The sequence below is a fragment of the Argopecten irradians genome, chromosome 2, assembly GCF_041381155.1.
Source record: "Argopecten irradians isolate NY chromosome 2, Ai_NY, whole genome shotgun sequence".
Classification (NCBI taxonomy): domain Eukaryota; kingdom Metazoa; phylum Mollusca; class Bivalvia; order Pectinida; family Pectinidae; genus Argopecten; species Argopecten irradians.
Genome location: NC_091135.1, coordinates 30,301,720 through 30,423,615, shown reverse-complemented (window position 1 = coordinate 30,423,615; position 121,896 = coordinate 30,301,720). Strand labels below are relative to the sequence as shown.

General features: G+C 35.9%; 4 protein-coding genes and 1 pseudogene across 6 annotated transcripts; 4 read left to right on the top strand and 1 right to left on the bottom strand.

The window, feature by feature from the left end:
• Window positions 1-14,489: 14,489 nt before the first annotated feature.
• On the bottom strand, window positions 14,490-71,695 carry LOC138315103 (adenylate cyclase type 2-like). 3 transcript variants are annotated; one of them, XM_069255847.1, is made up of 23 exons: window positions 71,555-71,695; window positions 41,208-41,354; window positions 38,961-39,101; window positions 37,214-37,570; window positions 36,482-36,631; window positions 35,987-36,117; window positions 31,243-31,354; window positions 29,312-29,598; window positions 28,123-28,261; window positions 27,595-27,744; window positions 25,068-25,123; window positions 24,432-24,512; window positions 23,671-23,835; window positions 22,394-22,484; window positions 21,124-21,258; window positions 20,660-20,752; window positions 20,053-20,207; window positions 19,802-19,892; window positions 19,146-19,304; window positions 18,761-18,907; window positions 18,372-18,588; window positions 17,866-17,990; window positions 14,490-17,384 (listed from the first exon to the last, which is right to left on the bottom strand). In XM_069255847.1, exons 2-23 carry the CDS (start codon window positions 41,325-41,327, stop codon window positions 17,238-17,240), a joined length of 3,249 nt encoding a protein of 1,082 aa, XP_069111948.1. In that variant the 5' UTR covers window positions 41,328-41,354; window positions 71,555-71,695; the 3' UTR covers window positions 14,490-17,237. The 3 variants fall into 3 exon arrangements, with proteins under 3 accessions (XP_069111948.1, XP_069111947.1, XP_069111949.1); XM_069255846.1 differs by lacking the exon at window positions 71,555-71,695 and adding an exon at window positions 54,359-54,990; XM_069255848.1 differs by lacking the exon at window positions 71,555-71,695 and adding an exon at window positions 47,071-47,235.
• A 10,749-nt stretch (window positions 71,696-82,444) lies between these two features.
• Window positions 82,445-89,077, top strand: LOC138315102 (U6 snRNA phosphodiesterase 1-like). The gene is made up of 7 exons (XM_069255845.1): window positions 82,445-82,816; window positions 83,783-83,931; window positions 84,753-84,930; window positions 86,219-86,272; window positions 86,866-86,971; window positions 88,604-88,687; window positions 88,943-89,077. The coding sequence occupies exons 1-7, from the start codon at window positions 82,665-82,667 to the stop codon at window positions 89,051-89,053; spliced, it is 834 nt and encodes a 277-aa protein (XP_069111946.1). The 5' UTR covers window positions 82,445-82,664; the 3' UTR covers window positions 89,054-89,077.
• A 145-nt stretch (window positions 89,078-89,222) lies between these two features.
• LOC138315101 (uncharacterized) lies at window positions 89,223-97,393 on the top strand. The gene is made up of 7 exons (XM_069255844.1): window positions 89,223-90,877; window positions 92,123-92,301; window positions 92,726-93,154; window positions 93,741-93,807; window positions 94,390-94,548; window positions 94,952-95,109; window positions 96,550-97,393. The coding sequence occupies exons 2-7, from the start codon at window positions 92,125-92,127 to the stop codon at window positions 96,634-96,636; spliced, it is 1,077 nt and encodes a 358-aa protein (XP_069111945.1). The 5' UTR covers window positions 89,223-90,877; window positions 92,123-92,124; the 3' UTR covers window positions 96,637-97,393.
• Window positions 97,394-100,618: 3,225 nt separating this feature from the next.
• On the top strand, window positions 100,619-106,320 carry LOC138315100 (ganglioside-induced differentiation-associated protein 1-like; annotated as a pseudogene).
• Window positions 106,321-107,603: 1,283 nt separating this feature from the next.
• On the top strand, window positions 107,604-113,692 carry LOC138315099 (ganglioside-induced differentiation-associated protein 1-like). Its single transcript, XM_069255843.1, has 5 exons — window positions 107,604-108,106; window positions 109,194-109,386; window positions 109,962-110,135; window positions 111,695-111,901; window positions 113,012-113,692. Exons 1-5 carry the CDS (start codon window positions 108,056-108,058, stop codon window positions 113,314-113,316), a joined length of 930 nt encoding a protein of 309 aa, XP_069111944.1. The 5' UTR covers window positions 107,604-108,055; the 3' UTR covers window positions 113,317-113,692.
• The last annotated feature ends 8,204 nt before the right edge of the window (window positions 113,693-121,896 follow it).

Below are 121,896 nucleotides of genomic sequence, written 5' to 3'. Positions count from 1 at the left end.
TACCACTATCTGAATAAACAAGAGGGGTCTCCACTGCCAGATTAGGTTTCTTGTTTACAGCAACCCTCTCGACATCTACATTGGTGCAGGTTTCCACTGTAGTTGGCTGTGTGATAGCTGTTGTCACTTATGTTATTGTAGTTGAAGCACTGGTTGGTGACAAGGTTGCAGAAATGTCGGCAGTACTGATCGTAGTTGGAAATATGGTGGTAGAACTGGTTGGACTTGTGGTTGTTTGAGTACTTGTGGTTGGAGTTGTGGTTGTTTGAGTGCTGGTGGTTGGAGTTGTGGTTGTTTGAGTGCTGGTGGTTGGAGTTGTGTTTGTTTGAGTGCTGGTGGTTAGAGTTGTGGTTGTTTGAGTGCTGGTGGTTAGAGTTGTGGTTGTGTGTTGAGAACTGGTGGTTGGAGTTGTGGTTGTTTGAGTGCTGGTGGCTAATTTTGTGGTTATTTGAGTACTGGTGGTTGGAGTTGTGGTTATTTGAGTACTTGTGGTTGGAGTTGTGGTTGTTTGAGTACTTGGGGTTGGAGTTGTGGTTGTTTGAGTACTGGTGATTGGAGTTGTGGTTATTTGAGTACTTGTGGTTGGAGTTGTGGTTGTTTGAGTACTGGTGATCGGAGTTGTGGTTGTTTGAGTACTTGTGGTTGGAGTTGTAGTTGTTTGAGTACTGATGGTTGGAGTTGTAGGAATGGTAGTGGTTGTAGATACCATACTTGGTGTCGTTACTGGCAATCCTGAAAAATGATATAAAGTGTTAAATAATAAATGGATTGCATAATTAACACACACTTACATAGAGGTACCTCGAGTTGGACATTTGTTTATTTTTCCTACAACCGTCCCGCATACTGATGGATAATTACTGCCAGATACACTCGTGCTTTATCCGTCAACACAGAATGCTTTATCCGTCATTACAATCACGTGAATTTGAAGTTGGATATTATGTTTATATATCAGAAATACTAAAGTGACCACCAACTGTTTGGTCTTATTTGTCTTGTATTTTGTTGGGGTGTCATATGTTGTATAGGGGTATATAATCCCTGATCTTTGCTTTGTACAATATGCTTACAGTTTATGTTATATCGATGTCAAGTCTTTGCAATTTTCTGATATTGAATTGTATAAAATTATCCAAAACTGCATAGATTCATTATTACGTTTACCTCTTTAATTTTGAATTACAATCGGTTGACTTACAATCTGATTTCGCCAAAACAAGTGCGTTCTCAGCATACTTTAAACACTACATTTTAATATGCGCATGAAGGATATGGAAACTGGTTAACCATCATTGTCCGGTTTGTGAACCGGTACACAAGATACACACACATATATATGGATACGTACTTCTAAACCGACCAATAAATTAATTCAATTTTCGACAGCTGAACAGGTTCTTTATCATAGAAGACACCTTGAAATATCAAAATCAATTATTAGTTGTTCAATTATATTGTCATTGAAGGAAGCTGTGAAGTCATACTGTATTGAGTTTTGGTCATGTTTTCATATTTTAAATAAGCTTTACACGATCATATATCCTGAGATTTTCTATATCGTCTGGCGGTCTATTTTCACGGAGTTATCAATAATCGCACACTTTGGTTCCCGGGTGACGTAATTTACACCAATTGTAGATCGATTATAATAACATTTCTGGAAACTTCACAGTACTTCAGTTATTTTTGTTCTCTAGAATAATTAAAAATTCGTATTTTTCAAGTTCACATTATTTTGTTTTCTTTTATTCAAGTTGTAGAGTGCAGAGCTGTGGATAAATGTATGTGGTATTAAACTGCTAGTGTGACCTTTTTAATTTCTGAATTGTTCAAAGCTCGTAAAACGATACCCGAGGATGTACAAACGTTTTATCTATCCTTTACAATTAATAATGATATCCAAGATGGTCACTGGGCCAGAAGGCGTGTTACTTGTGCTCCTGGGAATTGCAGTATTTTACCAGTTGAACACACAGCTATATAAACAACTCATTCAACACTCCAGGAAACCCATGACCAATCTTGAATTTGAAAATATCATGCTACGGAAAAGATATTATAGTCAGAACGTATCTACACAATAGAAAGTCTTCTACTTCTACAGGGAAGGTGAACACTTTTAACCTTGTATTTTACCTGTGCCTTTTACTGTCCAATGATGAGGAGCTAAATCTAATTACTAGAAAATTTTTAGAAAATTTTGCCCTAGAACTGAAAAACAGTGTCCAATATTTATTCAATTTGAAAATACAGACCTAACAGACACAAACAAATTTAGCAACGTATTTAATCATTATTTCACTAATATATCCAACCAGTATATACAGACTTCATACGAAAGTGATTCTCGTGCAAATTTAAACACACTTAAGCAGTTCACTGAAAGGAAACTTAAAGGTGCCTCTTTCGATATACCTAACATCGATGAAAAATTTGTTGAGATTTTTTTGGCTAAAATGGATATTACAAAAGCAAAACAGGACTTGACGATATAGGAGCCAAATCTTTGAAATGTTGTGCTAAAACTATTACACATATAATTTGCAACCAAACTTATAAACTTCAGCATTGAATCCAACACATTTCCATGCCGCTGGAAAAATGCAAAAGTAAGTCCTCTTTTTAAAAAAGGAAATAGAGAGTGTAAACAATTATAGACCTTTATTTGTACTACCAATTTTATCTAAATGTCTAGAAAACATATTCATCAACAGTTTTACAACTTTTTATGCAGTCATTGTTGAATGTTAGACTGCCAATAGGGCTTTAGAGAACATCATTCCTGTCAAACTGCATTAACCAATATCATTAATATGTGGTACGATTCCATTGACAAAGGGTTCCTAACAAGGATTTTATTTCTAGATTTGCTTTCTACCTTGTAAACCACCATATACTTTTGACTAAATTGAGCCTCAAAAGTTATATTAATAATCGATTTCAAACTGTTAATTTCAAAAACGTTAGAGTGATCATCAACCCCTTACAGTTGGTGTTCCCCAGGGCTCTATACTTGGGCCAATCATGTTCATTTTGTATATACTAGTAAATAATTTGAAAGATGATTTGATCACAAACAAATCAACAATTTACATGTATGCTGTTGACACAATAGCTCATACACAGGGGAAAACTAAAGAAGAAATCAATTGCAACTTTAATAATGATGCAAATTCAATTCAAAAATGGCGTGAAGAAAGCAAAAAGTGTATTAATACAGAAAAAAAGTTATGCTAGTTGAGATTTCACAACGAAAATGTAGACAAACTGAATAGTTCTCGGAGTTACCATTGACGACTGTTTATCTTGGGATTAGCAAAATTCAGAAACTTCAAAAGATTTTCTTCCAAATTTTTAAAATGAGACGTATTTGACCTTTTCTGTCTGAATCATCTTGCCTCACCTATTACAATTGTTTTATAAATCCCCATTTTGATTACTGTTGTACTTTTTGGAGAAATGATTCTCAAAATCACTTAGTCAAAATTAAAAGAAATCAATCCAAAAAACCTGCTGCAAGAGTCATTTTAAATTCGAGTTCCATACACCTTCAAGTGATATGTTTAAAAAACTTAATTGGCTACTATTCAAAAAACAAATTCTGTACAAAAACCTTATTTTGATGTACAGTGTTCTAAATAATCTAGCTCCCGATTACTTGAACAATTTTAAGTTGTCATCTGAAATACAAACAATGACCACAAGATCATCAACACAGGATGTATTTTACTTGCCATCTTTTAAAACAAATGCATTCAAGAGATAAGGTATGTTGGTATACATCTGGAATAGTTTATCATCTTATGTACAAAACTGCAAAAGTCTACCGTCTTTTAAAAAAATGTGCTAAACAATATTTTATGTTGTAACATGCTAAGACACCATCTACTTATTTTTTTTCATTTTATCAACAGAGATTTCATGTGAAATGTACTAGCCTGAAGTTATTTCATATACCATACATATTACGTTAATGATCTAACGATTATGGTGCATGGCCAATCAAACATGGCGATTGCTCAGTTGACGTGGCTAGAGTTGATACAACCAACACTGAGGCTGAGCTTTCGCCATCAGACTACATGCGACGATGAAATGCTGTTATATCTTTTTTATTTCTTTTTCATTTCATCAACATCCAGTTTTATTATTTTTATAATTATTCTCCCTCCTTTTAATATTGAACTGTGATATGTTGTTAATTAGCATCCGTCTTCTTATATATTTTACCACAGATTTTCTTCATTATGCTTTTTTACTACCTTATAAATTTAAATTTTGTATATATTGTACATTGTTACTTGATCATATGTGAGACGAGTCTTTGACTCAATATGTTATCAAGTCTAAATAAAGTCTATCATTATTATTATTTCCTCTCACTTCTTTTAGATAACTTCTGCTCTGATAATACATTAGTTACATAAAAAAATCAAATTTTTCAGTTAAGATTGAAATAATTTAGTTTAGAAAATATTTATTTCCTCATTATGGACACTAACATCAAATTAAAATTGATTAAATATCCCCGTTAACTTACCTGACGGAGGATAGTTCCAGGTTGAACTACCACAAAAAGCTCGTATGGCACTGTAGTCCTCATAATCCAAATCGTCATCAAAGAGGCCCATACAGATAACAGAGCCTAAGAAATGACTGCCTCCGTCCATATCAGCCCCCACGCGGATCGATCCCGGTGTCGTGAGAGTCTGGTCAGAATGATAGCCTCCTTCGTGAAATAGACTAATTCCATCTAGATAGGACTCGAACTTCCCATTACTTTGTGAAACACAGAACAACAGTGTGTACCAGGTGTTAAGGGATATACCAGCTGAAAAACTTTTCATTTCTACGGATCCGAAGGCAGTCTTCGACAAAGTAAGCGTGCCACTGAGCAGTGACGTCTTGAACTCTGTTATTTTCCCCGAAGAAGACGTCGATTTGTAATGAAACAATGTCGACGACGTGAATGACATACATTTAAAGTGAATGGAGAGAGTAAAATCGTCATTGAAAAAGGCAGGTCCAACAGCTAAATCAACATACCCGGAGCCGTTCAATAAAAGTGCTTTCACATTGCTAAACTGCGGATGCACGTCTGAAAACTGAAACCCAGGCTGGTGGTTGTCCTGGGCTATGTTTTGATGCACCTCCCAACCATATGTACTATTGTTCAGAGGCCAAATGTAAGTCTCTCCGTAGGTTTCTATTTCTGAAGCAACCAAACACATCTGATCTGAAAAAATGATGGAAAGCATTCTTTACTGAATGTGTAACTTTGTTTTTTCCTGAAACAGTGTATATCCTAACTGAAATTGCTACTTTTGACTTTTTTCTCCATTGAAAACAAATAAAACAAATCGATGACTTTCTTTGGAATGTATAATTACCGTTTTACAGCACCAATTTTAGTGACCAAGTTCGATAACCGTACAAGTATTGACATCCTATATATTTATGAGCATAATTTCTAATAGGACAATAAGCACAACAGAATATGGAATAAATATAATGACGAAATATGGGATAAGGAGATGAAGACGAATACAAGCAATAACGAACCTACAACATGTGTATGTAGTTACCGTTACCAATACTATAGTTATAACATGACAAAACGATAAAATTGAAATGAATAATAAGGGAGTTAGGGGCCCAAAGAGGAATATGATCGGTAAATATTCTAGGCACCATAGTTTCCATATAGCTCAGCGGATTTGTGCACAAATACATAAGAAATGTGCTATTTTGGTTACCAGCATGAAACTTAGTATCCTTCTAGATAAATATATTATAGGTAAATTAAGATTAGGAGCCACCTGAAATATCTATTTTTAGCTTAATGCTTAAATAGAAAAATCGATATAGGATTATCAAATATCAGTTAAATGCTACAAAAGAGTTTCCAAAATGCAAGAAATGATGCGTGTGGTATGATAGATTCCAAATGATTAAATTTCAATACCAACAGAATTCAAAATGGCTGCCAAAAAAGATGAAATTAACTGCATTTCCCAAAATCAGTCCAATTTTCAACATAACCTATTTTTTCAATTCTTTGGTGGCTTATTGTTTTCAACATGATCCCAGTACCATTCCACAACAGGCAAGATTTTTTCTAATATTGACACACTTCCGATTGTGCCATAGTCAAAATGGACGCCATATTGAATTTCCGCCAAAACTTAGAAATACCAGTCATTTATCGAACATTCAAAATAAGATGCTAACAAGCATTATTTAAAAAAAACGAAAGTGGTCATTATTATGTAGATGTTTTAGAAACATATGCTTTATTTTAAATTCTTGGGTACACAATATCTTAGATAACCAAAATTTCTTTGATGTATTCTATCGTTCTGCATGTTTGTCAGCACGTGCACCTCGCATATAAAGGGTAAATATGTGAACAATATTATGTTTGCGAAACTAGCTTAATGCATCCAGAAATAACAAAAGGAAACTTCGCAATGCACAAAACGGCCATTTTCATCCATTGCAATGGACTTTACTCATGATCAAACCAATGCTTTGAATTTAAACCAATTCCCTAATCTTTGAGCTGCAGGACCAGAGTTAGTCATAATTACAACGGACACATAGAACAAAACAAGTCATCACAAAACGCGTTTGTCAAACATGTCCGAAACTTGGTTGATGTTTTAACTGGAATCCATTCATAGAGTCGTGATCTTGTAAGACTCGACACAATGGACATAGCCGACTCGTTGATAGTCACATAGTTCAGAATATAGACAATGAATTTAAAGGCAACCAACAACTTTAGGCCTTTACTAAAGATAACCTCGTGGACAGATCAAACGCAATTGCAGAGCCAATAAGAAAGAACAAACTGACCAAATCCAGCCAACCATCCGCAAGAGAGACATCTTAAATAAGTTTGCAAATATCCTCATTGAAAACATAATCACTTTTCTTACGACTTTATATCGCTTGCAAGTCAAGACCTAGCTAAAAACCACGCCTGTCCACCATCACTCTATCAACTTAAGTATGGTTTGAAATATGGTCTTATTACCTCGAGACGTATGTGGAACCTCTGGAAACAGAAGATTTGACGGAGCAGTTATAGTAAACATCCTCAGATTAGGTTGTGTCATAACATTCGAAAAATACGCACAATATGTTTTTCTTGTCTTATTTGTACAAGGACTTCTCTCGCCCTGCAATCATAAGGAAGGCAACACGAGGATGATTATTCATATGACAGATGCTGTTAACGAAGTGTATGGAAAATTTCCCATCCAAACAGTGGACAGATACAGAAGTTGATGCCTTAAATCAGCGAAGTATGGGTGGCCTTTGAAACTTGGAATTATCGATACATCCCTGCTCAGGATACTGCCCCCGCTTGTGGCCCTGATAAATCATTAACCCTTCCATTATTCCATGTCTACAACAGATGTGTCGCTGTATCGGCATTTAATACACAATGCACGAAAACTGCTTGGGATACATATAAGATATATGGAGAAGCAATTCAAGCATTTCCAACATTATCAGGGGACCAGAATATATACCAAGTAAGGTTTTCAGTACATTAGAAAAGTTTGCACTGCTCATGTATGCTAAAATTATGCTATAACCATAGATGTTTACATAGAAAGGCAGAACATTGAACATGATCCCGCCAACTACATGTGCATTTGAGCAGCACACCAAAAGTATAACATATCAGGGAGTATATTGATGGGGAAATGCAACAAAGCGATCATGGACTAACTGAGACCTGACAAATGGGGATGGGTCATTAAGGATGGTTGGAAGCCGCTATGGACGATGACACTGGTTTCATGTAAAATTGAGGGTGTTAACTGTACTGCGAACTGAAGTATTATCACGGTGACATATTGTTAAGTCGAATTAGGTCTTTTTTTGAATGTGAAACCTACGAGTGATCTTCAGAGTAAGAGAAGACAGGTTTATTAACATTTAACATATAGACTGATAGAAAATGGTATTTGGAAGCGTGGTTGGTATTCTGCGGTCGCCTTTCACCCTTCAAATTCCACAATGATTCGTATTTCTGTGACAAGAATGCTACTCCAATAACCAAACGCAAACCCTTTCAAGACTGGGAGTTTCTGTTTGTGATTTTAGTTGAATTAAGTTGAATTAAGCCTCTTTACTACTATCAGATTCGAACTGTACAATCGTTTCTTGAATGTGCAACATGCAACTGGTGAAGTCAGCTAAATTTTAACAGACAGACTGGCATTAAATGCTTAAACTAATGTATTTGGATACTTACTTGGTGATCTGCTGTCGCCTTTTCCCCTTCATAAACCACAATGATTCCTATAAATTACTCTATGTCTTTGAAAAATCTGCTAGAAATCCCTAATACCATCATGCATATAAAATGATATCTGATACATTTTCACCAAAAATTGAGGTTTTTTTGTGAAGTAGATGACCGTACTTGAGTGTCGGAGTCCATCCTTTGTTTGAACTCAGACATGATCCATATGGGTCCATTATATTTGACGAATGTTCCAATCAAAATTAAAAATATCATTCTTGTGAATATATTATACAGTCGGTCTTTATCAATTCATAACTTGAAATGTAAAATATGGCCCTATATTGAGTTTTGCTGACTCAGCATTTTGTTGTTTTGATGACAATAATGCAAAATCTTACATGATAGCATATTTTCGGTGTACAGTTATATGTTATTCTACGATTGTTTGGTATTTTTAGTGAAAACGACAATGAAAAGGTTCATATATTTAGAGGAAATTTATATCTTTAGTGTTTGTAGCAGCCATTTTGAAAAATGGCCGCCATATTTGTCTAGGAATTTTGTCCAAGTGGCTCCTAATAAAAATTCAAACATAATATGTTTCTTGACATATATGCCAAGTTTCATGCTTGTAACCATAATAGCACAATTGTGTCACCAATCCGCCGGGCTAATAACACTATAATACAACAAAACGATTTCTGAATTTGGAATGATGATATCAGTAATGTCGTCTTCAAAAACGTTCATTCCATGCATGGAATTACACACGGCTTTCGTTCTTTCTTCGAATTTCTACAGTTACGTTCACGAATCTTAAGGAAACGATCACACTCCTACTGTATCTACGCTCGCTCCGTGTGTTTTCAAATCAATCTACATGTATATGCACATAGAAATTCTTTGAACCGTATTTTTATTATACTAGCCATATCAACACGTTTCCATTGATATACTGACTGATTTTCTGCCTGAACGATTCCCCAAAGGTTCTCGAGAGTTTAAGGAGCTCGATAATCGTTAAAAGTTGTTGTTCATCTAAGTTCTAGTCGGGAAAAGTCATTACTGTCATGTATTATCTAACTTTTGCTTCAATGGTGATATCTATTTTAACCATTCCTGTATCGATAGTTGGTCGATAGTTGGTGTATAGTTTCCTCGATTTCTCGAGATTAAATTATCTGTATTGTGTTTTCTTCTACATAGTATTATAGTCAAACCTGTTTATAAAGACCACTCAACGGATAATGGATAAGTGGGATTTTTAGCAAATAGTCTTTATATACAGGTAAGCGGCGTAGCTAGGTTTGGAAAGACCTGCATGCTTGGGGATGCAGGGGGCGAGATGCAGGGGGCTTGTCGCCCCCTGCTCAAGGTCTAGGGGCGAAGCCCCGGTAGGGGGTATGGGGCCCCCCCTCCATAAGCTGTCGGGAAATTGTTACAATGCAGTAATTTTTTTTACCTCTACTGGGTCGCGACCAGTTACGTGATTTTTTCTAGTTTTTATTTAACGATTTTGTCAAAACTAACGAACAGAAGGCGTTGAAAATCGACATGAATTATCTTTAGTCCAAGATACTTCAGTAACAATAGTCATTGTTTAATTTTTTGATTATGTATTTTTGGACCAGACGCCATTTATTTTCACCGCTAATTGGTACAGTTGACGGGACCAGTTACCGTGATTTCAAAATATAAAGAAAATGCACCAACATCTATTTGATATCTTTTAGTGGAATAATATAATCGTAATGCATGGTTACTTTGGGATTCTGTGACGGTTCGAAAGCATCACGGAAAAATGGACTATCTAAAGGTGCGTTCGATAGGTGACCGGGGAATCACTGAAAGCAGGAGTCAGATCTGGGCAGGAGTAAAATAGAAAAACAAAGGTGTAGACGACCTAAAACTTTACAGAAATTCAATAAAAAAAAACCAGTATGCACCAGGTAAAAACTATACCTGTCATGTTTTACGATCCTGTCCATCCATGCCCGATCGGTAACTTGCCGTATACCCATGATTGTGCATACTTTGCCCTACTTTGGTGCAGACGATTTTTGAAAGCGCAGAAATCACGGTAACGGTGCATCACGGTAACTGGTCGCGACCCAGTATGGTAACTATTAACGTATATGCCAATGGTTAAATGGGGTCATCTCGGCTTTCTGCGTCGAGCACCAAAATAAACCTTGTATTGTAAGATCTAACCGTGTATTCTGTTTATCCTGCAACCATTGTGACATTCAAAACCAAATAAAAATGCCAGTTATTTACTTGGTTTCGCTTGAAACGAGACACTTCTTTGATGCGGAGGAAAAGATTCATTCACTAAACCGAATGAGAGTGTACTCATTTTTACAAACATGGAAAATACATAAAACGCATTCGCAAACAGTAATTCTATTCCGTTTGTAAGATCACTGAAACAATATGGAAATACTTAAAAAACAAATTCACGTAATTGTATTGACGGATAAAGCGTTTTGTATTGACGGATTAAGCACAAGTTTATCCGGCACTAGATATCGGTCAGTATGTGGGATAGTTGCAGGATAAAAAGAAAACCCTGGACAATTGCACGAAATACATTAAGACTATACATAAGCAGAAGATCAAAGTAAATTTTGCTTGAAGAAAATAATGCTATAAAGATCCGATAAAAACTTTAGTTCATATACAGAAATATGTTTTGAAGTATCAGTACTTACAGTAGAAAAGAATAGATGTTCTCAGATATACCATAACGCTTTTCTGTGTGTCCATGCTGCTCCTTGCTCATTAGTGTCGATATGGAAATGTTTCTAAACTTGTTTGAATTAATCAGAGCACATCACGTGATCATGCGTCTTGTGCCTATTGATCAATCGAGCTGTCGTATTCAGGAAGTCACGTCATTTCCATTTAGTACCTATATGTAGGCAACTGGTTTCAATGAACACCAAACAATGTTTCTGATCGTTTCAATGTATAACTGATGGTTAAATTATAAATTTCAAAAAAATACAAATATTGTTTCTGATATCAACTTCGCTTCATGGCCAACTTGAGGCCACGGTGACCGACTGCGTTTTCCGACATATACCACTAGCATCATGTTCTTAGTTCCACTCTTGAAGTACATGTACGTGGGCTACTGAACGTAGATCGACGGTTTTCTCCAGGAACGCATTCTTTCCTTCACCACCTAAGCTTGTCAGGTCCTTAAATGACGCAAGACCTCACCATTAGCTATGTATCCCATATGTTTAGTAAGTTTTCTTACAGCGCAATTCACAATTTTTATAATATTGTATGTTTATTTAATCAAAGAATGCTAATTGGAATAAGACATTTAACATCGGTTTGAGCAGTCATTAATTGTCTGAAAACAAATTAAAAATATTGCATACAATAAGGAATCTAATTTTCTGTTCACTCAAAAAACATTAATAAATTCCATTATATTACTTTTAAAAAGTTTCTTCTAAACATGGCATTAATCGATAGGTTCAAGCACGAGTATAAGTACACATAGTTAGCATCGCAAACGATTCAGGTTTATCAAAAACATTCCATCGTGGACAAAGGTATCCGCCTAAAGATATTTCCATCGGTTGCATTAATTTCAATATTAAACTTATTATCAAAGTTCTTTTTTACCATTTTAAGAAACTAAATCTTAGTATAAGAAATGATTACATGATAAACTACACCAAGCTTGATTGCTATCAGGTGACACAGAGTTATTGACTGAATGCAGTGCAGAATTTATTTCATTACATCTGACTCGTGTATGCAGACGTTCAACATGCTTGGTTAGGTAACAGTATCGATTAAAGCTGTGACTTGGAGGATCAATGTCTATTTACAAATATCAGTGTTTGCTTGTTAATTAGCGAAAAAATGAAAGGAGTGAATTTAGTTTTGAATGTAAATATCATCCAAACGTTTGTGTTGATGCTACACTCCGTCCGCTAAAGGGAACGAGTGATCGGGAACAGAAGGGGCATATCACGTCAAAAGATAGGACTAGGACTGCTAATTATTAGCAGAGATTAAATTTAAGTCCCCTGCTTCTTTTTAAATAACTTAAACATTCCTGTGTCATAATGTTTAAAAACATTGGCTTACACTGTGTCCATTAGGGAGAGCGGTGGTAGTGAGATGAATAACCCTTATATGCTATGTTGTCATGATACAGTAAGTGCAATGCTGCTGATAGCTCTACTAACGTTATACAGTATATCCTTTCGACGCCGGCAGTATTCGAACCTGACTATTTTAATTCTACAAATATAAAATAAGAGCTGAAATTATTTCTGGCAGTACTACCAGAACTCAATCTATTGTTGCATCTACAGTGCAGTTAGATGAGTGCATGAAACCAAGGTTTGGTCTACAGTTTCATTTCACATTTTACAGTGTTATTAGTAATTGTAAATGATTTATGCAGGTATGATTCCATCCATCTAAAAATAATTAGGCACACAAACAAGAATTTTACAGTACATAAATGCAATGTTGTAACTAATATTTATAAGGCTTCATACGTGTCTGTCTGTCCATTTGAATAATATTCACAGCTTAACTCATCACACCCGATTGTTTTCAAGTTCTGAAGAAGAAATAGCATGTCGAAATTGTCGCCCAGTTATGGCACATATGACTTTTATATTAAAAAAAAATCAATTTGATAAAAATATATTTATAAGAAACCATTTAACTTGTGAACAACTCTTCCATTGATTCCTTCTTAAAATCGTCTTTTTCAATCTAGATTTATATTGGTATTTGAACAATAAACAACTCGTTGTAACTAGATGCTGACAGTTTTACAACAAAGTGACATCTATTTAATTCAAACCATTTCAAATCAAGCATATGTGTGTCAATTATACCACAACGCACAATCACCGGAAGGGTCCTCGTACGGCTAGATAAAACTGACCAAATACAATATCATATTGGAGTCGATAGTTTTTGGTACGAATAAGAAAGCATGTATTCCTATGCCGTTATACATCCGAAATACGGTTACACTTCAGTTTTTAAACACACAGCACTTTCCAGTGGAAGTACATGTATATAACAATGCGTCGCATGCAAGGGAGGCTGTCCTTGAAGTCCCATGTAAGCAAAATAAATAAAAGAAAAATTAATTATGTCTTTGAAAATCAATCAATGAAATCTGTATTATATATACATGTATATAGTAAAATATGCAGACACTTCAACGGAAGTGTGGATAATGAAAGCGACAAACTGATATAATTTTTATAAATAATACTTTATTATCATTGAATATCTTTTACATGAGAATCTGAGAGAAAACTGTAGCAAAACTAGGACTAGTATATTCAGGACATTTTCCATGGACTGGTATATTATGGACATATTCCAAGATATAAAATACTCTGAATAAATATTCCAAGAACAAGTATATTCTGGAAATGTTCCAGAGACTAGTATATTCTGAACATTTTCGAGTCGCCAGCATTTTCTGGTTCTGAACATTTTCGAGGGACTAGTATATTCTGGTTCTGGATATTTTCGAGGGACTAGTATATTCTGGTTCTGAACATTTTCGAGGGACTAGTATATTCTGGTTCTGGACATTTTCGAGGGACTAGTATATTCTGGTTCTGGACATTTTTGAGGGACTAGTATATTCTGGTTCTGGACATTTTTGAGGGACTAGTATATTCTGGTTCTGGACATTTTTGAGGGACTAGTATATTCTGGTTCTGGACATTTTCGAGGGACTAGTATATTCTGGTTCTGGACATTTTTGAGGGACTAGTATATTCTGGTTCTGGACATTTTTGAGGGACTAGTATATTCTGGTTCTGGACATTTTCGAGGGACTAGTATATTCTGGTTCTGGACATTTTTGAGGGACTAGTATATTCTGGTTCTGGATATTTTTGAGGGACTAGTATATTCTGGTTCTGAACATTTTCCAGGGACTAGTATATTCTGGTTCTGAACATTTTCCAGGGACTAGTATATTTTGGACATTTGCCAAGGACTAGTATATTCTGGACATTTTCCAAGAACTGTAAAGCGTAGTCATACAAAAAGACATTACATTATTGTAACTGTACAATGAAGTAGACACTATCGATCTTTATGGTGGACGAAAAAGGACAGGTGTTTGTTCTTAAGGTGATGTTATAAAATCTGTATTTATATAATTACAATTGACATAAAGAATAAAAATGCAATACAACAAACCAGGTGACAAATCACATCAACATTTTTATTTTCTGAAAAAATATCAACATTTTATAACCACAGTAGCAATTTCGCCCACAGAACCCAAAAATTATAATACAACATAAACTATACGTCATATTCTGTGTAAACTGTGCGGTACGTCATGATGGACAGTAAAAACTACCGTCTATGAGACTATATACCGTCACACATTGTTAGGTTGAAAATGAGTACATAACCCCTGAAGTAAATTCGGCAATGATATACACTTATTTTATCCCAAATATACAAATCTCCCCACTTAAAAATTGGTGCAGCACACATAACGTATGGCACTGTACTTGTTGTAAGATACATCGAACTGCTGTTAGAAATGATATATTATAAATAAATGATAATTTACATAATATATGGCAAGAATGAAAGCTCAGACGCATCAAAGTATCACAGATAGACTAACAATTATACTGGTATGTTGGAATGCTGGAATGTTACGCGGCGTATAAACAAAACAAATGACCAAAGTGAAAGAGAACAAAGTTAAACTCAAAATATTAGGATCTGTGATTATGAGATAATGTAACACAACCTTCAAGTATGAAGCTTTTTCACAAGTTGAACATGACGATGGAATGTAGTAAATGATTGCTCAATTTATACATTTACTATAAACATAAGACTTTATTGAACGTATGAGATGCTATGTCATCAAACGATATAGTACAATATTATACACATGCAATATTTATCTGGTAGACAAGTTATCATCAGAGAGCACAGATAACGGCATATAATATTGATTGACAATTCAAAATGCTCCACGACAAACAAACCCCACTTTTTTTTCCAGCAAAATATCTTATGATGAAACATTGTATTTGTTAATAAAAAATAAGTAAAATACTATTTCATTGTGTGTTTAGTAAAACGTATTTCAAATTGTTTAAGAAAAACGTATTCAAAGGACTTTTGACTTTTATTCAATTAAGATTTAGGTATTTCACGTCAGGGTAGTTTTTTATGTGTGGATATCACATAATAAAATAAAATCTATAAAAGAATTTTACTTGAAGTGATTTGTAATAAAGTAATTCCAACTCCAACATACTCAATAGTATCACCAGCTCTTACATTACTTATACAATTAGATACTATTGTCAATTTTAGTTCTTAGAAAATGGCATAATTATATTATTTGCATGCACATAAAACATCCCAAATGAATGTCCAATAAAAACAGAAATGTTCAGTAATGGAATAATTTTAAAACGCACAGTCTTAGGTCGTCGTCAACCCTGAATAAAAATATATTTTTCATAAGTGTCAACGACTTTAACGCCATTTATTCATGAACCAGGTCATCTATTGTTCCAGATGACCGGTCGAGGTTTACTATGAAGCCTAGCCTGGTGGAAGTATGGGATAAAATGGTGAACAAGGACCTGGACGTTATTGGGACATGTAACGCACTGTCATTTTCTTTTGTAGTCTAGTGCATCATCCCAGAAAGAATTTTACGCTATTATGATAACAGCACGTAGCTTTCTAGTATTGATGGCTTTTTTTTCAGTGGTCAAACCATACAGCTAATGACAAGATGGCGCTGCAGTCATGACGTAAATAGTTGAATAAGTACGTTTGTCCATCACATTCCAGTACCTTTACTAATGACAACTAAAGACTAGGAAAATATCAAACCGTGTAAACAAATGACGGCTTTTGGACGCATGAATGTAAACAACAGATCTGATATAACTACCTCAGTGCTTTACATATCAGAGATAATCTACTAAATTTAGGCATACACAAGCCAATATTACATCACGTGGGCGGTTTAGTCAGGCACACGACATGTTTGACATTTTGTAACCTTCATATCATGCTTGTAAATAACTATGGTCTGATCAAAATATGTTACTAATACACGTGGACACGTCACAATATCTCTCAGAGAACAAACAATGCTGTTTGGTAAACGAGATATTTCATTTGTAAATCGTCTAGCATTTCTATTGTGTTGTTATTAATATAAATGTAATGCACCTGGGGTTACTTCACCTCAACTATTAACCAATGTTGTTTTTTCAAAACAGGCAATCTGCAAAATGTATTTTTAAACACTACATCTTTTACAAATTAAGTAAGATACGCCGTCATTTTCTAAAATATTTTATGTAATACACTAAGATGACTAATAAATATCTTTATGAAGGAAGAGACATAGTGCTGAAATTGGTGAGGAATGTATCAATTGAATGTTATATAATATTCAGATAAAGTGTATATCGCTTACATCCTACGAAGTAACATGAATGGAATGTAGTATACATATTCGGGTAACAACCTGACGTATCCAGGTAAAGTTTACATCTTACGACGTAACTTATTCCGAACATATTCCAAAGACATGCGTTGTTGGAGAGCAATGTTCATATTGTGCTTTGTCCGTGATACCCTTCACTGTCAGTTTACATTAAATTGTTGTGACGTCGTGTAGGACAACTGCTGTGTTATGAGACAGGTCGGTGCCGGTGGCGTTCAAAGGACTTTTTCTCCGTCACAGATATAATCACGTGGTTGAGGTCCTAATCTTTATATGTATTATACTTCCGCCGGTACCATGCCACGCGAGAAGATGTGTCAAGTACACACTTCAGGTCCTACTGTGGGCCGATATAGCACCTGTATCTAGACAGCCAGTTGGACAGACCAGCACCGTTGAAGACAGCACCAGAGGGCAGATTTGACCTTGAGGTGGCTATAATTATGGTCATAGAGGAGTTACGGAGTCTGGTGTATCAGTTCTTGGCAACACAAAGAAAGTCGTCATCGGTTCTTTACCTTTAACTTTTGTAAGACCTTTCCGCTGAATGTTGAATCCCTTGTCAAACAGGAACTGCGCTGTGATTTCTGGTACCTATATAAAACAATTGGATTACAGAAAACCTCATAGAATTAAAACATAACATCAGCTTTTGCCATACAACTGTCGTAAGGGAAATTTACGCGAATACCAATATGATTATCAACCTACATGTATCAATATACTCGGCGTTAGAGATTGATTATCAACCTATCATATATACTCGACGTTAGAGATTGATTATCAACCTATGAATTAAACCCAATGTTTAGAGATTGGTTCTTAACCTAAGATATATACGCGATGTTTAGAGATTAAGTACTATTAAACACTTTTTTGCATCTTTTGCTTATGACACATATATGAATTCCAATTGTCTACAAAATGTGGGTTAAAATTATCAGGATATACAAAGATGTTATTCCTGTCTAAGAACTTTGTATGTTATAAGTCATTTTTATTCGTATTCCTATTATACTTACATTGTACTTGTGGTTTGCCAATTTCACCGTATTCATATCACTATTATACATACCTGTATTTTGCCCATTTCACCGGAGCTGTCCATCCGACTCGCTACATTGACAGTATCTCCCCATATATCATATTGTGGTTTCCTGGCCCCGATCACTCCCGCGATGACGGGTCCATGATTAACACCTAAAGAAAACATTCATGAAAGATGTTTAGAAATATCAAATCACAAAGAAATCGTATTCAAAGCAGCGCTAGTCATACACCTGAAATTCGTGAGGCGCCATTACTTATAATATTTGCAGCAAAGATCGATTTCTGGCTTGTGTTGAAAACAGACAACTGATCCCTTTATAAAACGTAATGAAGTTCAAAGGAGCGTTACGGTTGGCATGAGGACGTCCTCAAAAATGATAACATTTTTATATGACTGTTTTAACAGAATAGATTTTCATACATTTTGGGCAACTCAACAATACAAAAGAAAATTAAGATTTATATAGAGTCCATAGACAATTTCATATAAGCGCTTTCGGCTATATTCAGAAACTAAAAATAGGGCCTTACCTATCCTGAGCTTGAATTGGTTAAGGGTGTGAGTGTTGATCTCGTCAAGTCTCTTTATCATTCTTAAGGCGAACGTTGTCATGGTGACTATGTTATTGCGTCTTTCTGTGGGGTCCATGATGTTCTCTCGTCCAGGCTGAAGACCTGTGGCAGCCATATAAGTACTTCCAATGGTCTTTATTTTCTCGACCGTCGAGAACTCACTGATGGATAACAGCTGAAATCATGAATATTTCATATGATATACAAAATGTACATCCATATTTGATCATAAAAAGGCACATGGCACATCTATGGCACGTTATAGAACTCACGTGATACAATAACGCACATCTGCGTAAACATTAGCTATATATTTTGTGAAAAAAATAAAATTGATGTTTCTTTACCTGGTCGAACTCCGCGATGATCTCATTTAGGACACGGATACATTCTAAGCCGTTCCTATTGGCAGCACTCTGCTGATAAAAGTCCTGGAAGTTTGGTATGGAGGCAAACATGACCGACACACAGCCGTACGTCTCACTATACATGTCCTGTGGGTGTCAAAAGTACATTGTACAGAAGGACGAAGATTCTTCCTTATATTACAATTTAATGAGACTTAATGAACAACTGTTAATACGGATCTATAATTAAGGAAAACCATGTTTGTATAAAAAGGACATCTATTAATTGATTCAGGTGTTAAAAAAATCCCTTATAAATTATGTTTATCATTTCTCAAATTTTGTTTGGGATATAAAAGTCAATTAGTATAACTTGTTTACTCACGTCATCTTTGCGGTTACTCCTAATAAAGTAGTCCGCCACGTGTTGTGGAAGGATATTCTGAAGGAGTTGTTTGTTCACCTCTGCTGTGACCTTAACGTTTTCTGTGTCTTCGTTAAACTGCCGTCTCCACAGAAAATCTAGTCTGTTTGTGTATTCCACCTAAATATTAATCATGTGTGAATCAGAATTTGTATCATTTCTTAGGCTATCACATAAACTTCCTCTTTGAAAAAAGAACCAAACTAGTACTCTAAGCCATTTACTAACTAATACCCCACTACCCATTAAAATGAGAACATGACAACCAACCAACTGTTCCTGCACTACGTAGCCATAGTAACGTTTGAGAGCATGTGATGTGTCAAAACGCAGACAAGTACATATATGGAGTGTATGGACGTGGTTAATATGGCAACCAAATTTTCAATCAAAGAAAACAGATATTCACATCTACATATAGTCCCCATTATTACTGTGAGGGTTCATTTAAATTAACCCAGTAGTTTCGGCGGAGTTATTGGAGTTGTACCGACATTATTTATACAAAAACCACGGGACAAATAACGTTTACCTGGGACAATTTGATAACAATTAATTATTCATAGTCATCAACACAAAGGAACAAGGAAATAAAGTAATTTTTGCTCTAAGCTTACCTGTCTATCAAGGAAAAATAAGGTGACGTAGAGGACAGCCAGTAGGAGCGATGTTGTGATGGCCATATCTAGGGGAGGCACAGTGCTGAATCTGGTGAAAGGTCAAAGTTAAATGTTTATATTTAAAATGCAAATTCAAATAATCTGATTTATAAATGCAAAATAAAACAGAACCTTAGAGTCCTCCGTCCTTTACCAATACTTCAGATATCGATTTCTTCAAAGTCAGAAACAAGAATGATTCAACTTACTGCATATGTAGATCGGTCCCAAACAGTGGCACTAGGTGGAATACTAAATTGTAGATCACCATAACAACCAGCATTATGGCCATTTTAGTTAGGTAGCCAATCTGCAGAAAGACACACGTGGACGCTAGGCCCAACAGACTGATGTGTGTCCAGTACTGTAAAATAGAAACAATGTATCAAGTTTTGTATCAGTACTGTAAATATTTTAGGTAATGTAAAACATATAGGATTAATAATAAACGGTATTCTGAAATAATAAATGACATTTGTGACGTGGTGAGCAATTATGTGGTAAAGAAATTAATTCAACACGAGAAGAAAGACGAGTATTGCTCTTGGTTTTACATGTTATTCTAAATATCAGATTTCCTTATGACATTAACATTGCTAAGTAATGCCCAGCTACCCCACATTGGAGATCATAGCAATCACAAGACATTCTTTTTAAACAAATCCATACAGATATTTCGATTCCAATATCCCATAACTTGGCTGCGGGGTGGCAAAACTTCTTTCATCTTTCTGTTTGCTTTTGCACTTACGGTATTCTATCTATGCAGTCTTACAATACATTATCAGTCTTGAACATATCTCTATTGTCACTTACCACAGGTGCCCCGTGAAATACCGCCTCCTCAGTAGCATTGGCCACAGTAGTATTGGGCGTCGGTATACAGTTAGCACAAGCTTCATAATCTACCTGGAACCAGACATTAACAACTGAGACTATAATCACAGACAATATTAACAATAACAATATACTAATAAATCAGTCAACAAACCAATGCTAAAATAAACTAAAAATCCACAGAATTATACACTAGTACTAACAAAGTTAATCTCTAAGCTATCCAAGTGTTTTTGATGATTAGTAAACTATTTTATAAAGACTAACTACATCATATATGCAACCCAGCTAATTCAAGCGAAACATACTTTGATCATAAAGTTATATCGAGGATATAAAAGCGAACATTGTAATGGCACTTTACGTATTATTGACAATCTGTCTGTATGCACGAATTACGTGTTACAATAATTTCAGGTATGAGAAAACTGAGGAAAACTTACCACATTTATAACGGTGGACAAACAGACTACGGCCACGCACAGAGTAGCCAGTATGACCCGTACCAAAGCACTCCTCTTGGTCAAACCTGACAAGTGGGCCAGTATCCCTATAATCAACCCCTTGTCCTCGGAGATCTGAAATAAAACATTGGCCTGTTTCATTGATATACTTTCAGCGATAAAAGCATTAAAAGCCTGTCTCCCCAGTGTAAAATGTGAGTAAGTGATGAGAACGTGAATTATGGGAAATTTTAGTATATTTGTATGTGAGTGATGGGTTCGTTTGGGAGACTGTAGTATATTTGTATGTGAGTGATGGGTTCGTTTGGGAGACTGTAGTATATTTGTATGTGAGTGATGGGTTCGTTTGGGAGACTGTAGTATATTTGTATGTGAGTGATGGGTTCGTTTGGGAGACTGTAGTATATTTGTATGTGAGTGATGGGTTCGTTTGGGAGACTGTAGTATATTTGTATGTGAGTGATGGGTTCGTTTGGGAGACTGTAGTATATTTGTATGTGAGTGATGGGTTCGTTTGGGAGACTGTAGTATATTTGTATGTGAGTGATGGGTTCGTTTGGGAGACTGTAGTATATTTGTATGTGAGTGATGGGTTCGTTTGGGAGACTGTAGTATATTTGTATGTGAGTGATGGTTCGTTTGGGAGACTGTAGTATATTTGTATGTGAGTGATGGGTTCGTTTGGGAGACTGTAGTATATTTGTATGTGAGTGATGGGTTCGCTTGGGAGACTATAGTATATTTGTATGTGAGTGATGGTTCGTTTGGGAGACTGTAGTATATTTGTATGTGAGTGATGGGTTCGTTTGGGAGACTGTAGTATATTTGTATGTGAGTGATGGGTTCGTTTGGGAGACTGTAGTAAATTTGTATGTGAGTGATGGGTTCGCTTGGGAGACTGTAGTATATTTGTATGTGAGTGATGGGTTCGTTTGGGAGACTAGTATATTTGTATGTGAGTGATGGGTTCGCTTTGGAGACTGTAGTATATTTGTTTGTGAGAGATGATTACGTGTGTTTTGGGAAACTGTTGCATGTGAGTGATGAGACTCGTTGTCGCTTTCCTTATTAGATGACTGAGAGACGACTGACTTTCACCAAAACGATTGCGATGTATAATCCTCTCCTCATATTTTTATTTGCTTTCCCTTCTCATAACACACGACGTCTGATCCGATATACAGTTATATATATAGTTAGAAAACGACTAGGTATATGTATAATCGGGAATGTTACGACAATGACTCACCAGATAATCTCCGACGAAGCAGATGAATATCACAGATAAAAAGAATGCTAATCCCACACTAAAACTGCCGAACCAGGTATTACGTAGTACTCTGAAACACGAAACACAACGGTACAGAAATAGATATTTAATCGCTCTTGTGTATCATATTTTTTTTACTTTTCATTCATATTTCATACAATTTATAGATCTAATATATTACTTTTGATGGAAAATGGATACAAAGGCATCCACTTATCATGCCTTATCAGCAGCTCTAACATATTCATTCGTAATTCGGTTATTGGTTTCATATTCACACATCCGCCGTTGTGTGTTGTAAATGTGTTGTTATCATATAATTCTATGTCTCTTGTATACTGCATTGTCGATACTATTGCTATCTACTTATTTACTGTATGGATAAAGTTAAGACGCCAATTGAAGTTATTTCCCTTAACCCAAGAAATGAGATCATAAATAAAACACATAGCAGAGAAACAATACTGACGAACAAAAATGTAATGTATGTATCTTTTAACCAATGCATTCTTTAGAGTACGGATATATTTCTATTCCATCAGTTAATGAAAAATAAATGTCCGTTTAAACCTTACGACAGAATGACCTTCGACCTACTTTACTGACAGGGTGAACTTTGACATAACATGTGACTTGGTCACATACCTCCTAACCTAACATCAGAGTGACCTTTGAAATAACATATGATAGAGTGATATATGACCTATCCTAACGACAGAGCGACATTTGGCCTATCCTAACAACAGTGATATGTTACACACCCTAATAACAGTAATGTGTTAGCTACCCTAACGACAGTGACCTTTGACATACGTGTACCATATGACAGTGACCTAAGGTCAGACTGACATTTGACTTTCTAACGACAGTGCCTTTGGCCTACCCTAAATACAGTGACCTTTGACATAACCTATGAGAGATTGATCTATGACTAACCCTAAAGACAGAGTGACCTTTGACATACATTTATACCCTAATGACAGGACGCTATGCTACCTACCTCTGTTGTAGATATAAGTTATTATTTGTTTCAGGCGGAGTTATTAACCTTTAGCATATATGTAGTTTAATGAATGTTTTCCCCGTGGGCCATTATGTCAAAATGATAACATACAAAACTCCTTGACCTTCTTTAATAACAAACTCACTAATCCTACACACGGATCGTATTTAGTATAATATTTTCAAGCATGACCTTACCAAAGTCTGAAACGACATAAGACCTACCCACACGATAGGTATGAGCTATGACTTACCCTAGCGACAGAATGACCTGTATGATCTGTACAGCTACAAATATACCGGCCATACATAGCACCCCGATCCTGAAGGAGGGATTCGGTCGCCTGGAATACTCTTTCTCCATCCCATTCTTAAACGTCAGTAACAACCAGTTGAAGTCTCCCTCGGACTTCCAGGAACTGTGAAAAAAACAAAAAAAACCCAGAAAAAATATTAAAGACATTATATCATTTCATTTGTAAATTTTTGATTTTGCAACATTTGCTATTAAATCTTAAAGATGAATATGTTTTAGAAGAAATAAAAAATGAAAATTTCAGAAAAACGGCGGTGCAAAAGGAATAAAGTGGAATATTTTGAAATGAGATAATGATATTGGCATTTTTATAAATGCCTTGTAAGGTAGCATCAATGGCTCCAATTACAGTGTTTACAGCCATTGCTAACTAATAGTTGAGGTACATCAAATTTTTCAGCATCAGCACTATATGTTATATACCGTAAAATCTGCCCTCCAATTGTCCTTCCTGTCCCTTATTTCACGTCCTAGGTAAAGTTCTAAGAAGCTACCATTGGTATCAATGGTTTTTTTTACCATATAAAGAAACGACATTTAAAACATTTTAATTGGTATAGCTATCAGCCAGATTTCCTTATAGAGCTAAACATGTTTTTTCATGAAAATTCCTTCATAGATTTGGAACAAACTGTCGAGAACAACAGACAAACGGACGAATGGATTCTTGTATTTATATATTGGGGATATTGAGCATACCTTTTCTTTCCCAGATCCTTGGACTTCCTCGCTAACTCTGCATTGACCTCCCCCTGAAACTGCTGACTCAACGCTACTACACTGAAAAGGAAAGGGAAATTAAATTGATGTTCGACTGGATCTTATCCGACAGGTCATTTCTGTGTTTTAAATGAAAACAAAGGATAGCATCAAAATTTATTAAAGACAGATCTTATCATATCAACCAAATATTAATGAAGTACAGAATCTTTTTGATGAATATTATGGTTGGTATACAATATGTCGCCCTACACAAACCAATGATCGATGTGAGCAGTCTTCGATACCGATACCCGAAGATCGATATCGGTACCGGATGGGACGTGGAATTAAATTCTACCATAGCTGTTATAAGATTTCAGTACTGAAAGCTTAATGCATAATCAGAAATTGTCAAAAATCCCCTCATCTTAAAAAGTTTGTCTTAATATCGACTAGAACTCCTGGTTCCTGACGTTCCTATGTATGTTATTGTGTTTAATTTTTCTAAGCGTTGAGCCTCTTCCATAATTTTCTTTTTCTTTTAAGTGTCAATCTCAGTTTTCATTATTGCTTCAATTATAACAAACTTGAAGTCCACTTCGGCATCAAGTAATGAATAATATTCATACATACCTCTGGTCATCCACAATAGAGTTGAGGACCAAGTTGGAGTCGAGAAAGGCCAGACTCTACAACAATCAGCATAACCTTGTAAACACAGTGGTAGTTCTATACTACTCGTGTAGTTAAAGTATTGATCTACATATAACAATCCCTAATAGCATTTTATAGTATTATTTTTCAAAAGGGACAAATCCCTATACAAAAGTATATGATTTATCAGCTTATCAAATTAATATCCAAATAAAGTGAAAGTTTGAGCAATAGTTACATTACTTTTATGAATATAACATTGCAAATATTATTATCATATTATTGATTAAATATAGCCAAAATATAAAAAAGAACAAAAATTGTACAAAGTTAATTATTGGTGTAGATAGATGATGTAGATCTGATATTTATTTGTTATCTGATTTTATATGATCTGTATGATTGATCGAGAGTACAACGCACGCAGAAATAAATAAATTTTAACAACACACAACTATCACCTAGTTTGGTTTAAATAGTTATCTGTTCTTTACACGCAGTTCGTGAAAAGTTTGTTTTACGAATTGCATTTAGTTTTAGCTTCTTGAGATAGCGCCGATCTCAAGCCAAAGACACCTTAGTTATTCACTCTCACACTAAACTGTATAGCGATGACGGACGCCAAACACATTTATTCGCATGGATTTCTTTTCCACTCCTTATACGTCACCTGCGCTCTTTTGACGATATAACTAGTTGCATCCGTAAAAAGATTTTAAACGTGTTTATTTTGGAACGTATATACCCAGACCAAGCTGTCTGTTAAATATATATAAGCATATAAAATTTTACGTGTATTAAAATATGTATTTGGAAGGATCAGTGTGTAACTGGTGTCCTTTAATCGATTCTACTTTATTACTTTCATTATCATTTCGTTTCTACCTTTTATTTATGATTTTTTGGATTGTCTTCATAATGAAGATACTGTCAGACATTTGAAACATCATCAAATTAAGGTGACAAACATGACCTTGTGACCGACACCATTCACATGAAAACAGGAACTATCAACAACTAGCCCTGGGGGTCCATCAGATGATATCAAGTTTGTAACGAAAATCATTCGATATTGAAAAGAACGCTTCGTTTTAATGAAAAGATTGTCTATCTAATGGTGTTAGTCAGAATCACATATTGTATAAATAGCACACTTCTAAAACACCAATTCACTTCAGATGAAATATTTGAATTGTTTGCCTCTTGATTTGATATCGTTTAAAATATCGAGAAGAGTGCGTTTATTACATATCAGAGGTAGCAGGTTTATTCTGGGACTATAATTGGTGTCAAGGAAACTAAATTTGTGTAATATTTGTGGATGGCGACTAACGTGCATTAGTGTGCAGCGAACAAAACCTAAGGGTGCATTATCATAACTGTATAAAAACAATAAGAAATACGCCCTTAGCGAATACAACTAGTTTATAATATAAACATCTTCAGCGTATAAGAAATCTACAACAATTGTACTCATTCCATGGCTTTTGTTATTCTATCTTTGCATATTAGATAATTAGCTCACTTGTGGATAAGCATTGACTTTCTATTTCACATCGTTTTTTTAATTATGAGGCACTCGTATGGCGTCACAATTACTATCCGCAAGGGCAGATAACTTTGTATTATGCAGACAAAAATTATCAATATTAAATATTTGTTATGTTATCAAATTGTATATCTGTAATGTTAGTTTTACGTCGCATCCGAATTGTCATAGTTTTTAATAGTTTCAATTCTCCATATGTCAAATAATTAATAGAATTAATTGAATTAATTTGTTATAAAACTAATAAAAAACTGCTAATTAACACCAATTAACCGATATTAATTCAGGCTTGAACTGAGATAAATTACACTACATGAACAGAAACAAACCAATGCAGCAAAATGTGTCAATGATTAATTCAAATGCAAAGCAATGTCCAGCACCAAATCATATTGTTAAATGATTAAAACAAAACAACTATCTACTATGTGAGTTTTTCTCCCTTGTAAGCATTAGTGAAACACGGATTAGTACTGTTAGCCAATAACAAGAACCTATTACCTGTACTTACAGGAATGAGCTGTATAAAACAAACGGGATCATTTAATACTGTCTTAAGATGTTTCTTAGTGCACACTTATGACATGATATTTCTATATTATTGTTTAAATGCTCTTTTAAAGTACTACAAACCAATTAATTTTCCTGTCCCTTTTTTGTAAAACACAATTACATTAAAACACTGCAGAAGGTGTCATTATTTGTACCGGACATTACAGAAAATGGAAGTCTTCCGACAAGGGAAAGCGAAAATTGACATCCGCTAAGATTTCCTCTTACAAACTTGAATTAAGACAAATATTTAGTAATGCAAAAACTTTTCCAACTTCGTACAGAATAAAAACGAAGCTTTTTGAGCTCACATGATATAAAACTCCGTCATACAGAGACATAAGTCATTGTACCAGTATTATATTGTTATTAGTTACTACAATCCCGCCAATTTTTGGTACTTACTGTAACACTAAGTAGCTTGGTTGCCATGGTGCTGACTCGGAGGTTGGCGAATGGTTTGTCCACATTCCATCCCTCAAGATACTTTGATACGCGCAAAGAAGCTCGAAGGGAGCTCTCGTATCTTGAACGTATCTTTCTTCCTTCATCGAACTACAAGACAATATCATAAAAATCAATCATAGGGAATTAATTTCATTATAATTGTAGATCTGTTATAAGGGTCTACGAAGTAGAAAACGCTCAAACGCCTTTAAAAAATCAATTTCTATATGAAAATTATTGTTTGTTTATATTAAACTATCATTCATTAAGTCAAATTGAAAGTTAATTTTGAAAGATACATTTTTCTAAAAGTGTAAAAGCATGATGCTTTCAAGATTTATTTTAAGGCAAACAGGTAAGAACTAAACAGAAGATATACGAATATAACACAAAAACAAAAATCAAAAGATACAATCCCTATCTTAACTCCATCATGTTTACACCTGCCTTACACCTTCAATGTATGACTTGTTAACAAGGACAAACCTCTCTAGTCTTCGGAACGATAAAATATGTTTCTATATTGTGTTCAGAGAGATAGGAATTTCGACGGCCTCCATAACCTGGTTCTACTTTGAATTCGCCGGAGAGGAAACGAAGTGTATTCTCTGTTATATGGACTTTTCTGAAAAGGGAGAAAGGATGTGTTACTAAAAGATCAAAATATGACAAGAAAGAAACATAATCAATTGGGAACTGTCCGACCAGCATGACACTGCCCGACCAGCATGACACTGCCCGACCAGGGTGACACTGCCCGACCAGCATGACACTGCCCGACCAGCATGACACTGCCCGACCAGGGTGATACTGCTTGACCAGGGTGACACTGCCCGACCAGGGTGGCATTGCCCGACCAGGGTGACCCTGCCCGACCAGCATGACACTGCCCGACCAGGGTGACACTGCCCGACCAGCATGACACTGCCCGACCAGGGTGACACTGCCCACCAGGGTGACACTGCCCGACCAGGGTGACCCAGGTGACACTGCCCGACCAGGGTGACACTGCCCGACCAGGGTGACACTGCCCGACCAGGGTGACACTGCCCGACCAGGGTGACACTGCCCGACCAGGGTGACACTGCCCGACCAGGGTGGCATTGCCCGACCAGGGTGACACTGCCCTACCAGGGTGACACTGCCCTACCAGGGTGACACTGCCCGACCATGGTGATACTGCTTGACCAGGGTGACACTACCCGACCAGGGTGGCACTGCCCGACCAGGGTGACACTGCCCGACCAGGGTGACACTGCCCGACCAGGGTGACACTGTCCGACCAGGGTGACACTGCCCGACCAGGGTGACACTGCCCGACCAGGGTGACACTGCCCGACCAGGGTGACACTGCCCGACCAGGAACTGCCGACCAGACACTGCCAGACCAGGGTGACACTGCCCGGCCAGCATGACACTGCCCGACCAGGGTGACACTGCCAGACCAGGGTGACATTGCCCGACCAGGTGACACTGCCCGACCAGCTGACACTGCCCGACCAGGGTGACACTGCCCGACCAGGGTGACATTGCCCGACCAGCATGACACTGCCCGACCAGGGTGACACTGCCAGACCAGGGTGACATTGCCCGATCAGGGTGACACTGCCCGACCAGGGTGACACTACCCTACCAGGGTAACACTGCCCGACAAGCGTGTGACACTGCAACTCACCCGGGACATCCTCCGGACTCCATATGATTTGCCAACGTGACGTCATCAGACCAGACGTCATACTGCCACTTGGACAGACCGAGCACGCCACTGAGTACCATGCCGCTATGAATACCAATCCTCATGTCTACGTTGACTCCCGTGGCCTCCCTCACGTCCCTGATGGCCTCGATCATTTTCAGGCCCATATTAACACAGTTAATGGCGTGGTTTGGGTTGGGCACTGGCAGTCCACATACACAATAGTAACAATCACCGAGGATCTTTATCCGCATACATTGGTTCTTCTAAAAACAAAAGTCACAGGGTTCAAGTGAAGGTCGATTAAGGTCATCAGGAAACTATCAAACATATAATAAACATAGCAAATATAACAAAATATTCAAACACATGTTTCAAGTCAATCCTACAAAATAAGAGAACAGATCTGTTTCATAAAAGGCATTGTTAGTCGAGAAATCACTTTGTCTGCATTTCTCCTACTAGCCATTCACTTCGTTATCATTAGCCTAATTATAGCGATTTTCCGCTCACCTCTCAACAATCAAGTTCTATTTGATTTCTAAATGACACTTGCTGATAGAAGCTGTAAACTGAATTTTTGTGGCGATTTATTTTCGCGATCTATTTTGATAAGATTGCAAATAAAATTAGCTGGTTTACAGTAGGGCGAGAAACACACGCGCAAAAAGAAAAAAAACCCAACATATTCTGAATTCTAAAATGATTAGTTGCTAGAAGTTAGTTTAGGAGAGTTTTAAAAATTCATTAATCGTCGAATATAAATTTTAATAATACCGGAAATACAAGACAAGTTGAGACATTGGTGCAAAGTAATCATTATTGAATATATTAATGAAATATTTCCTGGTTTTGCAGTATCAGCCTTGTGTTAAATGACCAATCAGAGCGCTCTTGTACATGTGGTTTAAACGACAGCATTGTGTCACCACGAAAATACCACTTGTCATTTTCAACCGTTAGAAAATGAAATATATAATCGTTATGAGTATACACCACATGTCGCATTTTAGTTTTTATGATACAAAATGTACAGGCGTCTTAACCTTAAGCAGGCATGGAAAGAGTAAAGATTATATATGTAGTTCGGAGATTGAGGCCAAGGTAGAGGTCAGAACATAGCCAGCCATACCTGTCCGCAATGGGTTATATGATTATGTTAAAATCTATAAATAAAAAACCGCGTGAAATAATTAATTAAGGACGAGAATGTGGCGTAATATAACAGTTAATGTTGGCAACAGAGACAACCTTGAGTGGAGATAATTAATTTTACTTAGAAAGGTCAGGCAGGGTTTGGTATATACTTACCGGTGTTTATACTACTTTAATATAAACATTGACTCATTATTAAACGGCAGGCGGTCATATTAATTATGACGGGAGTGAAACTAAATGTAAATATCAGTATAAATATGTTTGCCATGATATTTAGTTATACAAGTTGAAAGTCTTAATATATTCCTCTGTGACGCGTGTTTCTGTCAGTGGAAGGTGTTGGACAAGAAAGTAGCTGACACTTCAGCATTTCTTTGAAAGACATGAAAAGTAGTCCACAGGAAAACTAGTTGGCACCTTGGTCGGTATTTTTAACGAAAAAAAGATTTATCATGAAAAACGTCTTGTGTTTTGAAGGTTATTGATTGCTATCAACTTTAATGGCAGAAATAATAGAAATAATACACTTACAGAACGACAGTCAGGTCTCTCAATATAATCCGAAGATGTTTTCATGACAACATAAACGCAGCGAGAAGCGGTATTATGACAGATAATCCATGTTACTATGGTAGATAATCTAGACTACTATTCAGTATATGAGGATCGTATTGTGAGAGATAACTCCACCTATACGAGGGTGGTATTGTGACAAATAATCCAGTATAGATGAGGATGGTGGATATACATACCTCTGCCAGCTGATCAAATCGGCCAAATAGTTCATTCAGCATCTTGACTAACTCGGACGCGGTACATTCCGCAGCTAAAGGCGTGAAATTCACTATATCAGCATAAAGGATACTGAAATGGAGAGTTTACATCATAAAGTATGTAGAATGAATAAATGAAAACCATATCAACACGACGCTACATTCAACAAAGTCTGATTGACGCCATTCAAGAAGAAAATCGTGAACCCCGCTATATGAAATACCTGCTAACGCGCGTTATTCAATTTGTCTCCAATCCAGGGAGAATTAAAGACCTTAAATCCCCCAAGAAGGCAATTTAATGTTTAAATATACATTGTATTTAAGGAAGAAAACCGTCAAAGAGAAAAAGAAACTAGAATGTACTACATAAGCGGTATGTTAATTCCAAACGAGAAGTTTATTGGCATACACTGTAAATCTAGGCGAAGTAATATTAGATATACGAATATATTAGAAATAATAATACCGAGGAATAAGCAAGTGGACAGACATCCATCTGATGCCACATGGGATGAGACGAAGTGTTTTGAAATGATATTAGACTGCCAAAGTTTCCCTGATCGTTAGTCTGCATGTTTTAAGAACATTGTGTTGTTGAAATAAACAAAACATAATTAAATGCGTTATTACATGACTGGACTTCATCCAAACACATCAATCATGCTGCCGATAGCCCCATGTATCAGAGTGACGGATATGAGACTTCCGGACATTGCTCAAGTAACTTTATTGAGTTCCATTTGACTGAGCTTATTTGTCAGGTGAATATTCCAGGACTATTCACCACAGCAGGACCTGTCAAAGGCAAAGGGAACCGAATGGCTAGCGATGGCCACTGGTTGTCTGATGTGGCAAAATGATTCTGACTATACACATTATTTAGTGTCTATAATACAAAACCAGAAGGGACTGTTAAAGTACAATGAAAGATAGATTAACCAATATGTGTTCTAAATAAATCTGGTTATCTCTAGAAAACAGATTCATTACCAACTGATGGTTACTTATGCATTACTATATCCTAAGTAACCCATGTTGTCTGATACAGACTCCCGTTCCCTGGTCTTTTTTCAGTTGATGTCAATTCGTGAACACTTCGATTACTATTGTGAATAACAATATCTGACCAAATGTACCTATGTAATAAAATACTGAAATGAGATATCGGATAAAAGCATTGTAGTGACAATTAATATTGTTTGCGATCATGGTACGCTATCCAAGAGCGATTATAACCAGAAAGTGGCTGTTGGCTGGATAACAACCTTTCGCCGTGTACAGATTCATCAATGGCATGTAAAATATTGATTGTTCCATATATGAGGACATTAAAGCTAGACTAGCTCTATAGTGTGGTCAAACTTTATTTATCTCCACTTACAAGGGTCTGCATCCTGGCGTCCATATGATGACAAACCCACACACACCTAAAGACGCATTTGAACTAATCCTTCGCCCAGACACTAGAGCGTGGAAAGATTAGAATTGTGCTTTAGTTTTGTGAATTTCTACAGAAAAAAAGTCTAAATATTTAGTAGACAAACTCTTCATAAAAGATCTATTTTAAGTGGATACCCAGTTAAGTGTCATTTGTCTATCAGGCATCACTTATTCACGCATAGTCGTAAAAATTGATGTAACAAAACAGAATATGACAGAATGGGAATATTCCAATAGTAATCTTAGAGGTGGGATTGGAATGGTGTTATTGGATATTCCAATAGTAATCTTAGAGGTGGGATTGGAATGGTGTTATTGGATATTCCAATAGTAATCTTAGAGGTGGGATTGGAATGGTGTTATTGGATATTCCAATAGTAATCTTTGAGGTGGGATTGGAATGGTGTTATTGGATATTCCAATAGTAATCTTTGAGGTGGGATTGGAATGGTGTTATTGGATATTCCAATAGTTATCTTAGAGGTGGGATTGGAATGGTGTTATTGGATATCCCTATAGTAATCTTAGAAGTGGGATTGGAATGGTGTTATTGGATATCCCTATAGTAATCTTAGAGGTGGGATTGGAATGGTGTTATTGGATATCCCTATAGTAATCTTAGAGGTGGGATTGGAATGGTGTTATTGGATATTCCTATAGTAATCTTAGAGGTGGGATTGGAATGGTGTTATTGAATATCCCTATAGTAATCTTAGAGGTGGGATTGGAATGGTGTTATTGGATATTCCAATAGTAATCTTTGAGGTGGGATTGGAATGGTGTTATTGGATATTCCAATAGTAATCTTTGAGGTGGGATTGGAATGGTGTTATTGGATATTCCAATAGTTATCTTAGAGGTGGGATTGGAATGGTGTTATTGGATATCCCTATAGTAATCTTAGAAGTGGGATTGGAATGGTGTTATTGGATATCCCTATAGTAATCTTAGAGGTGGGATTGGAATGGTGTTATTGGATATCCCTATAGTAATTTAGAGGTGGGATTGGAATGGTGTTATTGGATATTCCTATAGTAATCTTAGAGGTGGGATTGGAATGGTGTTATTGAATATCCCTATAGTAATCTTAGAGGTGGGATTGGAATGGTGTTATTGGATATTCCAATAGTAATCTTAGAGGTGGGATTGGAATGGTGTTATTGAATATCCCTATAGTGATTTTAGAGGTGGGATTGGAATGGTGTTATTGGATATTCCAATAGAAATCTTAGAAGTGGGATTGGAATGGTGTTATTGGATATTCCTATAGTAATCTTAGAGGTGGGATTGGAATGGTGTTATTGGATATTCCAATAGTAATCTTAGAGGTGGGATTGGAATGGTGTTATTGGATATTCTAATGGTAATCTTAGAGGTGGGATTGGAATGGTGTTATTGGATATTCCAATGGTAATCTTAGAGGTGGGATTGGAATGGTGTTATTGGATATTCCAATAGTAATCTTAGAGGTGGTATTGGAATGGTGTTATTGGATATTCCAATAGTAATCTTAGAGGTGGGATTGGAATGGTGTTATTGGATATTCCAATAGTAATCTTAGAGGTGGTATTGGAATGGTGTTATTGGATATTCCAATAGTAATCTTAGAGGTGGGATTGGAATGGTGTTATTGAATATCCCTATAGTAATCTTAGAGGTGGTATTGGAATGGTGTTATTGGATATTCAAATAGAAATCTTAGAGGTGGGATTGGAATGGTGTTATTGGATATTCCAATAGTAATCTTAGAGGTGGTATTGGAATGGTGTTATTGGATATCCCTATAGTAATCTTAGAGGTGGGATTGGAATGGTGTTATTGGATATCCCTATAGTAATCTTAGAGGTGGTATTGGAATGGTGTTATTGGATATCCCTATAGTAATCTTAGAGGTGGTATTGGAATGGTGTTATTGGATATCCCTATAGTAATCTTAGAGGTGGGATTGGAATGGTGTTATTGGATATTCCAATAGTAATCTTAGAGGTGGGATTGGAATGGTGTTATTGGATATCTCTATAGTTATCTTAGAGGTGGTAGTGGAATGTTGTTATTGGATATTCCTATAGAAATCTTAGAGGTGGTAGTGGAATGTTGTTATTGGATATTCCAATGGTAATCTTAGAGGTGGGATTGGAATGGTGTTATTGGATATTCCAATAGTAATCTTAGAGGTGGGATTGGAATGGTGTTATTGGATATCCCTATAGTGATTTTAGAGGTGGGATTGGAATGGTGTTATTGGATATTCCTATAGTAATCTTAGAGGTGGGATTGGAATGGTGTTATTGGATATCCCTATAGTGATTTTAGAGGTGGGATTGGAATGGTGTTATTGGATATCCCTATAGTGATTTTAGAGGTGGTATTAGAATGGTGTTACCAGATATTTCAATAGTAATGTTAGAGGTGGGATTGGAATGGTGTTATTGGATATCCCTATAGTGATTTTAGAGGTGGAATTGGAATGGTGTTATTGGATATTCCAATAATGATCTTAGAGGTGGAATTGGAATGGTGTTATTGGATATCCCTATAGTAATCTTAGAAGTGGGATTGGAATGGTGTTATTGGATATCCCTATAGTAATCTTAGAGGTGGAATTGGAATGGTGTTATTGGATATCTCTATAGTTATCTTAGAGGTGGGATTAGAATGGTGTTATTGGATATTCCTATAGAAATTTTAGAGGTGGTAGTGGAATGTTGTTATTGGATATTCCAATAATAATCTTAGAGGTGGAATTGGAATGGTGTTATTGGATATCTCTATAGTTATCTTAGAGGTGGAATTGGAATGGTGTTATTGGATATTCCAATAGTAATCTTAGAAGTGGGATTGGAATGGTGTTATTGGATATCCCTATAGTGATTTTAGAGGTGGGATTGGAATGGTGTTATTGGATATTCCAATAGTAATCTTAGAAGTGGGATTGGAATGGTGTTATTGGATATCCCTATAGTGATTTTAGAGGTGGGATTGGAATGGTGTTATTGGATATTCCTATAGTAATCTTAGAAGTGGAATTGGAATGTTGTTATTGGATATTCCAATGGTAATCTTAGAGGTGAGATTGGAATGGTGTTATTGGATATCCCTATAGTGATTTTAGAGGTGGGATTGGAATGGTGTTATTGGAGATTCCTATAGTAATCTTAGAAGTGGGATTGGAATGGTGTTATTGGATATCTCTATAGTAATCTTAGAAGTGGGATTCGAATGGTGTTATTGGATTTTCCAATAGTAATCTTAGAGGTGGGATTGGAATGGTGTGATTTACCTGATGTTGGAATGCTGCTGTACATACAGGTCGTGGAATGGTGAGGGCTTTGGCCGCTTACTGAGGACGGTGATTCCTTCCTTCATCTTTTCTACAAGGTCCGGCGGCATGCAACTGTTCAGCAACTCCTCCTGTGGGATGGATCAGTTGAATATAGGGCAACATAGCATGCACCAAATGAAACCATCTGAATATTGTCTCATAAATAAAAAAGTAAAATTGAAATATACATATATAAACAGCGGGGAGACTTCGAGCACCGAGAACATCAATCGGATCTTGTAAAAAAAAAACAGGGATGATAAGCAGACTTATATGTCTCCATCAAGGATCAAACCCGGGTGGACCGTACTGAACTCTATGCAAGCTATTTGTTCCACTCCTTTTGCATTATTCTTCGTTTTCATATAGGCAATCATTAACAAAGCACAAAATGTGACAAGTTAAGCAAAAGCTTGACATTCTCTATAAATACATTGGCATTATATTACTGACCTGTTGATGTTTTTCCCGTTCCAGCTTGACCATAGACTGGATGGAGTTGCGAGCCTCTAGGAATGTGTTCCTGTGGGTGATATCCGTTAGGTATTTATGGTACAGACCTACCATGTTACCGCAAAGGAGGATCACAAGGTTACATGCAATCTGTCAGACAAACACAGTATTTATCTAAATCGTACAAGATTATTAAAAGTTGCTGGTCACTCTCAATAGGAAATAAATGGTTTTATAGTACAATACTAGACTAAAGTCAAGTATGCTGTAAATTCAACTTTTTATGAGAATATCCAGCTAGCATAAAGCAAGAAATTCAAATATCAGTTCATGTTAAAATGTCAATATTAACTAATCCTAACATTAATCATCTAATAGAAAAAGTGATCATTATCTTTTAGATAATTATTGTATCTTGTGAGGGTTTAGAAAGACAAAACTGGCGAGCTAATGATATATTTTTATCTCAAACAATGGCCATGTATTCTTCTATCCACCAACATTTTCAAATAATGTTTCATTCAGCAGAAATTGAGTCTTGTCACAGATTATAATTTAAAAATACAAATGTACATCTAAATTAAATCAAATCAAATATATTAGAATACGTTTGAGTTGGTTTTAAACAATGTTAATTAACAAAGTTATTATATAGGTTTAATAGATATTTTACCGATAGATAAATTGTTTTTTATCAATACATATGTAGATAATGCGATATGAGCCATTTACCTGTGGAAATAAGAAATCTTTATCTTTAGTGAGAAAGCCGACAGTAGCAGTCTCTAGAATGGTGGTGAGAATACCGAGACACAAGGACCATCGTTTAGAGAGAGGCAGCATCATGTGGCAGACGAGCGTCGTGTAGAAGACCACAGCGATATCGTCTGGAGGTTCGCGGTGTGCACCTGGTACGTTGTAGTAGATGTTGATGACGGCGAGGAGGAGCAGCCACGTGATGACGGATATGACGGAGGGACACTTTAGGTAGAGTTTCTCAGTCACCACCACCACCATGATGCCCAGCATGCCTAGCACCCCACAGCCCAGCGTGGCAATGTGGACCTGTGTGGTGGCATCGCTAAACGTCTGCAACAAACCACACAATACATTGGAATCTCAGAACGTTTGCCATCATTAAGTCTATTTTTACAGCTTAAAAATGTGTTTTTTTATTGATGAAAAGTTTTCATTGAAACATACATTAAGTGGTCAATTCTTGTAATAAATGTTTCATTTCCGCCATATCTAAAGATCAGCCTACCATTGATAGCATTGCTTACCCGGACTAACAGAGAAAACGCATTTATGTTTTATGTAACAGAAATGAAAATATAGTTATATTTAATTCAACATGTTTGATAATATGGTGCATATTCTTCAACATGCTCAATTGGGGTATGATAGGTCCAGAAGAAGCCGTTACGATGTGGTATTCTCATCAAACAATTGCCTTTGTCTTGTTGACATGACCCCTTCACATAGAAGACATCGGAGGACTGACTTTCACAGATTTTTACTTGTGAAAAAGCGACTAGTTTTAACAGGATATTTGTAATATTTGTTTTTTCCCGTGAAATTGCATCCTTATTATCTGTTTCACTTGATCAGCGGATACGAAGCATACTCAGATGTGTCCCTTTGTGGACTGAATGGGAACATGTTTGGCCAGCAATAACACAGTAGCAGCATGTGAAACCCGGGTTGACAGATGTCATGGAAGACATTGAAATTACACGCAATTTCATATCAATGCTTTTATATCAGAAACATAGTATATCCTCTTTTAGCGTTAGCTGGTGACATTAACATTTGAATCGATATATCAAAACTATCTTTTGAACTTTCCATTAATTCTCTTTGACAATGAAATTTTGTAAAGAAATAATCCCATTCGTAAGTCCTGAATCAAGTTCTGTAGTTTTTAGTACCACACTGGTCACATAGAATGTATGCAAAATTAAACCATAAATGAAATTCGGAGAAAGTCTTATAAACAACTTAGGGTCTGGTGGCCCTCCTCTACCATGTCTTATACGTTTTGTTAAATATTTCTGAATGTTATTGTGAATTTATAATTAATTTGTTGTTTTATAATTTTGTTTGCAGAAAGCTGATATAGACTTTGCCTGATATCAAATCCTTTCGCATATGTAATGAAAGTTGAAATGAAATATTTCGGTATGTTATTTTAAATCTATAATTAATATATTGCTTCACACTTTTGTTTGACGATAGCTTTTATAGGCTTTGCCTGATGTCAAATCCTGTAGCAGATGTAATGAAAGTGGAAATGAAAAACTACCATAAGAAAAAAAAAGATAATTGTAATTCGCAAAATTAAAAACGCAGCAAAATAGCTCCTGATCATTAAACAAATAACTCGTGATAATTAAACGCGAGATGTATTGATTTGTGATAAATTCAGTGCCACGTCATTTAGTAGTGGTACTACATACCAACAGTGTACACAACTTACCTCACAAACAACAAGATGATAGGCGATCACACTGATACTGACGCTGATGGTCAAGGTAAGGAGGGCCACCACCAGTGTCCTCTTCATCATGGCACAGTAACACTGGTACATATCCTCTATCTGTAGGCTCCGGAACGTCTCCTATACAACGGTAAATATATAACGGCGGTAAAACAATGAAGGCTTGGTTTTTTATGTTCAACGTCCTATCAACAGATAGAGTCATTCTAGAACAGCCGTCTCTCGCGTGTCTTTCTGTTTTAGGAGGCTGTGGTATCTTCATGTTGTATCTCTTTGTAAGAGTGGAAACTCTTGTCCATTTCATAGTGCTATCTCACTGAAGCAAGTCACCACAGACACCAGGTAGAACACCGGTTCCGGTCACATTATACCGATAACGGGCAAACCAGTCGTCACACTCCCTTCATTCTGAACGTTGAGCAGGAGTAGAAATCACCATCATTATAGACGATGATATGACTCAGTCAGGGAACAGAACCCCATCATAAATTAAGTAAGGCGGTTTCAAAGGATACGTTAGGAAAATAAAGTCAGTTAGGAAGAAAATGACTCCAAATTAAGCCGCATTTTACGATCATTCAATGGAAATAGCAGGTACAATGCTTATGTCCTTGTTGTAAAATAATGAAAATCGTTTTAATGAGATATACTCTTCCAGTGTGATCGCAAATTATCTTTTCAGTTTTTCATTTTTTCCCTTTCCTTACAGATACTCCACCGCTGACACAGCATAATTAATACTCAGCAATTGAACAATTATTAGTGTTTAATCGTATATATATGACTAACTAACACAAAAAGTAATATCAAATAATCAATATCATAATTTTACTTTTGGTTCATGTGCAATCATAATTTCATTTTATATAGAACATATTTTGCCATGGATTTTTATCGGGGTGCAATTTATTATTTTTAATATTAGAATAAAATAAATTAGAAGCTTAAACTTTTCAATGGTGGTAATGGTGTTAAGAAAGTAACTTTTGTAACAGGCTAAAAATGCAAGAAAAATACTAAATCGGCTGCTCCTGTTTTTAATAGAGAAAACAAAATAATTTGTCAGCGGTGGAGCATTTTCAAATGACATGTACGAGTTTCATTAACATGCAAAAATAATCAAACGTCATTTTTCTATAAAAGGAAATCGGTTGTATTAATTTTAAAATGTCAACAGCATCAATGGATGTGCATGTTAATAACGAGAAGAACAAAGATGTTAGGGCACCGCCCTGGTAAACTCAGCGTTTTGGAAATGCTTTACAAGTACCATATTGAGAATTGCAGAAAGAGCATATATAATATCAGATCATACAACGCTTGTATAGTGTACAGATCCTCTGTGTTAAAAAGGAAACTTTTTCAAACAACTTTTTTCATCAAATACGTGCCATTCAGTCAACCTTACATAGAAATATCTTCCAATTCATCAGCAAATTTTCATATGAAACTGATCTTAATTGCAAAGTAAAACAATATTTCAAAATTTCAAAACAAAACATTTTCCTTCACGAAGTAATCAGGAAAGTACAAAACAGAAAACAAATCGCGTTAAATATATCCCCTTTATATCTTTACCATAATTAATTTCATTCAGCTGATGTTAAGTCCTTTGCCGGGAGCTATCAGGTACAACAGCGGGGGTGGCGACAAAATTAACTAATTAATATATACCAATCATCGTCCCACGGGGAGCAATCATTTATTACATCAAATTAAAAATGATATAATTTTACTGTATCGTGGGTTAAAAGTAAAAAAAATCCTGTGTGATTTAATAGTTACAGTTTAATGTTCATCGTGCATTCACGTCTAAAATGTTTATGTTTAAACACTGATTTCCCAGCGGAAGTTGTTTAATTGAACTTTCGGAGTCAGCATGTCGTGTTAATCAGAAAAGCATCATAATTACTTCTACAACCATGAGTTCTTAGCCGAGAAGTAGAGTATAAAAGAGCGCAATAATAATGGTATAATGCACCTCATGAATGAGAAAAGTAAATAAGTAAACGAATAAAATGGTATATAAATGGTAAATAAATGTTAAATAAATAAATAAGATTATATGAATAATAAAGTCAATTGATAAATAGATAAAGATTGTCAGTGAATATATTGAAATAAGTTGCCAGTTAGTGGTATAAGAACAAACGAATAATAAATGGAAAATGAAGAACGAACAAACAAACAAAGTAATGATCATGAAAGCGTGAATAAATGATTTACCTTTATGTGCGCTAGTGAGATCTCCTCCCATGATGACTTGACGTTGGGTTGGTAGGGCGTCCCGTACTGGCCCGGGGGTGGGGCCTGCCCGAACAGATAGGAGGTCGCCCGACCGGACATTCCTACTTTCCTTTAATCCATAGAATCCTACAGACGAACAAAGAAAACACCATTATTACACCACCTCTCCGTATCCACTCTACCACCTCCATTTTAATGATGGATGAAGTACAGTTGCTGGGAATTTAGTCATTCATATTCTGAACTGTGCAGAGTGCAGTGAAAACTTGCGTTGTGTTACATAGTGTGGGATCAATGAGAAGAATCAATGACGTTTCTCCTGTAGTGCCACTGCCTACTGGCAAAGTATACAGCTTTGGTAATGAAAATAGCATCACCACATACAATCACGTATAATTACGGCGGACGAGCAGTAGTATGCGGACATATCGATTGTTATGTAATAATGGTTTCCTGGCAAAAATCCGCCACGAAAATAAGTTCTCCGCGACTAGTTCCTAAACTATCATAGAAGCCAACTGTGCAACTGTACAAAGTTCATGTGAAACGTCATTACGGTTTACTGATTGATCACGTGGTCTCCTATGCCAATTTATAGACCAACACCTAATATTCCCCGAAAAATATATATAAACTATGTGTTCTCCTTAATTATTTTCCCTGTTGTAAAATACAAGTCATGTGAACTATTCATTATCCTCAAACAATCACATGGTTCCTGGTTGTGCACATTACGAACGCGGTAAAATAATACAAACAAAAAACAACGCGAATTAAAATGTTCTTTGACTAGGATTTATGCTTTCTTTCAGTAAAGGCACAGAAATATCATCAATCATTTTACATGTTGGCATGGTATACCTGTAACGATGAATTTACAGTAAATATAAAAGATATAGATAACTCCACTGTCACATCATGTAAAGACGTAAAGAACAGTTATGATCCTACTGAACTCTGTCACATCACCTCTCCTCTCACCAACCCAGTCTCCATCCCAAAATATCTGTGGTAACATAAACACATCATTGCTTCGTTTGTATAATATCTAAAACGTATATAAATACAGAAATAAACCGCACATTAATCTTGTTAGCATCAGCCGGTCCAGTAAAGTGTTTGTGACATACACGTCACCTTGTGTTCCGCCCGCTGGACAGTCACGTTATCCTGTCTTATAAAAGTCACGTCTCGCACCTCACAGAAAACACCCCTCCGAGGAGGTGTCTTCTAAGCTCGAACCTCACAGAAAACACTCCCTCTGAGGGTCTCTGTCCTCTTATAGAACCCAGCCTCCCCGGGCAAGTCCTCTTTATAGAACGCAAAATAGCAAGCACCACAAAACGTACATGTAGTGGACTGACCGCTTGTGACCCTGTCTCATAAACTATATAGAAACAGTCTCAGCAGTACATTTACTGGACGTGACGTCGATTTATGTGTGCTACATAGAGACAAAGTAGAGCCTCGAAAAGACAAAAATCCATTTGTCACAATTTTCGTACGAAAGCTATCATCAAATGTTTTTGAAATAATACATCAGAAAAAAAGACGGCTTATATTGGTTTGTATGATATAAGTACAATGTAAGACGAAAACTATTTTGGTTCCTTTGTATTCTTACATGCGTAGCTTGGCGACTTAGAATTGCAATAGTATGATAGTTCAATTTAACATTGACAACACTGCTGAATTAGTTTGTTAACCACACACTCAGAAATAACATTTGTTGGTATAGTGATCTTTTACACATTAAAGTTACTATCGATAGTTCCAAACACCAACGGATCACGAAGGCAATATAAACTATTAATATAGAATATTTTTATAACAGAGTTGAACTTCGTTTGACACGCAGATCAATAATACGTGTATATGGTATATGAGTATCGTAGATAATAGTGGATTAGGCAGGGTAACACTAACACCAAGGCGATATCGATGTAACGAAAAACTACGTCAACAAAGTCAGTTATATCATTATTCTATCTCACGTTATAGATACGATTTAATGTTGTTTTCTTGTGATTTTGTTCATATTAATAAAACCGTTCAAATGATGTTACATGTGTTTAGTAATTGTTTTTAATTCCAATGTATGATTAGATAATGGTGAAACAGAGAATGTAATGTTTCACAAAGCAGGTAGGATGCAGAGAGAAGTATATGGTCATAACCAGTGTTTCTTAAAATATCAGATGTATTTCGGCGAGGGTTATGATTTTTTTTTTCTCTCTGAACCGAGTCAAAAATGCAGCTTTTATTTCAAGCCATTGATCGCATACTCTTTATACTACAACATTAATTAAAAGACTTTTATTTCAGCTAAAGGAGGCCAAATATTTTAAATATGTCCGTCTTTCAAATAATGTTTTACCTCGTAAGTAGGTCAGTCGAGTCGGGCACATTATGAAATTCTAAAATATAGTTGTGTCATTATTTAAGGACTTGTTTTTAATGAGTTGATTTTTTTATCTTCGTTCTATAATCTATTCAAATTTATCCTTATGCATATAGTTCAATTTACTATATAGAAAATCTCTACTCTTATGAAATTCTAATATCATGTTGGGACTCTTTTTTTCTCTATGAAATCATTACGTCTTTACATTAGCCAATCAGAAGCGACGTTACAAATGACGACGGCAGTTGTTCTTTTGTGGGCTGATGTTCGTTACAAGTAAAATTGAAAAAAAAATGACTTGGTAGATGTATCTCGACTACGTCATTGCTGGTCGCAATATGATTAAAAGTAGACTTTTTTGTAAAATATATACACAGACTTCATTTTGTTTTCATGCGTAAGTATAACCTATGGCTGATTTGTGCCATTTCGTTTTAACCGTATCTCGTGTTTTCGTGGCGAAAAGACGAAAAATAAAACACGAAAAGACATGCACGCTAATAAGCGCCCTAAATTTTCGTATTTTTTGGGCGAAAAGACGAAACTTAAGGTTTGTTAATTTTCGTTTTTTCGAGGCGAAAAGACGAAATTTATGATTCTTGATTCTCGTCTTGTGGCCCCGAAAAGATGCGAAAAGACGAAAATTAAAGGCGCTAATTAGGGTGTCTTTCCGTGTTTGACTTTTCGTCTTTTCTTGGCGAAAATTTGTTAAGATTTAATTAAGATATTCAATTTTCGTCTTTTCGGGGATAGATTAGTCACCGTAATAATCACAGCTTTTTTTCCTTTTTTTCGAAAAAAAACCCCGTCATGGATTTTATATAATATCTGATAAGCCATAAATCTATTGTACAGTAGATAACATTATAACAAGCTAGTTATTTCCTTTATGGGCCGTAAAACTCAAACAAACAAACTTTACGCGAAATTAACATATATCCGTCTTACTTCCTTTCCTAAATTCATCGATTAGTTTCATGATATGATATGTTCTTATGTTATTATTATATTTTTTACAACTATGTTTAATTCGGAAACGTATTGGGTCTCTAACCGTTTGTGAACGTTCAAATTTTTCTTTAATTAATGTGATAACGAATATGGTGTGCTATACTTTAAAGCCTAGCATTAAAACCTCGAAATTAACTTATAAAAACTTAATTGAGAGGCTAACTAGGTCCATATTCATAAAATCATTTGATTACTAATTAGGCTTAATTAACGTACGTGTCTGTATAATTTAGTTAATGTAATACATTGCTAACATAGACTAGATCAGACTTAATGACAGCGGTCTGATTGAAGTAGTCAGCGACGACAGCAACCCCCGGGCACACCGACGGTTCCAAAACACCGGGTGAATTACGACCCCCATAAACCGAGCCCGTGCCTAATAAAGCGCGGCTCCCAGAGACAAGACAGATTAGAGTATTTAGGCTTGTCAAAAAAGGAATAAAAATGTGTATCAAAACATCTCGGGTAATTTATGTGAATTGTCCCCTAAGCTAGGAATGAGACAACCATGTCGGATTATAAAACACCTTTCAACAAATGCAAGTCAATAAAATAAATGTACATGTACCTGTAACTCATAGCGGATTTTAAAATACCTTAAAAAAGATGTAGACTGACTCATCTCAAGCAACAATGTGACAAGTCCCATGTATTTAAATGTTTTCAAAAAAACCCCACTTAACAATCATAACGTCAAAACGTCTTTACCAACCAAATACAAATTCCGTATGTAAATCTATACGTATTGTTGTAGGGCGTAGTGATTGTCAATTAATGCGTGGTAATTAGGACGACGATGGGAAACATAAGTCGACCCGCGTTATTGAAATTAACATTTAATTTGCCTATTATTTAGAAATGTCCAGAAAGTTATGATCAGTGGAGTATTTAAGGTAAGCTAATAATTTTTGGGACTCTACAAAAATTATTGGTTTCGTCTCACAGTTACATTTAAAAAATTAAATGTCGTCTCGGTAAAGTTATGTACCTTTAAATACAATGTATCGAAAAACAGGAGTTGGAAATTAAGCCATTTGCAGTATAAACTGATGAATGGGTACAAACTTTATAATTCATTTAGAATGCGAAATACTATTGGAAAGAATTCCAGGACGTAAAGTGAAATACCCGTCAGACTATGTTTATCATATTTTGGACCAAGCCGTGTTGAGATTCTGTACTTTAATCGGTGATGTAAATGAACTTTTTACAAGATGTCGGTGTCTTTGATCACCTGTTCATGTTATTTATTAGTGTCTCGTCATCAAATCGTTGAATTAAATATAAAATCTTACTATTTATGGAAGTTTTATCAATGTAGGTCCATTTTTAAACTTTAGACATGGACAGTGACCTCGTGTCTAGTCTTTATAGTGTTGTACATTGCATATATGTTCACTTATGTATCCTAACCGCGAACGACTTGTCAGGTTTACCACCAAGATGTAGATTAGTAGGTGGGTAGTATAACATTATAATTATCTCCCCTTGTCCTGTTTAAGTTTTAATATTAATACTGTTACTGATACTGTCCTAATTAGCGCCACGTCATGTATTAGCATGAGTGCCTAATGAACTCATGAAGCGTGGTAGTCTTGTCGGATCCCAAGTTTAATTTTATTAATTGTACGTACGGTAGCGTGTCCCTGGTCCGTTCAATGATGTAAATGAATTTAAACTACAATTCATTCCATTAAAACAGGAAAAAAATGTCAAAATATCAAACACTAAATAAAATAATTAATAAATGATTCACAAGGCTGTAGCTACATGTAAATTGTACTTTAGTTATATATGTACACACTACTTTTTTATTGAAGTGCCCGTGGTACTTCAAGCTAAGATCAGCTAAGAAAAACGCATGGTATCATTTTAGAAGAAATAACAATGGTTCAAAATGTCTTTTTTATTTCCATCAAAGTAATTGAAATTGTATATTACATTTTCAAAATAAAAATCAACACATCCGCTGTTAAAGCCAACAAGATAGAATACAGCGATCAATAGAAAAAACATATCCAATGAAGTCACCAATTTAGATAAATTATATCCAATAAAGCGACCGAGTTTAGATAAATCATATCCAATAAAGCCACCAATTTAGATAAATTATATCCAATAAAGCGACCGAGTTCAGATAAATCATATCCAAAAAAGCCACCAATTTAGGATAAATCATATCCAATAAAATCACAAATATTAGATAAAATCAAATCCATTGAACAAAAAACAGTTTTAGATAAACCGTATCCATAATCCAATAAAGTCACCAGTATTTACATGTATCAAATGTAACGTGTGTCTACTGTCTATATGATAAAACACCCCATATTGTCATTAAAGTACATTAAGTCATGTACATAAAATGTAAAAATCTACTACAAACTTTAACAAAAACAAGCATTATCAGATCTGATAACTTACCTTGATCGATTTACTAACCGGGATAAGTGTTTCACTGCAAGGTAAATCCGTGCACCTGTGTCCTACTTATATTTATGATGCTGACCCAGGGACACATGTAAGTGTTTTGAACAATGACCAGGGGCTTGTGACGTAGACAGCGGTTTAGTGTTCTAAAATTAGCCTTTAGATGTCCATCAAATAAAAAATAAAATGGCACGCGACCCGAGTACGTAGCGTTAAATCCGACTATAACCTTTTGTAGATGAGTGTATATAACAATATATTGTATAACTGATGATCTAGATATATACGACAGGTAATGGATAACCTAATGATATGTACTGTACAAATGTATTTGTAATAGGACGCATGTTTTAATTGGATTTTCAATCAATATACAAATCTATACTATGGCATGGACCCCAGGACTTGTTTCTATCTATTTACTAAATGTTTGACATAACCAACAGTGCATACATTATGTATTCCCAATCCAGTGACGGTATTGTCCTCGACAAGAAATAAAACGATGCTTTTGAAAGTATCCTTATAAATGTAATGAATTTCTAAATTCTTATAAATATTTACAGCAAATTTCCATTTATATAATTAGGATTCCAACCCGGGAACTCTACACGACTGCATTATATATAGCTGTTATATACACGTTGAATAAGAGAATTTGTCTTTCGACGAACACCTCTATTTAGTACTTCGTGTAGTATTCATGTATATATTTTTAAGATTAATTAGTTCATGTAATACATTAGGATATTTTAATAGGTTTATCTTTTTATTGACTCCTTGTTGATATTTTTTATATTGATTTGGTATAACATACATATTCATGAAAATAGATATGAGCCATGTTGCAAGTTTCACGAGTCGCTAGGACATTTGGCAGTGGGTTATCTGTATAATACAGTACACTGTGACACATCATGGTTTTGTTTAGTTAACTTTCTTACTCAGTAAAAAAATGCATAAACAATTATAACCTAGCGCCCGTCAAAGGGACGAAACGAACGTATTCTAGATAGCGAGGACTACAACGAGACCATACGTTCCATGATAAATAAGTGATTTATAAATGTGATGAGGTATATATATATAAGATACTTTTCAACACCACGCGACATTCTTAAAAATACATTCAGTCATTCTTCCTATGTTTTGCTATTGATTAAGATTTCGAAGTACATATGTAATGAAGCCAATTAATATATTCTTAATTAAAACGTCAAGACAGAATCACGCTTGACAGTTTCAATGTGTTACTGTATCTGTCAGAATACAGGTAGATTCTATAAATAAAGGTGATGGCTGTGACACTTCTATTGCTTCCATTGATAATTAATGATTGTGTTATTATATATTATGTAATATCACCAGAGTTTATTTGACAAATATATATTTGGAGCTTCTCATTTTGCACTTGTCTATATTGTCAAAATTAAATCTAGTATCAGTTCATTTTACTCCAATCCATGCCAGCACAAATTTCATGTCACAGTATACATTGTAAATACATTAATTAGGTATCTTATTTACATAAATAAGATAAGATAGTTACAGCGTATGTGTATTTAAACCTTACATTTCATTACAGGGGTCTGAGATATAGTTACAGTGTATGTGTATTGAGACCTAACATTGTATTACAGGGGCCTGATATATGGTTACAGTGTGTGTGTATTTATACCTAACATTGTATTACAGGGGCATGAGATATAGTTACAGTGTATGTGTATTTATATCTAACATTGTATTACAGGGGTCTGATATATAGTTACAGTGTATGTGTATTTAGACCTTATATCGTATTACAGGAGTCTGGGATATAGTTACAGTGTATTTATACCTAACATTGTATTACAGGAGTCTACGATATAGTTATAGTGTATGTGTATTTATACCTAACATTGTATTACAGGAGTCTTCGATATAGTTACAGTGTATGTGTATTGATACCTAACAATGTATTACAGAGGCCTGATATATAGTTACAGTATATGTGTATTTATACCTAACATTGTATTACAGGAGTCTTCGATATAGTTATAGTGTATGTGTATTTATACCTAACATTGTATTACAGGAGTCTTCGATATAGTTATAGTGTATGTGTATTTATACCTAACATTGTATTACAGGAGTCTTCGATATAGTTATAGTGTATGTGTATTTATACCTAACATTGTATTACAGGAGTCTTCGATATAGTTACAGTGTATGTGTATTTATACCTAACAATGTATTACAGAGGCCTGAGATATAGTTACAGTATATGTGTATTTATACCTAACATTGTATTACAGGAGTCTTCGATATAGTTATAGTGTATGTGTATTTATACCTAACATTGTATTACAGGAGTCTTCGATATAGTTTTAGTGTATGTGTATTTATACCTAACATTGTATTACAGGAGTCTTCGATATAGTTATAGTGTATGTGTATTTATACCTAACATTGTATTACAGGAGTCTTCGATATAGTTACAGTGTATGTGTATTTATACCTAACAATGTATTACAGAGGCCTGAGATATAGTTACAGTTAAATGTGTATTTATACCTAACATTGTATTACAGGGGCCTGAGATATAGTTACAGTGTGTGTGTATTTAAACCTAACATTGTATTACAGGGGCCTGATATATGGTTACAGTGTGTGCGTATTTATACCTAACATTGTATTACAGGGGCCTGAGATATAGTTACAGCGTATGTGTATTTAAACCTAACATTCTATTACAGGGACCTGAGATATAGTTACAGTAAATGTGTATTTATACCTAACATTGTATTACAGGGGCCTGATATATAGTTACAGTGTGTGTGTGTATTTAAACCTAACATTGTATTACAGGGGCCTGATATATGGTTACAGTGTGTGTGTATTTATACCTAACATTGTATTACAGGGGCCTGAGATATAGTTACAGCGTATGTGTATTTAAACCTAACATTCTATTACAGGGACCTGAGATATAGTTACAGTAAATGTGTGTATTTATACCTAACATTGTATTACAGGGGCCTGAGATATAGTTACAGTGTGTGTGTATTTAAACCTAACATTGTATTACAGGGGCCTGATATATGGTTACAGTGTGTGTGTATTTATACCTAACATTGTATTACAGGGGCCTGAGATATAGTTACAGTGTATGTGTATTTAGACCTAACATTGTATTTTAGGGGTCTGATATATAGTTACAGTGTATATGTATTGATATCTAACATTGTATTACAGGGGCCTGATATATAATTACAATGTATGTGTATTTAGACCTTACATCGTATTACAGGGGTTTGGGATATATTTACAGTTACAGTGTATGTGTATTTATACCCAACATTGTATTACAGGGGTTTGGGATATAGTTACAATGTGTGTGTATTTATACCTAACAATGTATTACAGGGGCCTGAGATATAGTTACAGTGTATGTGTATTTATACCTAACATTGTATTACAGGGGCCTGAGATATAGTTACAGTGAATGTGTATTTAAACCTTACATTGTATTACAGGGGACTGAGATATAGTTACAGTGTATGTGTATTTATACCTAACATTGTATTACAGGGGCCTGAGATATAGTTACAGTGTATGTGTATTTATACCTAACATTGTATTACAGGGGCCTGAGATATAGTTTCAGTGTATGTGTATTTATACCTAACATTGTATTACAGGGGCCTGATATATAGTTACAATGTATGTGTATTTAGACCTTATATCGTATTACAGGGGTTTGGGATATAGTTACAATGTATGTGTATTTAGACCTTACATTGTATTACAGGGGTTTGGGATATAGTTACAGTTACAGTGTATGTGTATTTATACCCAACATTGTATTACAGGGGTTTGGTATATAGTTACAATGTGTGTGTATTTATACCTAACAATGTATTACAGGGGCCTGAGATATAGTTACAGTGTATGTGTATTTATACCTAACAATGTATTACAGGGGCCTGAGATATAGTTACAGTGTATGTGTATTTATACCTAACATTGTATTACAGGGGCCTGAGATATAGTTACAGTGTGTGTGTATTTATACCTAACATTGTATTACAGGGGTCTGAGATATAGTTACAGTGTATGTGTATTTATACCTAACATTGTATTACAGGAGTCTGATATATAGTGACAGTGTATGTGTATATATACCTAACATTGTATTACAGGGGTCTGATATACAGATATAGTGGGGTTAGTTATGATATTGACAACTGGCGGTGATGATGTACATTTATTAATATACATGTAGTACACTTTTAAGGACCAGAGATACGAGACACTGTGTTTTTTAGAATTACTAAATAATTTAAGTTTGTTTCCTGGTAATTTCACTTCCTTGTAAGATATCCCAATCACGCGCACCTGACACCATCGTACTACGTCAGTGACGATACATGATCCATCTGCTGTAGACGTGAACAGTGGATTTACAGGATTGAATTAATATCGACATACATAGCGATTTATATCATTACAAGTTTTAAACCCCTGGTGCATATAATACTACATTGACAGATACCTGGGTGTGCTAACCAAATCAAAGGCTTTTGGCTCTATAGACATTTTTGTCTCACTATATATAGAGAAAAATGTCAACGTCAAACGCTTGTGGTTAGATCTGATATGGTAATCACAACTATGGAAAAATTTAGAGATATGGAAAAAAATTAAAACCATGACATTGATATCAAAAGAGTTGAAAAAACCCAAAATATCTGTTTCTTCAAACTGTTGACACGTCAAGAATGGATGCCATCGACTTTGTGTTCAATATTGCATTATTGTGAGAAATGAATTATGATCTCTAACCTTTGAACTTTAACCAAACGGATCTTACAGATTTTGAGTACTCTAGAAGCTCCCTAACGTTTAAAGCGTCAATGTATACAATAGAGGCTATGCTTACATTAACCACTGGTCGCGTGTTGTTTCTATGCAAGTATACAGCAAGTTTCGTCACAACGATAAACACCGGTGGTTTGGGATGCTTGGATCAAAGACAATAAGTAATGGAAAGCTCCATCATTTTAAAACAATCATTTAGAAAAGGATACAAAGGGGAGACAATCTAAGGCGAGGAACATAACATGGCAACTTTGTGAGATCGAAACAGAAAAAATTGTTACACTGTACACGTACGTATATCTAGTTCACGTAAAGGTCATACAACGGTGGTTTTTCTCCAGGTTCCTTGGCGTTTCTCTACTTATCAACCTGGCATGACCATGGCTGTTAAAGTAAAACTTATCAAACTAAAACCTAAGCATTCGACGAGTACACTTTATGGAAAAGATGGCCTACTGTGATAAAGCATTGCTGAGCTTACATATTATCTTTTTCTATATCCCGAACGTAAGGGCATGGGGGTCTTGGATGAAACCAGAGTGTTCGGAGAAAACACATGTGACCCATCTGATCATTCCACCTCCATGTCGGGATTCTAACCTCACTCGCTAGGTTAAAAATAATCAAATGAGACAAATGCAGATTTTTTTTTTCAATATCATATGACAAGCAATCAGAAACCTTAGAAACCGGTGTTACATACTCACGCGATTATTGATAAGTGTCAATCTCATATTTTAGCTACGTAAAATGTACATACGACTATTACGATAACAGATACAACTTTGAATTAAAGAAATACATGTGTGGGGAAACATTATAGCTACAGCTGTATGTGGCAGTTTCAACTATAGATATATATTTAAAGTTGAAACGAATGGCGTGATAGATAAAATGTGAACCCTCGTGTTATTGGCAATCAAACGCTATATACTGTATTAGACGAAATGATATGTGGTTCTAGTTAAAAGAGAATTAATCTGAGATAAGGGGCTCGTAAACAAAGAGAAAAATAAGCTGAGATAAGGGGCTCGTAAACAAAGAGAGAAATAAGCTGAGATAAGGGGCTCGTAAACAAAGAGAGAAATAAGCCGAGATAAGAGGGCTCGTAAACAAAGAGAGAAATAAGCTGAGATAAGGGGCTCGTAAACAATGAGAGAAATAAGCTGATATAAGGGGCTCGTAAACAGAGAGAGAAATAAGCTGAGATAAGAGGGCTCGTAAACAAAGAGAGAAATAAACAGAGATAAGGGGGCTCGTAAAAAGAGAGAAATAAACAGAAATAAGGGGGCTCGTAAACAAACAGAGAAATAAGCTGAGATAAGGGGCTCGTAAACAAAGAGAAAAATAAGCTGAGATAAGGGGCTCGTAAACAAAGAGAGAAATAAGCTGAGATAAGGGGGCTCGTAAACAAAGAGAGAAATAAGCTGAGATAAGGGGCTCGTAAACAAAGAGAGAAATAAGCTGAGATAAGGGGCTCGTAAACAAAGAGAGAAATAAGCTGAGATAAGAGGGCTCGTAAACAAAGAGAGAAATAAGCTGAGATAAGGGGCTCGTAAACAAAGAGAGAAATAAGCTGAGATAAGGGGCTCGTAAACAAAGAGAAAAATAAGCTGAGATAAGAGGGCTCGTAAAAAGAGAGAAATAAACAGAGATAAGGGGGCTCGTAAAAAGAGAGAAATAAACAGAAATAAGGGGGCTCGTAAACAAAGAGAAAAATAAGCTGAGATAAGAGGGCTCGTAAAAAGAGAGAAATAAATAGAGATAAGGGGGCTCGTAAAAAGAGAGAAATAAACAGAAATAAGGGGGCTCGTAAACAGAGAAATAAGCTGAAATGGAGGGAGGGTTCGAAAACATCTATTGATAATGATAAAACAATTTACATGTTGATAACTTCACCACAATAATATTGATCTCATGCATCACAAATTTCATGCTCTCTCCTAACTCTCCTTCTGTAGTGTGTTAAGTGGGTTCTTTATTTATGTATTCAGAATTTTTATGTTACGACCTCAAATGACATAATTCTCCAGGCTGTTTAAGTAATATGCATATGATTAAGTAAATTACCACCAGTTGCCACAGGGGAAAATATACAACACAACTTTGCTCATTTTGAGTTTACCAGCTAAATGTTTACAATGAGACATAGAACTTAAAAAGTTTATTTTTTTTAGGATGATTTACATAATACACACAAGTGAGTTGTTTTACCTGGCCAGAACAAAAGGAAAATGTATATAAATGGAGATACATTACTTTGCAGAATGTCGTAACCTTTTAAAACACTTAAGATTCTGGGGAGGCACGTGTAACTACATGTAGCGTATACTACAGGACATAGTTTGCATTCTAAAGTGTATATATGTATCTTTATGACTAAATACATATCATATTAAATAGATATATAGAATCTACTTACCACAACAATGATCATATATCCCAAATAAAGAAACTTTCCACGTTTTTTTTCAGATAAACACGATATTATGAAATATCCTCACGGTGAAGTTTGCACAGTTCTGTAAAAATACTCAATTCAGGCCTTCAAACCTGGAAACATTTAAAAGCTGCTGTACATGCAGATGGTTATCACACTAAACACTGAGTCGGAATGCTGAATTAAATCCGGAAAGACTGGAACGGCGGATGACATACCTGTATATAATATCCGATAATCTCTGTCCTCCGAGGGACATGTCGTCCTAATCAACCAAAAATACCATCCTGGATTCCCGAATCACCATAGTACATGTACATAGGTAGTATATATATACATGTACAATCGCCGTAGGCTTGCGTGATTTGTATGTCACAAGTTCTAATTTCTTAAAGTCTATAGATATATATGTCAAATTCACATTTCTTCCATAAATAAACAAGCGTTGGCGAATAGAAACCGTCAGCAACAGTCAGAGTATCAAACCTTTATTGGAGACAGGTGTCTCCAAATATAGCTCCACGTGGAGTCAGTATACAGAAAGGTTCCTTATGTATGCATGTACATATATATATATAGTAGCTCCATATTTAAAACGTGACGCCTGTGTTTCACTGTACAGCAAAACTAATAAGCTCACTGACCATTGCATATTAATTACATAAGCATTCAGTCGTTTATACACTGCATTGGTGTACAATATACGTGTGTAGGCCGACCTGAATTACCATAGCCACTTCACACAGTATGCATGTACATCTAAACGGATTAATTAAATACCATTGTTAATTGTATAATTAATACATGTATGCACATGTAGGTATATAAAAAAGGAATTAACTAGAGGCGAGGTCAAACTGACCAGGTCATCGCCTTGTCCTGTGAGGCTAATTAGGATCATTATTGTGCAATTAACCGATCCATTCATGTAATACATGTATACTGTTTAACGCCTGTTGACTATCATTGTCGTTTTAGGGAGACATTTCCATTAAGCAGAGGATTATTATTGTTGTGCATTTGTCATGCATTATCCAAATTTCTTACAGTTTTGCAAGTGCACGGGTAGGGATTAAGGGAAAGTTCGATGAATTAATTAAGAAATTCTTAGACAAAGTAAAGTGCTAAACATTTGTGACATCAATTTATTAATTTATTTACATAAAAACAGTCTAATGTACAATGTATATGTAACTACAAATACACTAAGGAACAGACATCTAACACTTTGAAATCTGCACACACTATCAAGTCACTATGACTGGCAGCCCTTGATCGAATGTACGTAATCACAATCAATCGAGTACAGGATATCGCAGTATGACTTATTACCCTACAAATGAATACCATTAATCCAACATATTATCAAAAGAAAAGCTATAGATACTGTTTGATTGTTGAAATGCTTGGCCGATTTTTAAAAAATGATTCTTGGTACGAAATCGATATGTTAGCCGTATAGGAGCGGGTCAGAAAAGGCCGAGCCATGCCCACATATCGGGTACCCGGAAGTGATCCTGGGGCTCATGACCACCTTTTTCGTACAAATGAATTGATCGAGGTCAATGACATTAAACTCACACGAGAACAGGTATCCAAGAGTACCAGCCGTCTCTTTTATGACTGTTATACATTATTCTTCATGCCAGTTTTCACAATGTTAATCGTTTTACCTAATTTAACCAATCCGTTCTAATATATTTTACAAGTTGTTGTTATAGTACTTATAATCATTTCACACAACATTATGTACTGAATTATAGTATGTATCCTTTACATACTTGATATATTCTGTTTTCTTTTAATATACATATCCATATAAGCAATTGCTATTGCGTTTAGCGGATATAGTCACCTCTTAAATACGAGTACCAAATACGAAATATGCAGTCGGACTTAATGACCACGAATTTGATCATTGTAACGCACTGTTTCTTGCTTTGTTGATGTGTAACAGCATTGAAATCAAGGAAGTTGATAATGTCAGTGACCTTGAGCATGTTAATATTGTCTGACTACTTCCTGTTTGTATGAAACGCTAGTCATGCTACATGAATGCTTAGAGACTAACAGCTACACAAATGTCCACTCATTACTATCGGAATGTTATTGAGAGATATAAGTCGTTCCTGTAAATATGTCCTGTTACTTAACCTGATATACCTCAAAGAGGAATGCTCCTGTGACCACTTTCAAACGAACGCTTAAAGGACATAGATTTAGAATGACGAGATCTACCCACATATTTGTCCCACCTTGATGACGTATTGACGCAATGACGTCGCGTGGCTGAATATTTAAGACATCATAATATTTATTAAAATGACAACTTTTGGCACATAGACACGCAGTCATTAATTATGGTGACTAATGTGTTTAATGATGTGTGAAATATCAATTCTGGTATGGTGATATTTACTTCCGGACAGATATGGTGTATAGTCCTCTGTATAAGAAATCTTACCTTGTTATGTATTAGTGAAGTGTTCAATTAAATAAGTTTTGCTAATAACTAAGAAAAAAAAACTATTCGCAGAGGAAATTATTCTCTTATGGAAACAATGTCATTAGAAGTTTATTAGACCTGCTTTCGAAGATACCATTTAGTTTACACAAAGCAGCTTGTGAAAGGGATGCGTTGTGTACGTACTACTTGTACCTCCAAATTAAGTACACGTAAATTATAAAGTAAGTACACAGGAATCTGTACTTCTCAAATTAGCAAGTACTTAGCAAAGACACGTTATTTACAATTTTTGATATGCGATACAAAATTACACTTTACTTGTTCTTATCAAATGACGAGTCAACATTCGTAATGAATTTTACCCATTAAAGATCTAATTAACTTGGTTTAATGAGAGTAATCTAGTTGTATTTTTACATTTCACGGAATCACGACGAAAACAGATTTGTTATTCTATAAGGTATTCCGTGAGTTGTATGCAGGCCAATGAGTTGGATGTGTGTTGATTGTCGGCCGCTCAATTGTGTTAAATTCCAATCAGCCAAATAAATGAATAAACACGCCTTTCTAAATATCTTTATTTGCTACACTGATTGTGTTAGGACAGAGCTCGACAAGCCAATGGCGCACTAAATTTTAAACACGGAACATATTTAGTGGCAGGAACACCACGAAACACACAAACACCTGACTGAGTCGGAATCTGCATCCATCATGGCTGACTTGGCTGACTAGGCTCAAGTTTTCAGACCATGAAATACACCCCATGCGATGTGAAATGTTCAGTAGATAGTACATGTAGCGTTCAGTAGTCTGATGTAGGATTAACTGTCGGTCTGGTGTATTTTGTTTATCATAAAAATGTTTATGTAAACAGTTTTTTTTAGATTGACAGGTTTACTCAAAAATGAATATTACATGACTCGTGAAATATGACAGATAAACAAGTTTATTATCAAAAATGTATGGTAGGGAAAAATCATGTAAATATGTAAATTAACATATTAAGTGCCTTAACAATTTATGCAAAGTATTATTGTAAAGCTAACAGATACCTTTTAAAACATGTGTGAGTACATGTAATGGGATCTTGTTATTACCGCCCTGTCTAAGATCTAGCGTATTTAACACACGATTGGACGAAAAGCCGCTAAATGGGGAATTGAAAAGGTTAGTTTGTTCAACTGTTAGTTAGGTAACTGTCATACTTATTGATTTAACTTTTTTTGGTAACAAAATGGCGAAAATCTTGAATCGTCCAAGAAAGCATGCATTGAGATTTTGTATATCTACATGTATTCACAGAACGTGATTCTCGTCGGCAAATATTTAGAAGACGAAATATATTACGGCTTTTAGGCGCATTTTCATGACGAAAAACTGATATTTTAAGATACATGTACACATGTAGTTGATTATCACCTTTTCGAGGCCAAATACTTTTTATTAAAAGTTATATTTTATGCTGTTTTCGCTCTATAAACTGTTGTCAAACATACAAAGCGGGACTGTGGATTCATCAGATCCATAAAAGCACCAACAAGGAGTTGTATCACGTGACAACTTCGGTGATATCCGTCCTGATCGGAAAAAATCGGAACAGCTCGGCACCTTCCGTGCTGTATTTTTTGGGTATAATAGAAAAAGAAAATATAAACTAATGCTCACCACTGGATATGCTAGAACATCCAATGTATGTTAACACAAATGTATGTCAAAAATATGACAACCAATGCTTAAATAACATATAGGGCGGCATTTCAATATTTAGGAACACTAAACATGAAACGAAGACTAGCTTTGAGAAATAAGTTCAACAACTGTTTTTGTGGCAAAAAATGCAGATTTGTGGAAATGCATTTAAAATACAGTTACGTGATAATTTTAACATTTTTTGCTCTCCAAAAAACATCATTTTCTTTATGCTCAGATGGTATTTTAACGTTGAAAAAGTGCATTGGTATTACATTGTAGTAGGAACCTCCGTTTTATAAGCCATATTGCGAGATATCATTTACAACCGCCATGTGTACGACAATGTCAAAAAAGACTCAATGCGCTTGCTTTTGAATAATCGAATCCGGTTAAAGGAACTCTAATTGTACCTGCATTGTATAGACACTAGTTAACATAATGGCATGGCTATTTTGTGACAGAAATATATTTTGAACCATGTGAAATATACAGTTTTTCGGATATTTTGCAAAAAAAAATTACAAGCCACACAACAATTTACGATTCAAATAGTTACACCTAATGTTATCCTCAACGCATAACATTGTTTAGTATCTTAGTTATGTTTAAGTACACCGTGAAAAGTAAAATATAGGCATACTCCATATCACTAGTATAAACAGACTATTACCTTAATGTTCAGCATGTAAGAGTGGGATAGCGTGCCCGTGTGGGTGTCCTTGGTTGTATGCCTTATTGAGACAGCTCTATGTAATGGGCAAAGGTATTTATCATTGTTAAAGATATCATAAAACACCATTCTCCAAATAGTAAAAGTTTAAACCATTGAAGACGTTACTTCAGTCAAAGCTTTAAAATAATTCTCATAAATTATGTGTTTGAAACGCAAATAGATTCCCAATAGCCGATTTCTATCATTTTCTTAGACATACATTTGAGTTTTTATATATGGTTAATGCGTTACTAGCCGGAGGCGTGTGGTATTTCTCCGATGGCATTAACACCTCTATCTTATACACTGAAAAAAAAATAAAAATAAAAAAGAAACTCAAACGATATTTTTTTCAACTAAATGTGAACACTGTTATAGTATACAATATCATTAGAAACACTGTACTCTAGTTCTATCTGTATAGCGGTGATTTGAACTAACTTCCAACTGCCAGGGACACTGTAAAAGATAGTTTCAGCCACCCTGATAAGGTATTTTTATACTAGTAGTAAAATGTCTTGCCCTCATTTTCTCACGGGTTTCTGACACAATCGTCGTCAATTTGATAAAAAACACAACACAGAAAAAAGTCAGGAATAATAAGGAACGTGACCTTGGTAGGGAAATGTTTTAAATATTGATCAGTTTAACACCACTGTACAGCTATATCAAGTTAAAGAAAGTTTTAATCGCCACGTTTAACATTAACAAATGTCACGTGTAAGTGTTAACGTAACTGTGGAACATATATACTATCGATATTTATAAGTAATTTGTCCCTTACTTTTTCCTCGCATTTACACGCCGTCTATCGCTGAATAAATTAAATGTTGTCTTATCAAAGTCATACAGTACACAGTCAGACTCCACACATACGTTTATTAGTGGAGGAAAAAAACATTCAATGTCTCAAAAACATGTTTACAAGACTACACACTTTTTTGGTGAATTGTATAACTGACATATCTACAAATCAGGTATCATGACATTGCTTTTATAGTCCCAATCACGCCCATCACCTACGGTAGGCAGGTACGGAGAGATCGGCGTTTGTGCTGAATAATTCGACTTTCGTTTGTCCAAGTATTGTTTGGTTATTTCTGACTAAGGCAAGCATATTGCAACATATCTAGAGATGAACTTGAATGTATAGAAGCTTTGTAAAGAGATGCACAAGATTGAATTAATCAGAATTCTCAACATCTGAAGGGATGAAATAAGTAAATTGATAAGTTTTGTTTCTCTATGACTCACCAATACTTCGACATACCGCATCGTTGGTAAAATATCTTTATTATTATTCTATCTACATATTTTCCATTTGATTCGACGTATAAGTTGACGTCACGTAACCCATCGGTTCGTGCGGGCCGTTTGGCAGTTTTAGTGTGGCATTGGAAGCCAAGCAACCTTTTCGCCGTAAAGATACTCGGAGAACCTTGGTCGATAACGATCACACGGTTCACCCTAGACAAAAATACAACCTACATCTACACTACCAACGGCCTCTGCTATATTTGGTATCATGTAACGCCATGACAAAGGAAATCAGTTATAGATGGTGTGGTCGATGGCCATTTTGTAGCCCTGTCTGTTTATAGAGAGGCAGTGCTGAGTTCGAAAAGGTAAATGTTTAATGAGAGTCGGGGACGAATATGTTCAAAACAAGCATTCTGTTACTAGAAATTCTTTTTACAAACGGTCAAGTGCATAGCGGGCGATACTCCATCCTTGAGAAAAGAAGTTGTGTAAACAGGTTGGTTGGTTGATTGGACTGTACTTAATAGCTTAGGTCATATAAAGGCGGCCTCTCAAGATGACACGGAATAATTAGAGGAATTATAAACAGGTGGTAGCTTTTATCCAGAAACTGTTATTATTCAGAAATCTCAATCTCAAATTTTCCCCTTTTCCCCCCTAAATATACTACTTTTTGGTCAAGAATTTAGTTCGAATGATGAAAATACATTTTCATGCCCAGCGGTTTATATCCAGTACACATAGGTTTTGATGCGGTCCCTCTCCTCCTTCACCTATCTTTATGAATTTCTTCATAAGTTATGAAATTTATTAAATAATATTTTGTACGTTTGTGCGCACGTGCGTGTGTGTGAGGGTGTGAGAGGGGGTATGTGTGTGCGGAAAGGATGATACGTGTGGGTAAGTGCGAGGGTGGAGGTGTGTATGGGTGTGTGTGTTTGTGTGTGTGTGAGAGAGAGTGTTCCTGAGTGGAAATGAACTCGTTTATTATCATCGTTATAATCTTCATTTTATTTGTATATAGTTAAATTACCATTGTATGCACAATCATAAACAGCCAGACCTTAGGACCAGTTTTCATATGGAAGCATGAGATGTATAGAGAAAGCCACCTTTATCAGGGAATGTGACGAACATTTTAGAAAAATTGAAAGTTTTGGATTGTGATATTAATAATAAAAAGTCCATCTTATTAAGGAATGATTTATCATTTTTTGTTGTTTACTGGTTTGTAAACTGAATTTTTTGTACAAATATTTTAAATGACGCGTCATGTTGAAATATCTGTAAAAAAGGCAGTTTACACACCAGTAAACAACAACAAAAAATAAAAATCATTCATTAAATTTACATTTCGACCAACCATTTCATTTAAATCAAGTGTTCAACTAAAATAAAACTATTTTTTTCCAATGTTATACGATTGTTGAAACAGCCGGTCGATTGATGGAATTCCGGAACTGCTGGTTTCAATATGTCGGGAAATGTTGTCAAAATCAGAGAGAACACAAAATATAGTCCCACATTAACTATACCTTTTTTGATCCCATTTATACAATATTTGTTAAATATTTTATTTTCTGATATATAGTTTAAGATTTACATTACATTCATGCATGCATTATATTGAAGATTAGTCAATACAGATACAATAGGCCTGATCTGATGCGCATTCACACTACTTGCGGAAGTTAGTGTTCCGGTGTGTGTATTCTTGCGTAGCAACCACTGCGTTTACGCAAGTGTAAACGATTTCGCAGTTGGTAAGGTTATATAGAAAAGAGAAGAACGGAAAGTATATATTATATGTATTGTAAATTGTAACAGAGAGGGCGTTTGTAAGTTGAAATAAACTTGTGCTCGATCCTGTTGCTAATATGGCAACACAATTTATTTTTATTATACATCGCTGGTGTACTTTCGGATATTTCAACAAATGATGCTCTTTATGTTGTATTATCGCAGAACTTACTGCGTTAACATATATTTCCTTCTAGCTGAAATGAGAAGAAAGTGTCGCATGCTCGCATAGTGGATGAGTAAGGTAGTTTTTTCCCTAGTTTGATTGATGGTTTGCACACTATTTTATTTAATGGTTATACAGTACAAAATATATAATAAAAGGTAGGAAACAAGTAGAAAGTTTGATGAAGACAAGTCCCTATAGTGTCAATTGTAGTCCATACAATTAGCCCTTCTGCGTTCATTTCTGATATAACTGTAACCATCTCTCCATGATAGTGTTTTGGCAGAAAGGCCTGTCTTATCTCGGTAAGTGTGTCTCACTATCATAAATCATGTGTTCGAACCCGTTTAGGTGTAACGATGGGAGTCCCTTTCAATGATAATGCTACCAAAACATTCCTACTGGAGTCGGCTTGAAATCGTCTTTTTAATTTATATTTATTGAAATATTCTCTTTATTTATTGTCGATTTACGTTGTATCTGCAACAGGAGGAAATGGAGTTTGATGATGATAATAGATAATCGGACATTGCTGGTGGATTTTCAACTGTAATTTTTCATGTCGACAAGATAATGTAACATACATGTAACGTTTAATCTCTACAAATACGAACTGTGACAGAAGGTTGGCAGTGTATGACAATAGAATATCAAATATTGACGTCTTTATCAAAGTGGTTGCTGAAATTAATTTAGGCTGATCGATAACATCTATTGATCGTGATTAACACATTAAAAATTGGGATACTTCAGAGACTCCAACATTGAATGTCGGTCTGATAATTTTATATTTGTAGAAGTAAAAAACACTGCAAAGATAATGATCTTCAATTGCACCATTACATGTAGTTATTATCAGGTCACTTGACCTTGTCTTGGGCTAATAATATATTCAAATAAATACAAAAAAGTTTAATCCAGATAGTGGGTAATTAACACAAATCTATTCCGGACAAAAAGACAAGCTTTCTTCTATTTTAGCCCGCATTTGACATGGACGATAAAATTGAAATCTATGAACGTGCTACGCCGGCCGGGCGATGTTATCAATAAACTAGAAACAATTTCTCTTTTTAACCAATAGGTAACGGTGTCTTTGTGGTATTGATTTCAGATTTAGATAATACTTTTGTACTGTGTCGATCTTCGATGTTTCAATATTACGATTTCGAAAACTATGCGATGTTAAATTTAACTGGGTGTAGGGATATAATTTCTACACATCAAATAGTTACAAAGTAAGCTAATAACATGATCTTGATAACCCTTTTCCCTTAAAATCGTGTATGAAAGCTAGGTCATGATATATCTGTGTTTGAAGCATATGAACATTAATCGATTTGTGGTGCGGTAAAAAAACACTGAGGCTTACATGTCATTGCTAAGTGAATATGGGCGATCGGAGACCCACCCAGTATATAAGTACATAACTGTAATTAGCCACATGAAACAGACTGAAGACACTGCCTACATCACCGATAGGGAGACTTTAAAAACGGGACCCTAAAGGTATATAAAGTCAATGATAAAAGAAAAAAGGAAAATAATATACAACATAGACATTTAGTGCATCCAGGACTCGCAAAAATACATACGCCGTACAACTGAATAATATTAACGTAATTATCGTTAGACATATTACTTCTCACCATGGTAAAACATGTAATCAAAACAATCAATCGCATGTTGTAAATAGAACCTCAGCAGAAACGTTCATGAACTGTTTTTGTTTGCAAAAGCAGCAGAATGAAATAATTAATCAAATGGCCATAGTTTATTGGCAAGAGTGAGGATACATAATATTTGATTAGAAATATCTGTGGTTAGTAAGGTGTCTCTCTCATTGTCTTCAATTATATACACCCTGTCTAAATGATTTACCTGGCATCATAGAAACATGACACACCTGTACGTGGTCTTACTGACCACTAATGATAAGTATTAGACGAACAGATTGTGTTAGTGGTTAAATGTGGAAATGGTCCTACTTAGTAACTGACCACTACTAGAAGGACGAACCACGAACCACTGTCTGATTTCTCAGCAATTTTGGCGAGTGATTAGAGTATGAAAAATGGTGTGATATATCATTAAGAGAACGGAAATATGAACTGTACAATGCCCCTAGCATTACTAGCTAGTATTACTGGAGACCGCCGATACCACATGTAAACAAACACCTTCAAAATAGACCTGTCGACAAATGGGGCACTATTTCATTTACACCTTTCGCTAGTTTAATTTACTTGAAACACATATCAGGTGATTTTATTCCGTTATAAATCAATGATAATCGTTGTTCCGATAGGTATTGGAGTCGAGGAGAAGGAGCGATAACGTTAAATACATGACAGTGGAGTGTTTCCCGATGTAAACTCGCCACACGTACGGCTCCCTAAGGCGGATACATTAACAGATTGATTTTGTTGAATACTCAAATGAGAAACCATCCTTTGTGAAGAGGAGAATCAACAAAGCTCTATAACGATCAGGACTTAAAACATAAACCAAGGTGGCTCATATACCATCCCAACCCAAACACAATGATACTGCTCCTCCAATGTTACAATGTTCTAGTTCCCCAATGGTCGGTTGTTGACAGTGGGAAGTCTTGTTTGAATTGCTATTAAGTGGCATGACGACCATGTGTTTGTGTCGACAGCGATAGTTTAACGCGTCCCCATCTATGCTTCCAAGTTAAGATTACTCATGCTTTGTTTTCTGAATTTTCTGCCTACTTGGACTATAAAATAACGTTTTTGTGATGTTAACAAACACAAACTACATTGCAACCAATTTCGTACAAGCATTCCGCAGTTTCCTCTTTTAGTGTTGTATCCTATGGGTATACTAAGAGATTTGAAGATTGTTGCAGTGGTGCATGGTCGATAGATTCCACAGACAGTTTCTGATAACCTCTTACGTGTATTATATTGACTGGTCTTTCGATATGGTTTTTCATGCCTCTTTCTTTCTTTCATTCATTTTCTTGCTTTAAATAAGTTTGTGGTCAAGTTAGGGAATCCAACTGTTTAGCATATTTAGCAGATCCCTAACGCTCAAGGAAATGTAAGATATCCTGTTGTCCGGGATTATCGCATCCTTTGTACAAATGATATCCAACTTCTCATTTAGATGCTGGATAAGAATTTGAGGTATTAGTCTGTGTCCTTTTATCATACCGTTTTTCTTTCGCGGGATATTATCGCGATTTCGCGAGACATTGCCATGATTGTGAACACGATCTACGAAATATTTATAAATGGTTTAATCATACATAAATATATCCTGAAAGCCAGAGCGCAAACCACTGAGAATGTAATTTTGTCGTTCTCAGTTAAACCACGAAAATTTTAACCCGCGTTTATAATCAACTATACGGGAATTCTAAGCTTTACCAATTAAAATAGTCATGTTTTATACCTTGATGTTGATGCTGTTGATATGGTTTTTTCTAGTCTGTGTGTGACCACTTCGTTACTACATTGTACTTCTGTAGCATCATACAAAGTCACACCTAAGGATTATTGCCATCTCGCCAACTGAAACGTTTCATCATCATACACACTTAAGTAATTATTGTTCTATCGTTGGGGGCTTAGAATGTATTCACTAAATCCATATTATTGTTGTTGACCTTCCCCCGCCCCTCAAAAAAACCCCAACAGCATTGGTGCAAGTATGGCCTCAGATCAAAATTGTTTTGGTAGATCGGTATGGACTATGGCACAACCCCACTGCGTTTGTATCGTATCTGTGTGTCACATCTTACCAGGGACGATACCTAAGTACATCAACGTTAATACATGTACTTGAAAGAAAAGCCGAAATATATCATTTATACTTCATTAGATTAAAAGAAAAGTTTGATTTCAACTATCCTTTAGTGTGGAATGGTATTAAAACCAGTTGTTTGTGTTATGTCTAACAGTCAACATATCAAGTAACATCATTATAATGGAAATAAAATACTTTTAACTTTGAAACGATCCCAAAAGCTGACATTGTACGCGTCCGTATATAAGCCCTAGTTCACGAGGTGTCACGTTTATGACGTCAGTGACTGCTATACTTTTACTACGACGGTATGATTAATAATAATGGCTGCGGATTAAACATGTACACCGGTCTGTCAAAATGGCCTTATTCTTTAGCTAATTTCCGTTTTCGCGAGACAATATTCTATGGGTGGTTACAGCAGTTAATGTACTTACATGTATACATGTTTGCATTTATATAATAATAAAGATAAATTATAAATTTTTAAATTTTTGACGACAACTTTTCCTGTGCACATGGTTCTATAATTCTTGATTTTCTTTTTTCTATGTGATTCCTAGAAGAAATTACATAGAAATATGTTTTGTCAACAAGTCGCGTATTGTTCAATGGATTTTGAAATAACAAACCAAATGTTTTTATTTCTAAATCAGTATCAATTTGTCTGAACTATCATATCCCCTCGATTGCGATCACACTGTAAGTATAAAGTTGCAGTTTAAATACAATGCCCTTCAAGTATACTTATGTATCTTCAGGACTAGATAATAGGCCAACATATTTCATTCTTGGTACCTAATTTTGGTTTTATTTTAAGACAAGCCTCATTTGACGGCGAGTCATCAGGACCTTTTTAGGAGTTGGGTATGGGTACCTGTGATATATTCAGATTGTCATCTGGACCTTTTTGGGAGTTTGGTATGGGTATCCGAGATATATTCAGATTGTCATCTGGACCTTTTTGGGAGTTTGGTATGGGTATCCGAGATATATTCAGATTGTCATCTGGACCTTTTTGGGAGTTTGGTATGGGTATCTGAGATATATTTAGATTGTCAACTGGACTTTTTGGAGTTTGGTATGGGTATCTGAGATATATTCAAATTGTCATCTGGACAACATAAAGCCAGTTAAAAACCTGAATTCAATCAAACAGCGATTGTTTGATGGCATTTGTAACGTCGAATATTTGTTTTTATATCTTACCCACAATTTCATAAAATAGATAGCGATAGCAGCGACGATGATGACTACCGAATTGATGTCGGAGATGTCATTGATGATGACTGGTCGTGAACATCTGTCACGAGATCTATGTCAAGAGTCAGACTACGTGGAAGGGTGTAAGGTTTTAACCTGCCATATTTTAATTTTTCAGTGCTGACCTATATCTGTTTATACCGTAAATGTTTCTATACAGTGTATACACCGCCTACTTTTTGTGACACGCTTTGATACTAAATAAGTTAATGCGGAGGTGGCTCGGGGACATGTCATTGAATAAATCTTTACTGAGTCCCGTCATCAAAACACACATTACATAATAAATCTTAAATGAGTCCCGTCATCAAAACACACATTACATAATAAATCTTTAATGAGTCCCGTCATTAAAACACACATTATATAGGAAATCTTTAATGAGTACCGTCATCAAAACACACTTTACATAGGAAATCTTTAATGAGTCCCGTCATCAAAACACCCATTACATAGGAAATTTTTAATGGGTTCCGTCATAGGAAATCTTTAATGAGTCCCGTCATCAAAACACCCATTACATAGGAAATTTTTAATGGGTTCCGTCATCAAAACACACATTATATAGGAAATCTTTAATGGGTCCCGTCATCAAAACACACATTACATAGGAAATCTTTAATGGGTCCCGTCATCAAAACACACATTATATAGGAAATCCTTAATGGGTCCCGTCATCAAAACACATATTATATAGGAAATCCTTAATGAGTCCCGTCATCAAAACACACATTATATAGGAAATCCTTAATGGGTCCCGTCATCAAAACACACATTACAAAGGAAATCCTTAATGGGTCCCGTCATCAAAACACACATTACATAGGAAATCCTTAATGGGTCCCGTCATCAAAACACACATTACATAGGAAATCCTTAATGGGTCCCGTCATCAAAACACACATTACAAAGGAAATCCTTAATGAGTCCCGTCATCAAAACACACACTACATAGGAAATCCTTAATGAGTCCCGTCATCAAAACACACATTATATAGGAAATCCTTAATGGGTCCCGTCATCAAAACACACATTACAAAGGAAATCCTTAATGGGTCCCGTCATCAAAAAACACATTACATAGGAAATCCTTAATGAGTCCCGTCATCAAAACACACATTATATAGGAAATCCTTAATGAGTCCCGTCATCAAAACACACACTACATAGGAAATTTTTAATGGGTCCCGTCATCAAAACACACATTATATAGGAAATCCTTAATGGGTCCCGTCATCAAAACACACATTACATAGGAAATTTTAATGTGTCCCGTCATCAAAACACACATTACATAGGAAATCTTTAATGGGTCCCGTCATCAAAACACACATTACATAGGAAATCTTTTATGGGTCCCGTCATCAAAACAAACATTACATAGGAAATCTTTAATGGGTCCCGTCATCAAAACACACATTACATAGGAAATCTTTAATGGGTCCCGTCATCAAAACACACATTACATAGGAAATCTTTAATGGGTCCCGTCATCAAAACACACATTATATAGGAAATCCTTAATGAGTCCCGTCATCAAAACACACATTACATAGGAAATCTTTAATGGGTCCCGTCATCAAAACACACATTACATAGGAAATCTTTAATGGGTCCCGTCATCAAAACACACATTACATAGGAAATCTTTAATGAGTCCCGTCATCAAAACACGCATGATATAGGAAATCTTTAATGGGTCCCGTCATCAATACACACATTACAAAGGAAATCCTTAATGAGTCCCGTCATCAAAACACACATTACATAGGAAATCTTGAATGGGTCCCGTCATCAAAACACACATTACATAGGAAATCTTAAATGGGTCCCGTCATCAAAACACACATTACATAGGAAATCTTAAATGGGTCCCGTCATCAAAACACACATTACATAGGAAATCTTTAATGGGTCCCGTCATCAAAACACACATTACATAGGAAATCTTTAATGGGTCCCGTCATCAAAACACACATTACATAGGAAATCTTTAATGGGTTCCGTGATCAAAACACACATTACAAAGGAAATCCTTAATGGGTCCCGTCATCAAAACACACATTACAAAGGAAATCCTTAATGGGTCCCGTCATCAAAACACACATTACATAGGAAATCTCTAATTGGTCCCGTCATCAAAACACACATTACATAGGAAATCTTTAATGTGTCCCGTCATCAAAACACACATTACATAGGAAATTTTAATGGGTCCCGTCATCAAAACACACATTACATAGGAAATCTTTAATGGGTCCCGTCATCAAAACACACATTACATAGGAAATCTTTAATGGGTCCCGTCATCAAAACACACATTACATAGGAAATCTTTAATGTGTCCCGTCATCAAAACACACACATTACATAGGAAATCTTTAATGGGTCCCGTCATCAAAACACACATTACATAGGAAATCTTTAATGGGTCCCGTCATCAAAACAAACATTACATAGGAAATCTTTAATGGGACCCGTCATCAAAACACACATTACATAGGAAATCTTTAATGGGTCCCGTCATCAAAACACACATTACATAGGAAATCTTTAATGGGTCCCGTCATCAAAACACACATTACATAGGAAATCTTTAATGGGTCCCGTCATCAAAACACACATTACATAGGAAATCTTTAATGGGTCCCGTCATCAAAACACACATTACATAGGAAATCTTTAATGTGTCCCGTCATCAAAACACACATTACATAGGAAACATTACATAGGAAATCTTTAATGGGTCCCGTCATCAAAACACACATTACATAGGAAATCTTTAATGGGTCCCGTCATCAAAACACACATTACATAGGAAATCTTTAATGGGTCCCGTCATCAAAACACACATTACATAGGAAATCTTTAATGAGTCCCGTCATCAAAACACACATTACATAGGAAAAAAAGAGTAAAAATTAGAATATCATTATAATGAACCCAAAATAAATAGATTTATTATATCTCATGTCTCACAGTTTTTTATGATTAGGTGAAACATATCATAATTAAGACATGGAAATAAAACATCCTATTTCCCTGGGGCACGTGCCCTCATGGTGACCGCCCATCTTTCACACGGAGTCATCTCCCCTTTCAATTGTACAACAATGACGGACGAAGCGTATGTAAGTAATATTTAATCCTAGAGTGTCGATTCGTGTATTTTCGAATTACTAAACAATTTAAGTCCCTGGTGACAGTGTGATATGAAGGTTTATTCACCCTCAGATGTAATATTTGCCTCGGCCTTCGGGTAAATAAACCTTCGTATCATATTACCACCGGGATCATAAATGCATCATATAAATACAAATGAACAGAAACCAGATTTACCCGTTCATGGTATTAAATGATAAAAGACGACATATATAAAAAGGCTTATACTTTAAACGTTAGTTCCAAGGATTGGACTTCAGATTTTGGCCAACGTCTGCGGCCATAACCTAATATAGCCCAGACAGAGGGTCAAAACATACCATATATCAGAACATACAATGGTACCCAGTGGTAATTATATGCGCGATAAAACTAAACAAGATTGTGAAACCTATATTCTCCATCACGTAACACATTAAGTATGGACGTTATGATGGTATCGAGACCGGAGACCATGCGGATCACCCTCTGAACTCGATACTGGCCTGCGACACGCTTGTAGGTCTGCATAACTAGTACTGTTCAATAAGATCATTCGTAGATTTGAATTACGCGGGAGCTGCGCCAAATAAAGCTGAAAGCTTGGATGATGTTTCCGTATAATCATAATGTATTCTTTATTGTAGCTAGCGAGAGGCCCACAGAATGCGTCACTTCATGGATGATGTTTGTTGTTCGGATAATAAATAAACACCAACAAATTTGTAAATAATAGAAACATTTTTGATTATTGAAATGCCTTACCACTGTAATGTCATTTTAGCCATGATTCATATGAACTTTTGATTCAGTTGTAGACATACACGATATCATTAGATTGCAGAGGTCCTAAATGGTGATAAAGACAGACCCGTTAACAAAGAGTCTTGTACTTACCTTGATATACCAATGGTTACCAGACGATGGCCATAGAATCACGATCAACCATGTTTACGTTGAATTGTGCTGCTTAAGTAAAACCTTCCGCGTCATCTTCCCTCTGAACGTCAAACACATGAATCAGTTATTTCTCCGATGACTGGTAAAAATCCGTCTGTTTGCTTCACAAGCATCTGTCATGTCAAGCAATGTGTAACATTTTAACTTCAATACAACATTTTTTCACAGAATGTCCTGAAAAAAAAGGATAACTTACAATAAAGCTGTGGGTTATTGCTACGATCAGACCAAGGATAGCGTGGACAGACAAACCCACGTGATCAATATTTAGACTCGCCAGACATGTTTACGTAGGAAATAGCTTCTTCAAGTAAAAATACTATTTCAAGGTGACACTGAATGTAAAAAGTAGAAAACAATATGCCATATAGGTGTCAATTGATTTAATTATTATTCGTAAAAGGTATCATTATGCCACTTTTAGAAACTGTCTGTGTAATAGTGGCAAACATGTTTCAAAGCACACGATCCTAGGCCTGTTGCTATAGGAATTTCATATTGACTTGCGCTTGATAATGACGGCTCTTTCGAGTTTAAGTCGGATTTTCAAAATTTCTTACCTAAAAGTACACTGTACAAAATATACTTTACAAAAATAAGCAAATATACCCCGACATATCTGGGTACCATCTACGTAGGACGACAACTTCCGCTGTTTTATTAGCGTCTGTTGATGGCATTACTACATGGCTAGTTAATCAAATTGGTGTCCTCTAAATTGTCATAAAGCTAAACTGTAAAGTTATAATGTTACGGAATTGATCGTGTGCAACTACTAGCCTCCTGTTCATCAAATACAAAACTAAAACGATGCCTGTTGCCTCCAGTGTACGACCGTAAAATGTTAATAAATTGGGACTTCTTTTTACTCTTCTTCTTACATGGTTTAAATAATTTAATTTAACGTGCTTGCTGTCATCTACCTTTGACTTTTAGAATTTTTTTAGTGTATCGACTTTGGATTCTGTCGTCTGGTTGTAAACTTAAAACTGTCATCATTCATGTTCCTATTTAATTATCGTCATTCAGAATACAAACAGTTGAATACCGCTAAGTCTCTTGTTACTAAAGTGTAGTATGTATTTAATTTGTTAGTGGGATGTGCTGCTTTGTGTTTCAGTGAAGCAGCACTATACTGTAGACTCTTATTCCGCAATCACAACGAGACACAATGTTAATATAGCACACTCTCAAAGAAAACGCTTGCCCTCTGCAATGCACTCCATACTGGTAAGGCGGTCTTTAAATAACTCTAGTTTAAATAACTCCTAGTTGATGTACGGGCAACATTAAACGAATCATAGTTCTATGACAACTAATAATGGCATCCATTAATTTTCAATCAAGGACCAGTTATCGCTATTTGTATAGTCTGACGAGGACTGGCACGCCCTGGAGACTAATGCAGCACACTACTTCTCTTGAAATGGGTTAACATGATATATTTGGACAAAAAAAGACAACAAGGAGTCCTCATCACCAACCATTCTATCATTATTGTGACATCTATTTGATCTAAAGATTGTCTTAATGTTGAAGACACAACAGAACCTACATTTGTGAGCGCTATATTCTAAATTTTAAAACAATGGATAAATAATGTAGTTGAGTTGTAAGCCAAATATCTAAATATACTCCATCAGAAAGCTATCAGTAAGTACGTTATGTGAATGTGGAGTGGGTACATAGTGAAGTTTGTAAATGACCCAGACAAACAGAACAGCCCGAGAGATTCGATTGATTGAGTGTAAAGCATATAAGGAATCCTGCCGCTACATTCGCTATGTTGCCATTACGAAGGTCGATCGTCATAGCTTTGATTAAATGCCAGGGTTTTGAATGACTGAAATAAGGCGTAAAAAAGTTCCAGTGTCTTTATAGGGACCCGGACCAGGCTGCTCGTGCCTGGTACTTTATCACGTGACGAAGGTCTTATGCTGATGCTATCAGGTGAAAGAGTAATTAATTTTATGTTGGGAGATCAATATTTGATGATGAAATTGTTTTAGTTTATGTCAGCTGTTCTCTATATAGCAACCTGTGTAAATATGTCACAAAGGATTTGATATATAAATCAGAGAGCTTGAGTTTTTCGTTTTGTTCGCCAAGGAAAATCGGACTTCCCAGAAAAAAACTTGCAATCCGACGATCAGTGGTTGACAACAACCCAACACACTATAACCACAAGAATTTGAGACACAGATGAGTAGTTTGAGAGTGTGGAACACAACATCCACTTTGCCACAAACAGTCCACTCAGCCTAATGTAACAGTAAAACATACTCGCGTAGTTATTGAGTTTACATTGACGTTTTCATAACAGACGATGTCAGTTTCATACATTATACATACCCCACATGCTATTGGATACGCCATGGAATAGCAAATCCAATCAAATGCAGTAGATATATATAATGTATGATGAACCTTTCAACATCAAAAGCTAAATTGATAGTCGTAACGAAAAAAAAACAACTAAGGCGGCTACAATTCACTGGGCAGTTGAAAGCAATTGTTATATGATATATGAGGATGGTACGATATCATATTAAATGTATACTAATGCTCCTTAACGGCCACACCTTTAATGGTGACATTTTCAGTATGTTTTGGGATACTTACATAACTGACTGTTTGTGATAGCTGAATCATTTTTTATTTCTAGACCTACATCACTTAATCATACTACAGAATCGTAAGACAGAACAACGTGCCAAGTGAATAGTATTTACTAACCAGTCTTCCTAGAGACGAGTACTGTTAACCAGTCTTCCTAGAGACGACTACTGTAGAGCAGTCTTCCTAGAGACGAGTACTGTAAACCAGTCATACTAGAGACGAGTACTGTTAACCAGTCTTCCTAGAGACGAGTACTGTTAACCAGTCTACCTAGAGATGAGTACTATTAAGCAGTTTTCCTAGAGACGAGTACTGTTAACCAGTCATACTAGAGATGAGTACTGTTAACCAGTGCTCCTAGAGACGAGTACTTTTAACCAGTCTACCTAGGGAAGAGTACTGTTAACCAGTCATACTAGAGACGAGTACTGTTAACCAGTCGTCCTAGAGACGACTACTGTTAACCAGTCTACCTAGAGATGAGTACTATTGACCAGTCCTCCTAGAGATGAGTACTGTTAACCAGTGCTCCTAGAGACGAGTACTGTTAACCAGTCATACTAGAGATGAGTACTGTTAACCAGTGTTCCTAGAGACGAGTACTGTTAACCAGTCATACTAGAGACGAGTACTGTTAACCAGTCTTCCTAGAGACGAGTACTGTTAACCAGTCTACCTAGAGATGAGTACTATTAAGCAGTTTTCCTAGAGACGAGTACTGTTAACCAGTCATACTAGAGATGAGTACTGTTAACCAGTGCTCCTAGAGACGAGTACTGTTAACCAGTCTACCTAGGGAAGAGTACTGTTAACCAGTCTACCTAGGGAAGAGTACTGTTAACCAGTCATACTAGAGACGAGTACTGTTAACCAGTCTACCTAGAGACGACTACTGTTAAGCAGTCTTCCTAGAGACGAGCACTGTTAACCAGTCATACTAGAGATGAGTACTGTTAACCAGTGTTCCTAGAGACGAGTACTGTTAACCAGTCTACCTAGGGAAGAGTACTGTTAACCAGTCATACTAGAGACGAGTACTGTTAACCAGTCTACCTAGAAACGACAACTGTTAACAAGTCTTTCTAGAGACGAATATTATTAACCAGTCTTCCTAGAGACGAGTTCTGTTAACCAGTCGTCCTAGAGACGACTACTGTTAACCAGTCTACCTAGAGATGAGTACTATTGACCAGTCCTCCTAGAGATGAGTACTGTTAACCAGTGCTCCTAGAGACGAGTACTGTTAACCAGTCTACCTAGGGACGAGTACTGTTAACCACTCATCCTAGGGACGAGTACTGTTAACCAGTCTTTCTAGAGACGACTACTTTTAACCAGTCTACCTAGAGATGAGTACTGTTAACCAGTCATACTAGAGACGAGTACTGTTAACCAGTCTTCCTAGAGACGACTACTGTTAAGCAGTCTTCCTAGAGACGAGCACTGTTAACCAGTCATACTAGAGATGAGTACTGTTAACCAGTGTTCCTAGAGACGAGTACTGTTAACCAGTCTACCTAGGGACGAGTACTGTTAACCACTCATCCTAGAGACGAGTACTGTTAACCAGTCTACCTAGAAACGACAACTGTTAACAAGTCTTTCTAGAGACGAATATTGTTAACCAGTCTTCCTAGAGACGAGTTCTGTTAACCAGTCGTCCTAGAGACGACTACTGTTAACCAGTCTACCTAGAGATGAGTACTATTGACCAGTCCTCCTAGAGATGAGTACTGTTAACCAGTGCTCCTAGAGACGAGTACTGTTAACCAGTCTACCTAGGGACGAGTACTGTTAACCACTCATCCTAGGGACGAGTACTGTTAACCAGTCTTTCTAGAGACGACTACTTTTAACCAGTCTACCTAGAGATGAGTTCTGTTAACCAGTCTTCCTAGAGACGAGTACTGTTAACCAGTCTTTCTAGAGACGACTACTGTTAACCAGTCTTTCTAGAGATGAGTACTGTTAACCAGTCCTCCTAGAGACGAGTATTGTTAACCAGTCTACCTAGGATGATTACTGTTAACCAGTCTACCTAGGGACGAGTACTGTTAACCACTCATCCTAGGGACGAGTACTGTTAACCAGTCCTCTTAGAGACGAGTACTGTTAACCAGTCCTCCTAGAGATGAGTACTGTTAACCAGTCCTCTTAGAGACGAGTACTGTTAGCCAGTCTTCCTAGAGATGAGTACTGTTAACCAGTCTTTCTAGAGACGACTACTGTTAACCAGTCTTTCTAGAGATGAGTACTGTTAACCAGTCCTCCTAGAGACGAGTATTGTTAACCAGTCTACCTAGAGATGAGTACTGTTAACCAGTCCTCCTAGAGATGAGTACTGTTAACCAGACCTCCTAGAGATGAGTACTGTTAACCAGTCCTCTTAGAGACGAGTACTGTTAGCCAGTCTTCCTAGAGACGGGTACCATTAACCAGTCTTCCTAAAGATGAGTACTGTTCCATCGTTATAGATCCCAGTCTTACCAAGTAATGTTAAAGATAACAACACAAAATGTACCAATGTTATAGGGGACTTGCAAAAGGAAGAGAAAAGAAATAGTCCAAAACATCACTGGCAATGATAACGACCATATATTGCAACACGACAGAAGAATGGAATGGAAATCAGAATATCAATATGCTTGATCAGTTCGAAGAAGACTAATGCAATGCCAGGAGAGTACACTTAGTGAGATTAAGCATTTTCTCCAGAAAACGCTGTATTTTCTGTTCATTCATTTCCCACTCACAATCTACATATGTTATTTAGATAATTTGTGTTACGTACAATAAAGTGAAGTAGTCGAGAAGTATTAAATTCCCGTAAGAGATTATAAGCCTGTCTATGCAATCATCAGGCAAGTGTCTGGCCATCAATAATGTAAAACCTGTTCGATACTGGTACATGCTACTCTACCTAGCGGCAGGGATTGATTCCATGTCGGGACGTAGAAACCAAAGGTAATGTCTTGTCTGATCTAGGGCAGTGGAATCCAAAGAAGGGAAAGAAACGTGAACCCAATAGGGCACTAAACTAACACAAGACTGTGCAGATTTGGGTCAGGACTACACTGTATAAACAATCTGGTACAGATATTATAAGAACCAAAAATCAGGCAGGCAAATGGTAAGATAGAGGCTAAATAATATACAAAATAATATACATAATAATGTACATGGCGGGAACTGGGCAGACATCACAGTGACAGGGATACGGAGTAATAAAGAGGTAGGATCTAATACAGAAACGGGAAAGGTAAGGGCAGAATCATGTTCAGCCAAAAAGGCGAAAAATATGTTAGTGTTATAATAGTATAACGCATTAGATATCAACACACTGAATACGAAATAATGAGATTGGAAATATAATTATACTTATAGTTCATGTACATGTATATCAAAAACAAAATGAAACATACATGTATGATATAGACAAAATACATATGATAATAAGGTATTGATATCATTGCTCGAGTTTCCTCAATCCCGAGTTATCGTCTTAAAGGTGACCTTGGCATGTAATGAGAACAAAGAAATACAATGTACTGATATTTTTTTTATATCTACATGAATCTTTTGAAAAGTTTATGAAATGAGACTATAAATACGCCGTATGTATCAATGGAACAGGGGACACCTGAAGCCACAACTCCTCCCTGCTAAATCATTTGTCAACAAACAAGAACTTTTCAGATAATGACATTTTGAAAGTGTTATGAACTGAATTTTATAACACGTCTGTTGTCTTTGTGTAAAAAAATTGCAAATCAAGACAGGTCAGTTTGAAATCCAATGATTTTACATAAGAGGTTATTCTGTGGTTTTCGCTATTGGTACAACCCGGTTCTGCTAAATTGATTACTCAATACACCCTATTGTTAGGTCATTATTGAAAAGATTAGCATGGGGGCACCTAAATCAAATGAATATATGTTTTAAAGACCACTTACCGATATTTCGAAGATATTATGAATTTTCCTCTTGTCTAGCCGCTGCTTATTGTCGTCACACACACAATCAGAGAGTTTAAAATGAGCAATAAAGTAACGCCATGTTATATTCTCTTATCTTCATCCGAACACGTGAAGGCTCATATTAAATATCTAATTTGGTGATAAGTAAGAGTAATTATCATAGGAACTTTCTGTCATATACCGCCAACGCTAAGTGTATGTCAACAGGGCCGATGGTACAAATCACGGGTATGGTTGGATGTGTGAAATCACCAAATCCTACATCCATCCCTGTCACACGGCTTTTACACAGTGAACATATGAAGTTTGGTATTCAGAGTTCGTTCACGCCAGAAATGATATTGAAATTGAGAACTTGTATCTGTACGTATTTATACCCGATTAGGCTATCATTTGATTATTGATACACTGTACACAGGTAATAAAATCGCCATCAGCGCTTTCCTCTCCGGTACGGTGATAAAAGAACGCTCACCAGGGTTATGATTGTGCACAGATCATTGTAAAATCACAATATTGATTCAAACTAGCATGCATGGAAGGAAATTACCAATCTGTTGGCTCGATATCGTCTATTCTAAATATTAACACAAATACAGGGTTTTAACGTGTAATTCGCAGGCAAGGAACACAACACATTAAAATGTTATTTTCATTTTATTTTAACATATTTTTGCAATATTCATTTGCTCAGAAGATAAATGTTTTATATTCTCTAGCTAACTTTAAAGCAATCCAAGTTCGTTCAACAAATAACACTTTGATACTTCAAACCAACCAAGTATCTTCCTTCATACTAGGTAATGAATTGTTTGTGTGTAGGTGGACTATACGAGCACTTTGGAATAAAAAAACTCTAACATAAATTTGAGAGGAAACCTTTTAGATTATGCGACTGGTACGAATTGATAAAAATGTTAACTATATTCTTTTATCAACCAGACCTTGGACAAGGGACTGAGATTTTGATAAGGATTATACAAATGGCCCATCGATTGCTTTGTCATAATCATACCCATTGCATTATATACATTCAACTATTGCACATACAGTGTACTATAGTTTTGGAAGTTTACAACGTTCTAAATTGCGTCGTATATATTGTGCTCGTCGGACCAGTCAAGGCTGACCGACACCTAATGCTCTTTTATCATATAAAGAATGGTCAAAGTAAAGTATGAACGCATATTTGTTTAAGATTGAAAATAAAAAGAATAATAACTGCATAATAACAGGGACATATTAAAGCTCAAAGGATTGATAAGACAATATTCCTGTTCAGATAGTAACAGTCCTACATTCCAACATAAATCAAGTTAAAACTTGGTTGATACGATATGAAAGAGTTTAAAATCCCTATTGCTATGAGTTTCGTAAAGATTTCTCAAGCATGTTAATCACTTCAATAAATAGCTGTTTAGTTGCTGTTTCCAAATATGATGTACTGAAAGCTCGATATCATGTCTAGAGGTGTCAATGTCTCTCTAAGGCTGTGACTGTGGCCTGGATTTTTATGTCTGGTACAAAGTAGTAAGTACATGTAGAAACTGACAATTTTCCGTGGTATGTGATACACCTCTGATGCCTTTTTTCCATGCAAACACACAATGACAATATGCCTTCGATAATTCATTTTGGTAGATTCATTGAATCTCTGCAATTGTTGATATTTGACTAAACAAAGTCCTGATATTGAAGTCATGAAAAAGTTTCAGGTCAATTTCAGGATACATCTTTGAGCCTGAATTGACTATTTTGCTCTTTTTTTGCTGATCTGTAAAGTATCGTTTAGAATTGATCTGTCGTTGTACTTAATGCACCTAAAGACATACATAGGCCTATATCTGATACATATTTCTTATATCAGCTACTTATTCACCGTTTTATTGCTCACGTTACGTACATGGCGATGTCACTGTACTAATCCTAATATCGTCAGTGATACCGTGGTAACAGCATAATGTTGCATGTCCATCACGTGCCACTTATTTAATTACATGCTTAGTAACCAAGTAGTCGTACAGTACTTCATCTGTTTCCAAATGTGGTAAGGAAGAATGCTCTACGACGGAGTAATATAACAGCTATTTACATCCAGCGTTTTATGTTGGGTGTTAGAAACTTGTAAATGCCTAATATTCTTCCCTTTCCCGACATTATTTATGTTCCCGGTTCAATAAATATTTCTTAAAATATTGTTTATGATCAGTAGTGTATATCTCATCATGTTTGTGCCCTGTAATTAGGGATTTCCACCACATGGGATTAAAATCCCGATTTTAAATAGTTTTTTTTAAGTTTGTTTTCTTATTAGGAATTTCCATTATCGGATGAAAATCCCTATTGTTATTGTTCTGTTTTTCTTATTATTAGGGATTTCCATGAAATATCTTGTTTTTGTTCGTTTTTTTATTGTTATTTCCAGAAATCGTTTAAGCTTGATATCTCAAGAACGAAACGAGCTACGACATTTAACTTTGAACACGTGATGTACGCCCTATGATATCTTGAAATGTACGTTCGCTTTTGATCGATAACGTTCAAGGTCAAGGTCATAGAAGTAAATTTTTTTTTTAAACTGTTAACGCTCATGACTTCATAACTGTATGCTGTGCGTGGTCTATGTTTAGCTATTCAGAGAGGTTGTGACATTAATATTGTCCGTGTTTTTCTCATTAAATAATATCGAAGATTTTGTCAAGGTCACGAGTTCGCTACGGTGTCAATTGAGGTCAAACAAAGGTCAAAATGAAATTTATGGTAGAAATATTTTGAAGGTTGGGTGTGACAGAGCATGCTCTTTCTTTATTTTTTTACTCGCGTTTTCATTGGTTTATTCATTATTTTTCATATAAGATTATATCTACATTTAATTCTTATTCTTCACAATCTCTCCTTTCTAGTTCATCCCATTAGCCCTTCTTTCCCTCCATATTCTTTGTTCTTTAATTTATTTTTTCTCTCCCTCCTTCCTCTCAACCAAAAAACCCAAACAATGTTATTTTACTGACGAATGAAATAATGGCAGAGTGAAAGATGTGCATGGAAGATAACTATATTCATATTTAATTATTATGTGATTAATGTAATATTGATATATTGTTTGACAAAAAAAAAATAAAAAAAAATGAAAAAATATAAAAATATGGTATAACCGCCATATTTGTTACTATTGACGACAATAAGTCAGAGAGAGAAATCCATCGGCGATAAAATGCAAGTTTATAAATATTCTATGTTAGCTGAAATTAGTCAAATTGGTTAGAATAACTTAAACTTGTTGTTCCCATTTTCGTTATTTCGTCGTATTGGGCGAATATTTCCATAGCGTTCATCTTCCTCCATGTTAGGTCAACTGTCAGAAGGCAGGGATATGTTCAAGAAGTCTTAAAGTCATACGTACACCGTCTTGTTCAGCTTTGCAATTCCTTACCTTGTCCTGAATTGTAGGGCTTGGTTTTATTAAAAGTTTTGAAATCTGATGTTCTTCAACACATATTTTGAGGCTGTGCACACACATGGTAAGAGAATTCATCGTACAGACCTAAACAGATCGAGCTTTTGCGGCAAAGGATGATTTTAAATTAGTTAAAAAGCAGGCCGCAAGTTCTCTACTGAAAATACGCCTGGCAGGTACAAAGCACGTCATGGATCTAACTTGCGGCTACATTTTTTGTATGACTAGTAATGTTAAAACGCGCCGATAAACGTTTCTCTAATTAATTTATTCATATATATATATCAAATTTTCCGCACATCTCAGAGTTCACGGTAACACACTGGAGATGAAGTAAATACATTTGTAGCTAACAAATACTGTAGGAAAGATTTTTTTCTATAGTCTTTCCAATTCAATGGAAATTTCAATTCGACGCTTAATTTCACGAATTGATTCACGAAACATCCGTGGGATGTTATTTGCGTGAACGTGTCAGGACACCGATTTTGTTTAGTCGATCCATGATTTTGACAGTGGTCCTTGTACTGCCGTTTACAGCTTTTGACATTTAGTTAGAATGCGTGTGATGTCTTCATCGTCCTCACTTCACATCAGGAATATCTGACATTAGTTAGGTTTTTTTTTGTATTTTACAACTCTACTGATCCAAAATGATGAACAAACCCTTTTGGAAATTACTCTCCTAAAATGCATTACATATTAAAGTGCTTAACTCTGCCATATTATAAAACAATCCTCTGATACGTTTTTTGTTTTTGAATAAGACGTATATATTTTTCATATGTACTGTAGATAACCTAGCTAAATTATGCAGAATCCTGTGAAATTACTGAAAACTCCGTTTTGTGTTTATTTTACTAAGAGTTTTTTTTTATAGTATTTGTCGAAATCATCAGACCAAGGGGAGTAACTCGTCATAAATAAAAGAGCTCTTCAGTTACAGGAACTACTTCCGGCTACTTTCACTTTACCTTTTGGCGGGTTGTTTACAATGCTGCCTGGTTTAGTGTCTTACTCAGACAGTGACAATGAACAATCAGACGAGTCTAGCGATTGCCCTATAAAAAAAACCAGCAACGGAAGCGGGGTTAAAAGATGCCACTCACCAGAAGTGAAAGTAGACGGGAAAAAGTTGAAACAAAGGTACATGTACTTGTAACATTGTGAAATCTTCAATAGTATTAGCATTTTTTCATTGTACAAGTAGATGGTGTACTGATGTATACATCCATTCATATAATCTACATATCCATGGTGTTTTGTAGGGTAGTACGTGCATGTCACTTGTACATGTATTGTATACTGTACATGTATGGAAATAAAGCATTTTCCTTTCTTTGTATCTTGAGTGTATTATTTTATTCAACCATGACATTTGCACTGGATATTTCTAATGGCTTTATTAACACAAATGATTACCAAAGGGTAGATGTGACTCAAATGTACAACTGATAGCTATATAGCTATATGTGGGTCTGTGTTCAACCTGTTTATGAGTGTAGCAGGTTTAATTGTAATAGTGATACAATCGCCTTCTAACTTCGCACTAGAGGGAATTTCCCTAGAGCTCAGTTGGTAGTGCGGCGGACCAGTGAGTCTAGGGTCACAAATTTGAGCCCGGCTGGTGGCACACTTCTCTCGCTCTGTTACATTTGGTGCCGCAGACCACTCTATACAAGATTGACAGGCTTCGTTGGAGACAGAACCTGAGTTGGTCTGTGTTTGGGGGCAAACAAGTTTGAAAGGGGGGAGAGGTGTAGCAGGTTTAAATTGTACGTAGTGATACGGTAGCATTCTAGCTTCGTGCTAGAGGGAAATTCTCTTTAGCTCAGTCAGTAGAGCCGCAGACCGCTAAGTCGTGTTGCGGATTTGAGTCCGGCTCGCACCACACTATTCTCGTCCTGTTACATGTGCATAAAAAATATATATATGGTACATGTACAACAGAGTTCAACTAAAGCATGAGTTGGACATTTACACCAGACACCAACTTGTGGGAATGCCGACATTTTGACAGCTGTCAGCACCCCAGAACAAAATGGGCATGTGGACTTTACCTAAAATCACATTTGTATTTCTAAAAAGTAATTGTAATTTTGTTTTCCACAGTGCTAGTGCCCTGCCTTTACCTGACACGATTAAGTCTTTGTATGCTGAGAAATCTAAACCTCATCAAGATGACCCTGAAAAACATGGTGGAAGGATAAGATCATTTGCACATGAGGAAGGAAACTGGGCGACACATGTACATATTCCATGTAGGTGAAAAAATATCTGAATGCATGTAATTGTTAAAGATGCTCCACCTCTGACAAATGGTATTTTTTCACTATAAAAAACAGGAGCAAACGATTAAGCATTTTTCTTCAGTTAAAAAAGTTACTAACTTTACACCATTACCACCATTGAAATGTTTGAGCTTATAATTTTATTTTAAGTTGAAATATAAAAAAATAATTAATTGCATCCCGCAAAAATTCTGTGGCACTATATCCTATATGGAATGAAGTACTGATTTCCCATGCACCAAAGGCAAAATGAATTATTTAAATTAATAATGTTGTGGTTATTTGACTATTTAAAGTAATATAACGTACCATTTAACTTTCATCTGAGATAAAATGAATCAAATTATATCCTTTGTCTCACTGAATAGACCTTGGTACTCCAGGGGTTACTATCACTGACATTACATCAACCTCTGGACTTATATCTCATAGTAAAACTGGTGACAATAGAAGACACAGGTAATTTGGTCATTTGATGTACAATTGTATGATAGAACACTGTGGTTGACTGTGCTGCTTTGAAGTTGGGTTTCACTCTCTCTCTAATCTTCAAAGGAAATCTCTGCAGCCCTGTAATTGGTTGTTTTTTCTCCTAATCTGCCTCCTGGAATATTGTATAGTCCAGGGTTGGATATAACATCAGTAACTCCAGGAGTATCAAGGATGCTGAATAGCATACATGTACATGAACTTTACATTTTCCTTGATTATATTTCCCTCAGGTAGCTGTAGACCTACTACAAACATTTGTTTTATTTAACTCTACTCAAATTCTATTCCATCTTTTTCAGATGATCATGATTCCCAATTTGAAAATTTGATTCAGGAATTATTGTTGTGTCTGCGACCACTAGACTTCAAACCAATGGAATCATTTCACATCAGTCTGTCTCGGACTGTGTGTTTACGTCATCATTGGATTAAATCTCTCACCGACTCACTCAGGTCCAAAGCCAGCATGCTTGACAAGTAAGATACTCTGTACAATCCAAACTTCTCACTGACTCACTCAGGTCCAAAGCCAGCATGCTTCACAAGTAAGATACTCTGTACAATCCAAACTTCTCACTGAATCACTCAGGTCCAAAGCCAGCATGCTTCACAAGTGCGATACTCTGTACAATCCAAACTTCTCACCAACTCACTCAGGTCCAAAGCCAGCATGCTTCACACCAGCATGCGACACAAATAAGATATTTTGTACAATCCAAACTTATCGCCAACTCACTCAGGTCCAAAGCCAGCATGCTTCCCAAGTAAGATATTCTGTACAATCCAAACTTCTCACAGACTCACTCAGATCCAAAGCCAGCATGCTTCACAACAGCATGCTTCCCAAGTAAGATACTCTGTACAATCCAAACTTCTCACAGACTCACTCAGATCCAAAGCCAGCATGCTTCACAACAGCATGCTTCACAAGTAAGATACTCTGTACAATCCAAACTTCTCACTGGCTCACTCAGGTCCAAAGCCAGCATGCTTTACATGTAAGCTATTTTGTACAATCCAAACTTCTCACCAACTCACTCAGGTCCAAAGCCAGCATGCTTCACAAGTAAGATATTCTGTACAATCCAAACTTCTCACAGACTCACTCAGGTCCAAAGCCAGCATGCTTCACAAGTAAGCTATTTTGTACAATCCAAACTTCTCACAGACTCACTCATATCCAAAGCCAGCATGCTTCACAACAGCATGCTTCCCAAGTAAGATATTCTGTACAATCCAAACTTCTCACAGACTCACTCAGATCCAAAGCCAGCATGCTTCACAACAGCATGCTTCACAAGTAGGATAATCTGTACAATCCAAACTTCTCACTGGCTCACTCAGGTCCAAAGCCAGCATGCTTTACATGTAAGCTATTTTGTACAATCCAAACTTCTCACCAACTCACTCAGGTCCAAAGCCAGCATGCTTCACAAGTAAGATATTCTGTACAATCCAAACTTCTCACAGACTCACTCAGGTCCCAAACCAGCATGCTTCACAAGTGAGCTATTTTGTACAATCCAAACTTCTCACCAACTTACTCAGGTCCAAAGCCAGCATGCTTCACAAGTAATATGTTTTGTATAGTCCAAACTTCTCACCGAATCAATCAGGTCCAAAGCCAGCATGTTTTACATGTAAGCTATTTTGTACAACCCAAACTTCTCACCAACTCACGACTTACATGTTTCTGAAAATTGATTGTGTATTCATATCTAATGGGACTTTGTAAAAGGAATCACACCATTTAACCTACTTTCAGGTGTTATTGTGAAATGGTGGCTGTGAAGCTGTTCACCAATGATGAGAAAAACAGGTCAGTATACTTAGATTGAGTGTCTGCCATATTGAAACTTTATGTACGATTTGTTTCATATCACAAAGGTTATTTGTTTGTCATATTCTGTACATGTACATACTGTAATTGACCCAACAAGTACCCAGGACAATGCACAATTTCTGTGGCACTTGAGTGCTACCGAAATGAATAAACCCAATTGTACTGTTATTTGCAAACACTATTTGTAATTATGATTTTATAATGTTGAATATCCTAAAGATGGAATATATTGATTATAATGTTGGAAATTTTACAAATGATTTTACGTTTGTTTGATTGTGTACATGTAGGGAAGTAGTCAGATGTAGGCTTGTGTAGAGAAATTGTTGGATTTAGATGCATGGTTGTATGTTGCCTATATAAAGTTTATAAATTACTGCTCTGTTTTTTTTTACGATTCATATTGATTAATACATGGTTAATAGATAGCATATCAACTCTAGATTTATTTTTCTATTTTTAGACAATGCTGTTTCAATATATCGGATATTCACACAAGTTTTTTTGTTTTAACACATTTGATGAGCATACGTTCTGTGCTTAGCCTGTATCAAACTATTATTTTATAGGACATTTGTGGTGGTAGAGGTCCTGTCCCACCCAGATATATTAAGGGACTATATATCAGCCATAGACGAGTGTCTGGACGAGTTTGGGCTTCAAAAATACTATAAGGTATGTACAATCTAAGTCCACTTCTGGACAAGTTGGGGCTTAAAAAATACTATAAGGTATGTACAATCTAAGTCTACTTCTGGACAAGTTGGGGCTTCAAAAACATTATAAGTTATGTACAATCAAAAGAACACTTCTCGACGAGGTTGGACTTCAAAATACTATAAGGTATGTACAATCTCCACTTCTGGACAAGTTGGGGCTTCAAAAATACTAAAAGGTATGTACAATCAAAAGACCATTTCTGGACGAGTTTCTGGTTCAAAATTACTACATTTTGTATAAGGCATTTGAAATCATAAGTCCACTTCTGGGCGAGTTTTGGCTTCAAAAATGCTAGAAGATATGAATAATCAAAAGTCCACTTCTAGGCGAGTTTGGGCTAACAATATTTTTGACAAATAAATATATTGTGGTAATCCTTAAGTCACGATGGGTAAATGTTTTATTCGTGTTACTCAAGTGTTTTGCAAAAGTGAAGTTACTGTCAGTAGGCGTTGTTTTAGGACAATAGTACTGTTATTGACAATCCTAGAACTGGTAATAGGGGACTGATGTCTCCATTGTAGGACAATAGTACTGTTATTGACAATCCTAGAAATGGTAATAGGGGACTGATGTCTCCATTGTAGGACAATAGTATTGTTATTGACAATCCTAGAACTGGTAATAGGGGACCGATGTCTCCATTGTAGGACAATAGTACTGTTATTGACAATCCTAGAACTGGTAATAGGGGACTGATGTCTCCATTGTAGGACAATAGTACTGTTATTGACAATCCTAGAACTGGTAATAGGGGACTGATGTCTCCATTGTAGGACAATAGTACTGTTATTGACTATCCTAGAACTGGTAATAGGGGACTGATGTCTCCATTGTAGGACAATAGTACTGTTATTGACAATCCTAGAACTGGTAATAGGGGACTGATGTCTCCATTGTAGGACAATAGTACTGTTATTGACAATCCTAGAACTGATAATAGGGGACCGATGTCTCCATTGTAGGACAATAGTACTGTTATTGACAATCCTAGAACTGGTAATAGGGGACTGATGTCTCCATTGTAGGACAATAGTACTGTTATTGACAATCCTAGAACTGGTAATAGGGAACTGATGTCTCCATTGTAGGACAATAGTACTGTTATTGACAATCCTAGAACTGATAATAAGGGACTGATGTCTCCATTGTAGGATAATAGTACTGTTATTGACAATCCTAGAACTGGTAATAGGGGACTGATGTCTCCATTGTAGGACAATAGTACTGTTATTGACAATCCTAGAACTGGTAATAGGGAACTGATGTCTCCATTGTAGGACAATAGTACTGTTATTGACTATCCTAGAACTGGTAATAGGGGACTGATGTCTCCATTGTAGGACAATAGTACTGTTATTGACAATCCTAGAACTGGTAATAGGGAACTGATGTCTCCATTGTAGGACAATAGTACTGTTATTGACAATCCTAGAACTGGTAATAGGGGACTGATGTCTCCATTGTAGGACAATAGTACTGTTATTGACAATCCTAGAACGGGTAATAGGGGACTGATGTCTCCATTGTAGGACAATAGTACTGTTATTGACATATATTAATAGGGGACTGATGTCTCCATTGTAGGACCCATCGTTTCACCTGAGCGTTGGATGGTGTGTCGGTAATGCTCTCAATGATGTTACCAAGGAACAACAGCGACAGCTTCAGGTCAGTACACAGAACCAGTGTTTATGTTGGGGCACCCATACGATGTCTTAATGCGACACAATGTATTGTTACGCAAGAAATTTTACAAAATTAATTCCTGAACACAAGTGTATTCTTATTTTATCATGCTAAAATAATCATCCCTATTAACATCCCATCAGCTTATTGTGATTGGTACAAAATAGTAATTAGTTTGCGAATAATAGATTTGTTAACATCGTATGACACATCTTGCTCCTTTTGTGTTTTGTACAGAATGTCCTTGAAGATTACCTCAATGCAGATCCGGGCCTTAAACTCATTCCGGTAGAACAAATACAATGCAAATCAGGAAACAAGACTTTTACTTTTACTCTAGATACATGATCTCAATAAACACCTTTTGTAGTATGTATTGTATATTTTTTTTGTTCTTGCATCAAACGTTTGTTCGTCCTCATGGAATATAAATTTGCCATAAAGGTATGATGTTTTTATGACTTAAGTCAGTTTTTGACTTAAATTTGTTTGAGAAATCGCGGCCAGGTCCAAAGGACCGATGTGATCTTATGCCATATCGTGACGTTTGTCGTCTGAACACCGTCGTCAACAATTCATAGATCTCTCTGTTGTGCACATTGCTATCCCACTCGCACTAACACACTAGAATAAAGTTGATGCACAGAATGTAAGAAATATTTGATTGACTACACTCTGTACAAGGGGTGCCGTATATATAGCATCCACTGTAAGCATGATGTGCCAACCATCAGTAACTGATTTCCTATGGTTACGAAGTCGCCATAATGTGGGTTTGATGTTTAAAAGAAATATTGTAAAAGTATAGTTACTTTTGTAAAAAGCTGTTTTGTTACTTTTAAAAGGAATCCAAGAAAAATGTTACCTATTCTCTTTTCCCAATTCTCTGGAAAGAGAAGTTGTTTTTTTCCATCTTCTTATTTGAAATCGAGACGTTTGTTTCCATAACGGGATTATTGTGCGAATGGATGTATACGTGTAGGGAGCGCTGCTAATGGATAGACCGTGGATGTAATACAAATAGACGTACAGAGAAATATGTGATGTACTATTGTTCTATTTTATCTTAATCAAACCATTATGAAATTCTTAGCAATCATAAATACAGTATTGTGTGATTATAAAAGAATCAAACCTTATGAAATTGGAAGAAATAAACTTCACCGTCTAGCTTTATAGTTGAAACATTGTCCCATCTTTGCTTCCTTTCCTATCGCTGTATTAAAGTATTCCAATGGGAACCTGTTTACTCTGATCATTAAAAAATACAATAAACAATGCTCGAACATAAACATCTCATGGCGTATTACTATTGATATTTGTACAAGTTTGTAATAGTATTGATAAATAGTAGATACTGGGTTAACAAATGCGTCACGTTCAGCCTTGACATTCATTTCTAAAGTAACAATGTGACCACTGTGCTAAAGTTTATCTGATAATGAATATATATATGTATCGCGTTATTAGATACAAATTTGCGTTGTCATTTTGTCTTTTTAGAGAGAAATGATTTGAATTCCTTTATTTCATACTTTAAGTGAAAATTTGCGTATCCCCATTTTTCGTTTGGAGGTTTGTGTGTTTTGTAGGCTATAATAGAAACTAAATTCAAGTGGAATTAGTTATTAGTTTTGAAGGTTGATCGCATATCAAACATAATTTAGTGAATATCGTTACTGGCCATTATTTCACGCACTTAAGGTATTGCAAGGGACGAATGTGCATTGTAAGGCAAGATAATAAAGAATGGCAGTTAATCAGAATATGCTTGCCAGGTATTCATCTGTAAGTATATGGATGGGATTGATTGTAAAAATGTAGCTGTCCATTTCAATATCCACCGAAAGTAGGTACTATTCTTCGCTTCATTATTTTTCTGGTCTAATGAAATAAATAATGCTTCTCCTGTGCAACGTCATGTTAACGTCAGAAGTGAAGTAACCAGTGCCGATCTACATTTTGGACTAATAGGTCAGACTGACAAACGATCGAGGTAAACGGTGTGTATCGATACCGTTTATGTTCTTTGTACCCTATACATGTTCGAGAAGGTCATAGTCCAACGTAAACGTTAATAATTACACATTTAGCCTATCACTAGTCAGTTGCAGGTGTGACATCCGCAGGTTGTTGACCTCCGTTAGAAGACAAGTAGACTGATATCTGAAGGTTGGTATTATGATTTTTAAAAGCAATATTACAAGGTTTCGATTGATAATTTAATTCCTGTATCATCAGTTGTAAGACAAAACAATTATTATTGAAACAATTATTACACTATTAGCATTTTCGGAACAAAGCATGAGGACAAAAATTCTTTGACTTGGCAGAAAGAAGTAAGAAGATAATAAGGAATAACTCGTAAAGACAATGGATCAGGGGACAACAAAATATGTTTGAGAAGAGAGCGAAATCGTAGATGTAATTATAATGATATTAATTTGTAGCATGTAAAACTTTTTTCGAGGCCAGACAAATCTCCATTTCGTGAGTGTATGAATGTTGTGAAAATTCATAATATAAATGTACACATAATTTATCGAATCTTTCAATACTGTAAGGGCATTTGTCGATACCTTGTATAGTCATGGGTTGTGTTATAACGACTTCTTTGGTGTGAAATTTACCAGTATTCTGCAGCAAAAGCCAACTCGTTTTGTGATGTTTCGGTATTACTGCTGATTGTGAACCGGATTAGCTTGTTAACATTAATGAGTACAAGCCGTGTCGTTAATTCTATCGGATCTGTTGCTTAATATTTTTGAGGATTTCATCTTGATGTGTTTTATAATGATTAAGTACATATATTGTGTTTATAATGATGTCCATCGTATGTACATACTGTAAATATTACAATAAAATTAACATGAGGTTTTTGAATTTTACGAATTGATATTGACAAGATAACTTATTTAGGATGTGTCTATGGCTGATTGTGTGTATACATGACGATATGAGAGTCAGATGACCTATTTCATTGGCCCAGTATAATGCTGTATACTCGGGGTGCGATATCAAATTAAAACGACTTACTACATTCACTAGACAAATGTCATTTAGGGAATACAGAATTTAGAATCGGAAGGAAATAACACATATACAATAATGTCAGTAAGATTCATATGTGTCATACGATAACTTTGGGTCAACAAGGGTAGGATATAAGGTGATATAAGGTCAGATCAACTGTATTAGGTCACTGAGGTCGGAGAGAATTGTCTACTTAATCAGATGAGTAGAAAATATTTATTTATAAAAGAGGACAAGTAAGCATGATAAGACGTATTCCAGTCATTTTTACTGATAAGTAATCCATTGCAAACAATTATTTATTTAATAGGTTTCGAAAACACAAATTGTTTTAACTAAAGTTATATTAGTTACCTGGTACATGTACTTTGAATGCTATTTCAGAAATGGCTTCATCCTTGTGGCTCCTTCTGGCATGCGTCGTGGCTGTGAATGCAAGGCAGATAACTCTGCAGACCTACAACGTAGGTCTGAACCCCCGGGTAGATAACATGGAAATAAGAAAAGACGCTGTTGTCCCCGAACTCAGACACAACGGAAGTGACGTCGTCTGTCTTCAGGAGGTAGGACCAACTGGGGCTTCTCATACAATGAGTAATTAAAAGAATAGAATTTCGGAATAGTGAATGAGCGTATTGAAATATTTTATTGATTAAACTTGAAGGTACCGCATCCTTAGATAGCCAATTACAATGTAGTGTAACGTTTAGTTCGTATGTTCATCCAGAAATAATGGTTTTAGGCAGTTTTCACCATGCGCTTAAGTCTTGTTTTGCAGGCTCTTGCTACATATTTTCATTTTTATTTTTTTATTTCAAAAATATTTGTGTATATGAAATACATACAACAATTGAGCTCATTTCTATTGCAAACAAGCTGCAGTAAAACCTGACAAGGCTGCATCAGTACGATTCTTTGTTTTATGAGCATAGAGACATTGGCAAAATATGCATGGTTTCAATTCTTATCAATTTTATATTTATGCAGATTTGGAGAAGTGGGGACGTCCAACATATCATTGAATCACTGAGAGACATCTACCCGTACTCACTCAGTCCGCTCCATGATCAGATGGGAAATTTCCAATACCGAACATTTTGGCCACCATGTTTTAGCTGGGCTGCTATGTCATTTGCGACTTGCGCCCTTACTTATTGCCGAAATGAGCCGACGGAAGAAGATGTGGTCCGCTGTGTGGTGTCGTGTGGGTTTGTGGATGTGTCTCGGGAGTGTATTTCGTGTGTGGTGATTGGAGGAACCTTTGCTGCCCTTCGTGGGTGTGTGTATGGTTTCGGCTATAATTACAACCCACAGGGATTACTTCTACTCAGCAAGAGACCGCTTACAGATGGATCAGTGACAGACTATTTCCCGGGGACGAAGACTATAGCACAGCGGTCTTACGTCAAAGCCGAGGTCCAACATAATTTGCCATGCACCTATATAATAAACATGTTTAACATTTAGTGCAAAAATAATTTTCAGTAATTAATCGCCATGATGGGTTCACGCAATGATATTAATAATAAACAGAAAGTGTAATAAATCATATCATACGGAATATGGTTGTAGAACATTTCCCCAAAGTTCAAATTTTCAGCACTCACAGAACGTCGATAAGCATTTAGAATACGTCATTAGAGAATCTATTTTATTTACGGATTGGTCCAATTTACAACTGTGCGGTTATGCGCGGTTGATATATATCCCTTTCGAGAACTATGCCGACAAATACAAGCAATCTTGTTTCGTTCATCAGGAGACCTCTTGGTATAGACGCTTTGGAGAAACCGACTCGATTTAATAATGACATATTTCAAGAGAATGCAAAGAAATTAATATTGAAAATAAATAGTTCGTTGAGTAAGGAAAGAAAGAATGTTATTGTAGAAAGAAATTCATTTTGAATAACACGTCAATGTTTCTAAACTAATAGCTTGTATGTATTTATGTACCTTAAAGAGGAGAATGGTATATAGTGTCTAAACTTTCCATTATCCAGGTGGAAGACTTTGGTCCTGTTGTTTGCACACATATGACATCATACCTCGGAGATTTCTATCTTGAACGTGAGTTTTATGGTTAATTTGAAAATGTAATTTTTGTACTTTCGTAATCTTCTTTGTATTACCCGCGGGTAATACGATTTGTTACGATTTGTGCTGACTATCTGTCGATGCGGGCTATACATTATAAGATATTTCACACACACTAGCAGGTGCATAGCTAACGTACCCTCATCCCATGTCAAATGATCGTAAAATGAACTGAATTCTTCCATGTAAAACCTACTTTTACCTACTCTTAAATAAATGATATGTTATAGTGAAAAAAACCCTAAAATTTATTTCAAATGAAATATTTATATCATAACAGCCTCACATGCCATTAGTAGGGCACATTACAAGTATAACTCTAAGATATCGATGGGTAATCAGCGACCAACCTGCCAGTGCGAGTTATCTTAATTTTATTTCTCTAAATTATAGAAAAAAGTCTTGAATTTGCTTCCTGCGGGTTATACTCAGATGCGGATAATACGCAGGAAAATTACGTAGTTTAATAGAAAAGATGTTGAATAGTAGATACATTGAAATATCACAAACACAACGATGGTTAAATAGTTTAAAAATAATTATATGATATTACAGCGAGTCTAATGGACAGGTTCCGAGGTTGGGCAGATCAAAGTCAATATGAGGCAAGCGTCCTGATCAGTCTGTTTTACCGGAACCGGAAAGGCGTCATCATGGGAGATTTAAACACCAGTCCGGGGTTACCCAGGCGAGGAGTCTTCCCTCACATGGCAGGTAATTACTGTCACCATGGGGAGTCAAACACCAGTCCATGTTTTTTGTTTTATCGAAGCGTTGGGAGGCGGTGATATAACCTATCTGTAATTGTTCCTAACATCATACTATTTGTGACATACGGTAATTTCTGATGTTGAAAGAAAACAAAATGTTCTCAGTATCATTTGATGTTATGATTAAACCTGCATTTACCAAGATTCTAATGAGGGATTTTAATACCAAATCGAGAAGTAACATAACAAATCATAAAAAGATAAAAACACCATTGTCTTTTACCCTAGCCGATTTGTGGTATGGTTGTATTTTTCTTAAAGCCAATCCTAGAGCTAATACGCAATGGAATAGCGTTGTTTATCATGAATGCAATTGAAAATAGCTTTGATAATCTGTATACTTGTAGATTCCTACAATGAATTCCTATACGGCCATTGGAGCTCTCCTTTCGTAGATAGGGTGGGTGCATGCACCTTCTGTAAAGATAATGTTCTTACATTTGACAACGAGAGTTGGATCCTAGACCACGTGCTGTCAAAGGGACATAGCATCATAGACTCTAAGGTAAAAACCGCGTGTTGTCAAAAGGGGGGGGGGGGGTATCTATTCCGTCTTTGCATATTACAGAGTTACCTCCCTTGCGGGTGTATCCATTGTTACGTCATTATTTTTGAGCGCAATTTACGTTGTTTTCTCCGAAAAGTATGACGCTACGCTCCAAACACATGACGTCACAATCAATACCTACCCGCAAGTGCAGATAATTCTGCAGATAATAACATGCAAATACAGAATAGTGTTTGTCTCCGTCTGTCTGCATATACTGATAACTTATGATAGGCTTGAATTGGATTTGTGGTGAAAAAGTCATCTACTAAGGACACTAGTACTGCATATATAATATAAATTTAGGCAAAGCCTATCTGAGAGCGCAGCAGTTAGTCCATTCTTTCGTTTTTGCCAGGTAGATCTAAATAAAGGATTTCCAACGGCGAAAGAGTACTCTCCCCTGACCCATCAGTCTTATCGATGTTGACATGTGTTTTGTTTTTATAGCTTATTGGGTGCGCTGAATAACTGTACTGCTAGAAACCATTTATAGAATTATTAATTATTGGAATAATAGCTTTGCTGAATTACTGGCATTGAGTTTATAACAAGAAAAACAATATTGAACAAAGATTACTTCTACTTTCACTTTCTGCAAAAATACGTGACTGCGGCTACAAATTATATCTCAACGTCATTCTCCGTTGCCAGGCGGAAAAATTCCGAAGCAACTGCTCACGTAAAACGGCTTTTAAGTTAAGACTCAGAAAAAAATGTAATTGTTAGATACAGGTAAGAATAAATTGGAAGGTTTATATTTCACTAATGTTTTCATTTTGAATTTTTCGAAGCGTTACTGTGTTTGTAATCACACGAGAGTGTGTTTTTTGTAAATCACGCGAGAGTGTGGACTTTGGATACTGTCTTGCGCGATGCTGGATCTTGTGTTGACTTCCTGTTTCCGGTTTGTGAGAAAGTTTTCACTAACAATTTACAAATATATTTGTGTACATATATTGGATGATTTACATAGAATAACGTTAGTGAGACACCTCTATCACAAGAGTTCGCTTCGCGAACGGGCCGAACGTTCGCTGCGCTCTCTATTATCTTCCATCATAGTATAATATATAATAATATATATTATTTTTTATAAAACATATTATACATGGAAAGCATAAAAATGTCTTTAACAAGTGTTTAAGGGTTAAGGACACTTTTATTATTTATAGATAGTAATTGTCAGTACTTTGATGGTTCATTCCTTTACTGCATTATCACAAAACAGCTTGTAGTTACAAAAGATCTGGGGCTAGTTGGGGTTTAGTTGGATTTCATTATTATCTGACAGTCCGGTCAAGGGTAAAGACATAGCTTCCGAGGATCGGTAGGGGACACGTATTTTTTTGAATACTCAGAATATTTGTTTTCAATATTTCATTTCCTACCTTTCAGCTTCTTCACACAGCAAATATTGATGGCCAAGAATTTCCTGTTTCTGACCACTACGGGGTGGAAGTGACTTTTGATGACGACATTTAATCTATCTAAACATGTGACCTTGGATGACCTCTACCAACTCTTAGTGACATTTTCGTAGATGGGAATAATAGCAATTTCTAGCATGATGATTACTTTGGTCTATATTGTGTTTATTAATTGTGTAATTCTGACAGGGTTAACAATATTGCACATGTTTTTATTTGATTGGTGAAAATTTCTATAATAGACAAATAAATATTGAGTTCTGTTATTGCTCTAGAAATGTTGATTTTCCACGAAAAAATGGTGTTGGTATTAGGTAATAAAATGTAAATCGATGCCACACGGTAATAATGCATTAAATAGTAATTATGTTTCGTCAATACGAAATTACGATGCGTGCTATATCAATAGGTGGTCGCCACACAGTGATGTGCAGGGCTCAGTTTTATCAACATTTTTTGACTTTAAGGAATCCCTTAACTTAAATTTCCCTATTGAAAAACATTACATGATAAGAAAAATATATTAAGTTAATTCTTTAATTTCTTAAATTGTGTAATGCTTTCCTATGGAGAATTTTTATGTTAAGGAATTCCTTAAATTGAAGGAATGTTCATGGGCCAAGGACTACCATGACGCGTCTGCTGTATCCTTCAAATCTCTGATGACTGGCATGTCATCATTAATTGGAATTTTAAGTTGTTTAAAATTTACAAAATATAGATATAAACAATGTATGAACAATGTTATTATATATGTACATGATCTGTTTTTATTCGTTTTTTTGTTATTAAACTTGATACCATATCACAAAGTTAATATTTGTTATAGAAAAATTAACCACGAGGGCTGACTTATACTGGCAATTTTCGTTACTAAAATCCCCACTCTTATTTAACTGAGAAAAACTTCTGGACAATATTTCCGTATGAAGACCTTCACCACCGTTTTACCAATAATATTTTTTGCCTGTCACTAGTGTAATATGACCTGGAGCGATTTTCATTGGCTGAAAATTCATTGTGACGTCAAGACAGAAACAATAAAAATAATATCAGAAAAATGACGTGACGTCAGGATTACGAGGACGACGGGACAAAATGGCAGCCTCCGCTTGAATTTTCGCAATACATTTTGACGCGAGATTCTTTGAAACGTAGGTTTTTTTAGTTTTTGTGTTCATTTCATATGAAAGGAGGGGTATCACTCTGGGCCGTTTTACGGCCACTCAGTGATAAGTAAAATAGTTTGCATGAAGATACATTAGGGTTTAAACATGGGAAAATAGCATATGCTTTGTGGACAGATGATACCATTCATTGATTATGACCTAATTTATGCACATGACTTAGCCTAGCCTAGGATGTAATCATCTTCAGCAGATCATGTCAAGATCCTTATGCAGTATATATTATATATATATATATATTCTAATTTTTAATTAATTAGGACTTAAATAATGGAAATGTGAATTTTCACCCTTTGACCTCTGACTTCTGACCTCTGAAATAACCATGAGCGCAGAAAAAATCGGATATTCTGAATAGCATACAATATGCAGTTGACCCTAATGTATCTTCATGCAAACTATTTTACTTATCCCCGAGTGGCCGTAAAACGGCCCAAAGTGATACCCCTCCTTTCATGAAAGTCGTCTCGAAGTGTTAAAGTTGTATGGTCTATCACTTTCGCTCTTTTTGTCATAGTGAAAACTGTTTAAGTGTTATACACATTTTTCCCCGTCTGTCCGAGGTTTAAACTTTGTACTTTTACCACTTTTTATAAAGTTGCAGCACTGGAAGTATTTTTAATTATAGAAGTAAAAAAATCTTTTTAACGTGTACACGTCAAAAATAAACTCGAAAGATGCCGAATCATTCCGAACTCTTCCGAACATCGTCGCGACAATCTCGAAGTAACACGAGAGTTGTGAAACCAAATGTCAACAATTTTTTTCATAAACAAAACATGCGGTCGACCTCAGCAGACTGGATCTACAAAGAAAATAATGCTTGCACATTATAATATTTGATACACACAATATTGAATTACGGCAATGTGTGATTAGATGTTTCAAATACTCGCTCTGTGGACATATACCAGCACGATTTGCTCATATTAGCCAGAAGGAAAACGTAAACAAACACATGTGCGCTTACGCTTGTTACCTGGATCACCACGTGCAGGACGTGTGGACATAAGTCACGTGATACGATTCGGAATGCTGACAAAAGCCGAAGGTACTGAACATGGCGGCGATTGAAAGCGCTGTATTCAAAACCAGGAATAGGCGGACATATTCTTTTGGGGAGCTTAATCAATAAGTTACATGTGCATGTTCAAATATCAAATGTTTAAGCAATGTATCGTTACAGTGAAAATTACCAGAAATACAACTTTAATTTTGCTCGCCAAGGCTCGCAAAAATAAAACTTCTTATACTCGTTTCATAAAATCTCATATGAAAGAAATGGTCACCTATTTCAGATCCTATATACATTGTAACAGCTATTGTTCTGTTCTGCAGTGATTTCTAATCTAAAACTCGACATAGAACTCCATACGTTCTACTGACCCAGTGATAACTTTATCGACTCGAAAGTTTGTACAGAATGTCGAAGTATATCGTATATAATACAAAAAATTTTTTTTTCTAAATGACGTAGACAAAATATGTTATTACTCTAAAAAATGTGTTTCGTCTAAAGTATGTTTTATTGGTTGTTGAAGTAACCAATAAGTAGTATGGCCATGTAAGGATGGTCTCCCTTGTAAACGATGAGTTGTATAGTAGTTAGGTATAATGTATGTGATTTTTGGGGTTATTTACATTCGATTGTTCCTTTGCCATTCTACCTTGATTCATTCCTTAAGGAAAATGATATAATCAACCAATTTGACGTGAATATATTGTAGTACTATTTCCATTTACACTGTACTGTCTATCGCATAAATCAAGTACTACTTTTAGATGTTATAACTTTTGTTAACCAGAAACAACATAATGCATACGACAATGACTACTCACTCTGATTTATCTTAAAGGGAAAAGTTGTATTTTTGTGGCTGTTTTCTTTATTATTCAAAGAAAACATTATTTCCTAGTTTCACAAATAATAAGTGGGCTTGCGTTTAGGAAGACCATGTTTATAGAAAGCCAGCATACTACATAAGCAAAATTACCAAACCTGATAATGACCTCAAGGAATATTGAAAGGAAATTGACCAGAACTATAAGTATTTTGTCAATTTTTGTCAAAATTTCTTGATGTCAATTTCAAGTCACATTTCATGTTGAAAGCAGGTCAATCTCAGGACAAACACCTGTTTAAAATAAAATTTCTTGTGGCATTTAAAATAATATTTCAATTTAAGGAAAGATATTAGGATAAAAATTTTATGACCAGAAATTTCCACTGTGATTAGAATTTTGAAGTGAGGAGATTTTTCTGTATACATGAAACATCAGGACACTGATAATTATGGAACAACATAGCTGTCTCTTACGGTTTAAAGATGCTATATGAATTTGTGCTTTCATTGCATTACATGGATTTATCATTATATAATTTGATCTTATCAATGATCGTTTTATCAATATTTGATTTGATTTGACCAATATATATCATTTATTTCTACCATTATTTGATTTTCATTTGTCATTGAATTATTTTCTTTTATCATTATATCAATCGATTTCATCATTATTTGATTTGTTGACATATATATTTGATTTACATCTACATTGTTTTATTTGATGTTATCATCATATTAATTTCATTTATCGTTATATTAGTTGATTTCATCTTTATTTATTTTAATTTTTACGTTATTCTACTCTGTTTTACTATCATTCTATGTATGATTCTACTTTCATTATTCATATCAATATTTCATTGCAAAGATACTTTACATGCTTATACTTTTCCATGGATGGATGTGCAGTTGTTGTAGTATTTCATTGTATATGAGTGATGTAAGCGTCTTTGAGACTCCGATTCAGAACTTTTAACCTGGGTTATTTTTTGTCATGTGGCGCCAAATGACACGAGGCCTTGAAACTCTCGCTGTTGTAGACACGACATGTTTGTAAAGTTTCCCTCGTTTATCACGTTTGTAAAGTTTCCCTCGTTTATCACGACGCAAGTCAGTTTTATTGTATCCCAACACTTATCTAAACTATAGACAGAAAATAACTCCTGACCAAAAAGTTCCGAATCGATGTCGTAGAGACGCTAACATCACTTATAGATTCATATAGTATATTTGAACCACACTAGACAGCTATGGCGTTCCATAGATAAGCGTCAGTATCATGTGTGACATATGTGAAGAACATTACCTGAGATTGATGTTCGAGTTGACTATCTAGGACGCCCAGTAATCACACATGTATTATATGCACGTGTCACTCGAAGCACATCTAGTGGACTAACAACGCTGTGAATTTCACGATTTGGACAACTTTGGCATGCCAGGCAGCAGGGATATCAGCGAGTCTTTCTAAAGATATTTCTTACCATCCATCGCAATGGCGGATCTAAAACTGTACTACTTCCCGGGATCGTTTTATTCTCAGAAGGTGAGTATACATGAATTCATAATTTAGGATATGTTTACAAGACACATATACATTCTTAACCTAGATAGAATATGTTAATTGAGAATATTATCAAACATACTATATATGTACCAATGGTACCAACTGTATCCGACTGTATACTTAATGGTTCCGGCTTTATACCTAATGGTGCCAACTGTATACCCAATGGTGTCGACTGTATACCGAATGGTACCGACTCAGACTGTATACTCAATGGTACCGAATGTATACTTAATGGTACCGACTGTATAATCAATAGTACGACTGTATACTCAATGGTACAGGCTTTTTACCCAATAGTACCGACTGTATACTCAATGGTGCCGACTGTATACTCAAAAGTACTGACTGTATACTCAATGGTACCGGCTTTATACCCAATGGTACCGACTGTATACTCAATGGTACCGACTGTGTACTCAATGGTTCCGACTGTATAATCAATGGTACCGACTGTATACTCAATTATACCGACTGTATACTCAATGGTGCCGGCTTTATACCCAATGGTACCGACTGTATACCCAATGGTGCCGGCTTTATACCCAATGGTACCGACTGTATACCAAATGGTACCGACTGTATACTCAATGATACCGACTGTATACCCAATAGTACCTACTGTATACTCAATGGTACCGATTGTATACCAATGATACCGACTGTATACCCAATGATACCGACTGTATACCCAATGGTACCGACTGTATTACCAATGGTACCGACTGTATAACCAATGGTACCGACTGTATCCGTATAGTACCGGCTGTATATTTAATGTTATCGACTGTATACTCAATGGTACCGACTGTATACCCAATGGTACCGACTGTGTACTCAATGGTACCGACTGTATAACCAATGGTACGGACTGTATAACCAATGGTACCGACTGTATTACCAATGGTACCGACTGTATAACCAATGATACGGACTGTATAACCAATGGTACCGACTGTATTACCAATGGTACCGACTGTATAACCAATGGTACGGACTGTATAACCAATGGTACCGACTGTATTACCAATGGTACCGACTGTATAACCAATGGTACGGACTGTATAACCAATGGTACCGACTGTATTACCAATGGTACCGACTGTATAACCAATGGTACCGACTGTATTACGACTTTATTACCAATGGTACCGACTGTATAACCAATGGTACGGACTGTATAACCAATGGTACCGACTGTATTACCAATGGTACCGACTGTATAACCAATGGTACGGACTGTATAACCAATGGTACCGACTGTATTACCAATGGTACCGACTGTATAACCAATGGTACCGACTGTATTACCAATGGTATCGACTGTATAACCAATGGTACCGACTGTATACCCAATGGTACCGACTGTATTACCAATGGTACCGACTGTATAACCAATGGTACGGACTGTATAACCAATGGTACCGACTGTATTACCAATGGTATCGACTGTATAACCAATGGTACCGACTGTATCCCAATAGAACCGGCTGTATACTCAATGGTACCGACTGTATTACCAATGGTATCGACTGTATTACCAATGGTACCGACTGTATAACCAATGGTACCGACTGTATCCCAATAGTACCGGCTGTATATTTAATGTTATCGACTGTATACTCAATGGTACCGACCGACTGTATACCAATAGAACCGGCTGTATACTCAATGGTACCGACTGTATACTCAATTGTACCGACTGTATACTCAATTGTACCGACTGTTTACCAACGCACAATATAGCACCGTATATGTGTTTGTATTATAAAATATGTTTGTAATATGTATGTATGAATGTGTTTGCAATGGCTGTTATATTACAGAGTTTACTGATGACATCATTCTTAGATTGTCTGTCCCTCATTCTTCTCCTAAACTTTCATTATTTGCCCTTTCTAAAGGAAACCAAAGCATTCCAAAATGATACCAATTAATTTGTATTTTATTTGTTTTATTGTCGCAGGCGCTTATGGTGTTGTTTGAGAAAGAGGCAACATTTCGAGAGCAAATTGTTTTATTGATAAAAGGAGAGCAGAATGAACCCTGGTATATGAAGGTGACCCCTAAAGGAACAGTCCCCGCCTTGGAAATCCCAGGAACCGTCCTGACTGACTCCGAGGATATCGTCAACTACTTAGATAGAGAACTGGACACAGGTTAATACAGAGCTAAGATTGCTGTCTTTCTATCCTTCCCTTGTGTGGACATTACTTAACATTTAATATATATATATATAATCGTTGAGCTGTATATAGACTATTTATAAGTGACATCTGGTCCAACCGTTGATTGTCATGTAGTTAATCTTCATAGTGTACTGTTTTATACCATACGTATAGCCATAACTTGTGAAAATTTATATCGTTTCCACAGGGATCAAATTGATACCTAATCCAGAATCCAAAATTGGCCAGACTGTGGAAACATGGCGACAGAAGTTTAATGCTTTAAATCTAGCAGTAATATCCTATGGGATTATGTTTCACCCGGAGTTGTCACAAACAGGGATACAGTTCCCTCCTGCTATGAGAGACAAAGGTATTATTACAATTGAATTATTATGAATTGTGATAATGGTAAAATAGAATATTTCCTGGAAGGGCGTATTATATTACCATTTGCAAACTACCATCGCACTCGTTGACACCCAGTTTTTTTTTTATTGATTTTCTTTTTAAATACGTTTTTGTTAAATTTCTTACGGGAATTTATGGTAAAAAAATCATGTTCTTGATATACAATAGTAGAACCATCCGATACATGGAATCAGATCATTTTCTATTTCAAATACCGTGCAGTCGGCTATTTAGTTATGGTGTTGAATTTTCGTGTTCACTTTAAAAGTATATAAAGACTACATATTATGTAAATCTGTTCTCAATATCTTGCGGTTCAAATTTTCGCGATTAAATCAATTTCCCTCGAAACCAGGAATATATAATCACTCGCAAAAATACTAGTTGCCGTCTATACGGTATCTTAAAAGGCCACCACCTTTCCGAAACGGCTTTTAAAGATGCTCCACCGCCGACACAGCATAAATGATATTCGTCATTTGAACAATAATTGGTGTTTAATTGTGTATATATATGTCTAATTAACACAGAAAATAATGTAAAATGATTTATTTCGCCTTTGGTGCATGCGCAATCAGTACTTCATTCCATATAGGATATAGTGCCATGGCTTTTTTTCGGGATGCAATTAATTATTTTTCATATTTTTAACTTGAAGTCAAATTAAAAGCTCAAACTTTTCAGTGGTGGTAATGGTGTAAAGTAAGTAACTTTTGTAACTTAAGAAAAATACTAAATCGTCTGCTCCTGTTTTTGATAGTGAAAACATACCATTTGTCAGCGGTGGAGCATCTTTAATTTTTAAAATAGGAATGCGAAACGAAATTGATAATTTTATAGTCACAAAAGTTCTTCACTTGCCGTTAATACTATACTTACCATAACATTCATAAAAATTAAATGCTAATTTTCATATCGCGGTTCGTTGATTATTACTGTGCCAGGTGGCACGGCGAAATAAGTCTTCACTCTTAACATAGTTTACGCAGGGAATCTAGCATTTGGTTGGTGTTATAACATCCTCTTAGGCCATTAATATACATTTTCGTGAATAATTATTGTTTTTAAGAAACTTATATTTTTTTTGTTTCGCTAAAGGTAGTGAGCCTTCAAGTGAAACTTTGACAAAAACATTTTTACAGGCGAAGTTCGTTATCTTATATCGGTATGTGACATATAATAACATATTATTGTCCTACATGGCAGCAACACAGTCCATGCATGCAAAAGAGTCACTACAAGAAAAAGCTTCCTAACAAAGATCAGCATACAGAATGAACGGCTAGCTAAAATGATGAAAAATAAGGCGGTGGTTATACAACATCTGAACGATCTGGATACTTTGTTTGATCTGATAGAATCCAGGCTGGCAGATACACGTAAAGGTCAGTACTTAGTTTAATCAGTATTTTATTTATATAGTCTATTGATACATATACGTACAGTACATAAGCTTATTTTGGAATCAGAAAACAAGCTTAGAGTTTATATAAATTGAGGTCTGTATTAAGGTGATACGCTGTATTAATAAATAGTTAGTAGTGCCATGCGCTCATCGGAATATACATTTTAATACTACATGCATTAAGTGATATAATAATCTATAATTCTAAAAAAAGCATGTGATAAGTAAAATGTTTTAGCAGTTCATGGTTCATGGTTCAGTAATAAATTCAAATTAACCAAATACAATATTGACATCGAGAAAGCCATAAAGAGAACAATACACTGTGCATGGTGAGGCCACACATAAATAAATCGATACTTTTATAAAGGACCATGGAATGAGTATAGACTCTATCATCTCAACACTTGCATCAAAACTTAAACCAAGTATATGTTGTCGATTGGACCTCTTGAAATTACTGAAATCCTATAAACATCCCTAACACACCCACACGCTGACACACTTCCACCAGATTATCATCCTCTAGAGTCACACTTCTAGTCCTATATCAACGCAAATAAAGTTTTAGTTGTTACGGAAGACAGCTTCTCTCTAAATAATGAGAAATAAGAACATGTGTCATACACGGGCGAGTGTATATTGACTTAATTTGATATTTTACAGAACAAGGGGTTGACGACAGTTGGCTTGTTGGATCTCGGTTCACTATGGCAGATATCAATCTGGTCATTTTGCTGGACAGACTTACTTTACTGGGTATGAAGGAACGTTACTTCCCGCCCCCAAAGCGTCCTCTGACACATGACTTCTATGTGCGGATGGGCAAACGCAGAAGTGTTCAACAACTTCGACAAAAATTTAAAGATGTGATGAAAGCGATGGTTGGTCGGATGATGGTGAAGTCTGTTCCCGCTGTAGTGGGTGTGGTGGGAGTCGTGGCTGGTTTGTTCTACTGGAGGAGCAGGACTAGATAATTGTTAACATCATAATATGATATATTCTGCAAATGGTCTGACCATTCGTATGTCAAATAATTATTTTCCATGGCTTTTATCATGTCCGTGAACATAGAAAGAATTGTTATGTATGTATAGTACCTAGTCAGTAGTTTGTCGTTGTCAAAATTAAACATGATTGTTGATACAACTTTACCATGGTTTTTAACTTTTCTGTAATACAATGTAATTTCAAAAGTCTGGGATATTTCTTATTTTTGCTACAATATCTGGCTCATATTTTCTTAACAAATATTAGCAAATTATGCACATTTCAGAAAACCTTTCATTCTTTCAATTGAACAATATGTAATTAACTTTTACGTTCGTTGTTTTCCCGGGAATTCGACATAAAATCTAAGATAATTGGGATGCGATTTCCTTTTTCCGTGACTGTGTTACTGTTACTGTCTGTACATATACTAGCTGCAATATTGTAGCTCAAAAGGCTTTTTGACAGAAAATGGTGTCGTAAAAGGTATAGTTAGTAGGCCGGGTACGTATATTCGTTCTATACATATACTAGAGTCACACGCTAACGCGCCAAGTATACATTGATAATTTTCATACGAAAAGTTATTTAAAACCAAGTCGTTGAAAGAGGGAATGGAATGTTGTGTGTGTGAATTTTGGTTAACATTCTGTTGAAAACAAAGCCATGTAAATCAAACCGATGAAAGTATATGGAACAAGTGGAAATAAATACAGTAGGATGTAACAGCTAGATAATCTCTCGGAAAAGTGGGAAGTAAAAATACTACTTCTAATAACAAAACATCTATTTTTCGCTTTAGAAAATCACTTATTGATATTGATCTGAATTTAAAAAGATGTCCCATTTCCTATTACATAAATGATCCATGGTCACAGTATTAATGCTCTGATCAGAAATACGATTAAAGTCCAATTACTTCATTAAAATCACTGGTCACACAATGTAACAGCAAGTCTATTTGATATTCACTACTCACTTAGTCCTATTTTCGAAGTACATATGTATACAAATTTGCCAAAACCATACTTTATAGTGCTGTAGAATAGTTTACTTTTCCTAGAAACATATACAATGCAGCTTATTTTTTTGTAATACTAAACCGATATATTTCAACTTTACTCTACCATCGTCACTTTACCGACATTAAGATACCCGTTGATTTCATTGACAAGTAACAGCAGGGTACGTTTTGGAATGGTATCTTGTAGATTCATGCTATTTCTCTCTCCTGTAAACACATATATGATAGTAAAGAGGTAAAACCATGTGTTAATTTAAATCGTTTCACAAGTTTGTTAAAACTTTGTAATCGCTGTGGCTGCAAGGTGCCGTGTTTTACGTCACATTATTTGATATCCTAATTCATCCAATTGTATGGATTTACATTTGACTATTATTGTAACATGACTATACCGTTCGATCTCCTCAGCTCTCTACACTATTACCATATGTATGTTATTATAGTAACATGACTATACCGTTCGATCTCCTCAGCTCTCTACACTATTACCATATGTATGTTATCTGTTGTCATGTCGTCAATCCATCAATGGTTCTACATACCGCCACAATATAAATGATCAGGAGATTTATTTGGACAAACAAAAATTACTGCAAACAACCATTTTCTACGGATTAAATGATAATTAACGGGGTATCAATAATTAAAGATTCGTTTTATAAGGTCACTTTGTGCGTCTGTAGATAAATACTTTCTAACTATACATTGATCGGCTACATGAATGACCTGTAATACGTCTCGATATGTAAGTATTGGGGTCACTATATCTGGGACGATTCACCGTGTCTCACACGTGTCAGGCTTTGTGTGTACACACACACACATTCTAAAGAGAGAGTACTCAGCTAGCGCCCGTGGTGTGGCAGTAAAGCACCATGACAGACCTCAAGTTGTACTACTTCCCGACATCATTCTACTCTCAAAAGGTAACTTAAGTCGCACAAATGTGGTTTGATCTTATAATGTTTATGTAAGCTTTACAGAACGACATTTGCTGAAAGTGTTCTTACATGTTGAAAAGTAATTTACACATACTTTTGTTTGTTTGATTTATTAACGTCCTATTAACAGCTATGGTCATGTAAGGACGGTCTCCCATGTATGCGATGTGTTGCGTGTATGTTATGCGGGGTGGGTGTCATGGGAGACTGCGGTATATTCGTGTTGTGTCTTCTTGTATAGTGGAACTGTTGCCCTTTTTATAGTGCTATACCACTGAAGCATGCCGCCAAAGACACCAAGCAACACACCCCACCCGGTCACATTATACTGACAACGGGCGAACCAGTCGTCCCACTCCCTGTATGCTGAGCGCTAAGCAGGAGCAGAAACTACCACTTTTATAGACTTTGGTGTGTCTCGGCCAGGGGACAGAACCTAGAGCCTTCCTCACAGGGGCGAACGCTCAACTCAAGGCCAAAAGGTGAGGCGGTGCCAAGGGAGGCATTAGGAAGGATAAAGTCAGTTAGGAAGAAGAGAAAAGATAAGATCCTAAATTTAGTCGCCTTTTACGATCATGCAATAGGGGCAGCAGGTACAATTCTTACGCCCTACCTGCAGGGCCAAATTTACACATACAGTCGTATTGTATTGAAACAGTAACGTTGCTGGTTATTACATATACGCTGTTTCTGGTTCGACTTTCAGTCTGATTATACTGAAATTGATGTACATTGTAAGTAAAACATAACCCGGAATGCTATATTATATTATATTTTATTAAGTATTACTGGTTTGCATATTCTTAAAACTGCAAACTCACAAAAATGTGGATTAATTCCGTCACCATGCCGACAAAGTCACGTTATTTGAAAGTAAGATAAGAAAATCATTTTTTTGTGATATAAGTTTCGGCAAAAACCATATATATGTAAGTGTTAATAATCGATATAGAACTTTTTGATAAACTTAAGCGAGGAGGTTTGCATGGACAAGGTAAATCCTAGAAGAAATGGGTATTATATGTTATTCCCTACCCTTGATAGAGTAATTACTCTGTTCTGTATATTTCAGGCTCTTTTGACATTGTTTGAGAAGGAGGCAGTGTTTCGCGAGCAAATCGTTGTAATTGTGAACGGAGAGCAGAATGAGCCCTGGTATATGAAGGTGACCCCTAAAGGAACAGTCCCCGCCTTGGAAATCCCAGGATCCGTTCTGACTGACTCCGAGGATATCGTCAACTACTTAGATAGAGAATTGGACACAGGTAATAGTGAAGAGCTGGTACTTATTACCCATCGTCGCAAATCCGGGCCACGAGTCACCGCACTTTATCGTTAACATAGTCACAAACGATAGAGCGCTAGCTCAAACTGACTGTCTCCATTCACTAGATGGACACTCTATTAGCTGAACGTACATGTGGAAATGTAGTAAGATGTTCTGTCACTTCCTTAGCTTTATCAGAAAAATATAGGAAGGGCGTTTTTCACTCTTGCTATGATGAATTTGCAGTTCCTACTTTCTCTTTTTTGACTGAAATTATAACCCCGAGATTTAGTGATAGATCAAAGTTTTATATCAGCACAAATTGAAATCAGAGCTCTGTTCAAGGACAAGTGTGTTAAGATGCACAATGGTTTGGTACGATTTTCCCAGAAGCATTGTTAAAATTGGGGATCAATTCTTTCAAATTAAATATAAATGGACAACTATATATAGCCATACATGCTTACACTCTGAGCGCTTTATAAATGTCGTCTTTTTTCATTCGAACGTACATACATTTCTCTCCTTCTTTGTTTATTGCCAAAATTGCTAACTCTTTTTTCTTTTGCATAGGGACAAAGTTGATACCAAACACCGAGACAGCGATCGGAAAGGACGTGTACAAATGGCGTCAAAGACTCAACGACATTAAAATCGACGTGATAACATTTGGAATTATCTTTCATCCAGAACTCTCAATAACAGGCATCAAACTCCCTTCTATTTTCAAGAAAACAACCAACAAAGGTTAGATATATCATAAATACATTTTTTTGTATTCCGCAAGACTTGCGTGGTAGTTGTCATATCGATCTATAGATAAAGAGATTGAGAAATGCTTATTCTTCAAAATATATCCTTGATGTATTTCGTGCTTTTTGCATACCTTATAAATATAGAACTGGTGTCTTGTGGATGCCATATCTGTTTTTCTGCCGTACTTAAACAAGTGACTGGATTGAAAGCAAATATTATGTTCTAAACAAGTCCGTTCAACTGTATGACATTTTATAAAATTGGCCGGAAAATAAACCAATTCGTCATTCTGCGGAAAATTCACTTCGATATCTGAACGATCTATTTTGATGTACAAACGAGTACGCAGTCCTTTGCATGAGAAACATAACCTTGCAATCTTAAATAAAGAGAGATGATGCCAACCTACGGATAAAAAAGGCGTATAACACACATAAGATGTCCGAGAGTGGCCTAATGAAAAGATGCCATTAAAACCGAATATTTTGGATTAATATTTGCCGCAAATCTCAAAGCGCGGAGACCATAAGGAGGGCCGATTCTAACCGTGCGTCATTGCAGAAACCGCGTTAATTGGATTGGATGTGTTCCCACTACGCCTACATATATAACAATAGGTAAACCAATCAAAGAAAATATTTTATTTGCTACAAAAGCCCGAAATATATCTATATATTTTTTCTAAAAATATGATACAGAATGGAGGTTATCTATACTCACATTATGATGTTTGCAAGTACATTGTATGCTATTTAAAGGGACAATTCATTCTGAGAGAACATTAAAATTTGTACATATATCGGAAAAACCCCAGTTCTAAAAGAAATTAGATCAACCGGTTTTACTGTGATATGTCAGAAAATCCCATGGTGGTGAAATGCGTGTGAAATGTTCAAACTCGCTCGCTGTCCGCCATTACACATTGTGGTCAAACATCTTATATGCCGAACCCAGTCCCTTGCTACTGATAATGCTACTTTTGTCTAGAACTGCTCAAATCGCTCTGACAGAAGTGTGTTTACCTTATTAGGTGAATTGTCTTGCCTGAAAAATCATTATACCACTTCCACAGTGGTTATGTAGTTTATTTGTTTAACGTGCGTGACTTTGGCTCGGGTATGGGTACAACGTACATATTGTACCTGCTTAATCATATTGATCAACGATTTGTAATTACAACGGTATCCATTAAAATAAAACAATGACGTGGAATTTGTCAATATTTTATATTATATGTTTCATGAGAAATGTACAACAATACATTTATGCCATGTTTTGCTTCTTGGTTATGTAAAAGAATTAGCCTGGGTGAATTTTCCCTTTAAGTCCTGTCGTGAGAACGTGTACACGCTCAATGAGGCTTCGTTTTATTGATGTTTATCCCAATGTATTATGACAGAGATACACCAGCAGATAAAATAAAATTTGATGATATGTTAATGAAATCCTAATAAATGTTAATGCCTCTTTACACTGATACCTTTCTTATTGTTATCAGTATATTAGCGAATATCCGTATTCCTGAGCGTTCCATTGTTACATTATGACAGCCAAACAGACCATGCATGCCGGAGGAAAAGCGCTTCAGGATAAAGCTGATCGATACCCTGAACACAGAGAGAGTTTTCTCGCTAAACTTAGGATGCATGACGAGCGGGTAGCTAAAATGGAAAATAAGGATGTGGTCCTTCAACATCTGAGTGACCTTGATACACTGTTTGATCAGATTGAAACACGACTGGCAGATACACGTAAGGGTAAGTATTTACTGTATGGTTGAGGTTTCAGATAAGGATTGAATCTGACTTTGATCGGTTCCATGAGGTGATACATTGAGTAGATCTTGAGACGTATTAAATTAACTGTGATGTTGAAGCAGTTGATTTAAATTGTTTCCGTACAAGAGCAACTCAATTCATCACCCCCATAAAATCGACCAAAGCAAAAGTTAATCTTCACATCTCAAGTCTTTTTGATCTGGGCTTGTTCAAGATTTCAACAACAGATAAGAACACTAGTCCATCATTAATGATAATGACTAGACTGTGTGATATGGTTGTTTCCCGCTTTAATCTGAATAAAGAGTGATCGTAAAGGGATTGGGCCGGTATTGTTTGTTTAGTTTACTTGATTCGAGTTTAACACCAGATTAAATATTTCTATTTTTGTTCTGTACATGTATGTAACCTGCATTTTTGTACAGGTACGTTAAATGACTCGCGTTAGCGGTATTACATTCAAAGTCATGGCAATACAAATATGATATTCGTAATAGGATGTTACCTGATTCTTCATATCAATGTGAAGTAATTTCGACTGTTTTAATATAATCATTAAAACTATAACCAATGATTAATAATATATACACAAACAAACAAAAAAATGTACACACGTCTCACTCTTTCTGTTAATGCGAAAACTTCTAAATGTGAGAATAAAAATGTTGTCGTTCTTAAAATTGTAAAAAGAAAATTCTTTACCTGATTTGTTAACAACAGCAGTGAGATCCAGTTGGAAGCTAGCTTAATTTTAGTTGGTCTATGATTCTTGAGCATAGACCGATGCTAATCTAGTGTAGTTCATGTGCAAATTACACGGATTGTTTTAGAAGGTTCAATGAGGTCTACTTTGGGAAATATTAACAGATGATGTTGATGTCACTTAAAACGTTTCATTAAATCGCAAATATTTATTTTACATGCGTATTATTTACCAGGACTGGCTATATCACACAGGAGCTGCACAATGTAATTTGCAAATTGCAATTGCATGGTTGAATTAATATTTGTAATTTCGAACATGAATTTTTCTTTCAAATGTTAGTAAAATGAAATGAATTTCCAATGTAATATGACGTGTGTTTACAGAACAGGGAGTTGACGACAGTTGGCTTGTTGGATCTCAGTTCACTATGGCAGATATCTATCTTGTCATTTTGTTGGACAGACTCAATTTTCTAGGACTAGAAGAACGTTACTTCCCGTCCTCAAAGCGACCTCTGACATATGACTTCTACGTGCGGATTGGCAAACGGAAAAGTGTTCAACAACTTAGACAGAAATTTCGGACGGTGTCAAAAGTGATGGTTTGTCGGATGTTGAAAAAGGCTGCTCCTGTTGTAGTGGGCTTGTTGGGGATAGTAGCTGGCTTAATTTACTGGAGGAGCAAGTAACCGGGCCATATAATTTACTAGAGAATCAGGCCGAGTAATTAGTATTTTCACTGGGGAGCAGGGCAAGTGAACTTATTGGAGCAATAGGGAAAAGTAATTATTAGATGTATTTTCACTGGAAAACAGGGCAAGTGAACCAAGTATGTATAGTGTATTTACTCCATAGCTGATTAGCGAATTACATATACAAGATATATATAACTTAATGCTATTATTCCTCACGGGCAGTTTGCCCGATGTTCCAATGCTGTATATCATTGTCATTTGTATGGCTAGGTCAAAACAAACTCAATGTGTATGCCTTTATAAAGAACAAGTTATTTCCGGTCAAATAAACGTTGTTAGTCTGCTACAGTGGAATAAAATTAGAATTATATTATTGGACTTGGTTGCGTCTACATAAATGCCGAAAGAAGGATCTCTGCATGTCATTAGTCTACAGATGTGTTAACGTTAAACACAATCTTAATAGTGATGGAAGTATCCGAAAACAAACTGCTGTTGGATGACCCATATCACAGTCTCGGATCATAGGATCAACAGAAGGTTTGCTGTAAATGTTTTATTGAATAAATAAAATACATCCCATGATGGACAATTATATATACGTGAAAATTAAACGTCCTTGGACACCATGGAATGATACATTTCTAATAATGGGCCACACCACTTTTATACAAGTATATATTCAATTGTATGTAGTATTGATCACATGGAAAATTACATCAATGAAGGAATACTGTAATAAGTGTACACCTACCACACCGAGAACAGTAACAAGTGTACACCTACCACACCGAGAACAGTAACAAGTGTTCACCTACCACACCGAGAACAGTAACAAGTGTACACCTACCACACCGAGAACAGTAACAAGTGTACACCTACCACACCGAGAACAGTAACAAGTGTTCACCTACCACACCGAGAACAGTAACAAGTGTACACCTACCACACCGAGAACAGTAACAAGTGTACACCTACCACACCGAGAACAGTAACAATTGTACACCTACCACACAGAACAGTTCACAAGTTCACCTACCACACCGAGTACTGTGTAACACCTACCCACCGAGTGTACACCTACCACATCGAGTACAGTAACAAGTGTACACCTACCACACCGAGAACAGTAACAATTGTACACCTACCACACCGACAACAGTAACAAGTGTACACCTACCACACCGAGAACAGTAACAAGTGTACACCTACCACACCGACCAGTAACAAGTGTACACCTACCACACGAAACGTAACAGTTACACCTACCACACCGACATACAAGTGTACACCTACCACACCGAGTACAGTAACAAGTATACACCTACCACACCGTACTAACGTACAACCAGTACTAAAAGTACCTACCACACCGAAACAGTAACAAGTGTACACCTACCACACCGACAACAGTAACAAGTTACCACCACACGAAAACAGTAACGTATACACATCCTACACCGACAACAGTAACAAGTGTACACCTACCACACCGACAACAGTAACAATGTACACCTACCACACCGAGAACAGTAACAATTGTACACCTACCACACGAGAACAGTAACAATTGTACACCTACCACACCGAGAACAGTAACAATTGTACACCTACCACACCGAAACAACATTGTACACCTACACACACCGAAACAGTAAATTGTACACTACCACACCGAATACAGTAACAAGTGTACACCTACCAAACCGAAAACAGTAATAATTGTACACCTACCACACCGACAACAGTAATAATTGTACACCTACCACACCGAATACTGTAACCTGTTAACACCTACCAACCCGAGTACAGTAACAAGTGTACACCTACCACACCGAGACCAGTAACAATTGTTCATCTACCGCACCGAGTACTGTAATTATTGTACACCTACCACACCGAGTACTGTAATTATTGTACACCTACCACACCGAGTACTGTAATGATTGTACACCTACCACACCGAGTACTGTAACAATTGTACACCTACCACAGCGACAACAGTGAAAGTGTTCACCTACCACACCGAGTACTGTAACCTGTGTACACCTACCACACCGAGTACTGTAATAATTGTACACTTACCACACAGAGTACTGTAATAATTGTACACCTACCACACCGAGTATTGTAACAGTTGTTCACCTACCACACCGAGAACAGTAACAAGTGTACACCTACCACACCGACAACAGTAACCTGTGTACACCTACCACACTGAGAACAGTAACAATTGTACACCTACCACACCGAGAACAGTAACAATTGTACACCTACCACACCGAATACAATAACAAGTGTACATCTACCACACCGAGAACAGTAATAATTGTACACCTACCACACCGACAACAGTAATAATTGTTCACCTACCACACCGAATACAGTAAAAAGTGTACACCTACCACACCGAAAACAGTAATAATTGTACACCTACCACACCGAAAACAGTAATAATTGTACACCTACCACACCGACAACAGTAATAATTGTACACCTACCACACCGAATACTGTAACCTGTTAACACCTACCACCCCGAGTACAGTAACAAGTGTACACCTACCACACCGAGAACAGTAACAATTGTTCACCTACCGCACCGAGTACTGTAATTATTGTACACCTACCACACCGAGTACTGTAATGATTGTACACCTACCACACCGAGTACTGTAATGATTGTACACCTACCACACCAAGTACTGTAACCTGTGTACACCTACCACACCGAGTACTGTAATAATTGTACACTTACCACACCGAGTACTGTAATAATTGTACACCTACCACACCGAGTATTGTAACAGTTGTTCACCTACCACACCGAGAACAGTAACAAGTGTACACCTACCACACCGAGAACAGTAACAAGTGTACACCTACCACACCGAATACTGTAACACGTTTACACCTACCACACCGAGTACAGTAACAAGTGTACACCTACCACACCGAGTACAGTAACAAGTGTACACCTACCACACCGAGAACAGTAACAAGTATACACCTACCACACCGAGTACTGTAACAAGTGTTCACCTACCACACCGAGAACAGTGACAAGTGTACACCTACCACACCGAGTACTGTAATAATTGTACACCTACCACACCGAGAACAGTAACAAGTGTACACCTACCACACCGAGAACAGTAACAAGTGTTTACCTACCACACCGAGAACAGTAACAAGTGTACACCTACCACACCGAGAACAGTAACAAGTGTACACCTACCACACCGAGAACAGTAACAAGTGTACACCTACCACACCGAGAACAGTAACAAGTGTACACCTACCACACCGAGAACAGTAACAAGTGTACACCTACCACACCGAGAACAGTAACAAGTATACACACTACCACACCGAGTACTGTAACAAGTGTTCACCTACCACACCGAGAACAGTGACAAGTGTACACCTACCACACCGAGAACAGTAACAAGTGTTCACCTACCACACCGAGAACAGTAACAAGTGTACACCTACCACACCGACAACAGTAACCTGTGTACACCTACCACACCGAGAACAGTAACAAGTGTACACCTACCACACCGAGAACAGTAACAAGTGTACACCTACCACACCGAGAACAGTAACAAGTGTACACCTACCACACCGAGAACAGTAACAAGTGTACACCTACCACACCGAGAACAGTAACAAGTGTACACCTACCACACCAAGAACAGTAACAACAGCAACACCTACCCAACATTAAGGTTCTTGACTTTGTTCTACGTATCTAGTCGATAAAGACGTGCATATTATATCAAACACTATTGATAGCGCTTGTCATCAATGTACAAACATGGATGATAGCGATTAACATAATCGGAATGGAATTTTAGTCACTTTAATCAAATACGTGATATTTATGTCATTTTACCATAGCAGGTCCATATGGCGTGCCAATATATGAAAACAACCCAGTATAAGAAAAAATAATGAAAAAGCTTTTGAAAGTTTATTTATTTAAGTGGACATAAATAATAACTTTTTATGCATCAACATCATTAAAATGAAAAAAATAAAAAATAAAGAAAAAATAGTAAATTGCTCTTTACACTGTATCATCTTCTTTTAGTAAGTTTTAACAAGGTTGATGTACCATTGTGAAGTAACATCGACCCAATATTTGTGAAAAGTGAAAAAAGATATATGGTAATTCCTTTTTATTCTTCTGGTATTTTAACAGTTGAATTGAAGACAATCGAACTGGCTTCGATATTTGGTTGTTGACACAGACCTAGATGCGAGTTTATGTCACTTCTTTCATCGTTTCACATATTGGGTTAATGCAATTTCTCCCTTATACTATACATGGACCCAATTAGTAAAAAAAAAATCATTCAGTGTAAAACCTTTTTTCTTTTTCTATTTTTTTTTAGTTTTTATTGATGATGTTGATGCTAAAATTATATGTGTTATTTGTATTTCTAAAAGTAAAACATGTGCATTGTAATTATTGATTGTAATTCTCAAAATGTTGGTAATTTTGGTGATGAATAACATATTAAAAGCTGTTCTAGATTCGTAAGTATGAAAAATACGGCACATGTAATTTTAATCATTTATGATTAAATAAATAAGCATTGAAAGGCTTTTTCTATTTTTTAACATGTGTTGTTTTCACAAATTGTCCCGCCACAGGGTCATCTGAATGGTCTCCCTTTGGTTTTGGGAAACTCAATAACTTTTAACACATGATATTCAACAGATATTATTTATGTCAACAAATTCCATATTTTCTTAACCAATATGAGACAATGGGATCAACTAATTTATTTTTCCCAAATGGAATTTGAAGGGTGTGGTTTAATTACTACATGGGTCGACTACAACAGACACATTGATCGACAACAATAGAGATTTTCTGCCCTAAATAATTGTATATATGATATCTATATAATGTGTTATATAATGTATTTGGACTTTGACACCCAGTTATAAGCACATGACTACGGGACTTACTACCAGGTTTAATGTGTTTACCTTCTTATCTAAAACTAAATTGTTCACAGCACCAGGTAAAAATCATTCTGTTATCTTACTTTTTGCCATGTTTAATTAACAGATAAGTTAATACTAAGTGATAAGCTGCTACATAAATATAGTCATCAAGGAAAACCATTACGTTGTAAAATCTACCAAAACATGGTTATTTCCAAGAGAAAATTCCAACATCCGGGTTATAGTTTTTGAACTCTTAACCTCTTATGCGATTATTATTATTCCTAATGGTTACTGTAAATAAAATTTGTCACAGGAATTTCAATATAATTACTTGGTTTGTAAATTAACTGCTAAAATCTACCAAAACATGGTTATTTTCCAAGAAAAATTCCAACATCCGGGTTATAGATTTTGAACTCTTAACCTCTTATGCGATTATTATTCCGTTGATACATTTCTAGTGTCACATGTTAGGGAGTCCCCATATCAGTTTCCAAGTACCCTATAAATAGCATGTGACTCTAACGAGTATTTGTCATACAGCGCCAGAAGTGAGGACAAGGAAGGAAGCAAAATACACCAACTATCAAAACGGCGACACTGCGAGAGCGTACTATTTAAAAAGTTCTTTTCTCTGACCTACAGGTTTTTAAGGATTTTTAAGTGTTATATCTTTGCGAAAAGCAAACAACTCAGCACTCCCGTTAGGATGTGGTACCTCTATATTACAGGTGGCAAGTGTAAGTTACTTCTATGTCAATTTCGGTGTTGGTTTCAAATATGATGAATTGATAATTGTGGATAATATATGCATAATTCCTACCACTTACATGTAGTGTTGGTTATCGCAGACGTATTTTTACTTTCATTATCAAAACATAGGATATCCATGGCCAATAGAAAGGTCGAACAGACTATAAATTCCAGCATATCCGAGAACTTTGGCGCGGCTTTTAAAACAGCCTGCACATACATTTCTGTGACAGAAGGAATATCACATACCGAAACAAACAAAAAAGACATAGATAATGATCAAGTTTCGTCAAATAACGAGGCTATGCAATCTACTGATCAACACATAATCCAACAAGATCATACTTCGTCAAATCGGAAAGCTGTCCCATTAAGTGATCAAAACAAAAACGTTAAGAAGCCAGCGTCCCTTATGTCACTGTTGCCTGTCATCCAAAGCGCAAAAAGACCAGGCACAATCATGAAATACTGCTAACACTAGGTATCAATGTAAATACTGCTAACACTAGGTATCAATGTAAATACTGCTAACACTAGGTATCAATGTAAATACTGCTAACACTAGGTATCAATGTAAATACTGCTAACACTAGGTATCAATGTAAATACTGCTAACACTAGGTATCAATGTAAATACTGCTAACACTAGGTATCAATGTAAATACTGCTAACACTAGGTATCAATGTAAATACTGCTAAATACTGCTAACACTAGGTATCAATGTAAATACTGCTAACACTAGGTATCAATGTAAATACTGCTAACACTAGGTATCAATGTAAATACTGCTAACACTAGGTATCAATGTAAATACTGCTAACACTAGGTATCAATGTAAATACTGCTAACACTAGGTATCAATGTAAATACTGCTAACACTAGGTATTCAATGTAAATACTGCTAACACTAGGTATCAATGTAAATACTGCTAACACTAGGTATCAATGTAAATACTGCTAACACTAGGTATCAATGTAAATACTGCTAACACTAGGTATCAATGTAAATACTGCTAACACTAGGTATCAATGTAAATACTGCTAACACTAGGTATCAATGTAATACTAATACTGCTAACACTAGGTATCAATGTAAATACTGCTAACACTAGGTATCAATGTAAATACTGCTAACACTAGGTATCAATGTAAATACTGCTAACACTAGTAGTATCAATGTAAATACTGCTAACACTAGGTATCAATGTAAATACTGCTAACACTAGGTATCAATGTAAATACTGCTAACACTAGGTATCAATGTAAATACTGCTAACACTAGGTATCAATGTAAATACTGCTAACACTAGTATCAAGGTAACATAGTCAATGTAAATACTGCTAACACTAGGTATCAATGTAAATACTGCTAACACTAGGTATCAATGTAAATACTGCTAACACTAGGTATCAATGTAAATACTGCTAACACTAGGTATCAATGTAAATACTGCTAACACTAGGTATCAATGTAAATACTGCTAACACTAGGTATCAATGTAAATACTGCTAACACTAGGTATCAATGTAAATACTGCTAACACTAGGTATCAATGTAAATACTGCTAACACTAGGTATCAATGTAAATACTGCTAACACTAGGTATCAATGTAAATACTGCTAACACTAGGTATCAATGTAAATACTGCTAACACTAGGTATCAATATAAATACTGCTAACACTAGGTATCAATGTAAATACTGCTAACACTAGGTATCAATGTAAATACTGCTAACACTAGGTATCAATGTAAATACTGCTAACACTAGGTATCAATGTAAATACTGCTAACACTAGGTATCAATGTAAATACTGCTAACACTAGGTATCAATGTAAATACTGCTAACACTAGGTATCAATGTAAATACTGCTAACACTAGGTATCAATGTAAATACTGCTAACACTAGGTATCAATGTAAATACTGCTAACACTAGGTATCAATGTAAATACTGGTAACATTAGGTATCAATATAAATACTGCTAACACTAGGTATCAATGTAAATACTGCTAACACTAGGTATCAATGTAAATACTGCTAACACTAGGTATCAATGTAAATACTGCTAACACTAGGTATCAATGTAAATACTGCTAACACTAGGTATCAATGTAAAATACTGCTAACACTAGGTATCAATGTAAAACACTGCTTAAATACTGCTAACACTAGGTATCAATGTAAATACTGCTAACACTAGGTATCAATGTAAATACTGCTAACACTAGGTATCAATGTAAATACTGCTAACACTAGGTATCAATGTAAATACTGCTAACACTAGGTATCAATGTAAATACTGCTAACACTAGGTATCAATGTAAATACTGCTAACACTAGGTATCAATGTAAATACTGCTAACACTAGGTATCAATGTAAATACTGCTAACACTAGGTATCAATGTAAATACTGCTAACACTAGGTATCAATGTAAATACTGCTAACACTAGGTATCAATGTAAATACTGCTAACACTAGGTATCAATGTAAATACTGCTAACACTAGGTATCAATGTAAATACTGCTAACACTAGGTATCAATGTAAATACTGCTAACACTAGGTATCAATGTAAATACTGCTAACACTAGGTATCAATATGTAAATACTGCTAACACTAGGTATCAATGTAAATACTGCTAACACTAGGTATCAATGTAAATACTGCTAACACTAGGTATCAATGTAAATACTGCTAACACTAGGTATCAATGTAAATACTGCTAACACTAGGTATCAATGTAAATACTGCTAACACTAGGTATCAATGTAAATACTGCTAACACTAGGTATCAATGTAAATACTGCTAACACTAGGTATCAATGTAAATACTGCTAACACTAGGTATCA

Coding starts and splice junctions, on each gene's coding strand:
- LOC138315102 (XM_069255845.1), top strand. CDS start 82,665: ATGCTGCCTGGTTTAGTGTCTTACTCAGACAGTGACAATGAACAATCA. Junction 84,931..86,218: donor AAAGCCAGCATGCTTGACAA/GTAAGATACTCT, acceptor ACCTACTTTCAG/GTGTTATTGTGAAATGGTGG. Junction 86,972..88,603: donor GGCTTCAAAAATACTATAAG/GTATGTACAATC, acceptor TCTCCATTGTAG/GACCCATCGTTTCACCTGAG.
- LOC138315101 (XM_069255844.1), top strand. CDS start 92,125: ATGGCTTCATCCTTGTGGCTCCTTCTGGCATGCGTCGTGGCTGTGAAT. Junction 92,302..92,725: donor ACGTCGTCTGTCTTCAGGAG/GTAGGACCAACT, acceptor ATATTTATGCAG/ATTTGGAGAAGTGGGGACGT. Junction 95,110..96,549: donor ATAGCATCATAGACTCTAAG/GTAAAAACCGCG, acceptor CCTACCTTTCAG/CTTCTTCACACAGCAAATAT.
- LOC138315103 (XM_069255847.1), bottom strand. CDS start 41,327: ATGTCCGGTCGGGCGACCTCCTATCTGTTCGGGCAGGCCCCACCCCCG. Junction 39,102..41,207: donor TCTCACTAGCGCACATAAAG/GTAAATCATTTA, acceptor ACCGTTGTATAG/GAGACGTTCCGGAGCCTACA. Junction 18,589..18,760: donor TCATCGCGGAGTTCGACCAG/GTAAAGAAACAT, acceptor TCATGATTTCAG/CTGTTATCCATCAGTGAGTT.
- LOC138315099 (XM_069255843.1), top strand. CDS start 108,056: ATGACAGACCTCAAGTTGTACTACTTCCCGACATCATTCTACTCTCAA. Junction 109,387..109,961: donor AGATAGAGAATTGGACACAG/GTAATAGTGAAG, acceptor TCTTTTGCATAG/GGACAAAGTTGATACCAAAC. Junction 110,136..111,694: donor CAAGAAAACAACCAACAAAG/GTTAGATATATC, acceptor ACATTATGACAG/CCAAACAGACCATGCATGCC.